A 144,179-nucleotide genomic window follows, 5' to 3' on the forward strand; every position below is an offset into this window, starting at 1 on the left:
ACTGAGTTGGTTTTTGTGTGTGTGTTGATTTGGATACAAACTCATTTTCTGGAAGAGTGCAGTCACAACTACAGAGAGGTTTTTTTTTTTTTTTTTTTTTTTTGTACCTTTGCTTGTTTATTTGTTTGTCTGAAATGAGCCTTGTTCACTGCAACACTGATATGTCTATGAGAAGGTTTAGAAAGTTAAGGACTCAGTACAAGACTTTGACTGCAACTAATTCTAAATCACAGCTCTCTTACTTGTGAGAGATATACAACAATACTCTCTAAAGAACGCCGTTTCACAGATAGCTACTTGCAGTTAGTGCTGAACATATAAAATCATATGTGAAATTTTCACAGAATTATAATAGCATATCAAATGATAAAAACCCATGACTCAGAGACTCAGTGTTAAACAAATAAAGGAGTGAGGAAAAGCATTTTCCTTTTTTTCTTTCTTTTATTTTGGAAAAAGCTTTTTTTTCTGTAGTAAAACACTAAGTAAGTAACATACAGGAGGAAAAAGGGGATGAGGAAATCACCACTCTGCAACTACCACAGTCATAAAATCAATAGAATTTTAATTAAATGAATATAATTTATAAGAATTAATAGAATAGCATCAATAGATACTAAAACTATGGCAAAAAATTTTCTTAATAGTGTATCTACATAGTCTCTAAAAATGTCCACATAGATTTTCTATTAAGTACAAAGGTAAAGAAGAGGGGCACCTGGGCAGCTCAGCTGGTTAAGCATCTGACTTCAGCTCAGGTCATGATCTCACATGAATTCATGAATTCGAGCCCTGCGTCAGGTTCTGTACTGAGAGCTCGGAACCTGAAGCCTGCTTCAGATTGTGTGTGTGTGTGTGTGTGTGTGTGTGTGTGTGTGCGCGCGTGCGCGTGTGTGTGTGTGTGTCTGCCTCTCTCTCTTTGTCTCAAAAATAAATAAACCTTAAAAAAAATTTAAAGGAAAGAAGAGACTTTTATAATAGAAAAATGGTGTGTAAACACCTAAATCAAGCTTTCTGCTATGGTTCACTGAGAAGAACACAAAACAATTCACAGAGTATCCCTACCAGCACATGCACACCCTGAATCACATCCTGTGGAAACAAGAAGACAACCCCAAACTGGGGGAACTTAAAAAAAACAACACTTGATCTATACTTTACCTAACTGTCAATGTCATGAAGGAAAAGAATAAAATTTAAAGAACCACTTCTGCTTGCAGAAACTAATGAGACCTATCAGGTAAGCACAATGTGTGATTCTACACTGAAATCTGAACTGAAAGAGGAAATAAATTGGACAACTACAGAAAACCGAATTTGGACTATAGTTAGATAATACTATTATATTTCTGTTCAATGTTGCCTAGTTTAATGATTGTCTTATGGATGTTGTACTGCACTGTAATATCATTGTTCTTATGAGACATACATGTGGAAATGCTTAGGAGATTGTATCTTATGTTATATGGTTCGGCAAAATAAGAACTTGACTGGTCTTTGTCCCTGGATCCCCGGAAGTATATTCTAAACACTTGGAATTTTCCGTCCTTGGGAAAGTCTCTTTTTCGTCTTTGAGGTATCTGTCCTTGCTATTCACGGTAGGACCCTTGGACCGCATCTAATAGCTTATACTAACTAGGTGAAGGGGCGGGGGGTGGCTGGATAGTTGATGCTAACAAACTTACACAAGATGAAAGATGGTAATTCCAGAAAGCCCAACTGTGTGATTACAAGGCTGGAGTTTTGAGCCACTTGGTATCTGAAGAGGGGAGGGGAGGGGGGTGCCTGGCTATTGAGTCCCACAGCCAGTGATTCAATCAATTGTGCCTACATAACAAAGTCTTAATAAAATCTATGGACACTAAAGCTTGCATGAGCTCTCATGGTTGGCAATGATCTGCATATCGTCATGCATGGATGTGCGAGAAGGTGACTGACATGTCTTCAAAGACAGTAGTATAATATTTATATTCAGCCTCTCCCAGACCTTTCCTTCTGGGCCTCGCCCATGGCTGTTTCTGATTTGTATCTTTTTGCTGTAATAAAGCCCTAATCGTCAATAGAGAGCTCTGATGAGTTCTGTGAGTTAGTCTAGTGGATTATCAAACTTGAGTGGCCAGTGGGAACCTCTGAATGTGAGGCTACTTGATGAGGAGTGAGGATGGCCCAAGGTCTTCTCCATTTATGATGGGGAGCACTTTTGTAAAGGATGGTGCTCTTAACCTGTGAAGTGTGACCTGACTATGTGTAGCTGGTAGAAATCATTTGTAGATTCATTGCACTATTGTTTTACAAACATCTGTAAGTTTCATTTTTTTCCAAACAAAAATTTGGTTCAAAAGATGTGTGATTCTTATTAATTTTAGGAAGTGGGATAGATAATCTGAAGACAATGTCTGTGTGTCCCTATTGCCTGGGTAGGTGACCATTTAGGTTGTTAGGTTACTTTTTCTCCCTGAGTTAGGTTATTTGTATTGAAAAAGACTGTACTTTTTTAAACAAATGTTTAGTTATTATTTTTGAGAGGTGGGAGGGGCAGAGAGAGAGAGAGGAGAAAAGAGAATCTTTAGAGGGCTCAGTGCTGACAGCAGAGAGCCCAGTGCAGGGCTTGAACTCACAAACATTCACAAACTGAGACATCATAACCTGAGACAAAGTTGGATGCGCAAACAACTGAGCCACCCAGGTACCCCTGAAAAAGTCCGTATTAAGCCAGCTTGATTTTATGGGCTTAAAAATGCCACACACAACTACACTGGAATTAAAATGTGGACCTGAATGAATGAATAAAAATTAAAATGCCAAACACTAAATAGTAAACCCATGCTGCTGCTGGCATCAAAATGAGTTCACTTTACCCAGCAGACTTGGGAAAAAGCTAAAATGACAATATTAAGCCCCTGCTGGAAACAGTATTCTCAGTGATGTAGTACAGTCGATCACTAGAGATATTTAGCCATCCAAGAGTGTTTTACAAATCTGGGCCTGGCACATAGTGAATGCTCAATGAATAGTAATATATTGCAGGCAAGAAATATGGGAGACTTGAGAAAACGATCCTATCAATCATTCCTTTCCTTTGGTGTTCAGCACTTTTCATCCTTGAAGTTGAAAGCATGTGCAGCACCTTCTCACCAAGCGAGAGTAGGATATGGGTAGACAGTTCCAATTACCACTGTGAAACTAAAGAGAAAATTATCCACAAAACTGAAGAGATGCCCAAGGTCAGAAACAGCAAAGGACTAGCCAGTTCAGTGGCTTTTCTCACCACGTCATATAGGTGCCTGAATTGAGGAGTTTGATAACTCCTCTTATAGAATTCAAGAGAAGGACAGAGAGAAAGAGGGAGAGGAGGAACAGGGAGGGAGGGAGGAAAAAAGTTAGTAAGTCAGGAAGGAAGGAGGGAGGGAGAGAGGAAGGAAAGGAAAGGAAGATGGAACAGAACAAAGGAAAGAGGGAAGGAACAGAGGAAGGAAAGGAAGAGGGGAGGGAAATAGGGGAGTGGGAAGGAGAGAGGAAGAGGGGAGAGACGAGGAAGAGAGGAAGATAGGAAGGGGGGGGGGAGCAGAGGGAGGAAGGCAGGAAAGATGGAATTTTCTTCCAAATATATTTTCCTTTTCTTTGTTCAAACTGTATTACATTATCAATTAAAAACAGAACTTCAATTTTCTTTCTGCTTTCAACACTGCTATGTTTCTATTGCTCATCGCCAACCTGCTTTCCCCCATGTAATGAGTTTTGTCCTTCATAGTTGCATTGTCGACACCAGTATCTCAGACGATGCTTTTAAAATAAATTTCATAAAATCTTGTCCATGTTGCTTGTAACGTCTATGGTTATAAGGCAAGGTACTTGAAAATGCATATTAATTCACCTGCAATCAACTTGCATGAATGAGGGGGAAATAATTTAGTCTGTCGCTTTCGCTCTTCCTTCCTCTCTATCATCTCTACACATTATATGCTACATGTTGTATTTTGAGGCATCACACTGTTCCATGGCTGTCATTCTGAGTTTTAGCTGGTAAAACCAATTCTTTTCTTTTCTCCCCTTAAGACAGTCAAGTGTCTGACAAGTTGATTTCTTTTCTTGGCTATATGTAACAGCTTAAAACATCAGAATATTTCAGTTGGACTTTTTAATTATATATCTTAGCAGTCCAACATCTTCAGGAGCTGTGCTTGAATATTCAACCTGAAATGGACTGAGCATTAAATTAAAGTCAACTACTAACTAAAGCAACTTTGCGTGGTGTATCTGCCATAAGATGTGACAATTCATCTAATTAGTTTGCAATTCTGGAGACACTCTGAATTATTTCCCTCTGGTATGCTTTTTTTTTCCATAGTCACAGTGCACATACAGTCCACATGACATACCTGATTTCTATTAAAGAGACTTCCATCAACCAGCACACTAATATGTAATTTTTCTGCACCTGATGGTATAGATAAGGGATAGTAGTGAGTCTGTGGATGACCCAGCAAATAAAAATGATCCATTTGGGAATGTGATATCTCACATCTTAGACACCCAGCATGGTGCAGCAGGTGGCATAAGTGACCTATGGGCCCTAAAAGATGAGTATGAAGAGAGGAGCAGTTAAGTGTGTGAGTTCACCTCTTTGTATCATTCTTAAATGGATATCAGTGTGGGATGAAGGAATAAGATTATTAAGGATAATCTTGAACTCTCATAGATCAATCGATCAATTGATACAGATCAGTATGTGCCACTCAGATTGTTGTTTAGAAAAACAAATCCTTAGCAAATGTTGGAAGTTCAACAGTTCAGGTCTGCAAATGTGCTATAATCTGACCCATCACCGATGTGTTGAAGGTTCCATTATGACCCATTGGGTAGAACCCTTTCCAAAGGCCCTGGAGGGGCAAAGATTGGCATGGGCCCTTGGAGAGCTCGGACCATTTAGGAAGACTAAAAGGCCAAGAGTTAATATGTGTCTGAGGGGAACAGCAAAAGGAACAGTATGGCGAAGACTCAAAACATCAAAAGGGCATAACAGAGTTCAGGACCCAGGGCCAGGGGCCAATCCAGGGAGGAGAAGCCACAGAGATGACCTTGAAGCCAGTTGGATGAGGCTGAACTGGTCAGCGTTTAGTCCTTAGACCAAGTAGTGGGTATTGTTTAAACTTTTCTATTTTTAACATTATCATGCAATACATATTTTAAGATATCTTTTAATTGTTTGGGGTTTGGTTAGTTAGGGATTTTTTTTGGAGGTAGATGAGAATTAGGTGAAGACACTTCGCTTTAGCAGGCAACAATCACAACAACAACAAAAAGAAGAGTTGGGAAAATGAGATGTGCTGAGCCTTTGTGTTATTTACCACTTACTGGAATGTTGGCCAAAAACAGTAAAATAAATATTTCATTTTATGCAGCGTCACTTAAATAGTAAATAAGACGCAGAGCCCTTTGAAGATGATTGCTGTGGCGCTATGGGGTAGATATAACGGGCTCCAAGCCACGTCAAGTTTAAGCTAATATTCTTGGGCTTACGAGTTTATCTCCCCCTTTCTCCTGAAACAGTCCCCTATCCCATTCCCATAGGTAAAATCATCACAGTAGGTTTCCCAAACCGGTGTAAATAAGTGCAGGTTTGCATTAAAGCTCCGACCACATATTAAAGCCAAATCAACACCCTTTACTAATAGAGATGTTCAAAAAAAGATAAAACACCTCAAAGCCCAGGCGCTGGGTTTGTGCTGCTATTTCATGTCCCGGCAATTACAGTGATGGTATTAGGGAAGACGAGGGCGGGAGCCCTGTTGTCATGGGGGAAGGGGACGCAGGCCTTTAAGCAATCATGTAGAGCATGCAGAACATCTCAGAGCTGGGGCGGGAACAAAGCTCCGCGCTGTCAGAGTATTGATCTGCTCCAGAAGGTGCAGAGAGCGGCACTATGGTGATTGCCTTCCCCGCTGGGTTTAGAGAGGTCTGAAAGAATACAGTATTGATCTGGCCCCGTTCCTGAGAAGTAACTTACAGATAAAGCCTGACTGGAGGCCACCAACCTTGAGAACAAACTGTTGCAAAGAAGCCCCCTTTGCCAGGCATTCCAACATCAGAGCTAATGCTTTGGGGGTGATGATTAGAACACATTGAAGCCCTGGCCGGCGAAGAGCCGATGACAGGTTTCCTCCCCTACTGGAATCGCTCCATCTCCAAGATCTGAAGAAGTTAAAACAATGTCTTGGGTGGAAAGAGGGGGAGGGGGCAGCAGAGGTCCCATCTCTAGTATAGCAAGGAAGAAAGTGGCGAGTTTTTGAAGTTTTGTGTGTTTGTCGAAATCCACTCAGAGCCTCATTTACCCTTTGCAAGGGAATGATAATGCTAATTTCACAGACTGTGGTCTGGATTCACGGCAATAAAGGAACCCACTGGAAAATGGTAGCTCTTAGTGATCAGGGAAAGTTTGGGAGGAACTTCACCTCTCTGCTTCCCCTTAGAAAGAAAGACTCTCTCTCAGTCACTAAATTCCACAAATGATTTTTTTAGTAACAGTTTTCAGGGAAAGAGATACTTTCAAAATGTCCACTTCCAGAACCGTGTGTGGAACTTGTTTGCTACTTTCGTCCTTGTATATTACCAAACCTCAAATTCCAACTTGGAAAAAAAATAATCTCGGCTGAAAATTATTCATCTGTATACCACTCAGTGTCTCATGGCTTCCTGGTGGAAATTACTGTAACCACAGGATTTTGTATGGTTTCAACCTCCAGCCACAAGTTAAAATTGGCCAGATGCTACTGAGAAGTTGGGGAACGAGCCTGTTAGCTGGGCGTTTATCCCAGTGTGTAACCGGATCCAAGTACAAATATATGTGGACTCGGATTTTAGGGTACAACGGTATTATTTCCACCCAAGTTAAGGATATTCATTCGCTAAGGAAGATGGCACTAAGTCTATCATTTGCTCCTCTGGACAAGCTAGCCCAACAACTCTGTGACAGTACTATAAATCCGGGATCACCTCTTCATCCTGGGAGGGGAAATATCATCTCCCCGGATTATCTTGTACGTAAAATGGGGTACATGCAACCTCCCAGGTGCCAAGGATTTTACGAGTCATGTATTAAAAAAAGACTCTGTGTGTTTTTGTCTTTCAAAATCAGTATGAGTTCATCACAGACATCATATAATGGGTTTGTCAATTTCTACACGGAGTATGTTGTATAAACACCAACTTCTCTCAGACTCTTTAAGCAAAAGGGGAGTTGATCATTTTGTTGTCATATCTGAGCTCGGTTCAAAGGATACAGGTAGACGAGAGACATGTCCTACCTCTGATTACTTTCTCCAGCAGTGGGGGGGGGGGGGGGGGAAGGAGGGGACTAAAGCAAATGCCCCATGAACACAGTTTCCATACTTAACAATCATAATTGCAACAGCAATAACATCTTGCAGTTTTCAAAGAGCTTCCCGTGCATTGTCTGCTTTTTTTTTTTTTTTTTTTTTTTTATCATCCTCGAGGCCCCTGGAGGTCGGCAGGCACATTCATCCCTGCTTCATTTGATCCAGTCCTGCTTGGCCACGGCCAGACTTTTTCCCAGGTGAAAGAACACCCAGGAGAGGGCACACACTGGACAAAGAGACTGCAGAGGTGGTTTGATTTCACCACAATCTTTTAATCTCTCTTAGCAGAAGTCCCCCGGGCCCGCCCTCCGGTACACAAACTTGCCTTTGTTCACGCAGCTCAAATAGAAAGCTTCCCCTTCCAAATTTAACTCGCCTCTCTGCAACATTTAAAGGAAATGTGGCCTGTAATTGTCCGACGTGAAATGCAAGATATTCAAGCCTTTGTCCGAAGGCTAATATTGAATCCTTGCAAAGCTCCCAGGAGCGGTCTTTGAAGCTCTGATAGAGTTCGTAAAGCCAAATAAAGATAGCCTGAAATATGTATTTGCCTGATCAAAAACTTCAAGCATTCATCCCTATTTTAAACACACTCTGGGCCAGCCCCACACCTTTACATAACGCCACACAAAAGGCAGGGAGGCCATTGATTTTTGGAAATGTATCCATAATTGAAACATCATTTAGTCATCAGCCTGTCGAGAGGACAGGCCTTTCAAGAATAACGTGGTGACCAAGATTCCTGACCTGCCAGGGTAGGCGTGTCTAGCAGCTTAAAATTTTCCTGCGCACACAAAGCGCAAAATGCATTGTAAAGAGCAACCCCTCACACGGCAAGCCGCTGCCTTCCACAGATGCCCACGTATGTGAGCACAGTAATTACCCATGTGATCAGAGCACCAAGGGCCTTGCTGGTATCTCTCAAGCCCTTCTTTTTTCTTCCTTCCCTCCTTCTGCCGTTGTAAGAGAAGTCAAGGTGAAGGGCTTAATGCCTCTGAAGCTGGGGCAAGAAAACAATCGCCTTTTCCAGTGGTTAGTAAAGAATACGAGGGAGCAGTTAAAACAGAGCCACTGAAGTGAACAACCTTGATGTGACCAACGAGAGAAACAGCCCCTCCCAGGTACTCCCCACAGGGCTCCCTTTTGGTGGCTAGGCCAGGAAGGTCAGCCCATCTCTATGGCACTCCCTTTCAAGTGCAGGCTGAATGCCAGCAAACAGGTTCTGCATGACTGCCAGTTCGCAGGGAAACTCCTCAGAGAGAGACCCCTCACCGACCAGGGGGGCAAGAACCAAAGCAGGGATCAGGCACTTTATTTCAAGGATGTGTGTGTGTGTGTGTGTGTGTGTGTGTGTGTGTGTATGCACGCGCACGCGTGTAAGAAGCCTTTCAAATCCAGAAACACTACACATGTACTTAGAGGAAAAATAGGAAATCGAAATAAGACTATCTTTTCAGAAATAAACAACTTAGAAGTCACTGAGAATTCTAGGGACTCTGCAGTTCGAAATCTCTATTTGAACTGAATTCCATTGCTTTGAAGGAACAGAGTGAAATACGGTCATTTCTTATTCTTTTGCATAGGATAGAAATTCTGCAGCTAAGCCTTTCTGTCTAGGTAGGTTTCTTTCCCTCGTTACTTGATACATGAAAAACAGGATATATAATTGTTGCTACAAAATTCTATTGTTATACTAGAGGATTCTTTCTGCTACAGATACACAGGGCTGTGGTCTTTCAATCCATGGTGAGTCCTTGGATGCTTACATATTAATTAATGAGCAGAGTTAGCAAAGTAAACATATGACATGGGTGTCACTAGCAAGTTCTGGAATAGGCCAGAGACTCCTTGGCCTAAACTTCTCACATCGGCAAATTGAAGGCAATTGTGTTTCTTCCCAAGCCAACCTGCTCATAAGCAGATGATTGATGACCATTCTTACACTATCAAGCAGCTCTTGGAAGTTCTCATAAGATATCATAGCTGCTAAGGAAAGTCCTGTGCACTTCTGTTATATTCTATTTCTGCATCTACTGAAAGCCTCTGGGTTGGAGGAAACTAGTTTCATATGCCCCAGCAAGTCATGGACGAGCTCCCAGTTGGGATGGTTGAAGTCAGGCTGGAGATTTTTTTTTGGGGGGGGAGGTGTTGATAAGAGGGCTCAAACATAATCCCCACATTCAGCTCAATGCTTCTACTTCATTTTGGGCCCTGAAGACACCTGAATACACTGCTCACAGCCGGGCAATCATGGCGCCCGCACTCTTGATAGGATGGCGACATGGGATAGGTAAGGCTACTGTGTGGAGCCTCAGGAGGAAGCAATGGATCCTGATGGGACATGTAGAACAGGCTGAGAACTACGGGAAGCTTTATGGAGAACAGAATATTTCTATGCAAAGGGAGGACAATGAATATATGAGCAACTTACAGACCTGATTTTTACTGGTTTTCTGTTGATATCCCAGGTATCTACAGAAATGTTCAGACTCCTCTCTTTCCAACCCCACTCCGACTTATCTCCCTTTAGCTCCCACCACACACTAGTTGGATCTGAAAACTCCCTTTCAATTAAATTTGGAAATCCCAGCAGGGAAACATTCTCAGTAGTCTGTCTGATTAAGAATAGAAAAATAATTATATTTTGACATCTATAATCAAGCCACGTGAAAGAGCCCCAACTGATTTTAAAACGCGTACTTCATATATTACATTTTTATTTTCAAAAGCACGGACACTGTCATATCTTGCATCTTGCTATCATTTCATAATTTGGGGTCCTGACAAGATTCTGTGACAGCTATGAAATTTAAGGCATGGCTTTTAAGAAGAAAAGCGGTTCCCTTTTCCACGAAATTTGGGATGTTGAATTCTCCCTTTATCGAACGAATAACAACAAAAAAAGATATCCAATTTTGTGTAGGTATGGCTTAAGGTGCTTGCAGGTATAGTCTTTTTGGAAGAGGGAAATAAGACTTTTAAAATGTGGAATTTGAAGATAAACTACGAAGCGTTGACTTGCCAACTTGCAGCATATCAAAATGTCAGCTCAGCACCTTAAAGAGTCTGAAGGGATTATTCAGCCCAATTTTTCTCTGTGCTTAATGCCATATCCTGGCTTAGAGTCAGGCTCTTCTGGAAGAACATTTAACTCTTATGGCACACCCTGGCCCCATTTCACGCAATAAGGTTGCCATTTCTGAAATAAGATTCTAATAGTCTGAAATATTTCCCTCAGCTTTGAAAGGATCCTTGCTTTGAGGATATAGCTTACATACTGTGATAACCTCAATCATCCCTGGCAAGAATATACCAAAATCACACTTAGACTTCCATTAGTAGGGCCTAACAAGAATGGTAAGAAGAATATTCTTAGCACTCTCCGAAGAAGGGACAGTGGTGTGAATCTTACAATGACAACTCCCTCTAAGCCCTCAGGCGATGCATAGCGGCTTTCGGGGAACAGCCTAAATCTTCAACCAGGACATTCAACCTCTGAAGGAACAGGTATGTCATATAACATTTGGAATGGACCTCAGAGGGGGATGAGTTTGTTTTCTGTATGATCCGTGAATCTGCTTTATTGTTTTTCTGTTGGATGCACACCAAGGACCGAGTCTTTCGCGCTCTCAAAGAACTCCCACCTCAGAAAGCAGCTTGTCACTGCATTTGATGGCTCTACTATGAGCTACTTTCTTATGTTTTGCCATAATCAACCCTCAAAACCTTTAACCACTCACGCTCTTTCTGTACTAGAGGGCTTCAGAGAGTAGAACTGATTATTTTCCCACAAGATAGCCTTACTAAAATTTTAATTAAATCTTCCCTGTATTCAGCCACTTAACTTGGCACCCACTATGAGTCAAGCACCCATTTCGTTGCTGAGGATACGGCCGTAAACAAAGCCCACAGTCCTCTCCTCCATGAAACTCACATTGTGGTCTGAGCTTAGAGGGAGAAGATAGGCAAACAAATGCGTGAAAATATAAAGCGTCACGTGGAGCAATGTTTGGCAGGGGGGACTGCTGGAGCTTGAGGGGTGCGGAGGGGAGCTGGGGTTTGTATCAGGTGGCCAGGGAAGGCCTCACTTATAAGGTTGTATGTGAGCAGAGACCTGAAGGAGGGAGGAGACACAGCAGATATCCTGACTCCTCCCACTCTGGGCTGGCAAAGAGACTTCACCTCTCCTGTTGACTCTGATTGGTTGGTAATGCTGTCGATCTGCATACAGAAGCCGGGAAGCCAGCCTCATCCTGGCTCCTGTAAGCAGGAGTTTCATTTGATTTACAGCGACTGCCATGGACACCAGACAGGGACGGGCAGTAAATACTCAGTAGTAGGTGCATATTGTGGACCTGCAATATACTCGCTGTGATTCATTCATTATCCGGTCTTCTCTAACTTGTAGCTAGTAGCCCCTCCTCCTCCACAAGGAATGCGTTTCAAGACCTCCCACTGGATGCCTGAAACTGTGGATCGTATCAACCCTACGTATACTGTTTTTTTTCCCCCATACACAGATCCCTATGATAAAGCTTAATTTATAAACTAGCCACAGTAGGAAATTAACAACCATCACTGATAACAAATTAGAACAGTGCTGACAATATACTTCAATATATTTCAAGTTATATAAATGTGGTGTCTGTCTCTCAAAATATCTTATTGTACTGTACTCATCCTTCTTCTTGTAAGGATGTGAAATGATAAAATGCCTATGTGATGAGGGAGAGCGAGGTAGACACAGTGACGTAGCATCAGGCTACTATTGACCTTGTGACCATAGTCGGACAGAGGAACATCTGCTTCCAGACCCAGGTTGACCATGGGTAAATAAAATGTGGAAAGTGATACCCCAGTTAAGGGGGGTGGGGAACTGTGTCTTCATTTTTCTAAACGAGCCTCTTATGGTTTTTTTTTTCAGTCTTTGCCATGCTTTCCTTTTCTCCAGAGTAAAGGTTAATATCTCTCGTAAAGGGCGAAAGTCAGTGCAGAGCATAGTCATTGAGGGGTGGTCTCGTGCTCACAGAGAAGACCGAGGGTCCCAATACCGTTGTTTGGGACTCCACACCGACACATATTCCGTACAGGGTCGTATTCATTTGGTTTAGGAGGGACTTTTCATCTCATCCATGTGTTTAGTGCTCAGTGGCTGCCAGCATGACAAGCACCTGGCAGGTATCTCCTTCTGTCCCTCCTTCCCTGGCTAAAACCTTAACATGATATTCAAAGAAAGCCGTGTACAGAAGAGGAGTACCACTGATCAACGTTTCGCAAGTTCTAGCACACAGGGTAAAACCACAGTGTGACGGCGCCCATTCCTAACAAAAGGTTAACGCTTTAAGCGTAAAAAAACTTTGGATCCGTTGGCTGGTAATTGGAATAAACATTCAAATTTGAGCATCAAATTTCTCATTAGTTTCACATCAATACCTGTGCTGCAACTATGGGATCAGTGAACCGGACTCCTCGCTGCCCAAGTGAGTTCATTAATCACTCTCCCCTAAGATGCCTGTGTAAGTAGACAGCTGTTCTAAGCACCTGTCTTCCAGTACGACTCCTCAGGCAGACGGTGGGAAACTTTTTGCACGAGTCGGCTGTTGTTTCAGCTGGAAGTCCCACTTGTCGTGACAGTTCCAGAAGCAAGTGGGGCTGAGGTCAGTAAAGCATTCCAATTTGTAAATGGTCACTTTATGGTCGCAGATAGAATGGTTTCAAACCATTAGGGCTAAGTTTCCATATCTTATCTGAAGAATCACCAGGAAGAAGAAATCCGAAGCTATGCATTTCAGGTTTACGCTGTATTCGGTGAAAAGCCACAAACCTAAAGTGAACTCTTAAAACCTTTTTGTTTTTTCCTTGCACAAAATGATAGGGCCTGGCTCCTTTGCTGTCCTGATCTCCCAACTATAGAAAGTTAACTTTATTTTCATATTTTTAGACACACTTGGCTGCTTAGAGAGATCAGAATCCACACACAGCTCCAATTCTCCATTATATTGAAGCGGGTACTCCTGTAATTGGAGCTTATCCTGTTTTAATATATGCAATCAGGGAATTTGAAGCGGCCTTGATGGCCCCTATAATATTTCCCTTAGATGCTCTCTGATATGTCAGTGTCTACAAGTTCATCCACGCAGCAATGACCTCATGTGGCAACCTTTTTCCATCCGCTAGAACACTTAGTAGTAACATGAGAACCTGATTATCTTCACTTAGGAAAAAAAAAAAAAAAAGAAGGAGGAGGAGGAGGAGGAAAGACTAAGAAAAACAACACACATAAACACGAACTAAACCGGTATCTCTTGCTCTCGTAAACAGAACCGCCAATGGAGAAAGAAAAATCACAGAATCCTAACAATGGTTTTGTGGAGAGGCGGTGGGTGGGAGTTTGTTGGAAATCAAGGGCTTCCAGGCATATCTATTTCCTGGAGGTGTATTTAGTGTTTTCACAATTAGGAAAAGAGAAGAGGTCAAAAGTTCAACTCATGAAAACTTTTGTTTCTCTCATTAATTGCAATCAGGAAATATACAAAGGAAAGGGAGAAGGGCAAAGAATGAATATTTCCCGGGTATTTCTTAGGCAAACCACTTAAAATCAAATGTCTCTAGTATGTGATCAGGACAGCTTTTAGGTAGGCAATGCCACCCCCAAGTGAGATGAGGCAACGAAATATTGCTCATTCACCCATTCATTCATTCATTCATTCATTCATTCTTTCATTCAGTATACCTGTATCAGGTTCGTTCCGAGAAAGTACTATGTGCCAGGTTACAATTCTAGGTCTCGGAAACAGAGGTAAACAAGGCAGAAAAGAGCTTTGTTTTTACAAAATTTACAATTCAGTGGGCAAGCACGTAAAATAAACAAGAAAATACCAGCTAGTATGAATGTCAGCGATGAAAATAAAATAGAATAATATCTTAAAGACAAATTGGAAGCTATTTACGGCTAAATGGGGTTAACATTACTGGGTTATTTAACTTGGGGTTCTCTGACTTGAGGCCTGGGAAGCAAAAAGTAGTGCTGGAGAAGTTGGCAGAAATAATCCTCCCATGACTACACAGCTGCTACATGATGTGGGGTATTTGGACTCACTTCTGTGTAACTGTAAAGCCCCAGTCTTCTTCCCAATCTCCGCTTTGTAGGTCATTGTGAAATAATACATGACTAGTTCCGCAAACCGGAAAAACCAAAAGGAAAATTGGAAATTATATATGGAAAGTGTAGAGACAGCATAATCAGATAATTAAATGCTACATTTTTCTATATCTGTTTGTGCCCCTCCAAATTCCTTACCTACCCAGAGTCATTTCTCTGGATAATGGTCCAGTTTGACCTTCTTTTGGAAATAGCCTTACCTTGAGACCGCCACTTCTAAAAGTTTCCTCCTCCTTAACATTGGCTTATTTTCCCATTTAAGGTAGTGCTGTGCTTTTTGTCCTCACTGATTCTACCCCTTACTCTCTTAAAATCCAGTTTTATCCAGTGTATCTTAAAATTACATTGGCTCTAGCATGGAGTCGGTTGGGAGGAGATCTTTGTATCCAAGCCAGTGAGGGGTGGTAGTGGAAAATGGGATGTAAAAGAAGATTTATAAAACATTTAAAAACTACTATATGGAAAGACACACCCAGAAAACCTTAGAGAGTTGAACCATCTATGCCCAATGGGGTCTATTAATGGAATTGTTTAATGAGTGTCTTTTAAAGTAATTACCTATTAAAATACTAAACACTTGAATGGTAACTTTGGTCTCTAATAACCCTGGAACATTTTCTACAGTCTTGACTCCAGGGATGATTTCACTCACTACTGAATCGCAATCCCTCCTAAGGGTGCTTGTTTCAAATCCAACGTACCCATCAGCGGTTTCTTCCTTTATAAATCTAACTGACTGAGGAATAACCCAAGAGAGAAACCAGAGTTGATAACCTCAGACCTTTGAGATTTTTATAGACCTGTTGATGTAACGTCCAATATTTATACTTTTCCCTTTTTTCTTTTATGTCCTTCCCAACTTGTTTATATAATCTAGGAGTTCATCACACAAAACTGTCTTTGTTTTATGGCATACATGGAGGAAATTGCTAGGCAATAAATATTAATAAAAATTATTAATAAGGCTCAGATTTTGAAATATGCTTGCTAATACTCTACTCATAAAAATGAATTATGTTACTTTCCTGGAATGTTCCTCCTTGTTTCTGTTTTTGCTGAAATTCCAAATATGGATCCAATTTCTCTTTTAAATTTGAGTTGTATTTCATTCCATTTGCTTCCAACTTTAAGGGTCGAATTAAAGAGAATTCTATGTAGTTTACTCTGTTGAATATGACAATAATCCAGAATGATTTGTATAAATGCAACTGGTGGGGAAATAAGCACACATGCATAAATTATCTGTACATGCAATTTTATAAGCATGAATTCTATAAACTATGTTATTTACCATGTTATAATTTCTGACAGTTGTATCGCAGGTGTGAGAACATCGAGCCACACGAAACAGTCACAGAGGCATGAAATTTCGAGCTAAGAGAAACTTGAGAAGACATCTGGTTTAAACCCCTCTCTTTAAAGTTGTAGAAATCAAGAGCCAGAAAGGTTATGGGCCTTGTTTCCGGTCGAGTAGCTAGTTAAGGGTAGAGTCCAGACCCTCTGACTGCATGTGTGAAAGGCAACAAGGAGAACTTTCTTCAAGCTATCGGTGTGAAGTTTCTTTGGCCTAATTATACAATCTTATTTGGAATTCAGTGAAATCTTTATCTAGAGAATGTCTTATTAAGAAAAACTCCCACTGACTAGGAAACTGTCTACTCTATTATAAACTGAATGCTTCTGTGTCCCCAAATTCCTATGCTGAAGCCCTAACCCCCAATGGGACTGCATTTGGAGAAAGGGGTTCTATGGAACTAATTAAGACTGAATGAGGTCAATGGGGTTCCTGGGTGGCTCTGTCGGTTGAGCGTCTGTTGATTTTGGTTCAGATCATGACACCACAGTAGCTGAGTTGGGCTCTGGAGCCTGCCTGGAATTCTTTCTCTCTCCCTCTTTTTCTGCTTGTTCTCTCTCTAAGTAAATAAATAAACATTAAAAAAGATTGAATGAGGTCAATAGGGTGGGATTCCTGATACCATAGGATTGGTGTCCTTAAAGGAAGAGACCCCAAAGAAATGTCTCTCTTTCATTCTCTGTCTTAAATTCTCTTTCCCTATTCTTCCGTCTCCCCCCTCACTCTTTTCCCCTCCTCCCTTCTCCCTACATGCACGCAAAGAAGAGGTGGTAGAGGTACACAGAAAGATGGTGACCACCTCCCAGCCAAGACAAGAAGCCTCAGGATAAAACCTACATTGCCAGCACCTTGCTCTGTGGCGTCTATCCTCCAGACCTGTGAGAAATAGATTGTGTTGTTTTGGCCACCCAGGCTATGCCATTTTGTTACAGCCGTTCAAAAGGGCTAATACACTGCAATAATTAAGGAAAGATTTACCTAAGTCTCCCAGTTTGACTTAGGAAGAACGGGTTATGTTAGCAAATACACAGTATTTAATAAAAGAAGTGAAAGAAGAAACCGGAAGACTCCAAGATAGGTAGACAGATAGTTTGGAAAAGCATATTCTAACTACTGCTGTGGCAATAAACCCCCCCACAGGTAAAGCTGTATGTATACCCTTGACTATTTTCTTAGAAAAAAATAGTTGAAGTTGCAACTGAACTCGCTGCATCAAGTATGAATGGCTTAAGTCTTTGACGGAGTAAATTTTCATAGAAATATTAACTACGTATCACCTTCCTCTCTACAGTTTTACACAACGAGCTGGCCCATTGCTGGACAATAATCAGTGAAGATGGCTACTCTACGTAAATCCTTCTCATAGACCAGCTGCTGTCCACACTAAGGGTCCCTGCAAGGACTGAGGTACCAAAAGAACACTTGGAAATCTGGGAGACACTGAGAGACAAAGAGACATAATTTGCCTTCACTTTTGTTTCTCAAAGCCAAATTACCAAATTAGCTTAATTTGGAGATACACTATTGGCTGAAAATTACAAAAAAAAAAAAATGGTGGCCCAATTCAAATAAAAATCTTCTGCAGGAATAGAGGTAAGTAGAATTCAAGGGTGAATCTGACTGAAGTAACAGTTTCTTGAACTGGGGTACTGATTACAACTTTTTTTTTCCCTTTTCCCTTCCTTCCTTCTTCTCTTTTCTTTCTTTCTGTTCTTTAACCCAAGACTCTGAGACAAGTCTTCTACAAAGATATAAGTAGCATTCCCCTGGGCGATCCTCAACGGTCTCACATCCAGAGCACACTCCAATCCCAGTCATTATTGGCTGACCAGAATTTTCTATTTTACATCGCTTTCTACCAAGAAATTCTTCAAAAGGTGCCTGATCGAGGTAAGCTTCCTAGAATATGAACAGTTTGGAGGCTTTAGCTAAGAAAACTTGTCAGTCCTACACTTTACCTAGAAAGTGTAAAAAAAAAATGCTCTTGCATCTCATAGGAGTATCCACCCTATTAATGAACTTTAAAACCACCATGCGGAGGCTCCACTCCTTATACCTGAACATTCTAAGAAAAGTTAAAATTTTAAAAGGAGAGAAAATATATCATAGAGATATACCAATCCTCTAATTCCTTAGAGGAGAGAATAACCTTTTCTCTTGATATAGGAACCAAGCATTGATCTGTCACACTGTTTGTTCTTGGGAGAGTTCCCAGAGGCACATTCAGTTTGAAACGTTAAGGCTAGTTCATTAGGCGTCCCTAGCTCGTTTCTCCGAGAGAATCAAGATAACACTGTGGTTAGTTAATGGCTTTCTCTTGTTTCCCCCAGAGCCTGCCTGTCTGAAGCCTGCAGGCTCGAGAAGCTTCTTACCCCCTTCTCTTTGCTATTAGTCACAGCTGGTAAGGCTCACAGGAGCCGAGCCTGTTTGAAAACAGTCGGATCACGAAAGCGTTTGAGTCTTTCTGCTGTGAGCAACAAACTTGGCCTGGCTGCCACCGCCGGGAGATGGGGTGCGGGTGGGGGAGGGGGAGGGATGCGCCGGGGAAGGGAGGAAGAAAGAGAGACTGCTACCCACCTCACTTCAGAATCCTCTTGGAGGGAGCCAGCGGGGGGCTGCCTTGCTGGGAAGGTGGGCGGACTGACTTTTCAAACGGAGTGGTGCCTCTTGGGGGCCCCTGCCCCCTGTCCACTGTGCTCCCCTGTATTCTGGAAATGGGGTGGAGGAGGGGGCTCATGATGAGACCCCGGATGCGGTGAGCTAACCTGCGGGCTGATGCAGTTCTCCAAGACCCTCCACTCACCACCCTCCTCCCTCGCCCCCCCCCCCACCTACTTTTTCTAGAACCAGAGGTGGAGGCAAGCAAGAATTCAGATAGTCTAGAGAGATTCCAAAAGCAAAGCGCTAGGCCTGTCTAAAGTCTTAGCGCAGGATTACGGGGGCGGGGGGAGAACGTGATGCCCCACAAGCAAGCCTAATTCCTAACAGCCCTGGTATTTGGTTGTTTAATGCACTGCTCCTCACAAGGGTGGCCTTAGAAGTGCTGAATAATTTTATCTGTTGCCTCCGATCGGGCCTCTGTGAACTGCTAAGGGGAGGCCACGTGTCTGCTGTTCTCAGAGAAGCTGGTGCGCTGGCCGAGCGAAGGGATGTCCAGACATATTGGAAGATGATGTAGGTGATAATAGTGACGTCATCGCCGGTGACAAATTACCCTCTGTGGCAGGACCTCGTCCTGATTCATGAACGCTCCGGTTGCATTGGGTTTATGAGGCCAATAAACATATATGCTTCGGGGTCGGGTTTAAATACAGGCCGGAAGGGGTTCATTTCCCTTTCTGGATGTCTCCAGGATTCATTTTGTCCTGAGGATTCACACAGGAGAGTTTTACGAGGGTTCAGGGCAAGCTCATAAAAGTAATGGGGTTCTTCAGGTCACCTCTTTTAGGACAGTCTGCTTCTCTGGTTTGGGTTGTGCAGACCCCATCCCTGCCTCTTCCTAAACAGTTGAAGGATATTTTGGTCCTTCCTCTGAATTTGGAACATCCTAACCACCTTGGAGCGGGAGTGTCTGGTGCCTTCCAAATTCAAGTTTGATTTAAAAAGACAAGCCAAAAATCATTCAGACACATTTTTCTTCTCTTTCCCCCCAAAAAGGCAGTAGGGGTGTAAGAGTTCTTTCTAATTAACAAGACTTAGCACGATTATGTTTTAGGTTTTTATTTCTGTTCAGAAGTCACAGACAGAAGATAAGAAGACCACGTGGGAAGAAGGAAAATTAAACATCCACTGGGATATGTCTGGAGCTTCTACAACAGCTCTTGTTATACAACAGGGAGATGATCACTACTATCTTCTGCTTACTAATGAAATTATGGGGATACTGCATAATATTTCTAAACCACACCAGCACCTGTACATCACACTTTTAAATATAAGCTTTTGAAATCACCCAAGTTAAAAAGAAATACCATTCAATAACATCAAGCTATAGCGTACGTAAAGATTTTTCTTAGACCTCCAATTTTAGGGGATGTTTTTCCTCGTGTCTCATGTTGGACATTAGCTGACTGCATACTGTTATCTAGCAACTCACCCTGGAGGTGAACGTATCTCTGGGTACGCATGAAGTAACATTAGTGTTGTTCATTTATTCATCAGGCACCAATAACAACTGCATTATTTAATACGATTCATTCTCAGTGCTTTTGCTCCTGGCAATTTCACCCTCTTGATTCTCTCCTTTCTACCTGACCTTTCTAAAATGTGTATTCTTTCTCACAGAAGCAGACATTGGTTGTGAATGGCCTTGGCCCTTGGTTCTGACTGGTCCATATTTCACTCCTCAGAGAAGGAAGACAGCGTCCATTCACAAAGGCAGCATCAGATTGTGCTCTAGCTGGATTTCATTGAACACCTACTGTATACAGGGCATTTTTTTAAGGGAATATACTAAATAAGTCACTTAAGGGAATAGAAAGATAAAGAAGTCTCCTTGCTTACTTTCTTGGCATATGATATAGTAAGAATCATAATAACTAAAATCACCTACTAGCACCTACTAAAATCACCTACCAGCATGTCCAGCACTGTTCTAAGTATCGTGTACGCATAAACTCATTTAGTCTTCAAAGGATCCTCTAAGGGAGGTAGTCTCATTATCCCATTATACAGAGAAGCAAATGAAAGCAGAGGCGGGTTGAATTATTACTGTTCAATGCTGTAAACAAGAATATGAATCATCATGGGGCAAAGGGGAAAATTTTAAAAGTAGCATTCGGGAGACAGGGATGGTACCCCATGGAGTCTCAACCAGTAGAGAGGGAAAAACCTAGAACAACAGCAACAACAAAAACTCAGGCCAGATTTCCTACAAAGCTGACCTTCGATGGAATTTTAAAGTAAACTTTAAAGACTCCTGTGTTCCAGGAACGTTCGCCAAGTGCTTTGCTTCGTATAATTCCCAGCTTCACCCACTCTCCATTTTACAGATGCTCCATTAGATGCTCCATTAGATACTTCAAGAGGAAATTGGATGTCTAATTTTGCAAAATAATTAAAGGCAAAGAAGTGAAACTCAGGTCTGCCTTAAATGGGCACCCGTGATTTTAGCCACTTTACCATATTGCCTCTATCATTCAGGGAGATATCTGATAAGATGAAAGAGCAGGCTGAGATGCTTTGTGCAGAGAAACATGGAGATAGAGGTGGGGAAGTAAGGTTGAGGATGTATCACAAAGGGCCAAGATAAGAAGTTTCAACTGAGGATGTCATGCATGGGTAGGTCCTTCCAATTCTTTAGAAGAATCCATAATAGGAATTATGCTTTAGTAACGTTACTTAGACAATAAAATATATTTGGAGGAGTAACTCAAGGGGCATTTGGGAGGCCCTTGGAAATGACTCAAAAGCTCTATGAGTATCTAAATAACAACATGACAATCATAACCAAAAAGAGGAGATAAACCCAAAAGTTACTCTAGGCAACTGATAAGATACACATTTGGTAACTGTTGTCCATTGGATAAGAGAAGGGGAAGAATGGGTATGACTGTCAGGTTTCCAGACTGGTAAACCTGTAAAATGACCGTACGGTGCCTATACCAGGGATAAACACATTATAAAGTCTAGCTTATATGATGCTCATGATGATGAGTTTGGGTTTGGACAACATGATCTGAGGTTCCCACAGAAGACTGCCTTGGAGCAATCCAGCAGGTAATTAGGAATGTGGTCTTGTGCTCAGGATAGGAGCTGAGATAAAAAAATATAATTTTTAAATAAAATTAGAACTTTTTAGGTTTATAGAAAAACAGTGAAGATATGTTAGAAGGCTTCCATATATCATATACCAAATTTCTCCCATTATTAACATTTTGCATAAGTATGATGCATTTCTTAACATTAATGAGCTAATATTAATATGTTATTATTAACTACAACCCATTGTTTATTTAGATTTCTTTAATTTTTGCTTAATCTTCTTTCTTTTTTTTTTTAGTGTTTTTTTATTTTTTGAGCGACAGAGAGAGATAGAAGGTGAGCAGGGGAGGGGCAGAGAGAGAGGGAGACACAGAATCCAAAGCAGGCTCCAGGCTCTGAGCTGTCAGCACAGAGCCTGACGTGGAGCTCAAACCCACGAACTTGAGATCATGATCTGAGCCAAAGTCGCATGCTCAGTGGACTGAGCCACCCAGGGGCCCCTAATCTCCTTTTTCTGTTGTGGAATCACAATCAGGATACTACATTACATTTAATCATTTTATCTCCTTAGGCTCCTCTTGGCTCTTACAGAGTCTCGGACTTTCCTTGTTTGGATGACCTTGACAGTTTTGATGAATATTGCTCAGGTATTTTCAATGTCACTCTTAAGATTTGTTTGATGTTTTTCAATGATTATAGTTACGCTATGATTCTTTGGAAGGTAGACCACAGTGCCATTATCATTACATTATATCAAGGGTAGATATTATTAATATGAACCTCACTGTTGATATTCACTTTGATGACCTAGCTGAGGTCATGTTTGTCAGATTTCTCCATTATAACGTTACTCTTTCCTTTTCCTCTACTTTCCATTCTCTACTCTTTAAAAAGAAGTCGCTTATGGGGTGCCTGGGTGGCTTAGTCAGTTAAACGTCCGACTTTCGCTTAGGTCATGATCTCGCGGTTCGTGGGTTCGAGCCCCACGTCGGGCTCTGTGCTGACACACAGCTCAGAGCCTGGAGCCTGTTTCAGAGTCTGTGACTCCCGACTCCCTTTCTCTCTGACCCTCCCCTGCTCACGCTGTCTCCCTCTCTCTCTCTCTCCTAGAAATAAATAAAACATTAAAAATATTAATAAATAAATAAATAAATAAATAAAAAGAAGTCACTTAGGTAAGGAGGGGAGGTATTTTATCCTCCTTAAGGGTAAAGTATCTATATAAATTATTTGAAATTCTTCAGCACAAAGCATATTCTGTTTCCCACAATTATTTATTTATTCATATAAATCCAATTATTTACATAAGTATGACATATGGGTATCTATTTTAGACTTTAAAGTATAACCCAATACTACTTGTGTTCTTGCTCAAATTGTCCTAGTTTAAGCCATTGGGAACACTTTCTGTTGGTTCCTATGCCCTTTTGCCATATCTCCGTCACCGTGTGTAGATTTTTTGTGTGTAGTGTCAGAATTGTTAGCCTCTATTGTACCATGGGAAAGAATGGTCTCAGATAAAGTACAGCACTTACGCACAGTTTCTTTTCACTTTATTTTGACAGACTCTACTCATTGCAAAGTCACTTGGTCCGATATCTTTTCCCTTTACCTGAAAGTAATTGGAGGAATTTGTACAAAGAGGATGGCTGATAATAAGAGTTTAGATGAGTTTGCTAAGGAAGTGTAGGGACAATGGCACATCTTGAGGAAACGCTGTTCCTTTGGGACTAGTGGGCGAAGGGGGAGCAAGTGACAGTGATAATAGAAAATTAGGAGGAAATTGAGGAGTACAATGGGAGAGCTGCAAGTGGCAAGAAATGAAGGGCCAGTTGGTTGGGTGAGATGGAGCATAAAGATGGAGACCAGACTCTCACATCTGCAGGCCAAACATGGGCTCCCTCTTTAGGATCGTTCCTCTTTAACAAATATTCTCAAGAAACATTCCCTCTTTGGGTATGTAGTGCTTTTAAACATTCCCTCCCTATACGTGCAAACATATGATATTTGTCCTTCTATGTTTGCACGTATAGGAGTATTAGGAGGGACTTAACAGAGGCCCAAGGGGGAAAAGAAGGGGGGAAATGGTGGGGGAAAGGGAGAGAGGCAAACCATGAGAGACTCTTGAATGCTGACAAAAACTGAGAACTGATGGATGTAGGGAGGAGGGGGGATGGGCATGGAGGAGGGCACTCGTGGGGATGAGCACTGGGTGTTATGTGGAAACTAATTTGACAATAAACTATTTGTAAAAAAAAAAAAATTAAAAAAAACAACAACATTCCCTCCCTGTAGTGCTTTTAAAACAAAAGACCTCACTTCACACTCCAATTAACTTCTCCCTCCAACCTCTTCCTCCTTATGGCTCTTCTCCCACTCCTTTTTCCCTTCCCCTCTTTCTCTGCCTGGGTATCCCATTTTGTCCACTGTTTGCACCTATAAAAGGCACCACCCAGTGCAGTCGAACCTGTATTTTTTAAATATAACTTTCCATTAACCATTCTCCAGTTCTCAAATGGCATTTCCTTCAAAATGCCCCTCTTGATCTTCATCCTGCTTCCTCTAAAAGAAAAAGTTAGATGCTTCTGGAATGAACTCCCATCACCACACTGCCTGTTAGGTCAGTCCTTCTGGTTAACCTCTCGGTCTTCCCTCACCAACCTGTCAAATGCATGAGAAGAAGACCATATTCATTTCAGTCACCATTGTATGTGTCCATAGGGTACATGACGTCGGTAAGTACTCGATAAACATTTAAGTCATGAATTCATTTATAAAATGAATGCTTAGCTGTCATCACGTCAGTCTGAAAATGAAATATTCATTGTCATCTTTAAGAGTTGGGGCACCTGGGTGGCTCAGTCGGTCAAGCAACCAGCTCTTGATTTTTGCTCAGGTCATGATCTCACAATTTGCGAGTTCGAGCTCTGCCTCGATTCTGTCAAGATTCTGTCTCCCTCTCTCTCTCTGCCTCTCCCCAGCTTGCTCTCTCTCAAAATTTAAAAAAAGAGGTATTTATTCCATTCTTCCCTTTTCTTCTCCTCATCAACCAAAATGTATCCCATTCTGCAGCTCTCCAGTGATTCCTTTGACTTCCCAGTTTGTGAAGTACTCCCATCTTACAATATTCAGTTACTCACTTTGATTTTCCATTATTTAATTTTGTCACAAGTCCCTGTTTATGGCATTAGCTAGACAGCAACTTTTCCAAAAACAGGGGATGAGATCTATGTTTAACGTAGCAGCAGCTACTAAACACCAAGTATATGCATGGAGAGGGAAGACTTGACCTCTTTCCTTCAGGAGCTCCTTATTATGTAGCTGTGAGACAGGCCATACATGAACTGATGAGGGAGTACTTGCAAAGTAATGTAGGAGAAAGTGTGGGGCAGAATACAAACTGGCTTAGTAATTGCAGGAGGCAGTAGAGATTGCAAGGCGAGGCGTGATAAAGCTGCAAAGTGAGGAAAACTTTGGAAATAGGACAAATACATGAAACTGATTGCTCTTTGTGACCCTTTCACAAGTGCCCTTCAGATGTGGGGGGTGGGGACAGTAAGCAAGATGGACACCAGGAGGTCTGACTTCAAATGACCTTTGGGTCCACCACTGGCTGGTTGTATGACCCTGGGCAAGTCATTTAACTCCACTGAGCATCAGTTAGTCCTCTATACGATGATAATTTAATATTAGCCTACTTCTCAGGGATTGCAGGCCAGTGTAGATGCTGATGAGCGGTATTCAGATGGGAGTAGTGAGGGTGAAAAAAAAATCAAACCAGAGGGGCGCCTGGGTGGCTTAGTCGGTTAAGCGTCCGACTTTCGCTTAGGTCATGATCTCGCGATTCGTGGGTTCGGGCCCCGCGTCGGGCTCTGTGCTGACTGCCAGCTCAGAGCCTGGAGCCTGTTTCAGTCTGTGACTCCCTCTCTCTCTGACCCTCCCCTGCTCACGCTGTCTCTCTCTCTCTCTCCTAGAAATTAAAAAAAAAAAAAAATCAAACCAGATTCCTAGGTTTCTAGACCTGAATCAATATGTAACTAGTGGTATCATTAACGGAGATGGGAAAAACAGGGAAAAAAAGGAAATTTGGAAGGAAAGTTAAACTAGGAAGGCAGACAGTCACAAATATTGTCTTCAACACATTCCACTTACAATACTTGTTAGATAATGGCCTGTTTGGACAGACAGTTCATTCAGCTTTCTGCTTCCTAGTCCATCAACCCCAAATAGCACATTCTGTCACTTTCTGCTTCTGCTCTGCCTTGAATTTTTCAATAGAATATATTTATTTTCAAAAGTATGTGACATTTCCACTTTTGTTGTTGTTGTTGTTCATTGTTTATATCCCTCTCAAGACTATAAATGATGAAAAGGCAGGTGTTTTACTCTGCTCACTATAGAACCCCTAATGCCCAATGCAATGGCTGCCGCATTGTTGACACCCAATAATGAATGAACAAATGGTTGAATACATGATTGAATCTACGTAGAGAAGTCCATGTAACTTCTGGATAAATGTGCTTTGGGATCAAGAGCCAGAATACAGCCAAAAATACAGTTCATTATCATCTGCAATTAGGGGAGATTTAAAGCTATGGGAATATGGATGGAGAAAAACTGAGAGCAGGTGGAAGACTCTGGAATGCACATGTGTAAGAACTGGATTTGAGTGTAGTTGCTTGTTGCCTCCAGAGCTCAGACTTTGTAAGGCTGTTCTATCCTGCTTCTCTCCACTGGGGGAGAGAGATCCTTTGTCAGGCCCCACCTCACCCTCACCCAAGCCCTCCACCAGAGAGAGTGCATGCAAGTGGGGGAGGGGCAGAGAGAAAGAGGGAGGGAGGGAGACCATCCCAAGCAGGCTCCACTCTGAGAGCAACACAGGGCTCTGTCCCAGGAACTGCAAGATCACGACCTGAACAGAAATCACGAGGCGCCTCCCCAAATGGTTAATTTTTAACAGTAGAATTTTAGGCTGCAGGTTATTCTCAGAGATCAACTAAGCCTTAGGTGTCGTCGGTCAGCAGAGAGTTGCCTGTCAACACTTGAGTGTAAAACATCCTGTCCCCCAAAGATTGGTGATCAAGGAAATGGAATATCCCATCCTAGTAGCTTTTCTACCTAAAGAATACCTGATCATCTTTCTATAAGCAGAGTGATAGTTCATATCCTCAAAAAGAGGCAAAATGGTGTCTTTTGATACTGCTTTTGCTACCTAGCTAAATAAAGAGAGAGCTGGGTTTCAGGGTCCACATCAAGTACTTAAGTGGAAAGCCATGTGCACCTTAACGTAAATTCAAAGGCCGTGGCTACGATCTTTTGGCCCACTACCTTTGAAAGTCACAGCAAGTCACAAAACAAAAACAAAAACAAAACAACACACACACACACACACAGGAAAGACAGACTGATTTTGGTTCTGTGGGCTACAGGGAGTTTGTTCTTGAGTTTGAAATGCTTGCAGGTAAGAAATTAATGTGCTGTCGGGAAATCAGTGCTCTTTCAAGGGTGAGAAAATATGTAACATCTTTTTCATTTGCTTCAGGGGACAAGCAACCTAATATGGCATTTTCCCTGCAGAGTCTACGATGAAGAGTTTTAGGAGCTCAGAACTCACGACAAAATTAAGAAAGCAGAACGTTCAGGACATTCAATCTGTTCAGCAGTTCGCTCTCTGATGCTCTTCTGTGGTCTCATCAAGACCGAAACCTGACTCAGAACGTGAGGAAGGGCGCAGTGTATGTCTTTGCCATCAGAGGTCTGAGGCCGTCTCATTAAATACACATTTATAACTTGATCTCCTTAAATAGTACTTTTCTGAGCAAAAGATTTTATTAGACAAATTACATGTAAGGGAATATCATCTTCCATATGGTATTTAAAATAATAACAATAGTAATAATCGTGGCAAGAGTAATAACACCAAGGGATCAGCTTTGCAAACGGAAACCTGAAAGTTTCTGTTTTCTGGAGGGACAGTTTTTGATCTTACAGTTCAGCTGCATATTAACTGGTCTTCCTGTCAACATTGGTCCCTCAACAGTTATGGTTAGATCTCATCATTAAGTGCCCTAACTTAGAGAAGAATGAAGAAGGTTTGTTTTGTTTTTTTCTTTAAGTATGGTCAAATGTAGTGGACCAAGGTCAAGTCACACACAGAAGAATTTCAGCAGAGTGGCTCTCCCGTTGCAAACTGAAGAGGCTAGAACTTCACAAATGCCTTCCTAGGTAACTTTTCTCAGACTTCGGCAAAGAAAGATGGTGACAGCCAACCTGAAACAACAGTGAAAAATTCTCACCTCAGGCATCCAAAGAAGGCTGGATTTTGCTCTCTGCCGAGAATGTGCCGTGAAGCACCCAAATCCATCTTTATTCTTTTTTTGGTCAATGCCGTAGTCTATTAAACATGCTGTTTAGCACCAAGGTTAGTCTCAGATGCCATTAAAGTCAGTGTTGAATAATGTATTTATATTTGCTTTCGGGGGTGGGGATGGTGCTGTGTTGTATGCAAACTTGTAAAATAAAACTTGGAGTGTCTAAAAGAACTTCATTTCACATATGACCTTTTACAGTAATTGGATCTGAATTATAATCAGTCACCTGAATCCTGAAATAGATAAAATAGTTTTTTAATGTTAAAAAGTTTTAGCCCTTCGTTGATTATCTATCAGTGCTTACAGTCCTGTGAAAATAAGATAAATGAGAAATTTGGTCTCTAATTAGACTTCACTAGATTTACAGCTTTTAATTTATACGCCAATGCAGCTCAGGCCGGCACTAACGCAGATAGAGACGGAGCCACAGTTTTCAATTGATTTAACAATTTAATTGCAGCATTAACATCCATTAACATTTAACTAACCTTTTAAACTAACCTCAGGCACAACCTTAAAGACTAAATGAAGTAAAATTGCATATAAAAAGGTACTAACATACAGCAGTAAGAAGCCAAAGTGAATCTTGAGGGAGATTTAGCATTAACTTCCTCACATCAGCAGGAGGGAGTCTGTTTTCCTTTTTGCAAAATTCAGAAGGAAAGCATGCTCTAATTTATAGGAAAAGGAAATAGGCACATTTGATGGTTATTAACTCTCACTTATGTCTTCTTGTCTTTAGCGAGATCTATAGATGCAATACCCCTTACAACAGTGAAACACTAATGATAAGAAACGTGCAGGAGGGAATCTAAAAAGGAGCACCACACCAGAACTGAATGCAAATTTGATAGGAAGTGGAAATACAATACATTTCAGACTCTATTGTCTTCTTGAAACATGGAGAATGCACGTATTCCTTCAGTTAGGGCAACCAACACTTGTAAGTTTCTTTATTTGTTTGTTTGAATTGGGGGTTGAGTTGTTTGGTCAATGCTTCTCTTTTACACTTTTTCAGCCTCTCTCTCTCTCTCTCTTAACTGAATGGGAAGATTATAATGGGACCGTAGATTATATTTTATTTATTTATTTTTAATGTTTTATTTATTTCTAGGAGAGAGAGAGACAGCGTGAGCAGGGGAGGGTCAGAGAGAGAGGGAGTCACAGACTCTGAAACAGGCTCCAGGCTCTGAGCTGGCAGTCAGCACAGAGCCTGACGCGGGGCTCGAACCCACGAACCGTGATATCATGACCTGAGCGAAAGTTGGACGCTTAACCGACTAAGCCACCCAGGCGCCCCGATTATATTTTAAATTGGAGGGAAAATTCAGGGTTATAATTGTAAGATCGGGGAGGAACTGTAAGATTCTTCCTTTGACTTCAAAAACAATTACACTGTAAAAGATCTAGTTTCATGCACGTGGACTCCTTTCTACGGAGGAACCATCTGGAAAGCTCTGGTAATGTAACGGGAGAGTTTCTTTAAATATTGATTTTAGAACATTCTCCAAGGCAACGCAGGAGGACTAAACAAAATAGTGCTGGAATCTTTGTGATCTTCAGGAAGCCGTCCTGGGGCTGCACTGGAATCGTCCCCAGTGGTGTCCCGGATAGAGGTGTCTGGAGAAGCTGGAAGCCCTTCCAGCCAGAGGAGCCACGCTGTTCCTGGGCTGATACTGTACATCATCCGTATAGTACTAGTTCAATGATCCGGATATTAAAAGCCCATCACTGCAAGCATTGACACAATATATTGTCACTCCGCTATTTTTCATGCTTCCTGGCACTTCAATTTTAATCTGTATTGCAGGGCTCGGAGGATAGATTATATTAACACTGTCCTCATCCAGGAAATGTGGGAATAGCATAGACATTCTTGCCTTAGAAAGTCCAGGGCGGTGCCTCGCAAGAAAGGACTGTAATTAACCTGAGTAAACAGGAAGAAAAAGTGATCTGAGAAACCACTAGGGTGATAATACGTTATAATCAGCCTTTTCTGTTCACATTGGCTTTAGTAATGCTTTATATACAAATACCACTGATGTGTATAATTTATCTTATTATAGGTAGTTATACATCCCAATTCAGTACAGGGTAGAGGGGCTCTGAAGTCAGACTATATGAATTTAAGCCCTCTCTTCACCATTTGCTAGTTTTACGTCCAAAGCAAGTTCTTGAAACTCTCTAGGTCTTCAGTTCTTTTTCTTAAAAAAAAAAAAAAAAGAAACAATTCAAATAGCTCCTTCTCTATAGGATGGTTGCCAATATTAAATAAGTACTCAACCTGGCATGCATTTAGTGCACTGGTCAGCAGAGGATTTTCACTGAATATGTGTTGAAGGCAGAGAGGAAAAGAGGGAGAAAGAGATGCATGGAGGTGAGAGTCTAAGAAATCTGCAAATATGGGAATCAGGTCTCAAAATTACTATTATTTTAGAGAGAGCCAGAGCACAAGTGGGGTAGAGGTACAGAAGAAAAAAAAGAGAGGGAGAGGGAGAGGGAGAGGGAGAGAGAGAGAGGGAGAAGGAGAGTAAGGGACAGAGAATCTCAAGCGGGCTCCATGCTCAGCACAGAGCCAAAGTGGGACTTGATCCCACCACCCTGACATCATGACCTGAGCAGAAATTGAGTTGGTTGGATGCTCAATCAACTGAGCCACCCAGGCACTCCTCAAAACTACTGTTAATATAGCTATTGATATATGATGCTAAAGGGAATCTAATAGATATGAAAAATACATGAACAAAAAATGAATAACTTACTGTCCTATTGAAAGACACTGTAATAAATGATGAGATGATAATTTTTTTAAGAAACAACATAGGAGATAAATCTTCATGATGAGTTTTTTTGGACATGATACCAAAGACATGAGCAATAATAGGAAAAACTCATAAATCTGATCTCGTCGAAAATTTTTGATCCTTTTAAAGGATCGAATGCCAGACTACAGACTGCAAGAATCTATTTTCAAACCATAAATTCAGCAAAACATTAGTATTTAGAATATATAAAGAAATCATTCATGCAGAGTGGAAAGCCAAAGAATTAAATTAGGAAAACCAAGAAAAACATGCAGTTCATTGAGGAAGATATGCAGATAGCAAATAAGCACATGAGAACACATCAAATGTCTTTACTTATTAGAGAAATAAAAATTAAAATTGTGAGAGCACTATACACCTAACAGAAAGGCTAAAATTTTTTAAAAATTAGTAAAATACCAAATGCTGAGAAACTGGGTCCCGCGTTCATGGCTGGTAGGAATATAAAATGGTACCACCACTCCAAAAAACTACTGGTTAGCAATTTCTTGCCAACTAAACATATGATCATCATACAACTCAGCCATTACCCTCTATGACTTTTACCTGAAAAAAATAAAAACTTGTGTTTGTACAAAAAAATTAACATGAATGTTCACAACTGCCTTATTCACAATAGCCCCAAACTGGAATCAATACTAACATTGTTCAATAAACTAATGATTAGAATACCACAGTGCATTCATGTTATTACTTAACAATAAGAAAGGAAAAAACAATTGATACATGTCACAAGTGGATGGACTCCAAGGAAATGATGTTGAGTGAAAAGCCCATCTGAAGAGGTTACACCCTGTAAAATTTAATTTATATAATATTCTCGAAATGACAAAATTACAGAAATGGAATAGATCAGTGGTTCTCAGAGGTTAATATGGATAGGGGAGGGTTTTTAAAAAAATTATTTATTATAAAAGGGCAACAAAAGGGCATTCTGGTAATGGTAAACTGCTCTAATCTTGACTGTAGTGATATAGGAGTGTATTCCCATGATAAAATTACATAGAACAAAATACACACACACATACTCACACAAACAAATGAGTACATGTAAAACGTATGGGATCTGAGTAAGATCAGTAGATTATATCAATGTCTGTTTCATGGTTATGGTTTTGTGTGTACTATAATCATGCAGATGTTACCATTAGGGAAAAATGGATGAAGAGTACATAGGATCTCTCTGTGTTCTTTCTAACAGTTGCGTGTGAATCTAGAATTGTCTCAAAATGAAATGATTAGAAAAAAATAGAAGAGGGGCACCTGGGTGGCTCATTCGATTATCCCTAAAACTCTTGATTTGGGCTCAGGTCATGATCTCACAGTCGTGAGATAGAGCCCTGCATTGAGCCTGCGCTGACAGCATGGAGCCTGCTTGGGATTCTTTCTCTCCCTCTCTCTCTGCTGCTCTCTCTCTCTGTCTCTCTGTCTGTCTGTCTCTCTCTGTCTCTCTGTCTGTCTCTCTTTCTCAAAGTAAATATACTTTAAAAAAAAGAAAACAGGAAAAGCTGTAATGTTTGAAGCAACAGCATACATTAATCTGGTACCAACTGTCGTAATGATGCGTGCAATAGACTCCCATGTCCAGTGCCAATGACATCCTCCGGTCAGCAGAGATGGCATTGGTATCTTCCCTGCCCTTGTTTTGCGGTGTGACATAAACTATGAGTCTCACTGTCTCCCAGCCCCTCTTTTCATAAGCCTGATGCTATAGCCTTCCCAGAAATTCTATGACTTACTCAATATTCAGAATTCCTTTGATGCTTACAATGGGCTGTGTCAGTATCTATTGCTGGCAGTTGAGAGCTCGGACTGGTACAGACGGATACAGGCTCACTTCCTGACATTAATAATACTGAAACCGTATGAATGATGCAAAACCCTCTTTAAATTCTGCATACTTCATTCCAAGCTGAACTACTTGAATGTAATTGTTTGACAAGAGCAAATTAAAAATCATCCCCAGAGAGCACTGATTGGCCATATATCACAAATGCTCAAAACTAATTTTTTTTCCATGGGAGAAATCTTTCAGGAATAACTTTTCATGTGGCCTCAGGGATGCCTCATGCTGTACACATTCTCAAGAGCCAAGCTGAAAGGTCAAGTCTAGGTTTTCAAGGTCACTAAAGCAGAACACTTGGAGACTTTAATTCCTGCTATTTCTTCCGAGGGCAGGAATACCTAAGAAGTAAAGGTTTCAGACACTGGAATCCATTGCTTGTGTTTTAATATGAGGCTGTGGGTTCCACTTGCAGATTCTGGATATAAAAATTACAAAAGTGACTTTGCTGTCAGCTGGTCTCAGTGCAAATCACAATAATGACTGTGGCCCACAGTATTCTCCAAAGATGGCCACAGCAATGTCTCCTATCCCGTAGCTTCTCTAGACACTTGTCATTTCCCCAAATGGGAAGTGGACTCTATGTCCTCTTCTCTTAAACCTGCGACTGCCTTAACCAAATGAGTGTCAGTGACTACGTGACTTCTGAGGCAGAGTCATAAATGTTCTGTACTTCTGCCTTGCTCTTTTAAGACTTTTACTCTTGTGTCTTGGAACACAGCTGCCATGGTGTGAGCCCAAGCAGCCCAGGGAGAAACTTATAGAAAAAGAACCACAGCTGGCTCCCATCATCAGCCAGCATCAGCTTGCAGGTCATGTGAGGGAGCCATCTTGAAAGTGGGTCCCCTCAGCCCTCATGAGCCACCCCAGCTGAAGTGGGTAGAGCAGAGATAAGCCATCCACCTCATCTCAGATCTTGCCTACACTGAATATTTCTGAGAAGATTATTATTTTTTAGCTACTCAGTTTTAGGGTGGTTTGATATGCAGCAAAGGATAAGCAAACAATCAGAGATGGATGGACACTTCTGATACAAATTCAGAAGGAAAAGCTCTCTTTCCCCATATTTCCATCCACTGCACTTCCATCTGGACGTTAGAAGAGTCACAATATTGTGATGGTAAAGTTAAGATCAAACACTGAGGACACAATTCTAGGAGCTGGAAAACATCCCCAGTATAAGAGAACTGACCTGCCCACTGAGTGGAATGTTCTGTGCAGAAGCTCTGTGGTTGAAAAGGAGGCTCTGAAAATCTCCTGGGACATGCAGATGATTGGCAAAGACTCAGCTTTCCTCGACTCTCAGCCTGGCCATTTGCCATGTTCTTCAGGCATGAACCCCGAAGTATCCATCCTGTTTTTGCAGCAGCAAACTTATTTTAAAGGTCCTGCTCGCCGTCAAGTATGGAGAATCTGAGTTGCTTGATCACTCGCTCCTCCTCACTCCCCAGTTACACGACTTTGCATAAGATCACTTAGGCTTCTCTTAAACTACTCTCAAGGAAGGCAGAAGGAAAAGATTGTATGTACTTAAAAAAAATTGTACTTACACACTATTTACCTTGACATATATCTTTTGAAATTCAAATGAAAAAAGTAAAATTCAAAATAAAAAGTAAGCTTTTTCTCTGATAAGATATTCTTTGGAAGGGACTTCTGCTATATACTTTCTTAATTTTTTTTTCTCATGTCTATTTTTTTATTTATTTTGAGAGAGGAAGAGAGAGAGCGAGTAGGGGAGGGGCAGAAAGAGAGGGAGAGGGAGAGAATCCCAAACAGGCTCTGTGATGACCACATAGAGCCCGATAAGGGGCTCAAATTCATGATATGTGAGATTATGACCTGAGCTGAAAACAAGAGTCAGCTCCTTATTGACCTTGGTATATTATTGAAGTTTAATAGCAGAAGCCTTCCTGCTGGACACCTTACTGAATTTAGTATTAACCCCTGTTAATAGGAGATTTTAGATATTAAGGAAATTACTGATGTTCACTGCTCCCTACTGGATATGCCATGGAAGTAGATATTAGACCTAGATCTTTTTTTTTTTCTGGTAGATTAGTGTTCTGTTAGCCACTATAAAGGCAACAACTTCACTTAGTTGTAAAGGCAACACTATAAAGGGCTTCTGTCAAAATCAAGAGTTTTAAAGCATTGTATTCATTGAGTAAACCGTGTATATTCATTCCTAATCCTTGGGGGCAAAAATCTGGTTATTTCTCCATCTTGTTACCTTCTCATAAGATAATAGAATCGGGAAGAAGGCTCTTGCTGACTCAGAAGGAAGTAAGTCAAAATGGACATGCTACAGACTGATTTACGTACAGAATTGAGGTCAGGCCCAAGCTTCAGAAAGACAACATTGGCCAGGCTGCACCCAGAAATAGGAGACCATGGGTGGGTTAGGGCTCCGGTGGGCTTGAGGTCAGGACTAAATCAGAATTTGGGATCTGGGAAGTCGGCAAGATGAGAGCACAGAAAGAGGCCCTTGGGGAGCTGAAGCCAAAGAGGAGACCAGCATTCAACGGGGAGTTTGAGGTTAAGAAATCAGTAGAGATACCCAATTCACGTCTTCTCAGGGTTAGAATATGTGAGAAAGAATGAAATCTGGCCATGTGTAGCAACATGGATGGTCCTTGAGGGTGTTATGCTGAGCGAAATAAGTCAGGCAGAAAAGGACAAATACCATGTGTTTGCACGTATAGGAGGATTGGGAGGAACTTAACGGAGGACCATGGGGGAGAAGAAGGGGAGAAATGGTGGGGGAAAGGGAGAGAGGCAAACCATGAGAGACTCTTGAATGCTGAGAACAAACTGAGGACTCATGGGTGTGGGGGGGCAGGGGGAGATGGGCATGGAGCAGGGCACGTGTGGGGATGAGCACCGGGTGTTATATGGAAACCAACTTGACAATAAACTACTTGTAAAAACAATAAAAATTAAAAAAAAAAGAATATGTGTTCTATAGCTTCTTTTACACTTTCTGCTGGTGGTGGAAGACTTTGGATTTTCCAAACAGAAAGCATTTATTGGAGGCTCAGAGAAAACCAGACATCCACTAATGCCCCAAGCCCACATAAAGCTCAGGCCACCACTACTTCATATACTTAAAAATAATTACAAAAAAACAAACAAGAGTTGAATCAGGCATTTTCATTATGTACTTAAACAACAATGTCTTGCTTAATCTTCATGATACCCCTGTAGAGTGAGCTTTATTATTTCTATTTTATCTTTTTTTAAAAATTTTTTATGTTTTATTTATTTCTGAGAGAGAGAGAGAGACAGAGCATGAACAGGGAAGGGTCAGAGAGAGAGGGAGACACAGAATCTGAAACAGGCTCCAGGCTCTGAGCTAGCCACCAGCACACAGCTGGACGCGGGGGTCAGACCTACAAACCACGAGATCATGACCTGAGCTGAAGTTGGATGCTTAACCAACAGAGCCACCCAGGCACCTCTATTATTTCTATTTTAGACCAGGCAAATAGAGATCTGGAGAGGCCAAGAACCTTCTAAAACGTTACAAGACCAGCCCCCAGGGAATGTCAAACTTTGAACCAATATCTGCCATATTCCGAAGCTCTTCTTCTTAGGTATCAAGCAAAATTGAATTCATGCTTGGGAATTAATAGATTGGGAATAAAATCACTAAACCACCAGTGTGCTGCCCCAGGTATCGAAATAACCAACAGTCATGTTTTTATGACTAATATGAAGTTTTCTTGACTTCTTTAACCTCTCAACCAAGAGTTTAATCTACATTAATCTATATTGCTGTGGGATAGAAAATAAATAGAGCCCGTCGAAAACCCTACCAACAAAACCCTGCTGTCCTGAAATGCTCTGAAAGCCAAATGCCAACCAAGCTGGAAGTCCAGCATATACTGACTGTGTACCTACCCTTTCTCCAGAGTCCTTTCTGTCTCAGAATAAGGCAGACCATCTTTGTCATAGATGCACATACCTCAGTGGTTTGAGCCTATAGATACAGAGATCAAGAGGGGAAAGTAATCTGCAATGAGGTAGCATGGCTTCGGTGAGTGCACTGATGAAATTAGTACCAATGTGGCATAATGGTAGACATTCCTTTACAGGTAATTCATGCTGTAAACTCAGTTTTATAAGGTGCTCCCGAAAAGTTTTCATAAATTTCTGACTTTTTTTCTACTAAATAATTGCCTCTGATGGAAAGAGAAGAATCTTAGGCATTTGGAAAAAAGAATACATTAAAAAGATATGTGAGGGCACGCCTGGTTGGCTCAGTCGGTTAAGTGTCTGACTTCAGCTCAGGTCATGATCTCACGGTTCGTGGGTTCGAGCCCCGCATCAGGCTCTGTGCTGACTGCTAGCTCAGAGCCTGGAGCCTGTTTCAGATTCTGCATCTCCCCCTCTCTCTGACCCTCCCCTGCTCATGCTGTCTCTCTCAATCTCTCTCTCTCTCTCTCTCTCTCTCTCTCAGAAATAAATAAAACATTTAAAAAAAGTTTTAAAAAGATATGTGAGTATCCCTGTATCTGCCATTGGCAGTAATGAACAAACAGAGGTCAGGACAAAAGGTTTCTTCATCCTTATAAGGTTAGAGCCAAGTACAGAGCATGGCTCACCATAAGCATTTGGCTGATATTTGTTCCACTGGTGGACAATTTTACAAGGCCCAAATGGTTAGCATTCCTCCCCTCACATCTGGACACCTTTATGGAGGTTGCCCAGCCAAGGAACTATTTACCTGTTTCCATTTGTTTTTCTATTGAAATTGTAGATGCACTTTTCTAGAGATGAATTAAGAAACAGTTCATTCTGACACATCTCCCTTTGTGGGAGATTGTTCTTGTGAACTCTGGGCATCGCTTCTGTTATCATCGGGTTTCTGGACAAGACAAATATGGCAGCATCCGAGCGAGCGAGCACAGTGCGGAGAGGTGCTCCCATTTACATGGTTTGCCACATACCTGCCTTTCCCTGCTGGCTGGGTTAGTGCCAGTGATGAGATGGCTCATGACAAGCTCAGGTAAAAGGAAGAAATATGCCTCTGGAAGCAGTGAAGTGGTTCTTTTGCTCTGGGGACACCTTCTTGCTTTCCCTTTCCTCTCACTCTTAATCAGGGCCATGTTGGCCAAACACGACTTTTGTTCCCATTTCCGGCTACAGAGTCCAAGGTAAAACAGTATCGTTCTATATAGCACCATAGAAACGGGAGCCATTATCTGATCTCCACCCGTTGATAAACTTAACCCAAGGAACCCAAAGGCATATTGCAGGATGTGAAGATTATAGATGTGATTTGAAGGTACTGTTCTGCTGAATTTTATTTTCTTTATCCACATACATAGGCCATTCAGTTGTCTTCCCCTAACATTTATTCAGGCAATGGCTTACCTCTTTAGTCTTTTTTTTATTGAAGGCAAGGACTTTTAATACATTAAAAACATTTTTTTTGTTCATTTTTGATATATAGAGAGACAGAATATGAGCAGAGGAGGGGCAGGGAGAGAGAGGGAGACACAGAATCTGAAGCAGGCTCCAGGCTCCAAGCTGTCAGCACAGAGCCCAACGTAGGGCTCGAACCCACAAACCGTGATATCATGACCTGAGCCGAAGTTGGATGCTTAACCGACTGAGCCACCCAGGTGCCCCTAATACCTCTTTAAAAGATGCTACCAAGTCTTGTTCTTCTGTTTAATCTCAATTCAGCCATCAGTGAAGAAAGCCTTTAAAATAATTGAAACTTGAAGGCAAAGGGAATCTGGGAAATAAATACTTGAATGCATTGTGACAGTAGCCCTAGTATATAAAATTTAGAATTAAACAGAAATTCCGAGATTTCACGAAGCCATAGAAGGTGGCCACATTTGGGAGTATTAATTATAAAGGGTTTATCCTGCCTTGCTAGTCAACTTTAGGCATTAGCAAAATACTTTTAAAATATGAAAATACCTCCTGCAGGTGATGGCAAAAAAGGCTGTTATAGTAATCCATTCTTTTTGAAAAGCCATTTGCCAATATCAACCAAATGCCCTTAAAATATTCAATATCAAGTTAGTTCACTTGCTGGAGCCTTAACTAAAGGAATAGTACTAATTACAGAAAAAAAGCCTTGTGTGCGGAATGCTCCTCTCTGTGCTATACAAAAATCGTGAAAAATTGCAAACAGGCAATTTGAAAACAGAGGGTTAAGTAAATTATGGTACAGTCATTAAATGAAAGTGTATAATAACAAGATAGATTTCAATGGGTTTTGAGTTTGGAACAACAACAACAACAAAAAAAAAACCCTGTAACTGATCATACCACAGACGAAAGAAAGAGTGAGTGAAGGAGGGAAAAATAGAGATAAGAAACCTTCCAGTGCTGTGTTTATCTTCATCTTGGGGAGTTTGTGTTCAGGTCCTTACTTTCACTCTTTTGCTTCCACTAAGGAACATTTGCTTATGAAATACATATATTAGCCCCCATTCGTAGAATTGGAGCCATCAGAGTGTGAGGAGAAACATAATAGCATTTAGAATATAATCCATTGTCCAGAATATCACCTTTCTTGTATAAACAAGCAAACAAACAAGGACAAGATGAATACCTCGGTTCTTTCTGAGAATGCATTAAGTTGAAATAACAAAATAAAACAAACCTACCTCCTCCCCTCTTTCATGCCTTTGCTTTCAGTTTCATCGAGTATACTTCATTTTTCAAGGAGAGTGCTCTAATCAGGGCGAAGGGGTGGAGTGTATGAAATTGTTGGTTATTTACCAGAAGTGAGCACTGAAAACACATCTAAGCCTTGAGGCATTATGGAGACTTTCAAACAGCCTCCGAGGCGACCGCCTATAAATCTCTGCCCCTGTCATGTTTAACTAAAACCCAATATGCACTCAACAAGAAATTCATCAATGTTCTAAAGAAAACAATGACAAAGTACTCTCCTTTATGTCGGGAAAAACCGATACTTCCACAAGCAAAGAAGAAATCATTCTTCAATCCTTTCTACTTCTCTGTTCCTTCTCTTTTCTTCCTTTGCTTGCTTTCTTGATCTCATTCTCTCTCCCTCTCTCACTTTCTCTCTCTCCCGTATGCCCACCCCACCTCTGCAAGCTTCCATGCCAGTAGGGACAGAAGAAGCTATTTTCAGAGAGGGGAAAGAATTTGAGGTTATCAAAATATGAGAGCACCAATGACCTTTCAAACTTACACCTGCAGCCTATGATAATATATGAGGCACCCCAAGCATCATTTCCTTCTAAAATCTGATGTGGTGATGGGTCTCATGTGGCAAAAGTCCTTTGCATTCCAGCTGCACACCGCAATTCTATCGGGAGTGGCATTTCACTCTTACAACCATCTGTTACTCCCCTATGATCCTGCTCAGTCTTCATTTTAATTCTCTTGCTTACATCTTTGGAGGAAATAGCTAGTGACTGGGGAGAACAGTAAGTCCAAAAAAGGCAGTAGATTTAATTTGGTGATACAGACTTATACATTACTTCGCCCTCTTTTCTACCTGACAGTCATCATAGTGGATGCATGTAAAGGCTGTATGAAATTTGGAAAGGTAACGTTAACCTGCTGATAAAGTTCAAATTGAGTTTTGACCTTGCACTTCAGCCTATGGGTTGATCGTGTTTCAGGTTTCCACCCCCACCCTGGGCAATGCAGGATGTAGTGAAAAGACATGTATTGTCTTAACTGATGGACTCAGTCCATTGGCTCTGAAGCCCTTCCACTTCCTGGTAGAAAGAAACTACTTGACATCATCTCATGCCTCCTACATCACATGCCTGTTCAACCCCACACAGTAAGGAAGAAAGGTTCCCCCCCAACACACACACATCCTCTCCTTTGTTGAAGGGCCACTGATTAAGGGGGCACCACGTTCAACTCTTAACCAACTGTAATATCAAATTGTATCAATTTATACACTTAAATCTATTCCTAAAATGTGCATATTTAGATACCCATTTTTCATTGTGTGTTTTTTTTAACAGGTTTTTAGCTTTTAATCTACGAACCTGGGTTCTTCTCCTTCCATTTCTTATTGATAATTATCTTCAATTCTACTTAATATCAAGAACCAAATTACATTATATTAACAAGCCTAGGGGAGCCTCAGTGGCTCAGTCAGTTAAGCGTCTGACTTGGCTCAGGTCATGATCTCATAGTCTGTGAGTTAGAGTCCCACATCAGGCTCTGTGTTCACAGCTCAGAGCCTGGACCCTGCCTCAGATTCTGTCTCCCTCTCTTTCTGGCCCTCCCTCACTCAGGCTCTGTCTCTCTGTCTCAAAAATAAACATTAAAAATCTTTTATCTTAATAAACCTAACTTACAGAATGTGTTAATGAATTTAAATTTATGTCTCCTGATTATGATTCATACTATTGTTACTTTTAGTATTTCATGAATACCACATGAAACTTAAAGTTTTAGAGATTATAAACTATTTTAATATAAATGTTCTCATTATAGCTTTAAATAATTTTTATAAGAAAACAAGAATATGCTATTCCATTAGCATGATGAAGAGACTGACCTCCTTACTACAGAGCATTTTCCATAGTCTCACAACTAGTAAGAGACCATTTTGGATTTCTTACAAAATGTTTTTGCTTCTTATATCTAGAAATTGAGCCAGTTGTAACCCTCAAGGTGTCTCAGCCTTACAGTATGCTTAATGGGGACTCAGTGGCTATATTATTTTTCTCATCACTTTTATCTGATTGATTGAGAGATCAGGTCAGTGCCCTATTCTACTTAATCAGAAGTCTCAAACTGATGAATATTTGCAAATGTGTAAATTGTGAGAAATCACATATTTGTGAACATCTTAACTTGTATGGGTAAATATAATCCAAACTCATTTTTAAGGATAAAAGATACAGTTTGGAATTTCCCTTGCTACTAAAGTGGTCATCTGAACTCAAACCATCTTTAATGAGTCAATAATGATGATGAGATTGTCACTGTGGGGGGGACTCCCAGTTATGCCCACCCTTCAGTGGCAGTTTCCTCATGTCCTCAGCCTGCACATCCATGCTGACATGCACTGGGTACACAGATGAGTGGACACATTATAAGCCATTGTATGTTAGTATTTTCCATCTCTTGAAAACATCAATACCAACAGCTATCACTTTTTGTTATACTTACATTTTTGCAGCATATTTTTCTTTTTCTATTTTAAATTAATTTATTTTTAAATATAATTTATTGTCAAGTTGGTTTCCATATAACACCCTGTGCTCATCCCCACAAGTGCCCTCCCGAATGCCCATCACCCACTTTCCCCTTCTTTTTTTTTCTTTTTAAAGGTTTTATTTATTTATTTACGCTGAGAGAGAAGGACTAGAGAGAGAGAGGGAGAGGTAGAGAATCCCAAGCAGGCTCTGTGCTATCAGCATGGAGCCCTATGTGGGGCTCAGTCTCACGAACTGTGAGATCATGACCTGAGGTGAAATCAAGAGTCTGAAGCTTAACGGACTGAGCCCTGCGCCCCCCTCCCCCAGGTACTCCTGAGACATATTTTGTCCTGCATCAAGTTCCTATCACTGTTTTGAGTATCTGGGTACTAGGGTCCTTCAGCAGGAAAAAAAATTTCCATCCTCTCCTTCTCTAGGCAAGAGGAAAGCCCGAGATCACAGAGGAAGGCACTACACATTACTCAAGGCAGCCAGAGACAGAGACACAGATGACCTTATACCAGGGACTAAATTCCAGGTAAAGGAGTACATTTGGGGAGGTGGCCTCATTTTCAGTCAAACTGCGTGACAGTCCATAGGTGAAAGCACACGGGAACCTGGGTTGGGTTTTCCTGGGGACACCTGAAGGTTGACTTTGAGGGCTGGAAGGGCAAGCATGTAATATAAGACCTTGCTTTCAGGAATTTGCAATGTCTGGTTTGAATTCATTAAACTGTGTCTTTTATCCAATCACCTAGAAACAATTTTTAAGGCAAAAGCAAAACAGAAACTCTGGGGCACCTTATTGGCTCAGTTCATTGAGCATACAACTCTTGATTTCGCCTCAGGTCATGATCTCATAGTTTGTGACACTGAGCCCAGCATCCGGCTCTGAGTGGACAGCACAGAGCCTGTTTTGGATTCTCTCTCTCCCTCTCTCTCTGCTCCTCCCCTGGTCTCTTGCCAGCACACTCTATCTCTCTCTCACTCTCTCTCAAAATAACTAATAAATAAATATTTTAAAAAATAAATAACTCTGGTTAAACCATCTCAAGGAGTATTAAATCTCTGTCAAGTCAGCGTTGACATTTTTCATCGGTGTATGTCCAATATGTAAGTTTGACAAAGTTATTTTTTTTTTGCCTCCCCACCATGACCACAACGATTACAAACAATTTTGGATTATAGATTTAAGAATTAATCCATATTTCTTAATTGAATAAATAAATCGCCCCATAAATTGTGTATGTGAGGAATTGGAAGTTTTTATTTTTTAAATTATTTATGTTAAGGAATCCAGAAAGGAAAGAATCAGAAGAGACTGGCCAACAATTCCTTTATTTATGCAAAAGAAAGAAAGGGAAAGAAAGAATGGATGGGGAGAACAAGAAATAGAGGAAGGAAGAATGGAAGAAAATGAGAGAGAAGGGAGGGATGGAGAAGCAGTAACAGGGATGGAGGAAGGAAGGGTAAGAATATTCAGAGGTGGCACTAAAACAAATCCAATTGTTCTGCACTGAACAAGCTTTGCTCTTCTAGAAAATGTTTTATTAGCCAGCCATGAATATTGTGAGTCTCCAGATATGCTCAAAATTCTTTCCTACTGATATACATAAATACTCTTCCAGATTTATTTAATTCATTTTAATCGGTAAAATATACTTAGCTAAGCAGTACTATGGATTGTTTAATAAATTACCTTCGAGTGTCAGGATTCTAGGATTCCCTACTAGTAATATTGAAGCAGAATTGACAGTAATTAAATAATAATTTCAAATATCCAATAACAAGTTAATCTATCCAACAGAGTGGATCGCTTATGTAACATCAAGAATCCTGCTCTTACAGTATTACACTGATTGATAGATGGATGAAGATGGCAGACAATTTTCTTTTAAGGAAACTAGATGAAGATGATTCTTTTTATTATAAAACCATTAAAGGTAAGTAAGGTAAGTATTTTTTTTTTTTTTTAAGTAAATGGAAAACTCTGCTGTTAATTTGACTTTCTGAAGAAGATAGTAACCATTACTTCCAAACTGAAATGGTTTGCATTCGGAAAATTGGCAATACAATATATTTGGGGGCAGCCAAAATAAATGAAAATCTCATAAATATGAAGACTTAGATTTTATCATTGCAATCCATCTTACAACTGAGGATGTGATATAACTTAATGGAGAGTAGTTGTCTCTATTCGGTAAAATACCTGTGCACATTAAAATAGATGACTCTAGATTTAATAAAATATGCTATGTTTGACATTTCTAATTTTGAAAAGTCACTTTGGATGTTTGTCCTAGACTATCTTTTTTTTTTTTTAAATGTTTTTTATTTATTTCTAGGAGAGAGAGGGAGACAGTGTGAGCAGGGGAGGGTCAGAGAGAGAGGGAGTCACAGACTGAAACAGGCTCCAGGCTCTGAGCCGGCAATCAGCACAGAGCCCGACGCGGGGCTCGAACCCACGAACCGCGAGATCATGACCTAAGCGAAAGTCTGACGCTTAACCGACTAAGCCACCCAGGCGCCCCTGTCCTAGACTATCTTAATATTTAGATAAATTCTAACAACTTGAAAGAAAAATTTATGAGGATAAAAGATATATGGTCAAACCTTGGATTGCAAGTAACTTTGTTCCACGAGTGTTCCGCACGACGAGCAATAAATTTTAAATTGATAAACAAGCGATGTCTTGCAACATGAGTAGTGCATGACACTGAAGGTCACATGATTACAACTGAGCCAATGGTTCTTGTCTCTCTCTCTCTCTCTCTCACTGTGGGATTATGGGTGATCATCTCCGATGCTCGGTCTCAGGCTGAGGTGTTTGCCAGAGATCACTGAGTTTTCAGAACATTGGAAGGTGCCCACAACTGGCACTAGTGTATTTTTTTTTTTTTTTTTGTCACTTCAAAGCACCCATGGACAGTCCTTTGCTTTTCCAGACAAGAGTAAGCGTAGGAATGCTTTGCTTCATTCTAGGTCAGGCTGCCTGCAGATACAAACTCCTCTGTTGCCTTATTGCCAGTTACATTAAATACAATATATGACAAGAGTTTATTAATACTGTACTGTAATCAACATCTGTGAGTGTATACAATGGCCCCGAGGCAGGAAAAGGTTGAAAAGAAAGGCAGTAAGAAGAAGGAGATGATTACAGTGGAAGCTTAGAAGACAGGATCGAGAAGTCCAAAGAGGTATGCAAGCAGCCAAAATTGCAAGATTTTATAAGAAGTCTACATTTGCATCTCGTCTTCAGAGGAAAAGGAGAAAAGGGCAGAGGAATCCCTCACTTCAAATGAGATGAAGGAGATATGTATAATGTGGGAGACAGTGTAAAATTTTGTAGAAAAGCACCATTTGAATAAGCCTGTTGCAGTGTGAGCAATGAATCTGTTTAGGGACAATGCAATGTCACATATCAGTGAAATCCTCAAAAGGAGGCAAAAGCAGGTGTCATTGGACAGGTTCCTTGTTAAAGTTGCACAGAGAAAAAGATTTCATTGAGCCAGTAGCAGTGATTCCGTTAGTGATAGTAAAAGTCGTCCTACGTAAGGACCCTCTCATCTCTCTCACTCCAGCCATGAAAGTTTTCAAAGTTAAGTGCAGGATAATTTGTTTTTCTTTATATTTTGTATTTTCCTTGATATTTTGTATTATATTACAGTATTGTAATCATTTTTATATGAATTATTTTGGGTTGTGGAACGAATCACCTAAGTTTCCATTATTTCTATGGGAAAATGTGCTTTGATATACGAATGCTTCGGATTTACAGGCATGTTTATGGAATGAATAATGCTTGCAAACCAAGGTTTTACTATATGTCCGCTAACATATTCTCTAACCTCAACATTACTGCACAGTCTGAACTTCAGAATTATTAAGACAAAAGAGCAACTTCTCAGCTTAAAGTGAAGTAGCCACGTTATTTGGAACTGATGTCAACCTACACGTATTCGTATGCCATTCTATTTTATTCCCGAATTTCATGTACCACATTTTGTTTACTCATTTACAAGATGATAGACTGGTGAATTATTTCCAGCTTGGGACTATTATATAGTTATATAATGCTGCTATGAGCGTTCATGTACAAATCTTTGGGCAACTCTATATATTTTCTAAAATTTTTCTTGAGAAGAAACCTGTGAGTGGAATTGCTGATGGATACATTGTCAAGATTTACTTTTATAGTAAAATTATTAAACTATGTTTCAATGTGTCTGTATCATTTCACAATCCCAGTAGCAATATGTGAGGGTTTCAGTTTCTCGATATCCACATCAGTATTTGGTATTGGCAGTCTATTTGATTGTAGCCATTATAGCAGAGGTGGAGATGGATTAAATTTTAGTTTTAACTTTCACATATTTAATGACTTAGGACATTGGGATGTTTTCATGCATGAACAAGCCATGTGTGTGTCTTCTTTGATGAAATACTTCTTTGGTGAAGTATTTTGCCCATTTCTCTTAGGCTTTTTATTGTTATTATTATTATTATTATTATTATTATTATTGAGTTGTAAAGGTGTCTTATGCAGTATGGGGAAAGGCTTTATCAAATATATATTTTTCAAATATCTGTTCTCACTTTGGCCTATTTTATTGAAATTTTTAAAAATTATGTTTGGAAAAGCAGCCCTCTTCATTCATATTTTTTTTCTTTTCAAGATTGTGCTTTGTGGTCATAGTTAAGAAAATTTGCCTAATATAAGGCCAAGATCCTATTCCCCTTTGTGTTAAAAGTGTTTTATGAGGTTTTACATTTGTCTATGATCTATTTTGAATTAAAATTTGCAGGGTGCCTAGGTGGCTCAATCGGTTGAGTGTCAGGCTTCACTCAGGTCATGATCTCACGGTTCGTGGGTTCAAGCCCCGTGTCGGGCTCTGTGCTGACAGCTAGCTCAGAGCCTGAAGTCTGCTTCAGATTCTGTGTCTCCCTCTCTCTCTGACCCTCCCCTGCTCATGCTCTCTCTCTCTCAGAAATAAAATAAAACATTAAAAAAAAAAGTTTGTATGTTATATGAGATACCAACCCTAGTTTTGCCTTTTGTTTCTGGGGACGTTTTGGGTCAATTTCCCCAGAACCATTAGTTAAAAAGACTATATCATTCTCCCCCAAAGAGTCATCTTAGCAACGCCATCAAAAATCAATCGACTATCCCAGGATTTCTGTCTGTAATCTCAGTTCTGTCCCATTGATGTACATGTTTACCTACTTATCAGTTTCATACCATCTTAAGCATTGTAGTTTAAGGTTGAAATCAGTTCTCATAAGATCTGCTAGTGTAAGATTTTTCTTTTGTGTAATTACTTTAGTTATTTTGAGTCCTTTGAATTTTTATAAAATGTTGGGTTCAGGTTGTCAATTTCTACAAAGAAAGCTCTTTAGGGGCTTTGATAGGAATAGCCACGGTATCTATAGAATATGCTATTTATATTTATTTATAGAATATGCTTTTAATATTTCAAGAATATTAAAAATATTTTTGAAAACAGCCTTATTGTGGGACGCTTGGGTGCCTCAGTCAATTGAGAGTCTGATTCTTGATTGATCCCAGAGTCATGCCCCATGTTGGGCTCCATGCTGAGCGTCGAATCTGCTTCGAATTCTCTCTCTCTCTCTCTCTTTTCCCCTTTCCTCCACTCATGCTCTCTCTCTCTCAAAAATTACAATTAAAATAATTTTTTAAAAAGCTTTATTGAGATTTGACTAATATAGCATAAAGCTCACCAATTTAAAGTATACAATGAAATTATGTTTCGTACATGAATAGAGTTGCATGACTTTCACAACAGCCTAACATTAGAACAATGTTATCACCCAAAAGGAAACGCTTTGACCAATAGCAGTCACTCTTCATTTTCCCCACTTCCCTTCACTCACGTCTAGACAATTATTAATCTGCTTGCCATGTACAGATTTGCCTATGCAGGCCATTTCATGGTAGTGGCATTAAACAATATATGGTCTTTTGTGTCTGGCTTCTTTAATTAACAGGTTTTCAGGATTCATTCGTGTTATAGCAGGCATCAGTATTTCTTTCATTTTATTGACTACTAACATTCCATTGTATAAATAACAATTTATTCATCCTTTCACATTGATAGATATTTGGGTTGTTCCAAATGTGTTGCTCTTATGAATAATAGTGCTACAAACATTCATGTACACTTTTCTGTGAGTGTGGACATATGCTTTCATTTTGCTTTGGTATATAACTAGAAGTGGAATTGCTGAATCATAAAGCAACATTATGTTTCATGCTTTGAGGAACTTAGGAGCTGCCAAACTCTTTCCAAAAGGGACTGTATCATTTTATGTCCCTGCCAATGCTGTATGAAGTAGCCACAAACAAACTCATAATAGAAATACAGTATTGGGGAGCCTGCGTGGCTCAGTTACTTGAACATCAGACTCTTGATTTCAGCTCAGGTTATGATCCTGGGGTCATGGAATCGAGCCCTGCATCAGGATCCTCGGTGAGTGTGGAGCCAGCTTAAGAGTCTTTCTTTCTCCCTCTGGGCCTCCCTACCTCTCTTGCAAAAGTAAAGAACTACAGTATTAAACACTCTGCTACTAAGGGCTGTGAGGAAATAAGGACACGGTATAGAAAGCCAATATCTCTTGAAAATTCTTAATTGTCATCAAAAGACTTTTGGTGGAAATACCTACATTATAGGTGCTGCTGGTGGGGTAGCAGAAAGACATGGGGAATATATTATTTGAAATGAGAGGGAGAGGAGTGCCCGAAAGCTTCGCTAAGTTGTGTCCTAGAATTATGTGCAAAGCAGAACTTGCAGGTAATGAACTTGGATATTTAGCTGAGGATATTTCCCCAACAACGTGTAGAAGGAAACTGATGTAGTCCAATTTCATTCCCTTTCTTTTTATCCTTGTACTTTTGGTGTCACAGCTAAGAAACTATTGCTAAATCCACAGAAGCTTAGTCCTGTGATTTTTTTCTGATAGTTGTGTAGTTTTAGCTATTACATTATGTCTATGATCAATTTTGAGTTAGTTTTTGTGTCTGATGAGAACAAGGTGTCCCTCTGTGAATATCTGGTAGTCCTACCACCTGTTTTTGAAAAACAAAAAACAAAAAACAACTCTTCTTTCTTCATTTCATTGTCTCAGCCCCTTTGTCAAAAAGCAGTTGAGTTCAAGAGTAAGAGTTTATTTCTGCACTCTTTTTTAAAATGTTTTCTTTAGGGGCGCCTGGGTGGCTTAGTCGGTTAAGCGTCCGACTTTCTCTTGGGTCATGATCTCGCGGTTCGTGGGTTCGAGCCCCGCGTCGGGCTCTGTGCTGACTGCCAGCTCAGAGCCTGGAGCCTGTTTCAGAGTCTGTGTCTCCCTCTCTCTCTGACCCTCCCCTGCTCACGCTGTGTGTGTGCTCTCTCTCCTAGAAATAAATAAAACATTAAAATAAATAAATAAATAAAATGTTTTCTTTATTTCTGAGAGAGAGAGAGAGACAGCGTGAGCAGGGGAGGGTCAGAGAGGGAGATACAGAATCTGAAGCAGGCTCCAGGCTCTGAGCTGGCTGTTAGCACAGAGCCCGACATGGGGCTTGAACCTGTGAACTATAAGATCATAACCTGAGCTGAAGTCCGACACTTAACCAACTGAGCCACCCAGGCGCCCCTATTTCTGCACTCTTAACTTAGGTTGTTTGTTTTCATGAAGACTTCACTTTTCTAGAGAAGTTTTAGGTTCACATTAAGATTCACAGAGAGGTACAGAAGCTTCCCATATATCCCCTGCCCCCATACATACATAACTTCCCCCATTATCAACATCACTTACAAGAAGCGTATATTGTTTTACCAAAGATGACCCTACTTTGATACATTATAATCACTTATACTCTCTATATAGTTTCTATTAGGGTTCATTCTTGGTGTTGGACATTTTATGGGTTTGGACAAATGTATAATGACAGGTATCTATAATTATTGTGCCAGAAAGTATATTTTCATTGCCCTAAAATTCTTGTCTTCCATCTCTTCATATTTCTGCTCCCTTAACTCCTAATCTTTTTAGTGTCTCCATGATTTGCCTTTTCCAGAGTGTCGTATGATTTGAATCATGCAGCATGTAGCTTTTTCATATTGGCTTCTTTCACTTAGTAATGTACATTTAAAGTTTCTCTATGTGTTTTCATGGCTTGATAGCCTCCCCCTCTTTTTTTTTTTTTTTTTTTTAGCATGAAATAATATTCCGTTTTCTGGATGAACCACCGTTTGCTTATCTCTTCACCTACTGACAGACATCCCATTTGCTTCCAGGTTTGGGCAATGATGCATAAGGCTGGTATAAACATCCACGCACAGGGTTTTGTGTGAACAGAAGTTTCCAGCTCCTCTGGGTAAATACCAAGGAGTGTGACTGCCACCATATGGGAAGAGCATGTTTTTGTAAGAAACCCCCAAACTGTCTTCCAGAGTGGTTGTACCGTTTTACGTTCCTACCAGCAATGAAAGAGAATTGCTGCTGTTTTATATCTTCATCAGTATTTGGTGTTGTCGGTGTACCAGATATGGGCCATTCTAATAGGTGGGTAGTAGTCTCCCATTGTTTTAATTTGTATTTTCCTAATGACACATGATGTGAAGCATCTTTGTCATTTGCTTGTTTGCTATCTGTATATCTTGGGAAGGTATCTGTTAAGGTCCTTGGCTCATTTTTTAAAGTCAGTTTTTCTTTCATTGTAGAGCATTAAGAATTCTTTATATATTTTAGAAAACCATTAGATGCAATATCAACTGCATCTTTTGCAAATATTTTCTCTTAGCCTGGGATTTACCTTCTCATTCTCTTGACATTTTACCTCTTCCAGAGCAGAAGTTTTTAATTTTAATGAATTCTAGCTTATCAATTATTTCTTTCATAGATCACCCCTCTGTTGTATCTAAAAAGTCATTGTTATACTCAAGGTCATGTCGGTTTTCTCCTGTGTGATCTTTAAGAAGTTTTAGAGATTTGCCTATTATAGTTAGGTCCATGATATATTTTAAGTTAATATTTATGAAGGGTGTAAAGTCTGTGTCTAGACTCATTTATTTGTTAAATGTGGATGACCAGATGTTCCAGCCCCATTTTTTGAAGACTATTTTTGCTCCATTGTATTGCCATAATTTTGGGTGTCTACTTCTGGGCTATTTTGTACCACTGCTGTATTTTTCCATTCTTTCACCAATACCACACTGTCTCGATTAATGTAGCTTCACAGTGAGTCTTAAAATTGGTTAGTGTCAGTATCCAACTTTGTTCTTCTTTAATATTGTGTTGGCTTTTCTTAACCTTTTCCCTCTCCATTTAAACTTTGGAATCAATTTGTCAAGTTATTCACCAAATAACTTGCTAGGATTTTGATTGATATTGCATTGATTCTATGTATCAAGTTGAGAATATTGACTCTTGCTACCCATAAACATGGAATACCTCTTTATTTGTTTAGTTTTCTTTGATTTCCTTTGTCTGATTTGGTCATTTTCCTCATACAGATCTTGAACTTGTTTTATTAGATTTATGCCTAAGTATATCATTTGGGAAGGGGAGATGCTAACATAGATGGTATTGTGTTTTTAATTTCAAATTCCATTTGTTAATTGCTGGTATATAGGAAAGGAACTGACTCTCATATATTAACCTTGTATCCTACAAACTTGCCATAATCACTTGGTAGTTTCAGGATTTTTTTTTTGTCAATTCTTTTGTATTTCTGCATACACAATTATATCATCTGTGAACAAAGATGGTTTAGGTCTTCCTTCCCAATTTGTATAACTTTTAGTTCCTTTTCTTATCTTACAGAATTGGCTAAAACTTCCAATATGGTGTTGAAAAGCAATGGTGAGAGGTCTTCCTTGCCTTATATCTGATCTTAGTAGGAAAGCTTTGAGTTTCTCACCATTAAGCTCTAGGGTTTTGTTTTGTTTTGTTTGCAGGCATTCTTTATCAAGTGGAAGAAACTTCCCTGTATCCCTAGTTTGCTGAAAATTTTTATCCTGAGTGAATGTTGGATTTTGTCAAGTGATTTTTATGCATCTATTGATATGTTCATGTGATGTTTCTTTGTTAGCCAGTTTTGATGTGATAAATTTCATTAATTGTATTTCAAATGTTGAATCAGCTTTGCTTACCTAGAATAAATCCCACTTAGTCATGGTATATAATTCTTTTCATAACATTGTTGGAATCAATATTCCTAATAATACGTTGAAGATTTTTGCCTCTATCTTCATGAGAGATATTGCTCTGTAATTTTCTTATCTTGTAGTGTCTTTATCTGGCTTTGGTATTAAAGTAATGCTGGTCTCTTAACTCTGTTTTATTTATCAATATGTTTATCCCCACACCAGTACCATTCCTTATTGATTTATCTATCTTTGAAGTAAGTTTTAAAATCTAAGTGTGAACTCACAACTTTATTCTTCTTTATTGAAATGTTTGATTTTTTAAAAAATTTTACTCTACTAGGATTTCCATTGAATTTTTTTTGTTTGTTTTTTGTTTGTTTTACAAGTAGTTTATTGTCAGGCTGGTTTCTACATAACACCCAGTGCTCATCCCCACAAGTGCTCTCCTCCATTGAATTTTAATATCAGTTTGTCAATTTCTGAAAAAAAAAGTAGTTGGGATTTTTATAAAGACTCCTTTGAATTTATAAGTCAATTTGAGGAGTATTATCATTTAACAATTTTAGGATTGCTGATCCATGAACAGCCAATTACTTCCGTTTATTTAGGTATTCTTTAATTTCTTTGAACAATGTTTGCAGTTAAAACTGGACACAAGACTTGCATGTCTTCTGTTAAATTTATTCTTACCAATATTATTCTTTTTGCCATCATTTTAAATGAAATTGATACGTTCCAATTTTGGCTTGTTGATTTCCAGAGTATGGCAATAAATTGAAACTTTGCATATTGATCTTGCATCCCACAATCTTGTTTTTGGTCAATTCCTTAATATTTTCCACACACATGATCATGTCATCTGCAAATGGAGATAATTTACTTCTTCCTTTCATATCTGAATACATTTTTTTTTCTTGCCCCATTGCATTAGCTAAAACCTCCTCCATGATGTTGAATAAAAGTGGTTAGCATAGGCCTTCTCATCTTTATAATCTTAAAGGAAAAGCTCTCAGTCTTTCATTATTAAGTATGATCTTGACTGTATTTTTCACAGATGACTTTTTAGGGTGAGGACGTTCCCTTCAATTCCCAGTTTATTCACTGTTTTCATCATGCACGTGTGTTAGATTTTGTCAAATGCTTTTCCTGCATCTATTGAAATGATCATGTGGCTTTTCACCTTTATGAATATGATGTATTACATGGATTAACTTTTGATAGTAAACTAATCATGAGTTCCTGAGATAATTCTACTTGCTCTTGGTTTTAATCTTTTTTGTTATTGTTGTTTAGATGTTGCTACATTTTTCAGTAGTCTTTTTTTGATGATTTCTATATCTTTTTTTTTTTTTAATGTTTTATTTATTTCTAGGAGACAGAGAGAAAGACAGTGTGAGCAGGGGAGGGTCAGAGAGAGAGGGAGTCACAGACTGAAACAGGCTCCAGGCTCTGAGCTGGCAGTCAGCACAGAGCCCGACGCGGGGCTCGAACCCACGAACCGCAAGGTCCTGACCTAAGCAAAATTCGGACGCTTAACCGACTAAGCCACCCAGGCGCCCCATGATGATTTCTATATCGTTATTCATAAAAGATATTGGTAGTAATTGTCTTTTGCTGCCATATCTTCATGAGGTTTGATACCAGAGTAATGCTGTTTTCTTATAATGAATTAGAAAATAATTCCTCCTCATCAGTTTTTGAAACAGTTTGTGAAGAATTGGTATTAATTCTTAAATGTTTGGAAAAACTTACTGGTGAATCTATCTTTTACTTGACATTTATTTGTGGGAAATTCTTAAACAATATATAGCAACTCTTTTATTGTTTCCTCTTGATTTATGTGTTTCCTCTTGAAGAATTTTAGGTGTTTGTGTCTTCGTAGAAATTTGTGTATTTAATCTAATTAATTTAGCTTGTTGGCACATAATTTTCTTAGTATTCCCTTACAATTTTTTATTTCTGTAAGGTCAGTAGGGATATCTCCTCCTTAATTACTGATGTTAGTTCTTTGAATCTTCTCTCCTTTTCTTGCTTAGTCTAGCTACAGGTTAGTCAATTTTCTTAATATTTTAAAAGATTTTGATTTTGTTGATTTTTGTTTTTATTGATTTTTCTTTATTGATTTTCTATTCTCCATTGTATTAATTTGATTTTTATTCTAATCTTTATTATTTCCTTCTTTCTGCTTGTTTTGCATTGAATTTACTAGCCTTTATTTACTTGTTTTAATGTTTATTTATTTATTTTGAGAGAAAAAGATAGAGAGCAAGTGGGGAAGGGGCAGAGAGATGGGAGACAGAGAATCCCAAGCAGGCTCCATGCTTCCAGTGCAGAGTCTGATGCAGGGCTTGAACTCACAGACTGTGAGATCCTGACCTGAGCTGAAACCAAGAGTCAGCCGCTTGACCGACTGAGTCACCCAGGTGTCCCAAACTTACTAGCCTTTAAATGAAAGGTTATTGATATGTGTATTCATTTCCAGTTGCTGCTATAACAAATTGGCAAACTAAGCAGCTTGAATAATATAAAGCCATTATCTCACGGTACTGTAATTTTAAGTGAAGCATATATTCACCCCAATTCAAATTAAGATCTCAGCAGGGCTTCTGGAAGTTCTATGGGAGAATCCATTCCCTTGCCATGTCCAACTTTTAGAGGCTTCCTGCATCCCTTTGCTCCCGGTCTTCCTCCATCTTCAAAACCATTAGCAGAGAACCATTAAATCTTTGTCTGACTCTCTAGTTCCCCTTTCCGATTAACCCTTCCGCTTTTAAAGATCCGTGTGTTTACATTGAGTCTACCTGGATAATCTAGGATCATCTCCCTCCACTAAGTAAGGTCAGCTGATTAGTCAATCACATAGTTCCTTCTACACATTTAATTCCTTTTGCTGTATAAGAGGTAATACACTTACAGGTGTACATGGTTGCTATATAAGAGGTAATACACTTGTAGATGTACGTGGTTGCTAGGAGTAGGTGGGCATCTTTGGGAGGGTCATTATTTTGCCTAGCATTCTTCAAAATTTTTCTTTTTTTCTTTTTAAAGATGAATTTCTTATATTTATTTATTTTGAGAGAGAGAGAGAGAGAGAGAGAGAGAGAGACAAGGAGAAAGGAAGAGCCAGAGAATCCCAAGTAGGCTTTGCACCATCAGGACAGAGCCTGCCATGGGGCTTGAACTCACAAATCATGAGATCATGACCTGAGCTGAAATCAAGAGTTGTATGCTTAACTGTCTGAGTCACCAGGAGTCCATTAAACTATTTTTTTCAATTTATTTATTTTGAGAGGGAGAGAGTATAAGCAAGTGAGCAGAGTAGGGGCACAGAGAGAGAGGGAGAGAGAGAATCCCAAGCAGGCACTGCACTCTCAGCACAGAGCCCAAATGTGGGGCTTGATCCCACAAACCAAGAGATCATGAGCTGAGCCAAGATAAAGTGCTGGATGCTTAACCAACTGGGACACTTAATAGGCCACCCAGGTGCCTCTCTTTTTTCTTTTAAAATAAAGGTATTCACAAGCTGTATATTTTCCTATAAGCAGTAGCTTAGGTACATCCCATAATTTTGGTATGTTGCATTTGTCTTTCTCTTCTTTAAATATGTTCTAATTTCTCTCCTTTGCTCCATTGGTATTTTTAGAACTGGAATTTAATTTCCACATACTTGTAAATCTCTCAAGATTCCTTCTCATTGAGTTCTAATATTCTTTTTTTGTTAAAGAACATACTTGTTATGATTTTCATCCATTCACCTTTTTTGATGTTCATTTTATTGTCTAGGCTTTGGTCTAGCCTAGTGAGTGCTCCAAATATCCTAAATGTCTGTTCTACTATTGTAAGATGCAATGCTTTAAAGGTTTATGTTATGTCTAGGAGGTTTACAATGTTTTTCAAATCTTCTATATCCATATGAATATTTTTTCTTATTACACCTTAAATTATTAAAAGTTAACTATTGAAGTCTCCAACTAGTATTATTGTTGAATTTCCTATTTTCCCTTCAATTTTTAGAGTTTCTTCATCATGTATTTTGAAAGCCTTTTGCTCAGTGGATATATGTTAATCATTTTCATATCTTTCTGACCCTAAACATGTTCCCACTTTATCTCTAGTGATCAGGTTTTCTTCTTCATGTTTTCTTCTTTATTGCAAGTTCATTTTTGTCCAATATTTCTATACCTATTCCAACATGTTGTGATTACTGTTTTCATGCTATATCTTTCTGCATCCTTTACTTATAATCTATGTTGAATTGAATATGTGACTTCTTTAGAGGGCACATAGTTCAGTCTTTTGGATTGAATTGTTAGTCCGGGTTATGTATCTGCTATTTTCCTTTGGGTACTGATTACTGATTTTTGGTGTCTTTTTTTTGCCTCCTTTTGTATCAAATGGCTATTTTCTACTGTATCATTTTAATGCACATAATGCTTCTTTTCAAGTTTCAAATTATTTTCTCAGTGGTTGCTATAATGCTTACTATATACATCTTAATGTGGAATATAATTCAGATTTGTATTAATTTCCAGTGAGATGTCGAAACTTTATCCCTAGATAGCTCTAGTCTTTCCTTCCTCTTTTATTTTGCAGTTATTTTTATATATGTTACTTCTATATGTGTGACTAACCTAACAATATATTGTTATACCATTACTTTGTATAATTTTGTGTTTAAAGAAGCTAAGAAAGGGGAACAAGCATCTATTTATAAGATTCGTCATATAAGTTCCTTATTTTTCCTTTCTGTTTCTCTTCATTTATTGCTGCAAATTCAACTTACTATCTGGTTTTATTTCTTTTCATCAGTACAGGTTTGCTCTCATTCAGCTCTTTTGTGCTTTTATTATCAAATATATCTACAGATGTAAGAGGTCTTAAAATATAATTATATATGTAATATTTATTAATTTGCCTGTCTTGAAAGTTTATTTATTTATTTTAAGAGAGAGAGCATGAGCAAGGGACAGGCAGAGAGAGAGGGAGAGAGAGAATCCCAAGTAGGCTTCACAGTGTCAGCACAGAGCCCAAGCCCATGGGGCTTGATCTCATGTACATTGAAGTCATGACCTGAGCTGAGATCAAGAGTTGGACACTTAACCAGTTGAGTGCCCTTTAATTTGCTTTTCTAAGCCAATTATGAGAATAAAGGAAACTATGTTATTATACAGTCTTTTAAAAATACCTATGTAATTATTGTTTCTAGTGCTTTTTTTTTTTTTTTTTTTAGTGTGGATTTAAATTACTCTTTGGTGTCACTTACTTTCAGTCTGAAGAATTTCCTTTAGTATATCTTGTAAGTCGGGTATGTTATAAACTAATTCTCTAAGTTTTATTCAACTGTGGATGCTTAGTTTTGAAGGATAATTTGATTTAAAAAATTCTTTTTGGCTTTTTTTTCTTTCTACACTTTGACTATGTCATCTTATTGCCTTCCGACTTTTATTACTTCTGATCATGAATAACTTGCTAAACTTATAGGGGAGGCTTTGCATGTGAGAAATCATTTTTCTCTTGCTGCTTTAAATTTTTTTCCTTTTTGTTTTTCTTTTGACAGTTTGACTATGATGACTTAGAGTTCTGGATCTGTTTACGTTTCCCCACTGAGGGTTTGTTATGCTTCCTGGGTTACTAAATTAATATTTTTCATTAGATTTGCAATTTTTCAAGCATTATTTCTTTGAAAAATTTTCTGCTACCTCTCTTTCCTCTCTCTCTAGTGTTCCCCTTTTGTAAGTACTAGTGCATTCAATGGTGCACTATTTTTCACTTCATTTTTCTCCTTTTCAGATTAAATAATCTCTATCAGTATATTATTAAGTTTGCTGATTCCTTCTGTAGTACTACACAAATATACATTGACCAGGAAGTTCGCAGTTCCAGAAAACATGGAGTGGCTGGTACCAAAGCCCATTCTCTCGTTCCAAACAGACAAATATCTAGCTCTGTAGAGATTGACATTCTTTAAAAAGATGAACATACACTTACCATGTGATCTAGCCATTCGATTTCTAGATGTTTACGACAGACAAATGAAAGCATAAATCCATGAAAAGACTCGTATACAAATATTCAGAGCAGCTTAATTTGTTAAAGTCATAACCGAGAGCAATCTATGTGTCCTTCAACATTTGATTGAATGAACAAACAATGGCATATTTGTAGTACTTAGTCATAAAAATGAATTAATTAATTTTATATATGATATACTCTATAGTAGTATCAAGATAATTATACTGAGCAAAACAATCTGATAAAAATTAATACATTCTGTATTATTCTGTTTGTATAAAATTCTAGAAAGTATAAACAACCATTTAGTGAAAGAAAGCAGATCAGTAATTTTTAGGGCATAGGGTGGGAGGACACATGAAGAGAAGGAGGGAGTATTGCGTTGCAAAAAGGAACTATTGGGATAATGGACACGCTCAATATCTTGACGGTGATGATGGTTTCATAAGTATATGCATATGACAAGCCTATCAAATTGTACAGTTTAGATATGCATGTTTTACTGAATGACAGTTACATCTCAATAAAACTGTTAAAAAATGAAGTAAAACGAAGTCCAGAAATAGAATCCTAATTACATGGGCAATTGAATTTACATGTCGGTACCAAAGCAATATGCTTGGGACAGAATATTGTTTTCAAAAAAATATCCTGAAACAACACACTTTATATTCAAGAAGGAAATGCAACTGAACCTTTTCTCACACTGTACAAAATTATTAATCTGTGATGGGCCATAGACCTAAACATAAAAGTTACAAAAAGAAAGTTTCTAGAGGAAAACATGAGGGAACATTTCACAACTTTGGGATAATCAAAGATTTTCTGGAAATCTTTGGAAAGTCTGAAAGGAGTTGGTAATCATTAACCATGCGTTATTGGTAATCAATAAAAAAGGTAAGTGGAATTTCATTCAAAATTTTTTAAAAAAATTTAATGAGACTGCAGACTACTTATATCTCACAAAGGATTTGTACCCATAAAGTATATAGACTTCTACAACTCAATAATTAAAACTCAAACTAACCCAATTTAAAATAAGAACACTTTAGAAACTCGAATGCACTACACAGAGGAAGTAGTGACATAATAAAAGAAGTAAGAGATAAATGGTTGTTTTGATGGGTAGGGAGGAAAAAGCTTTCTGGAAAGACCTGATCATTCTATATTTCTACAGGGATATGGGTTACACATTTGTCAAAACTGCTCAAACCCTATACTTCAGATCTATTTATTCCATTCCATGTAACTTAAACCTTGTTTTAAGCACATGCACGGGTGTGTGTGTGTGCGTGCACACACACACACTCACACCCACACCCACACACATCCATGCATCAGGACGCTTGGGTGGCTCAATTGGTTGAGTGTCCAACTTCAGCTCAGGTCAGCATCTCCTGATGACTCTGAGCCCTCTGATTCTGCGCTGACAGCTCAGAGCCTGGACCCTGCTTTGGATTCTGTGTCTCCTCTCTCTGACCCTACCCTGCTTGCGTTCTCTCTCTCTCTGTCTCTCAAAAATAAATACATATTTTTAAAAAAATTAAAGACACATCAGTACCATGCTTATCCTCTGCAAATCTCATAAAATATAATAACAACCTCAACTTAAAGAAACCAAAATAGCTCAATATTATTATTTTATGTCCTATGCAATTCATGTTAAATCCATCACGATGATGAAATAACACTGATGAACTATTGGAACTTCCCAACCTTGCTTTATAAAGCCACAAATACCTCTCAACAACAGAGAAAATCTTACCGTCTAGGATCAGTGTACATTATTCCATAAATTCCAAACTGTTTTACTATTTCCCATCTTCATTCATGTCCAGTTTAACTAAAATTCCTCAGGAAATATATTCCATCTGAGTATGAACACTAAAGTAATTAGTTATGATTGATTTTAAATTATCTCTGTTTAATGTCTTTATAGTAATGGGATATTTAAAACACTAAGTCAGTAGTGATTACTCAAATATGGTCCACAATTCGTTGTTACTTGTTCAAGAACAAAATGAGTATTTAATGTCATTCACATTTTTGAACTAAATATTTTGTTTGGAGATCATTACAGATTCACATAGAATTATAAGAAATAAGACAAAAAGATCCTGTGTACCCTTTAACCAGTTTTCCGCAAGGGCACCATCTTACAAAACTCTATTACAATATCGCAACCAAGATGTTAACATTGATACAATGAAGATACAGATCATTCTATTATCACAAAATCCCTAAGGTTCCCCATTTATAGCCACACCAACTCTGCTCCTGCTTATACCCCCTGCTTAACTCACTGGTGTCCACTTATGTTTTGGGTATAATTTTGTCATTTCAAAAATGTTATATAAAATGGAATCACACTGTTTGCCCCCTTCAGGGATTGACAATTTTTCCACTCAGCATACTTCTCTGGAGACTCACCCAGGTTATCAGGATTTAAATATAAAACATAAAATAATTTTATCAATAGTCTCTGAGGAGTATTTCCTGATATAAATGTACCAAACTTTTTTTTTTTTTTTATCACTCACCCAGCAAACAAATCTGGGTTGTTTCTAATTTATGGCAATTGTGTAATAAAGCTGTTGTTGTACAGGTTTCTGAGTGAACTTAAGTTTTCATTACTCTTGTATAAATGCCCAGGAGTGCAATCGCTGGGCTGTGTGATAGTTGTACCCTTAGTTTCATAGGAAAGTACTGTATTCCAAAATGGCGCCACAATTTTACATTTCCGCCAGGAATACATGAGTGATCCTCCTTTACTACATTTTATGTTTTTCACTATTTTTTGATGTTTTCATTATTTTTTTGTTTTAACCATTCTGACAAGTCAATCGGAATATCTTCTGTGATTTTAATTTGTGTTGCCCTAATGGCTAATGATGCCGGATACCTTTTCAAGTGCTTATTTTGCTATCTGTGTATACACTTCTATGAAATATCTCTTCATGTCTTTTGTTCATTTGCAAATTAGTTTTGTCTTATTATTGAATTTGGACAATTCTTTATATATTCTAGATACTAGTTCTTTGTCAGGTATAGGTTGTCTTTACATCCTATCAACAGACTTTTTCACAGAGCAGAAGTGTTTCATTTTGCTAATGTCCAATGTGTCAACTTTTTCTTTTATAGAATACATTTTTGGTGTGAAGTTTCATAACTCCTTATTGAGCACAACAACTCAAAGATTTTTCTATTTTTTCCTGATACTTTAAAATTGTTACATTTTACATTTTTTAATGTTTATTTATTTTTGAGAAAGAGAGAGACAGAACACAAGCAGGGGAGGGGCAGAGAGAGACCTGAGCCGGAAGTCAGGTGCTCAACTGACTGAGCCATGCAGCCGCTTCTACATTTTATATTTAAGTCCATGATTCCATTGGGGTTGATCCAGTTGAGTTAATTTTGTATGAAGCGTAAGTCTTGGGTTAAAGTTGTTGTTGTTGTTGTTTGAGTTTACACAAGTACAATGACTCAGGCACCACTTGCTGAAACATTTTTCTTTTCTCCATTGACTCTTTTGTACATTTGTCAAAATCAACTGGGCTTATTTTTGTGGGTTTTCCTGGCTCTCTATTTTGTTCTGTTGGTCCATGTATATCTTTCCATCAGAGTCTTGGTTACTACACTTGTGTAAGTCTTGATATCAGGTAAACTGATTACTCCCAGTGTCTTTTTCTTTTTTATAACTGTTTTAGTTATTGGGGTTTTTTTTGAATTTTTTTTGTTTTTTTGCCTGACCATAAAATCATTAAATAGTTTTGTCTGTATCTATAAAAAAATCTTACTGGAATTTCAGTAGGAATTTCACACACACACACACACACACACACACACACTCACACACTGTGCATCAATTTGAAAATAATTGAGATCTGTACGATGTTGAGTTTTCTAAGAATGAACATGGTATGCCATTCTCTTCTCTGATATTTTTCATTAACATTGTATAGTTTATAGCATACAAATCTTATACATGGTTCATTATATTCACACAAAGTAATTCATATTTAATAACAAAAATTTTTGCAATAGTAAACTGTATTTATTTTATTTTATTAAGTTTATTTATTTAGAGAGAGAGAACGTGGGGTGGGGGATGGCAGGGAGAGAGGGAGAGAAGAATCCCAAGCAAGCTCTGTACCTGTCCATGCAGAGCCAGATGTAGGGCTCAGTCTCACAACCCGTGAGATCATTACCTGAACCAAAATCAAATGTCTGTTGCTTAACCAACTGACTAAGCCACCCAGGTTCCCCAACAGCATTATATTTAATTTTTTGGTATCTACATATTCATTGATAATATATCAGAATACAATTGTGTTTTGTGTGTTTATCTTTTACTTTACAATTTACTGAACTTACTTATTAGTTCTAGGACTATTTATTTGGAAGAATATTTAGGATTCTCTATAGACAATTAGAAGGCAGTTTTATTTTCTTCTTTACAGTGAGCATGCATTTTGTTTCTTTTCCTTGTTTTATTACAATGGCTGAAATTTCCAGTAGTATGTTGAATAAGAGTGGTGAGAGCAGACATCCTTGCTTTGTTTCTTATATTAGAAGAATAGCGTTCAATCTTCTACATTTTTTTGTGAGAGAGAGAGAAGAGAATTCATGGGGTGTGGGGCAGAGGGAGAGGAAGAAAGAGCATTGTTTAATGTTTATTTATTTATTGAGAGAGAGAAAGAGGGGGAGAGAATGCAAGCAGGGGAGAGGAGTAGACAGAGAGGTAGAGAAAATCTTAAGCAGACTCCATGCTCAGTGCAGAGTCAGTTGTGGAGCTTGATCCACAACCATGAGCTCATGACCTGAGCCATAATCAAGAGTCAGTCACTTAACCAACGAAGCCACCTATGCACCCCTTAGTCTTATACTATTGAGTATAATGTTGTCTGTAGATATTTTGAAGATGCTCTTTATAAAGTTGAGAAAATTCCTTCTTCTCTTCTTATTTTTCTAAGAGCTTTATCATGACTGAGTACCAAAATTTATCAGGCAACTTTTCTGCATTAGTTAATAGAGTCGTGTGATTTTCTTCTTTTCACGTATTAATATTGTGGTTTACACCAACTGATAATCAAATATCACAGCAGCTTTGCATTCCAAGAATAACTTTCCTTGGTCATTATATATTGCTAAATTCTTTGCAGCATTTTCTTAAGGGTTTTTATGTGAATTTCATGAAAAATGTTTGTCTATGGTTTTCTCTTTTTTTTGTTTAAGTAGTCTCCATGCCCAGCATGGAGCCCAAGATGGGGCTTGAACTCAGGACCCTGAGAGCAAGACTTGAACTAAGATCAAGAGTCATTCACTTAACTGACTGAGCCACAGAGGTGCCCTTATAGTTTCTTTTTTTTTTTTTTAAATTTTTAATGTTTTATTTATTTCTGAGAGAGAGAGAGAGAGAGAGAGAGACAGCGTGAGCAGGGGAGGGTCAGAGAGAGAGGGAGACACAGAATCTGAAACAGGCTCCAGGCTCTGAGCTAGTTGTCAGTGCAGAGGCTGACGCGGGGCTCGAACCCATGAACCATGAGATTGTGACTTAAGCTGAAGTTGGACACTTAACCGACTGAGCCACCAGGCGCCCCAAGTTTCCTTTTTTTCCCCTGTTTTGTCCGTTTTTGGAGATAGGGTAATACTAGTTTTCAAATCAATCAGGAACTGTAACTTCTATTTTCTGGAAGAGATTTCTAGAATGAGGGTTCATTCTTGAAGAGTTTATTAAATTTCTCCACTGAAACCGTTGGGGCCAGAAAATAGTCTTTGAGAGTTTTTAAATTATAAATTTAATTTCCTTAGCAATCGTAAGAAACTTCAGACTATCTGTTTCATATTATTTGTGGTAGTTTGTTTTTTGAGAAACTGCTTCATTTCACCTACATTGTCAAATTATGTGTAGAATTATTTGTGATATCCCCTTGCTATCTTTTTTTTTGTAACTGTAGGGTCTGTATTGATAGCCCCTGTTTTATTCTTGGTAAATTGTAAATTTGTATCTTTTCTCATTTTTTTCTTTTTCAGTCCTTCTAGAGTTTTGTCAATTTTACTGTTCATTTTAAAGACTACATTCGCTGTTCTTGATTCTTCTCTACTGTTTTTCTGTTTTAGATTTTATTTATTTTTGCTATTATCTTTATTATTTCTTTTCACCCTCTCTGTTTTGGGAGTTATTTTGTTATTTTTAAATTAAACTATTGAGATGGGTACTTAGGCTATTTACCTTCTAATGTTTGCATTTAATGCTTTAAATGTCCCTCTCAACATTGCTTAGGTTGTCTCCCCCTCCCCACACTTAACATGTTTTATATTCATTCTAAGTTCAATGCATCTGTTTTTCATCTCTGTTAAGACATCTTTTTTGACCTATGGATAATTAGAAATGTGTTATTTAGTTTCCGTGTATTTGGAGAATTTCTTATTACCTTTCTGCTATTAATTTAGTTTGATTATATGAATTTAGGGATCATATTCTGTAGAATGGCAATTCTTGAGTTTGTTTTTGCTTCATTTTTTCCCCCAGAAAACGATAGATAACTTAAAGAGATTGTCCTTGATAATTTGAGCAAACGTAATCCGATCATTTGAAAGACCTTGAAAGAAGACCTGAAGAAGAAGAAATTCTACCTGTAAACTACAGCATTGGCTCTTGTCTGAGAGTTTCTAGAACACCCTCCTCAATGGCCTGACTGATGGATTTTGGAACTTGAGTACCAGATCCCGTTTTGTAGTTATTTCTGTATTTCCTGAATACATAACAGGCATACTCTGAAACTTGCAGAATCCCTGTTGTGGCTTCCTGACCCTAGGTGGGAATACTATTATGGTAGGAAAGGCCAAGTGAAAGATATTAAAACTGCCTCTATCTAGAAAAGCAGCAAACTAAAGTCAATACTGCATTCGTGTATGGGTTACAGAGATTAGTGCTTCCATCAAGGATTTAAACGATGCAGTGCGGTCATTCCCACCACATCCCCATTCAAACTCACCTATTTGGCTTATGCAGAAAACAAATGGATCCTGGAGAATGACAGTGGATTGTTGTGAAAGTAACCAGGTAGTAACTACATTTACAGCTGCTGTTTCTAGAGGTAGTTTTGTTGTTTTAGCAAAGGTACACATCCTTTGTTACCTGGCATTCGGCTATTCATATGGCAAATTCTTTTGTTCCCTCAATACGGTTGGAAAAGACTACCAAGTGCAATTTTCTCTCATCTGGCAAGATCAACAGTATACCTTCTCTTTCTTGTATTTCTCTACCCCTTCTCCTTCAGAGGTATGTCACCTCTACAGTCTCGTTACAATGTAGTGTGCTCACCTTTCCCTTCTCTAAGGCACCACGCTGACCCATTACATGGATGAAATTATGCTAATTGGACCTAGTGAACAAACAGTAACAATTTCTGTGGCTATGTTGCTAAGGCATTTGCGTATCAGTGGTGGAAGATGAACCTGATAAAAATGCAAGGACCTTTTAACCTCGCTGAAATCTCTAAGGCTTCTGTGGCCTGGACTACGGCAAGATACCCCTTCCAAAAGGAAAGCTGTTGCAGATGGCCCTTCCTACAACTGAAAAAGAAGCACCATATTTAGTGGGTATTTTTGGATCTTGGAGGCAATGTAGTTTTCTTCTGGGTATGTGTGCTCCTTCAGCCCATGTACCAACTGATTTTCAAATCTGTTCATTTTGAGAGGTGCTTAGGGCAAGAAAAGCCTCTGCAGCAGGTCCAGGGTGTTGTCCCTGCTACTCTAGGCACATGGGACCATGAGACCAATGCCATTTGGAACTTTCATATGTTCCAGTAGGTGAATTGCAGGAGATCCCTTAGGATTGGGATCACAGCCCTGCCTTCCACGAAAGATAACTAATCTCCTTCTGAGAAACACCTTTTGGACTTGTTACTGGTCCTTAGTATTAATTAAAGATTCAGTGGTGGGCCACCAAATTTCCATGTGATTTCAGCTGTTCATCGGGAACTGGTTGTCTGATCCATTAAGCCATAAAATTTGGCATGCACAACAGCACTCTGTGATGAATTGGAAGCAGTGTATGTGAGTTTGGACTCAACTAGGCCCTCATAAGAAACTGGTCCAAATACCCAAGGAAACTACTACTATATTACCTTCTCTCCCCTGCTACGAGCATGGCTTTATGAGTCATTCCTTGTGATCAGTTGGAGAGGAAGAGGAAGAGAAATTTGGGGCTTGATTAACTGATAGTTCTGCACTAGAAATGAAGGTACTTTCCCTCATTTGGAGGCTACAGTATTATTGCACCTTCCTGGGACATCCTTGAAGGACAGTAGAGAAGAACAATCCACCTGGTTGGCAGTACTTGGATTATTGTAACTGATTGTTAAGTTTTGCTTGGAAAATAAAGAAATGGCCAGAGGTGTGAGCCTACACTGATTCATGATCTGGTCAATGGTTTGGTTGAAGGGTCAGAGACTTCATTTTTTTTTAATTATTTTTTAAATTTTTAAAATTTATTTTCTGAGAGAGAGAGACAGAGACAGTGTGAGCAGGGGAGGGTCAGAGAGAGAGGGAGACACAGAATCCGAAGCAGGCTCCAGGCTCTGAGCTGGCAGTTAGCACAGAGCTCGACACAGGGCTTGAACCCACGAACCATGAGATCATGACCTGAGCCGAAGTTGGACGCTTACCCGACTAAGCCACCCAGGCGCCTAGGGTCAGAGACTTCAAAAAAAAATGTGATTGTGAGTATTCCCTAAAGAATGACCTCAGTTGAATAGTTAAGTATATAAGACAATCTACCTTGTGGATTTTAGTCAGCCTCTTTCCTCAGCCACTCTTGATGCTGTCCAAGGGGTTCATGAACAAAGGGTTGTGGTGGCAAGGAGAGAGGTTATTCAAGGGATCAGGAGCATGAACTTGATTTCACCAAGTCCAACCTAGCTAGAGTTACACTGAGTTCCTGACCTGCCAGCAGGGAAGCCAATATTCAGTCCCTGATGTGGCACCGCTCCCCGGGATGTTCAACTAGCTACCTAGTGGCAGGTTGATTACATTGGAAAGGGCAGCATTTTCTTTTTCCTGGAATAGACACATACTCTGGATATGGATTTAGTTTCCCTGCATGTGGTGCTTCTGCCAAAGCTACCATCTGTGGACTTAAAAAATGCTTTATTCTGCACAGTGTTGCTTGATCATGGAACTTGCTTCACAGCAAAGGATAGGCAACAGTAGGCCTATGCTCATGGATTCCACTGGTCTTTCTGTATTTCCCCAGCAGCCTGAAGTGGCTAGCTTGATGCAGTGGTGGAACGGCCTTGTGACAACTCAGTGTTAGTTCTAGGTAAGCGGCAGTACCTTTCTTTCATCTTTCAGCCCAAGATGAAAATGTCTTCCATCGGGCTCTATAGACTTTAACTCATTGTTCAACATATAGTGTTATTTCTCTTGTAGCCAGGTTTCATAGCCATGAGAATCAAGAGTTAGAGCCACTGAGCTACTCAGGTAAGCATCCTACTCTTGGTTTGGGCTCAAGACATGATCTCAGGTTTCATGAGTTTGAGCCCCACATTGGGCTCTGTGCTAACAGTGTGGAGCCTGCTTGCAATTCTCCCCTGCTCATACTCTCTCTCTCTCTCATTCTATCAAAATAAATAAATAAACTTAAATAATCAAGAGATGGAATATGGGAGTGGAACCACTAATCCATAGAAAAATGTTTGCTTCTTGTCTCTGTCACTTATGCTCTGTGGGTCCAGTGACCCTTGTTCCAAAGGGAGAAATATTTCTACCAAGAGCCACAACAATGATCCTTGAAATAAAATGTAAGACTACCACGTGGCAACTTTGGGATCCTCATACCTCTGAATCAACAGGCAAATAAGAGAATTACTGTGCTAGCTGGGGTGATTCACTGTCATTATCTTGGGGACATTGGTCTTCCACTACACCATGGAAGTATGGTGAGAAATATATACATATATGAGTATATATATATATATATATATATATATATATATATATGAAACAGAGTAGATTTCATACAGCATCTACAGTGATTAAGGTCAATGAAAAACTCTAACAACTCAAAATTCAGGCAGAAATTCTAAGGAATTCAGACAGAAATGAAGACTTGACTAACTCCACCAGGCAAAAACAAAACAAGAAAACCCTGAGGTACTTGCTGAAAGCCAAGGAAATATGGAATGAATAGTGGAAGAACATAGTTATAAATACCACTTACAACCATGTGTTAAGTTACAGAAATGAAAACAGTAATGCTTTGAGGATTTCTTCCTCTTTAGTTATGAATATGTTTGTGTATGTGTGGAGGTGTCTAGTAAACCTTTTTTTTTCTTCTTATCTTATTGTTACCTGACATAGGATGGCTTAATACTAGTTAACTTTACATCTCAGTAGTTAAGCTATAGGATATGAAAGAGAAGAGTAGACATTAGCAGAGGACGTTGCCTCTTCTTCTGAGGAAGGGGTTAGTGCATTTTCAGTTATACTCAGTATAGTCATATCATGTTAGCTGGAAGTATGATTTTGTTATTATCTCTATTTGTAGATTAAGAATGGCTTTGGAAGATGTGTATTTGTGCCAAAATAACAAGTCATTGACTGCGATGTTCAATGTTATATGTCAACTTGGCTAGGCTATAGTCCTCAGTTATTCAGACTTGAATAACCAAGTTATGAACTTGGTTGCTGCTGTGAAGCCATTGTTGTACATTTTATGAGTATCTCCAGTTAGTTGACTTTAAGGAAAGGAGATTGTCCCTAATAATATGGGTGAGCCTTATCCAACTAGTTGAAAGGACTTAAGAGCAGAATTGAGGTATTCCTAAAGAAATGGAAATTGTAATTGTAGACAGCAATGTCACCTCCTGCCTGAGAGTTTCCTGCCCTAGGAATTTCAGACTAGCCTGGCCACCCCTCAAAGTAGTATAATCCAGAGGCATCTGGGTAGCTCACTCAGTTAATTGTCTGACTTCGGTTCAGGTCATGATCTCATGGTTCGTGAGTTCGAGCCGCGCATCTGGCTCTGTAGATATCCTACAGGTTTTATTTCTTTGATGGAAACCTGACTAATACATTGATGTTCCAAGATTCTTTGAGGGTTGTTTTTGTTTCTTGTTTTTTGTTTGTTTGTTTGTTTGTTTTGGTTTTGTTTGCTTTTCTGGGTAGCAAACTCTCTTTTGCCAATTCATTTAGGATAGTTCTGCCGGCAACAATTTTTCTTAGTTTTCCTTCATCTGAGAATGTCTTGATTTCCCTTTAATTACTGAAGGATATTTTCTCTGGACAGAGAATTATGAATGCACAGTTACTTGCCTTCACCCCTTAAAAAATGTTATGGTGCTTTTTATTGCCTCCTGTGGGTTCTCATGAGAAGCTAGGCATTATCTGAATTATTTTCCCCATAGAGAAGGGTTTATTTCCTTATTAATTCTTTTGAAATTTCTTCTTTGTCTTTAGTTTCCACAAATTTGACTTATATCTGTGGTTGTGTATTTCTTCACATTTATTTTGTTTGACAATTCACCCAGCTTTTTCTTTCTCTTTTTTAAATAACAGAATTATTGAGACATGATTCACGCACCATAAAATTCATCCATTTAAAGTAGATTTTAAGGGGCGCCAGGGTGGCTCAGTCTGCTAAATGTTTGACTCTTGGTTTCGGCTCGGGTCATGACCTCACTGATCATGGGTTTGAGCCCCACATCGGGTCTCTGTCCTGACAGCACAGGGCCTGCTTGAGATTCTCTCTCTCCCTCTCGCTCTCTCTGCCCCTGCCCTTCTCCCCCTCCTCCCTATCTATCAAAATAAATAAGTAAAGATTAAAAATAATTTTAAAAAATTTAAAAAGGATGAAATTGTTCAGGTTTTCACCCCGCAGATTATGTTAGTTGTGAATTTTTCATAGACACACTTTCTCAAGTTGAGAAAGTTCTCTCTCAATCCTAATTTGTTGAGTATTTTTGTCATGAAAGGGTACTGGATTTTGTCAAATGCTTTTTTTTTTTTCTTCTCTGTCTACTGAGATGACCATGTTGTTCTTGCTATTTATTCTGTTATGACAGAATCAGCTCTAAGGTTTATGGATGATCCCCTGTATGTGATGAATCATTTGTCTTTTGTGGCTTTCAAGGTCTTTCTTCAATATTTTCACTATAGCCTGTCTGGGGTCTGGATCTTACTTGGAATTCTCTGAACTTCTCAGATGTGTAGCAAGCACATTTCATCCGAGTTTGGAAGTTTTCAGCCGTTACCTTTTGCACTCTTTTTCTGCTGTCTTTTACTCCCCTCTTTTTCTGGGGCCCCCATGGTTTCTTACATTTCTCTGAGTCTCTGCTCATTTCTTGTCTATTCTTTTGTCTCGCTGATTCTGATTGTGATTTTATTTTTTTTAATTTTTTAATGTTTATTTATTTTTGAGAGAGACAGACAGACAGACAGACAGAGTATGAGAAGGGGAGGGGCAGAGCGAGGAGATACAGAATCAGAAGCAGGCTCCAGGCTCCTAGCTGTCAGCACAGAGCCCGACACGGGGCTCAAACTCACGAGCTTTTGAGCTGTGAGATCATGACCTGAGCCACCCAGGTGACCCTGTCTCCCTGATTTTTAAGTTGCATAATCTCTGTTGGAACTAGGCTTAAGGTTGCTGATTCTCTCTTATGCCAGTTCAGATTTCCACCTGAGCCCTTCCAGTGACTTTTTAAAACATTATTTGAGTTCGTGTGCTTTTCAGTTGCAGAATTTTTACTTGGTTCTCTTTATATAGCTTTTATCTATTAGTATTCTCTGCCTGGTAAAATGTTCCTCTACTATCCTTTAATTATTCAGACTTGGTTTCCGTTGTTTCATTGAGCATATTTATACAAGCTTATTTAAATTTTATGCCTAATGTAAATCTAACATCTGGACTCCCTCAGAGATAGCTTGTACTGACTTGCTTTCTTCTTGTTTATGGGCCATACCTGCCTGATTTTTTTTGTTTATCTCCTAATTATATGTTCAAAAGTTCACATTTTAAATAATATTATGTGGTCCTTGCAAAATAAGATCTCCTCCTACTTTCTTCTTCTTTTATTCCATTCTTCTTATTTGTTCAGTGAATTTCTGGACGAGATTGCCTGCTTTTTTAGCATCCACTCTGAGATACAGGAGACAAAACAAAACAAAACAATATATAAAACAAAAAACACAAAGCGTTCACTACCAAGTTGTTCTCTAGGGCCTGAGGCCCATAACTATTCTGCACTTTCTTCTTTCCACCTTTCAGAGTTGCTTGTTTGTTTGCTTGTTTTTAAGTAAGCTCGACCCTCAGTCAGGGCCCATTGCAGGGCTTGCACTCGTGACCTTGAGATCAAGACATGCACTGAAATCAAGAGTCTGATGCTTATCCAGCGGCACCACCCAGGCACCCCTCCAGCTTTCAGAGTCTTCATGTTTTGTTCTATAGGTAATATCCATGGATTTTTGCTGGTGTTGTTGTATTTAGGGTAGGAATCGAGCAATGTATTTTATGTGCTCTGTCTGCCCAGAAATTGAAATCTCAGTGTCATCTACTTTTAACTATTTGGGATATGGAGAATTTACTGATGATCCAGTGATGATTTTTAAGAAAAATGCATGTTTACAGCTATCATTTGATTAAAAGGAAGAAAATACTTTATAGATCTTTGAAATGCCTATTCAAAACTGCCTTACTTGACTAAGACACCAATGCACTGGTGGTTCAAATACTTTATCCATTACTAACAAACCAACATTTTTGCAGTGTCTCAAAAATAGGAGAAAGTGTAATTTTTTTAGTGTTTTTATGTTTTTGTTTTTGTTTTTTTGAGAGAGAGAGACAGAGTGTGAGTAGGGGAGGAGCAGAGAGAGAGGGAAGCACAGAATCTGATACAAGCTTCAGGCTCTGAGCTGTCAGCACAGAGTCTGACACTGTGCTCAAGCTCCTTAACTACAAGATCATGACCTGAGCCAAAGTTGGATGCTCAAGTGACTGAGCCACCAGGTGCCCAGAGAAAATATAATTTTTTAGCATTCTTTAAGTTTGTAAAGAATTCAAGATTCTTTTTGTATTATCTGCTTGAACTTCCATAATATAATACTACAGACTTGATGGATTAAGCAATAGAAATTTATTTTTTCATACTCTGGAGGTGAGGAAGTTCAAGGTCAAGGTTTCTATTGAGAGCTCTTTTCCTGACCTGTGTATACGCCACCTTTTCAATAGATTCTCACATGACTTTTTGCCCATTCATACACAGAAAAAGAAGAGAGAGAGAGAGAGTGAGAGAGAGGTTAATATTTATCTTTATGACCTATTTTAACCTTAATAGCCTCCTAAAAACTATATATCCAAATACAGTCACACTTGGGGTTTAGAGCTTTGATATCTGAATTTTGTGGGACACCAATCAGTTCACATAACTCCTCTATTTACTTTTATCCTGGTACCAAACAGGGCTGGGCATGCAATATTTACAATAAAATATCCTTGTTTGGTGAATGTGTGAATAGATGGACATATGCGTGAAAGAATGAATGAATACAACCAAATCCATTAATGACTAGAAGGACTATTTCTAATCCTCTCCAAAGGTATCTTCCTAGGTTCTCAAAATAATAGTTCTCTGTGCCCAGAAATATACTGATTCCTTTACACACTAACCATCCTAATTAATCTTCACATCAACTCCACCAAGATATGTTACCTCATTTTATAGGTAAGAAATCTAAAGCTTAATGAGGTTATATGGCTTACTCAAGATCACACATATATCAGGTGTAGAACACCATGATTTAAATACAAATCTGAGTCTAAAACCCACAAAGCCATTACTACATGTTGTTTCCTAGGTCAAAGCCTATGAGAGCTATGGCTGTGTACGATATCGACCACATAAGCTACATCATAAATATAAAGATAACGGTAACTCTAATTCTAACACTTTAAGAAGCCTCTGCACTTAATTTCTTTTTCACAAATCTATAGCACGTTCAGTAATTTCAAACTGATATCTACTTAGTTTGGTTCAGAAGCTGACCATTAAATTCCAACAAACCAGTATTTTAGGCTCCAATGGATGATACTACTTGGTTTGTGAAGAAGCCTCCAAGGAATTTTGGGAGCATGAAGGAAGAAGGGCAGAAAGTTAGGTCGGGAGGTGAAGGCACTAGAGAAAATGCCAAAGGGAATAAGTAGGGCAGGATATCGATGGCTTTCTTTGCAGAATTTTTTAAAAGTATTCAGGGATGGAAACATAAACACTGACTTGGACTTTATTCCCCAGCCTCAAGAAGATAACATCTCTGGCTGATTAACTGTACTCAGTTTAAGCACATTAGAAACAAGACGTATAATAAATAATTATTAACCTGGAATTTAACTATATCCCATGCAACCAGCAATGGTATTTCATGCCTACTATATGATGTTTAACATTCACTAGTAACTTTCCTTGCAGATTGAATTTTCTAATTAGGAACTTTTTGTAAGTTTAGGTGTATGTTCCAAATAAGAGTATGAGGTAAGATGACACTCCAGTGTTGGTGGAGCAAGAGATGAGAAATCAACTGTGTTTTACTCACAAGTGAGATCTTCCCCACACTTAGAAAAATACATACTGGAGGAAAGGAAGTTTCCAGAAAAGGAGTTCATGTGGACTCTTGAGATCTCATTGGGGCAATTCTTGGAAGAAATACACTTGCGTATTGAAAAGGTCTTTCCAGGGCACCTGGGTGGCTCAGTTGGTTAAGCATCCAACTCTTGACTTTGGCTCAGGTTATGATCTCCCTGCTTGTGGGTTCAAGCCCCTTATCGAGCTCCACGCTGACAGCATGGAACCTGCTTTGATTCTCATTCTCCCTCTCTTTCTGCCCCTCTTCTACTCCTTCTTTCTTTCTCTTTCTCAAAATAAATAAATAAGCTTAAGTCTTTCCTGCTAATGATAAGATAACAACAAAGAACAAGGAAAATACATGCTGTCTGGTGGAAACCCAATGTCCGGCAGATGCCGGTCTGAGGAGTGGTTCCCAGCAATTTTAGGAAGAATGCATCTGAACAGCAGTGATGGCCTCACTGGACCTGGGACTTTTTATACCCCATCATCTGGCTGGCTTCCCCAGGTAAAGGACCAGTCACTCCCTGCATCCAACAACAATGGAAAGTTGAGATGAGGGTCTGAAAGTGAAGAATGATTTTCCTGGTCCTGGGCTCGCTGCAAACTTACCCACGGAGGGCCAATTTTTCAGACTTGAGTGATCTCCTTTCCTTTTATCTATTCTCCAAGAAGAGGCTACACACTGTACTGGGATATGTCAAAGTATACCAACTAAAAATAAAGGTTTTTATAATGCCAAAACTCTGATGTATAGAACAACAGCTTCTTCATGTACCTTAGCAATGATCCACTTGTGATTCCAATAACTCTTTCCATGGAATTTCACAAGGATGAACTTGACTTCCTTTCGGGGAGCTGTCAGCTTTATACCCAGGGGGAAAAATACTTAAAAAAAAAACAACTATGTATAGCTTTTGGTTTCCTGTGCATCCCATTACCTTATAGGGGTAGGAATATGCCTTCTTCCTTCTATCCCATGGGGAAGGTAAATGAACATCACACATCCCTACAGGACTTGACCACCCCTGTGAAGCAGGTAGCTCAGTGCACAGGTTGATGTGAACCTGACATGAGGAAAGGCAATAGAGAAATAATGAAGTTCCTCATTATTTTGTTGGCATTTTTTTTGCCTTAAACCACCTTTTCTAAACCTTAGCTTCAACGGTTTCTCTCAATCTTGGCCTTTATCTTGTTTATCTAAAACAAATATTGAGCCCTGCTCACATCAATCAATGCTACTCTCAGAATGATGACAAAGGACTCCCAATTCTCTTGTTTTACAGCTTATTCAACGCCTATTGCCTTCAGAGACCTTTTAAGATCTACACTTCCTGACTTCATGGCTACCGATCTGCTAAGGTGAAAAAAGAGACAGTTTAGTTGAAAAATAGAGCTGGTGATCCCCACTTTTTATTATGGTAAGAGTAATGGTTATGGCAAGAAAGGCCACATTCATGAAGGAGATGGGGAGACATGGAAACAGAAATTCAAGATTTAAATCCTCCAATTATTGAACTGAAGTCCCACAAAGTCTAAGTAACTCATACCTTGCTCATCTAGAGTTTATAATAAATAAGACTGAGGTGGGGCTGAAAGAAGTCTTTGCATAAAATAATTTGCTGGACAAATTATCAGTGTACACAAAATAGTAGGCAAGAATATTTATTTAAGGGGAAAATTTCAAACACTTGAGAGGCATGTATTTGCATATAATAATGGAATTATTTGTATATGTTAACTGAAAATCATGAAAGTTGCCCCTCTTCCCAGAGAAGGCACTGTGCGTATCAGAAAATAGCACTCTCTTGCTTTTAAAATAAATTTTTAACTCCATTGTAATTATTAAAGTAGATAGGCTTGTCATCCTAATTAATCCTAACTGGTCTAGTTTTACAATATTTTGAATTAGTTTTATAATATTTCCTAAGCAAAGTAATAGCATAATCTACACACACACACACACACACACACACACACACACACAATCACAGTGTACTTCCAGGGCCAAATGCTCCTACTATAACCTTTTCGTTAATGCCATCAATAATCATCTTTTATAATACTGTGCCACGCTGCAGTGAAAACATAATCATGTGCTATCAAATATGGAGAGATAAGACCGACATAGGGTCAAATACCGATGCCCATGAGACTTCCCAGTGGCCTACAAACTCACTCAAACTTACCAGTTTGCATAACACAGCATATGCATAGAATTTTTTTATAGACTCCAAAATTGCAGTACTATGTGCATGGTACATAAACAATAGAACCAACAGGCGGCGAGGCCAAAAAAGCATTAGCCAAAGAATTTATTTTGTTTATTAACAGTCTTAATAACTTTTTACACTCGCTAAAATTACTAATAGGATATCTAAAAGAGAAATAGTCTCTCTCTTTCAAAATCTGCACAAATCTGAAGAAGGTCTGTTTCTAAGTTCGGTTTATTCCAATTACTCAGTTACAGCAGTTGTCATAGTTAAAAGGAAACTCACCGAAGTTGGCCACATTCTGTCGAGATCATCCACCGATTGCACAAAAGTTGTTATTGGAATTCAACAAACGTATGCTCTGTTTTGTCCATCAGTTCATCGTGCAAACTAATCAAAACGTATTACCTTTCTACATGCTCAAGAAACGGTGCTAAAACCCATTGAGGCTGTAACTTGAATGATGTTTTAAAACAATTAGAAAAATGATGTTTCCATGATTTTGCATCTATCCATGAGGTGTGCACATGCAGAAATTTATACATGAACACATATCATTGAATAAACATTTGATACACAATACATAACAGTGAAAAACCTTTCTGAACATTCTTTTTTTCAAAATACCATCTCATTCTGGGGCAACTGGGAGGCTCAATCAGTGAAACATCTGACTCTTGATCACTCGGCTCAGGTCATGATCTCAAGGTTTTTGGGTTTGAGCCCCGCCTCGGGCTCTGCACTGGCAGTGTGGAGCCTGTTTGGGATTTTCTCTCTTCCTCTCCCTCTGCCTCTTCTCTACTCACGTGTGCACATGTGCACCCTCTCTCTCTTTCAAAACAAATAAATAAACATAAAAAAATAATCTATAAATTGCAGTATCTCACGGTATACTAAAAATGAATACTAAGCCAGATTTCATCTTAGAGACGTACCTCTCACCTGGTGAGTGAATATTTGATATATTGATAATAGCTAAGAACCCTCATGCGCAGTCACATATAAAAGAGTAGCAACGTTTATTTTTTTTTATTTTATTGAATGAAAAAGAGCACACATTTCAGTGCATTTTTCCCACACTCGATTAGGCCTTCTTGGTACTCCTGATGCATCTGTTCCCCTCTTTGGAGAACACAGATTTAAATCGATGTTCATGGTCAGCTCACATAGAAAAGTCTGCTTTTTCTGTCCTGACTTCATGTAAAACAAAACTTCAATGTAAGTGAGTAAATGATGCAGATTTCCTAGAACAATATAAAAATGTGAATGATTAAATTAATGAAGGATGGAGAATTAATGGAATAATAATACGTGGCAGTAATTAGGCAAAGCGTAGTCTCTCTACTTGTCCAACTGTATGTTTATTGCTGATATTTATCTCTCGGCTTTGACAAATTTCAAACATAGAATAAAAGCCTGATTGCAAATAAGATCACTGATTTTGCAGACACTTTTAAGAAGGTCTTTTTTTTCCCCCTCTTTAAAACATGTCCATTCTTTCTGCTAGTCTCCAAAAACAATGAGGAATCCACTTGATTGATTCAATTGATTCTCTTTACCTTGTTGATAATAGTTTGAAAGTGTTCAAAAAATCATAACGGAATGAAACACTTCAGTGTGCATGTATTCTTTTTGGCGCAGATAAAATTTTAAATAATGAAGACAGTAATGTAGATTCTCAAAATGGTTTTAAGCTTGTTGATCGCCCTAATCATCTCCTGTATCCTGAATTCCGCCATCAGTGAAACTGCTGTCTCACGAATAGTTTAACTCTTTTTCTTCCATTTCAATATAATCTTCTCCCAAGAATCAGAACTAAAAATTTGCCATCCTCAGTCATCACATTGCCAGTCGTACCGAAATGATCACGATCCTAGAAGAGATCAGAGCCCTGGTCAAATGCTAGCTATTTTTTTTTTTTTTTGCAAGTCAAAATATGGGGTGTGGGTAAATTCTTCCCATGACAGAATTTCAAGGCAGTGCAATTTCATCTCCATTGGAGTTCCCAGCATGTGTAACAAAAGGGAAACAGAACAAATCTGTTCTCCATCAACACAAGGTTAATCTTTTTTCTAATTGGTAGGGAAAAAAAATCTCATTTGACTGCCCCATATTTCATTCCAAATTAAAGTGTAACAGCCCAGCATCATCACTTCTGCCAAGCGATCTTTTATTGGGCTTGCAGTGAATAGGATTTCCCTTCCTGGTTATGTTTTCTTTACTTTCTTAATACAGATACAATCATGCATTTGAAGAAATAACGTACTGTGTTGGCTTATGAATGAATGAACTGAGTTTCCAAAGCTTTTTGTTGCTTTGTGTCCTCTCCTGATTGTACATAGTGATCTAAGTCAGAGAAAGATTGATTTAATAGAAAACATATTATGAAACATACATCGTGAATGTCCATGTTTACATTTAAGGTGATCGGTGACCAGGGGGATAAAAGAACATACATGCAATAATCTGATATGATAAGAAGTGTGTGCTGTTCAGAGTTAAGTAGCCTGGGTTTAAGGTACTTTACTAAATAGTAAATTTTGTAAAAACCAAACAAACAGCTAGCAGAGTAAAAAAGAAATGACAGTAATGAGATTTCCTTCATTGGGCCGTCGTATGGATTATGCATACAGAAGTCTACACCTCACCCATGTATTCAATGGACTTCTTCTTATTTTTTTTTTTTTTTTTTTTACTTTTTAACATTTTTTTTACAATGTAAATTCAGTGAACCTCTACTGATCACCTCCTCTGCCCTAGATTTTTTGCTGGGTACAAGGGTAAACATGTGAACTTCATATAATCTCTGCCATTAAGGGGCTGCTCATCTGTTTTTATCACCAGAGTTGTAAATGTGGTGGCCATGGCAGTAGTCGCAGTGACACAAGTAGCAGATGACACTGACTCCACAAAGACAGTGAGAAAAGCATGTATTTGTTCATCCACACATCCTGATTGAATGGCCCCCAGATGACCAAGACATACAGATGATGTAATAGCTGCCCTCAAGGAGTTCAATAGGGAAGAAGGGCAGGTAAGAGTGTTGCCGTATCTTTAAATAATGGCTAAAGATGTACTGTGTGTTACATTGAGCATTAAAGAGCAGTGCAGTCAATCCTGCCCAAGGAAGTGATATCAGAGCAGTCCTCTTAGCAGGTGGAGAGGCCTGGAACAACATGGTGGGCTGGAGCTTCTGGAAGCAGCATGAAGCTGACAGAGCAGAGGTGGTGGACGGAGCCACAGAGAAGAGTGAGAACTCAAAAACCGAAGAGTCCAGACTGGGGAAAGCTCTCAGGACCCATCCCCAGAGGTAGCTGTCACCCAGTAAAGGATTTTAAAGAGAAGCACTACCTGACTTCCTGCACTAGGGGCTAGGGGAGTAGGGATTAGCTCCAGATCATCTGGGTCATAAGTGATAATTCCTGTGGCCAGTCCCCACAGCCGGGGCCTGTGGGAGGAAAAGAAAAATTAGAACAGGCCATAAAAGCAGGGGCCCTGTGGGGTCCAGATCAGCAGCCTTGAATGTCAGACCTGCACGTGGTGGCGGTGGGGGGTGGGGAGGGTTCATACAACCCTGAGGACACAGGTCCAATCTCTCTAAAGTTTATTTATTTATGTTGAGAGAGAGAGACTGAGAGAGAGTGTGTGTATGAGCAGAGTGGGAAGGGGGGTGGAGAGAGAGAGAGAGAGAGAGAGAGAGAAAGAGAATCTCAAGTAGGCTCCACACTATCAGCATGGAACCCCATGTGGGGCTGGAACTCATGAACTGTGAGATCATGACCTGAGTCGAAACCAAGGGATGGACGCTCAACCGACTGACGCCGCCAGGTACCCACAGCTCCATTTTCAAAGATCTCCAAGTTCTCCCAGGTTCTTTTCATTTCTCTGGCACTTAAGATGGCACCAAGACTCTCCCAGAGCTTTCTAAAACACAGAGAAGGGTAGGAGAAAGCTTTCACAGCGAGCCTAAGCCAACAGGCTCTATACCTCAAGTCCATTAATGTATATATTAAGTTGTGCAATAAATGCTTAATGCACACTTCTCGCATGGCAGCATCTAGGTATGAAGTTAGAGCAGTACTTCTCAAAGTATGCTCCTTGCAGGAGGAATCTTCTAGAATCTTGTGAAATGCGGACTCTAATCTAGGAGTCTTGAGACAGAGCCCAAGATTCTGTATTGACAAGTTCACAGTTAATGAGGAGTCTGAAAATTCAGGGACCACACTTCCAGATGTTTAAAAAAAGAGAAAAAATGTGTTTAGAAACAGAAAAATGTATGGTCTTGGCTATTGTGGAGCTGATGGTCTAAATGGTGACAGAGATAATAAATAAATCTGCAATGCATTGTGGGAGGTGTTATACAGGGAGGCACAAATACAATGTGAATGATACCAATACTTGCAAACATGCAGTTGTTATAAGATATTCTTATTTACACTGTTTTGTTTGTTTGTTTGTTTAACCAGCAATGGTAGTATGTGTGTTTCAAGGCTTGAAAGTAGAAAGAATATTCTCCTTCAGTTGAATTTCTTTAAGGATCAAAAAACAATTTGCAACATAAAACATGATTAGAAGAAATGCAATGTGGTCCTGGGATAAAAGAAGGGAAGAAAAGACTGAGAGTCAGAGACAGAAAATGGGACTATATTTTTTCCCTCTCCTTTCTTTGTGAATTTCCCTCTCCCCGCTCCCTTCACCCTCCATTCACATTGATTTCTGCTGTAGGCGGATTTGGCTAACAACTTTTGAACTGAGAACTATGGTTATTACTTATGAGTCTTATTAGCAAAAAAAAAAAAAAAAAAAAAAAGAAAGAAACTCAAATTCCCTAGTCTCTTTCTCACAGTCTAGCCTATTTTGAGAAATCTGTAGGGTCAGGGCTGTGAAAATTCTCCACAACAATATGAAAGGAGAGGCTTTCTAATTGGGAACTATATTTTCTATTCAGAATGTGTTTGAGACAAAGCTCTTCTATATTCTAACAGGATAGAGTCCTAAGATGACTTTTCAAGAAAAATATTTTTTATAATAGACATCATTCTTTTTTCTTCAACAAGTAAATTATGTCTTTTTCTATATTCATATATAAAATAAGTATATATGGGGCGCCTGGATGGCTCAGTTGGTTAAGCGTTGGACTTCAGCTCAGGTCATGACCTTATGGTTCATTAGTTTGAGCCCCTGTGTCAGGCTCTGTGCTGACAGCTCAGAGCCTGGAGCCTGCTTTGGATTCTGTGTTTCCCCCTCTCTCTAAGCCTCCCATGCTCATGCTCTGTCTCTCTCTGTCTCTCAATTAAAAAAAAAAAGTTAAAATAAGTATATAATTCCCAGAATCTTCTTCTGAGACAGTGTATGACATATACTTGCTATATCAGTCTGGCTCGCTTCTGGTACCGCTTTGTTTTTGCCACGAAGCCCTATTAGATGCTATATTAATTTTCTGGGGCTGCTATAACAGAGTAGCACAGACTAAGTGACTTAAGTAATGAAGACTTACTGTTTCACAGTTCTGGAGGCTAGACATCTGAGGTCAAGGTGTTGAAAAGGTAGATGCTTCTAGGGGGCTGTGAGAACAAATCTGTTCCTAGTCTTTCCCCAACTGCTGATGGTTTGCTGCCATCTTTGTTTTTTCTGACCTCTTAAAGCATTGCCCTAATCTCTGCCTCCATTTTGACATGCCATTCTCTCCATGTGTTAGTCTATGTCAAAATGTCCTCTTTGTGTAAGGACACAAGTCATATTGGGTTAGGGCCCCACCCCACTTCAGTGTGACTTCATCCTAGTTAATTACATCAGCAACGACCCTATTTCCAGATAAGGTCACTAATGGAGGTACTAGGGGTTAAGAATTCCGAGAGGTTAGGGGCACAATTCAACCCACAACAGCCGGTGTGATATCCTACCATGTCCATCGAACTTGGTTATCAATAGCTTTTGGCTCTTTCTAACACTGAAGCATCATGGATGCTGGAACCTTCTAAAAATGGATTCAAAGCCCGGTTTAACAAATGCCTGTTGGCATAACTTTGGATAAGTAGATGAAACCAATTATCTTTATTTGTGGAGATCGTAAAACTTATCACACAGAGAAAAATTAAAGGAGATTATATCATAAAGTCTCTAGCATCATTGGGATTTAGAAACTGCTTCTTAAAGCATGAAGGCCATTTAACTCCGTGTTTAGTTGCATGGATCCCTATATCTGAAGATATTTAAGATTAATTTTTTCAAGTTTTAAGTGTCAGAATTCTATTCATAGGGGCTCCCTCCTCAACCCATGTCATCAATTTATAAGGAGGTAGAGAAAGCAGAAGCCTCATTACACCCAGAACAAACTTAATTAGCAGACCTTGGAGCCATCAATCTCCAGTCATTACGTTTAATGGGATTATTCTTTCCTATGAACAAGAAGCAGGAAAGCTTGGGCCACTTAATAAAGTTGTTGGTTTTTTTTTTAATCTTAATCACAAGAGACCTTTTTTTTTTTTTTTGGACTGAATATTCCTTCCAACTGTACTTCTTGTTCTCACAGACACTGGAATAATTTGTTCCAAATCTAGGTAGCAATGACACATTGGAATAATTTTCTCACTTTTACTTATCCCTCTCTTTGTTCTTTCTTATTCCTTTGAGTGAAATGAGTACCAGCCAAACTAATATCTATCTTATACATTCATATGAGTGTTGGAAAGGGAGTATTTCACTCAGATTATAGGATTCAATTTAAATAATAATAAAAATGCCAGTGTATAGTCCTAAGAATTGCAACCAAACACCTTATTACTGCAAGGTATAGGCAACTCTTCCACTTAGTCCCATACGGGAAAACCTGCTTACCTTAAGTTCAAGGTCACTCAGCCTGAGGATTTTGAGTACTAAAATATAAAGAGCCATGAGGGTAAAATGTACTTGGTCCCCAAACATGTAAGATTTAGAGGTGACACAGCTGTTATCTGCCTTTAGGTTTTGACTTCTTTTTTTCTTCTTTAGTTCTTTCTTTTTCTTTCTTCCTTTCTTCCTCCCTTTCTTTCTTTCTTTCCTTCATTTGGTCATTTTTCGTTCCTTCCTTTCTTAATTTGTAACAAATTTGTTCAGAGTCACTGCCCATATGCTAAGGAAAGGTTTCCAGGACCATGAAGACCGACTGGAGTGAGAGAGAGAAATCATTCATTAAAAACTTTAGGGTGAAAGTTAAGATCTATTGGAAGATAGAAGCCATGCCACTGATATCTGTGGAGCGATGGAACCCATCCTTCAGTAGCCAAGCACAGCCATGTCAGACAGGACCAAGCTTACAGGAAAGGTGGATGGAAACCAGAAGGACGAGCAGGGGTCGGCATGGTTAAGTTTGCCCGGTAACAACTGGGAGGAGGTGTCTCCAGGGGGAATCGTAACTACGATGGACTTTGAAAAGGGAGGAAAGTTCAAACAATCAGAGAAAGGGAAACAGGACATTTCAGAAAGAGGAATAGCATGAACAAACTTCCAGTTGTAAAATAGGTAAGTCACAGGGATGAAAAGTATAGCGTAGAGAATATAGTCAATATAGAAAGAGGGAACAGAGGAGACAAAGATTAAGAGGTACAAACTTCCGGTTATAAAATAAGGAGTTGGGGTGATGAAAAGCACAGCATAGGGAATGTAGTCAGTATAGTAGTAATGTTCATGGTGACAGATGGTAGCAACTACATATGTCACCATGAGCACTGTGTAATATACAGAAGTGTCACATCACTGTGTTGTATACCTGAAATATAACATCGTACATCAGCTATACTTCAATTAAAAATAAAAATGAGAAACGACAAATGTTAGAAAAGCGACAGTGAGTCACTCAGGATAACTGGTATGTAGGTAGCTGAAGATTAGGGTGGAATGGTAGCGCTTGGGGGCAGATTGTGATGATAGCAAGACAGCGTCTAAAATGTGGTGACCTGGGACAACTGTAGATTTTGTTGCTGTTGTTGTGTTTTAATCTGAGTGTGAGAAAACATGAGTGGGGGAAAGGGGCAGAGGGAGAGAGAAAGAGATCTTAACCATGCTACATGCTCAGCATTGAGCCCCATGCAGGGCTTAATCCCATGACTCTAGGATCATGACCTGAACCAAAATCAAGAGTCAGACACTCAACTAACTGAGCCATGCAGGTGCCCTGAGAATTGCAGTTTTAAGTGAATATTGGGATGAATATCTAATGATGGTGTTTACTTCTGGAAAATTATACCATATATTTTAACGTCGTAACACATAACAAAGAGCTACTACGACTAAAAAGCTAAGTGACGATAATTGTCCTTGCAAATATGCATTTTATTTGCTACTATGACCACCAATAAGCTATGCACTGACTCACCAGGGAGGAAAGGAAAAGGAGCAAACACTGTTGAACACTTACTCTGCGGAAGGCACAGGACATATATCGCTGCCTATTCAGATGGATGAGACACAGTGCTTTTCTCCCAACAATTTCAAGTGGGCTAAGAACAGGAAAGAAGTAACCATCATGGAGTGTGATGGGCACCATAAAAGGGACATGTGCAGAGGGTGGAAGCAGTTCAAAGGAAGAATTGATAACCTGTTGGGAAGGGACAAGGAAGACATCATGAAGGAGGTGCATGTGACATGAAGGAAGCAGTAACGTGAAGGACAGCTTGGCATCCCCTGTGGATGTAAGTAGGCATGAAGAGGGCAGTGAGAGGAATCTGGAGCCGAGAAACCCTTTGGCATCATCTCTGTCGCAGGAGTAGTGGGTGCCTTGGGGGTCCTGGGGAACAGAAAAGATAGAGATCAATAAGGTCAACGGAAGTCGAGGAAGGCCAGGCTGTGGACATTGGACTTGGTTCTGCAACAGACAAGTCTTTGCCAAAGACTGTTAAGGGTAATGACTGTAAGTGGACTTGCTTTCATTTGGGTCATACGGCAGATGAGAGTGAAAACAGAGATAGACTGAAAGGCTACTGCTGGCGACTCAATGAATGGTGATTGCAGTTGGATAGGGATGTGATGGAAATGGGAAGTAGATACATTAGGAATAGGTTTTGGAATTTGAGCTTTAAAAAAAATTTTAAAAAAATTAAAAAAAAAGGACTTTCTGATGGATTGAAGATGAGAGCCAGAGAAGAAAAATGTATGACTTTTGGAATTTGGACTTGAGCGATGGTGTAGATGTTGGTGACATTTACCAAAATGCCAGAGACCAGGAGATGTCAGCAAGTGAGCGGAGTATGAAATGAAGAGCTCTGTGTTCATTGGTGAGTTTGGGAAGAACGACTGGGTGGAATGGTGAAGTTCAAATGGTGAAGTTCAAGTTCAAATAGACTGAAGGTAGAAGTTCAAATGGTGAAGTTCAAGTTCAAATAGACTGAAGGTAGAATGCAACATGAGAGAGATTCTTCCAGGTCACATAAACAAGAACTTGTCTTTTGTCACAAGGTTAGTGTTGCGTGTTGAGAGCATGCATGTTGAAATATTTACAAAGTCATGTAAATATATTTTCACTTTTGTATCCCATTTTTGGGAAATAAACACTAATTGGTATTAATGCTTATGTGTTATTTGGCAAATATTTATTCAATACCTATTAAAATTGAGCTGGGATACTTTAATTGGTGAGACATGTCCTCTATCTGCTAAAAGCATAGGATGGTAAAAATTTTAATAATATACTTCCTCATGCTTAAGTCTTTCTTCCAGACTATAGTAATGTAACCAAGCAAATGGGCAAAACATCGAACGTTTCTCATGGGGGTGTATATCTTAGAATAAATAAGTTCAAGGATGAATGAACAACTCGGACAAATGAAAGTGAATTTATGCTCATTAGTTCAACACAGATTTAGTGAAAACTTGTCCACATGCAGCATGCTTCAGGGGGGAAGTTGAGGCAACGAACCATCTTGCAATTTCTTTGCAGTCTGGAGGCATATAGGTGGATACATGAGAAATGGCGACAAGAGCAACAAGCAATATCTAATGATTACTAAGTTATTAATAATGTAATAGGGTGAGTAAAAGCCAAAACATAAGAATTTAAGGGGAAGGGAAAAATTACATTTAACGCTAATCAAATTTAGAGTTAACAAAAGCCAGGGGCAGATCACTGATGGATTGTGTGACCATCAGTATTCCAAAAAGTAGTAATGAGCTAATTAGTAGGCTGAATTTATCAGGACAAAACAGTGTTGTTTGGATAGCAATACAGCACAAAACTAAGGAAAAAATCACAACTCAGGACAATATTAATGGCTAATATTTATTGAATCACTTCTATATGACAGGGAATATTCAAATGTTTATGCTTATTAACTAATTTGTTTCCAAATGGTCCCAATGAAATGAGTATCATTATTATCTTTATCATTGAGGAAACCTAAGACATACGTGGCAATAAAAGTAAAGGCAGGATTATAACCCAGGCATTCTGGCCGGAAAGCTTTACACATGTTCAACACACATTATTCTATTTAAAAACTTAGACTATCCAACACTCATACTGTAATAGTCTTACTATGCTTGAATATTATCCTACACCTTCGTTACTCATTCAAAAACATCTAGAATGGTGTGTTCAAATTCATTCATTCATTCATTAACACATCATTCCTCATTCCAAAAAGCATTTTCAAATAATATTCAAAGCAAAAAAAAAAGGTTGAATGAATTCAGATTGTCTATATCATGTACAGAGGAATGACACCAAGGTTGTCTTGATCATATTGTATGTAATCTTAGGCTGTTATAATGAAAAAAATACAGAATATTGTTTGGTTTATAAATAAAAACATTTCCATCTCCCATTTCTGGAGGCTGAGAAGTTCAAGGTTGTGACACAGGCAGATTTCATGTCTGGTGAGATCTGCTTCCTCACAGATGACCATATTCTTGCCCTGTCCTCCGTGGCGGAAGGGGAAAGGAAGCTCTCTGGGGTCTCTTTTATGAGACCACTAATCCCATCCATGACGGCTTTATCCTCAAAAGCTCAATTCCTAAGAATAACCTAACCTTGGAGGTTAGGTTTCAAAGTAAGAATACTGAGGCAACACAAACATTCACACCATAGGAACTTTAAAGCAAAGAAAACATTTGTCATGGAGGAGAGAAGACTTTAGTCATGTAGCATTTACTTTAGAATGACAAAATAACTACAATTTCAGTCAACTCCTGGGTCCCCACGTGAGAGATTCCAGTTCAGGATAGTACTTAAGTGATGCATAGTGTTCTCAGCTCTTACCAAAGCAGAGAGAACGGAAGACGAGTATATTTTTGCAGAGAGAGGTGAATGGATATGGAGCCTGGGAACATAGCTATTCACTGGGAATTTCTGAAGTGAAAAGAAGGTACCGGCTAGTTCTGGAAGGAGAAAGAATACTTCCTGGATGTTTCATAAACGTGATGCCTGATCTGCTCATTCCATCAAACTTAACGTGTGGCTCTGGATAAACTAAATTCTGTCATATAAGTTGGGTTAATTTTGTGTGCCCAGCCCTGGCAGACCCACTGCCTTTTCTCTCCTCTCACGTTACTGCAAAAACACTAGAAGGCAGAACTGTCTTCTCTCCAATGCTCTGATCTCCTTTCTTCCCGCAAAGCAATATCCAATGAACTAAAATAGCTGTCAACTTGCTAATAAATAAGAAGTATTAAACAAAACTCACACTAAGGGAGCTGTGCAGGGGTGACAAGGTATTCAGAGCCAGTCAAGCGACCCAGCAGCTTGCTCCTGAGGGCGTCACTTCATAAACAGAGGCACTGATGGGTGTCCTGGAGCGTGGGGCTTTCCAATTCCCACATGCCATCAACAAGTGACAATGGATATTAATGGGAGTGATGCTTCATATCACTATAGGAGTTAAGCTAGTCATTAGCATCCTGGGAGAGATTGTACAGTGTCTGGGCTGAAAAAACTCTGTTCACAGCCGGTGTGTTTGTTCCTGTGTGTGTGTGTGTGTGTGTGTGTGTGTGTGTGTATGTGCGTGTGCATGTGTGACTGTAACACTCCATGGGGCTGTTTTAATTTTTGTTTAATCAGCTTGTGCGCACAAGTCGAACATCTGACAGAATAGTGAGAAACAGGGTTTGGAATAAGTAAAATGATTCATTTACACATACCACCCCCCCAAATCCCTGCAAATATATCCTTCAGAAATGTCTGAAATATGGAGGGGCACCTGGGTGGCTCAGTCCGTTAAGCGTCCGACTTCAGCTCAGGTCATGATCTCATGGTTTGTGGGTTCTAGCCGTGCATAGGGCTCTGTGCTGACAGCTAGCCCAGAGCCTGGAGCCTGCTTCCGATTCTGTGTCTCCCTCTTTCTCCGACCCTCCCCTGCTCACGCTGTCTCTCTCTCTCTCTCTCTCTCTCAGAAATAAATAAAACATTAAGCATTTTTAAAAATGTCTGAAATATGGAAATCTAGAATGCCCACACCAGCTGGGGTGGTTGATATGACACACTAGTTCTGACCAATGTCACTCATACCACTCTGGATGAAAGGTGGTGTTGGCTATTGGCTACCAAAGCTTGTTTGCTGCTACATGAAGAGCACAGAAGTAGGAAGGCACCATGAGCTTGGGAGTTTGCAACACCTAGGGTAAAATGGAAATGTAGGACCCCTTGTTAAAAAAATAAGTAAGAATTTCAAGGGGCACCTGGCGTGGCTCAGTCGATCAAGTATCCGACTTGGGCACAAGTCATGATCTCTTGGTTTGAGGATTTGAGCCCCGCATCGGGCTCTGTGTTCACAGCTCAGAGCCTGGAGCCTGCTTTGGATTCTGTGGCCCCCTCTCTCTCTGTTCCTCCTTTACGTGGGTTCTGTGTCTCAAAAATGAATGAATGTTAATTTTTTATTGAAAAAATAATTTCAAGAAGGGTACTGCAGAACACTGAGAAACCATGGTCCCCTTCCAAGGGATTGCAAAGGACACACACCTATGAAGTTGGCCCTATAGAAAGGATTCAAGCACTGGAACTCCTATAAAGCAAATGCATACTTTTTTTTTTTTTATTGTTGCATGATTTAGAGCATCTGCACACATTCTTTTATGTCCCACTGGGTCCTCAATTCTTAAAAATTGGCCTCCTTTTCCAAAATGGCATCTTATGCAAATCAGTGACGTCTCAGGGGGGTTTCATATGTGGGCAGGTTCCCTCTGAAGTCCTGTAAGCCTCCCTCACTTTCCACTGCCCTCCTCCCATGTCCTATCCTTCTGCAAATCTCATGTCGCCTGAGAAGAGCATTCTGGAAAGGCCTACGTGCTTCTGTCCTTTACCAAGTCAGTGTGTATTTCTCCTCCATTTATCTTCCCTGTGAAACAGAGAAAGTGTTTCCACACCAAATCTTTCAGTGATTTTTCTTTTCTGCTTTCAACCTCAGGGAGTGGCAAATGCTTACCAAAAATGGCAACCCATGCCGTAAATCTCCTGGTGGGTCCGTGTGATCTGGTAGGAGGTTGCAGCCTTAGATTTCCATCGTCAGCCCTCCCAGACATCCAAAAGGTTTGTTGTAGATGCTGCTGCTATAAAAATCATACATATGTGTTCGGGGGGAAAAATAATCAATGTATACTAGGAACTGCTTAGCGGTAGCAATGTATAACAGGAAAAAATCGTGTTTCTCTCATTTCCCTGGAAGGGTAGAGTTTGTCCTTTCTGGAGCAAGGTTATTATACAGGTTCAAAGAGAATGAAACTTGCGCATTTGTCTCCGAATCAAAGATCATAGGGAAAACCAGCAACTCTTGTAAGAAGATACTTGGACACTAGAGTTTATTTGGCTCCCAATGTTTACAATAAAGAAGGCCAAACCATTAACTACCTCTTGCCTTACAAAGCGAATCAAGCTTCAAACTGTAGTCGAATCTGCATTTTCTTTTTTTTTTTTAAGCTTATTCATTTATTTTGAAAGAGACATTGGGGGAAGGGCAGAAAGGGAGGGAGAGAGAGGGAGAATCCCAAGCTGGCTCCATACTGTCAGCGCAGAGCCTGACACAGGGCTCGAACCAACGAACCATGAGCTCATGACCTGAACCTAAGTCAATGCTTGACTGACTGAGCCCCCAGGTGCCCCAGATCTGCATTTTTTATGAATTTATTTTTTCCCGTCAACATTGAGTAGAAAGAGAAAGCATGAAAGCATCTGTGAGAATTTAAAAATGATATGCGTGATAAATAAAAGACATCTTTATAATTATGGCCTTATTCACTCTTTCTCCTAACCTGTCTACCCAGGGCCTTTTCTTGCTGTGATGGTACAGCTGTCTGGCTTTTCAGCAATTTATTTGAAAAACTGGTTATTGCCCAGCACAGGGATTTGGAGGTAGGTGGGCAGGCCTGGCAAGAACTGAATGATTAATCATATCATTTGGATATCTGTAATTAAACAAACTAACAAAGAAAAAAAATCCATTATCTAGAACTGTCCATTTAAAAAGATGTTTGATTTCTGAGGGGGGTAAAGTGCAGGGGTGAAGAAACCGGGGGCATACACTTTTTTTTGCAGCAATCAGCAAGGAACAGAAATGCAGCTATAGGGTTAAGGCAGTTAAATAGAAAGATATATGTTTTAACGGAGTTGTGCTTTAAAATTACTTCTAATTTATCCACTTACCAGACATGTATTGAGGTAAAATGATCAGCAGTAATGTGCAGCAGAAAGATATATACTTTTTTAATTGTAGCCAAGAGGAAAAAAGCAGCATGGAATAACTTAATCGTTGCTAATTATAATATCACTGAGGTAATTACAATAGATTTTGATTGTCTCATTTTCACACCAGAGGAGGGCACAATGCTAGCGTTTCTCTTAATACATATTTGTTTTTAGAGAAGAGCTGACAATTACACTAATTGTAGTCACAGCATGAAACTTTGTTTTTAAAGAAAAATTCGTCTACATGTCACATGGAATAAAAGCACCCTTTTCTGTTTGGTTAGGTGCAAATTAAAGGCACATTAATTGCTTTGTTTATTGTGGGAAACGATCCCTGCATTGTTGCAAGCACTGCCAGTTTGACAGAGGCAGAATCCAGTTCAAAGTCCTCAGTATCTCAAAAAAGTGTCCCATGGAGTCTATGGGTCACTTTGATGATGGCTTCGTGAAGTAGCCCCCCCTTTGCCTGGGGACCACTTCAGTCCTCAAATTTGCAACCTGATTCGGGAAGATGAGGGAAAATCCTGATAGGAAAATGCCAATGAAAGGTGGATTTCTAGGTGCATCTTATTCTAGTGTTGTCAAAACCCGTTTGAGTACCAGCTGTATCTATGTGTACAGGGTGCAAGCGAGGAAATGGCCGACAACTTCTCGAAACTGTGGGTGGCTGCAAGGCTGACCCAGGGGGAAGGAGGAGGGGAAACCCAAACGCCCAGATTTGCAGGTGTAATAAGAGTTGGCTTCCGGTGGCTTGGCTCTTCTCCTTACCACGACCTCCATTGTCATTCTCTCCTTGGTAATAAGAAGACTCACAATCATGCTTTTTGCTCCCTACTGTATGAGCTGTCTCGGCAAACTCTCTTGCATTGACGTCACAAAAAAAGCTAGGACACTATGACTGGATGGTTGGCCATTTCTATTTTCTGGCTTTTATAACCATCTCGTCAGAATGAAAGGAGGAGGAGGGGCTGCTAGCCAGATGCAACATGCAAGAAAGAAAAGAGCAGAACTTGGACTGGGTGTCTGGCCAGTCACTATGATTTCTAGAATGCAGTAGGTATTGTTGAGCTTGATGCCACTTTATTGTGTCAAAACCATATATCAGGAATCCACAGCAACATCTCTTGAGTGACCCTTTTGAGGGAGAGGCAAACTAAACCATGTAAAATGCTCATATTTCCTTAGCCTTCAGTGGAGCATACCAAGCAGATCCTCAAAACCATGGTCCCACAAACAACCACAGCATCTGTGCTGTACAATCAGGGCAAAATTATGCACTAGAGAGAGAAGGATACCCTAATCTATTATACAAGTAAACGCTATATAACCTTGTGGATTTTTTGTGGGGTTTTATTGTTTAATTGAAATATACTTGACATATCATACTGTTTTCATTATTACTGCTTTGTAGTATAGTTTGAAGTCAGGCAAGGTGATGCCTCTGGCTTTGATTATCCTCATGATAACTTTTGCTATTTGGAATCATTTGTGGTTCCATACAAGTTTTAAGAATGCCTTTTCTAGGTCTGTGAAAAATGCCGTTGAATTTTGACACAGATTGCCTTACATCTATAGATGGCTTTGAGGAGTATGGACATGTTAACAGCATTCATTCTTTTGATCCATGAAATTAGTATGTCTTTCTGTTTGGTTGCGTCTTCTTCTCTTTTGCTTTTTTTTTTTTTTTCAACAAAACATTATAGTTTTAATTGTACAGATATTTCCCTTCCCTGGTTAAATTTGTTCCTAAGTATTTTGTTGTTTTCGAAGCTTGTGGATGGGATGTTTCTCTTTATCCCCTTTTCAGATGTCTCACCGTTAGGGTATGGAAATGCAACCATATTTGTATGTTGACTTTATACCCTGTAAATTCACTGAACTTCTTGAATGATTAGTTCTAATAATTTATTTGGTTGAGGCTTTGGGATTTTCTACATATAAAATCATTCATCTGCAAATAAGGTCAATGTTTTTTTCTTCCTTCCCAATTTGGATGCCGTTTATTTCTTTGTCTTGTCTAATAGCTCTGGCTAGGACTCCTATTACTATACTGAATAAGACTGGTGAGCTGGGTACCCTTGCCTTGTTCCTGATCTTAGAGAAAGGTTTTCCATTTTCCACCATGGAACTAGCTGTGGGTTTATCATATATGGTTCTTATTATGTTGAGATATGTTCCTTTTACATGCAATCCGTTGAGGTATAAAACACTGTTATAATGTTTTGAGTTTTTTACTTGTTTCACTTGCTAAGGAATCATCACATGTGAGTGTCATAGAAAATTGTACTTTCATTGTGTCTACTGAGCCTAGCAAAGTGGGCATTATAGACATTGACAAATAGTTCACACAAGAGTGCTCAGGCCAGTGAGCCTTCTAGACCCTTCTCAACATGGCAAGAGCCATTACGAAACATTCCCAACCCTCTCCTCAGGCTCTAGGTCACTTTTACTACTTTGTGACACCCCAGACAGTCCAGCCCTCCAACTTCTCCCCTGGCTTCATGCATCTGATTCACTTATCTCTTTTCCTGCTATCACTATTCCAACCTCAAACCTCGCGATTTCTTCATCAACCATGTAACAAATTCTAATGGGCCTTCTTATTTTCCGTTATACCAAAACCCATCTGCTAACATATACATAGGCAGGTAATCCACATTCATAACATGTCTCTGCTCCAGAACTTTTAGTGACTCCCCAATGCCTGATAAATAAAATTTCCATTCCTGAGCATGGCCTACAAAGCTTTCTAATATTCTTCCCCCAAGCTAGATTCCCAATGAACCCATGTGGTCTCTGAAGCCTTTCCTTTTTCCAGACAAGCTGGATGACTTGAACAAGTATACTAGCAGTCAAGAGCAAGAGACATTGACACCAGGAAGATCTAAGTTTGAATCTCACCTTTCTTATCTATATGTTTGCTTTCTAACTTTTGGTTTGGGTTTTTTATATTAATAAATGATGAGAAAAATAATACTGACCAGGAATGATGAGAGACTGGACTCAGATATAGATATCTACTTACTCCAAGTACCTGGGCATGTAAGAAATGTCTGGTTCTCTGTGCTGGGCACATGGCAAATATTCAGTAAATAAGAATAGTTATCACTGCACCACCACCACCACCGGCACAACCACCATCACCACCACCACCATCATCATCATCCATGAACATTTCTTTAATGTTCCATCTCCGTACGTTTTCTCTCTCAACCTAAAATGCCATTTTCTTATCCCCAAAGATTCCCATCCTGCTGAAACACAGCTGCTTCCAGAGAGTAAGTACCACTCCTCTGCATCATCCTTCCTTATACTTTTCTAGAATGTTCACCAAATGCTGCCTTTTATTGTATCCCATAGATCAGCAGACCCTAAGCCACACTCTACAGAATCCAGAGCTAGTGAGCTCTGTGAGCTATGTGAGTCTTTTACACATTTGAAAACCAGAGCTCTCACTAAATTTGGATAAGAAACTAGAAAGCCTTCTCTCCCTTGAGTCCCAAATCCAGGCCCCACTTGGTCTTTTTGAACCTCCCTAGATGTGTCATTTTATCCTCCCACCCCTCCACCCATGGGCCACCTTCTCAAGTTAGGTCCTACAGCAATAAAACAAGAAAGTATGGATAAAGCCAACAAATAATAAGAAATCTAGGAAACATAAAATATGCCCCCTCCTCGAGTTCATTGAATAAGCTTTATGAAAATAGACTTGACTAAGCTCTGACAAGATCTGCAAAATAATAAACAAAGTTTCTATTACCATGAAAAGAAATAAAAATATTAACAAGAATATAAAATAGAGGCTCTACCCATCTGTTCCCATCACCGTATAACAGGAGTTTCAGAGCAAAAGATAGGCAATGAAGAAATAATAGAACAAAACACTCAGAGGAGAGGAAAAAATATCTACTCCTTGACCAATTATCTACTTGGGGACATGAATATAATACATAAAAGGAATGACAAATAATTTAAGGCATCATTTGATGAGCAGTAAAAGCAAAAGGTTCAAGCTTGCTGATACGGTTGCCAAGGGCCTCCTAAGTATGTTGTAAATATCAAGAAGCACAAAAAAGAAGACAGCTGATCCATTGGACTACTTCAAATTAAAACCAAACAAGACTTCTCCAGAGCAGAATAAAATAAAACAGCAATCGAAACACAAGCCACAAAACCAGAATGATATGTACAATAAATAACAATAGAGAAAAAAGAAAGGAAGATGGGTAAAGAGGCAATTTATGAATGAAGAGATACAAATGGTTGGTAAGTGTGTAGTAGTTGTGTTCAAATTCATTGGTAATGAAACCACACAACACTATATTTTATTAACAGAGACAAATATTTAGAGCATTAATAAAAAGCATTGTTTTGTATGTGTGGACACCTGTAGTCTCACTTGAGGTGTAGAGCATGTACATAGGACAATCTTTCTTGAAGGCACTTTTACCACATGTATCCAATATCATGGGCATGGGTGCTCTGACCCTTCTATTTCACCATAATATTTCAATTAAGGTATAATCATACAAGCTGGAAAAGATGAGTGGACAAGGTTCATTAAGGCATTATTCACAAGAGAAAATGGATGCTGTTCTATAAAGCACTTAGTCAAACATGGTCACATACACCGATGGAGTTCTTACAACAAGGACATGCAGCCATATTTGTTGGCACGGAGAGAGTTCCATTAAATATGGTTGAGTGAAAAGGCAAATAGAAAACAACATGCAGAGTATGATCTTACTTATATAAAGGACATGCACCATGCGTAGACACACTTAGAGAAATGTCCGGAAGGATGTTCACCAAAGTGCTAATAATGGTTATCTCTTTTATCATTTTAATTTGTACAGTAAGTGCTGCTTTTCCCAAAAGAATAAAGTTAGTTTCAAAAGGAAATAAACGAACATATTCTTGGTATTTGGTTCCTAGAGAAGCCAGGTGTCCCAGGGTTGCTGGGGTTTGCCCCTGACATTGGGAAACTATTGCGTCTTCATTTGTATTGGCTAAAGCAACACTTGAAAAATTGTGGTCATGATATCGTCACCACCATCATCATTACTATATATTCAGGCATCCAAATTGAATATCAGTTTCAACATAATTGGAAAAGCGAAGCAGCACTCTTACCCAGAGAGGGGTCAGAATGAGCCTGAGTGCATTGTGCAAGGTCAAGCCAGAGGCAGCCAATGGCAGAAGAAGGAGTCTGGGTCCTTCCTGAAAACCAAGTTCTTTGTGGGACCCCAGGGAAGAGGTGGGTTTCAGAAGAGCCAATAACAGTCATCTTGTCCAAGCTGAAGGGAATGATCTTGGAGAGGACACTCTGAAGTAGACTTGCCTTAGCATCCCGGATGAAGTGGAAATGAATTTATCTGAGTAACAAATGGGCTGATTAACCAACAGAATTACTGGACTTCTGATGGGTTGTAGAGTTGGAGGTAAGGACCTCCACAGGTTTTATACAGCGAATGCAGCATCCAGGGACATATTTGAGGCCATACGTGGGACCAAGAATCTGTTCTGGCTCTTCATCTACAAAACCTGAGGCCGGCTGTTCTTTAGTGTTCCTAAATGAAAATCAAGGGCAAGTATAAATATACTTTCTAGTTAGAAAAGCTTCTATAGAGCTATGGTTCTGTTATTTGGAGACATTGGGCTGAAAGCAATTGCATAACTTCCTTTAATAGTAATGCCTGAAACACAATGCACCTGCTTATTTCAGATATGGTGTTTAAGGAAAATTGTGGCTCTAAATCCTCAAACATACTAATTCACCAGATTTAATGAATTTACTGTCTGTCTTCTGATCTCCTCCCAGTGAATAGCCTGAAGTGGAAGGTATCTGCATGACCTTGAGGTTATAGGATTCATATATTTGCGCACATTGAAGTGATCACATGTATATGCAGTCCGTCTGCTCCCTAGATGGGTGCTGGTTACAAACGTGGGTCCAGTTTGTGAAAATTCGGCCATTTGTTCAATTAGTGTATGAGATTTTCCATATTTATATATTTTCATATTTAAAGGGCAATGCGATGTGGCACCTGGGTGGTTCAGTTGGTTGAGCTTCTGACTTTGGCTCGGGTCATAATCTCTGACTCGGAAGTTCCATCCACACATCAGCACAGAGCCTGCTTTGGATCTTCTGTCCTCTCTCTCTGTACCCCTCCCCCACTTATGTTTTCTCTCAAAAATAAATAAACAATTTTTTTAAGGAAATGTGAGGGGCACCTTGGTGGCTCAGTCAGTTGGGCATCTGACTTTGGCACAGGTCATGATCTCACGGTTGGTGGGTTCCAACAGAGCCCCCATCCGGCTCTGTGCTGTTAGCTCTGAGTCTGGATTCTGTGTCTCCCTCACTCTCTGCCCCTCCCCCACTCACATGCGTGCGTGTGCGCGGGCACGCTCTCTCTCTCTCTCAAATAAATAAACATGAAATTTTAAAAATAAATAAATAAATAAGGAAATGTGAGTTTCTTGGGAATTTAAAAGAAATAATATATTATTACCTTCAACCATAAATATAACCTTTGACCTTTATAAAGATAATATAGTTTCCAAACCAGAAAACGCTCTAAAGATGGATTGCATAAACCTCTAGAAATAGGTTTAGGGAAGCTCCTGTGTTTTTCAACAAGCCAAAAGCCTTCTTAATATGCTTTAGAGACTCTAGATCAAGTTCTGGGAAAACAAACTGTGAATAACAAAGAATAAAAATTAGCTGGGGTAAACATATGTACACACAGAGAGAGAGAGAGAGAGAGAGTCAATAAGTGTCCACCTATTTTCATTTTGTAGGAAAACTTTATTTGTTATTTTAAACTATTTTCAGTGAAGTAAAAGAGTATTTTCTATCTTAAAATGATCGAGTTAGAGCAAACATATGAAAAAAATAACAGTATCCAGTACCACATTATCCTTAAATGTCTTATTAATTTATAATTCTACTTCCTAACATTATTAGTTTATGAATATGAGGGTAAGGGAAAATACCAAATATTTTTCCAACCCTTGAGACATTTGAACTGAGAATTCGGTGTAATTTTACTACTGTTTGGCCGTCATCTTCTGATCTGGTTTAGTTTCTCAAATTTGTTACTTTTTCATTTTCCAGCCCATTGTATTGATTTATTTCTTCCAAGCCTATGCAGTTTGCAAATTATATCTCCCTATGACGATCTGTAAAACCTTTTATGGGAAAAAATAATCAAGTTCTGTCAACTGAATCGCTCTTGTCTGTTCCTGAAAGACACACAGAATAAATTCTGGCTGGCCAAATATGACCTTTTAAAAACCACAGTGGCTCTTTAAGGTCTAAACATTATGTCCCCCCTCCTGCCAAAAGGAATGATTATATGAAGAAAGCTCAAGTCCTACTGTCAGTGTTGTATGTAATATTTATGCAGGATAATCCCCTTAGCATGTAAATAATTCAGGATTTAAAAGTACTCAGTGAACAAATGAATGGTAAAAACTCAAAATGTTGCCACCCCCACAGGTGGTGAATTATCCAATCTTGGTTATATTCCCTGGCCAAGGGAAGGCAAATCAATCAAAAAAATGAGAAATAATCTATTTGTAGTAAAAGACGTTCTGGGAAGAACTGGTTCTGTGTAAAAGAACGATTTTTCTTGACATAGTGCAATGTTACTGAAAGGAAAAGTCTAATCTGGGAGAGATTATATTTGCTTCACTCAGATAATATCTATGAGATTTGAACCGAACCTTAAAGAGGTTTAAGGGAAAAAAAAAAAAAGGAAAAAGGAAAGGAAAGTCCATCTGAACTGGGGACGTTGGTGTGAAGGCAGAGAAATGGAAGAGAAGGTAAATGATAAATTAGGCTGATTGAAGCCAAGCATTCTGGTACAGAGGACTCCATTGCTAGCCTAGGAGAGTACCTTCATGATAAGCATGCCTACAGCATATTTTATTTGATCTTGGGGTAATAGAGGTTGCTATTAACTGAATGTGTGCATCCCCCCCCCCCCAAATTCAGAAGTTATAAAACTAGAAGTTGCTAGGGGCGCCTGGCTGGCTCAGTTGGTTAAGCATCCAACTTCAGCTCAGGTCATGATCTCGTGATTTGTGAGTTTGAGCCCCACATCGGGCTCTGTGCTGACAACTCAGAGCCTGGAGGCTGCTTGGGATACTGTGTCTCCCTCTCTGTCTGCCCCTCCACCTCTCGTGCTATGTCTCTGTCTCTCAAAAATAAATAAACGTTAAAAATTAAAAAAAAAAAAGAAGAAGAAGAAGTTGCTATGCACTGAATGTGTTGGTATTAGGAAGCAGGGTCTCATGAATGGGATTCCCAGACATACGAGAGACAGTACCCCTTCCCTATGCAACAATGCAGCCAGACGACACCCTTCTATGAACCAGGAAGTTTGCCCTCAGCAGACACTGAACCTTGAACCTTTCAGCCACCAGAACCCTGAGGAATAAATATGTGCTGTTTAAGCCACTCAGTTCATGGTGTTTCTTTTTTCAGAGCCCAAACAGACTAAGACAGAGAGACATTAAAGAGGGCTGAAGAAAATTTAGTAAAGGATGCTTTGTAAAACGATTTTGAGAGCATAAGCTTTAAAAAAAAAAAAAAAAAAGCCGTCATCTCCATTAATTTTCATTTTGCCTCTCAGTTGGGGAGCATGTAGTTGGTAAGCCTCCCAGGAGGCCACCTGTTCTGTTCTCTGCTCCGGGGAAGACTGAGAAGTTCCCGGCAGATAGACATTTCTTGTATTTTTAAATGATTCAGCGAAGGAGATGCCTCGCCCCTGCAAGGTAATCCGTTAGGAAAGAGCCTCATAGCTCAGGTACACTCTCCAGTTGACACGGCATCTTGTCCCTGAAATCAGGATGAGTAGGGGTGAGGCCTTTGCCAAACCATGGTTCTGAAACTGTGCTCCCACACTGCAACTCCCTAAAAATAGGCAGCTGCTTTGCACAAGGCTCTTCTCAATCGAAACGACTAAAATAACGAAGAGTGCTCTACTTATGTGATTTGAGAGCTGATATATATACTTTTTACCTTTTAGTTATTTATTTTGATGGAGGAGAGAGAGAGAGAGAAAGAGAGACAGAGAGTGTGTGTATGTGGGGGGTGGGCGCACGTGCACACGCACACAAGTGGGGGAGGGGCAAAGAGAGAGGGAGAGAGAGAATCCTCAGCAGGCTCCGCAATGGCAGCTCAGAGCCCAAGGAGGGGCTCCATCCCACAGACTGTGAGATCGCGTCCTGAGCCAAAACCAAGAGCCGGATGCTTAACCAACTGAGCCATCCGGGCGCCCCTGGATCTCATATATTTTGGATCACACAACAATCTAGAATATTTTTGCATTGCCCTCCTTTGTATATGCTCTCTCATCTTCCTAGAAACACTTCCCTTATGTTTCTGACAAAATCCAACTCAGCCTTCAGGAGTCAATGCAGATGGCCACTTTTCTTTTTACAACAAAGCCTTTCCTTACTGATCTCCTGTAGTTCCTTAAACCAATGTTGACCATAACCTGGGCCACATTGCTATAATGTTGTATTTGCTCCATCTGACTTTCTGGACTTTGAGCCCTGCCACATTCACTGTCTACTGGGTAAGAGATTTTAATAAAAGATCAATGCGTAGATGAGTGAGGTTAACTAACCCCCACGTTACAGATGGGAAAACTAACACTTTGTTAGAATTGCAAATGAATGTTTTGAGTCCTTGGTTCTTTGAACTGGTTCTTACTACTTCCTCACTAATCCCGAGCAAGACTTAGAAAAGAAACAAACAAAAAAGTTTAAAAATATGAAGAAAAAATAATATGCAGAAGATGTGGGCATGTGCATAAAATTCATCATTAGAATTAAGCTGTACAGTACTGAACAGCACATCTATGTTTCTAAATCAGAATCTTTTAAATTGCCGTGCAGGAAACCAGCATAAATGGATTTTTTTCACTGTGGGCTGTTGATTAGTTAATGCTGGGGTAAAAATGGAAAGTGGTGTTGTTTATAATTTCCTGATGCCTTGCAAACTTTCTTTTTAAGTTTATTAATCTATTTTGAGAGAGAGAGAGAGAGGACAAGGAGGGGAGGGGCAGAGAGAGAGGGAGAGAGAGAATCCCAAGCACGCTTTGAACTGTGAGCATGCATAGCCTGATTCAAGGCTTGAACTCACAAATCACTACCTGAGATCATGCCCTGAGCCAAAATCAAGAGTCAGTCGCTTAACCAACTGAGCCACCCAGGTGTCCCACCTCCCAACCTTTCTTACCCAGCCTCTGAAAAGTTCTGGAAATGAAAAATTGTAACTTTTGTTGAGAAGAATAAACAACTTCTTTCTAACTGGTTTGGAAATTAATTTTGAACATTGTTTGGGATATCCTAAATATCACGGAGCTGATTGTTTTCATCTTACCTGCACATGTTTTCTTTCTGAAGGTGTAAGGATGACTTCTCTCCATGCTGCATCTCAGTGTCCTGACTACCATTTTTACTGTGGTTATCCACAGGGTTCTCTCTCAGACTGTGCCTCTTTTCTCCCAGGTCTTTTCAGACGCCTCACTCAATTCCTTAGCCTAACTCAAGGTATACCTCTCTGTAACACCTTCCAAATCCACTCCAGGCAACAGTGGCCTCACTTTTCTGTGAACGCCTAGCATCACCATATGAGACATTCTCTTAGTCTCTAATCATTCATTCTTTACCTTTCCCACTGTTGCTTTACGTGGTTATTTCAATAGCTTCATCATACATGCCCAACCCCCACTGAGCCAGACTGAGGTCCCTAGGGAACCTCAGAGCATAGGGTGCCCAAACAAGTAATCCAATATTCTTGAAGGAGAGCTTTGAGTGTCAGGAGAATGCTAAAAATAATATAAATTATATATTTTAATATTTATTTGTTGGCAACGATTGGCTTCACCGTACTGGTGGCTCTATAATACAATCTTATTCAAAAGCCATTTGAGGGGCTCCTGGGTGACTCAGTCGGTTAAGTGCCCAACTCTTGGTTTTATTCGAGGTCATAATCTCAGGGTCCTGAGATAGAGCCATCGAGTCCCAGGTGGAGCCTGACATGGGACTCAGTGCTGGGCATGGAACCTTCTTAAGATTCTCTCTTTCCCTTCCTCTCTGCTCCTTCCCTGCTCTCTCCTCTCTCTCTCTCTCTCTCTCTCTCTCTCTCTAAAATACAAATATTTGGAAAAATCTGTCTGAAATACAGAAACAATATCAAGCTGTGTATATTTTACAAATGTATTCTATTGATTATATACATATTTAAAATAGCAAACAATAATGATTCTGTTACACAGGCAGTTTATTTTTTAAGATTTTTAAGAGAAAAAAATTTATTTATTTTTGAGGGAGAGAGAGAGTCAGAGCACGAGTGGGGGAGGGGAGGGGCAGAGAGAGAGAGGGAAACACAGAGTCTGAAGCAGGCTCCAGGCTCTGAGCTGTCAGCACAGAGTCCAACGCGGGGCTCAAACTCACAAACTGCAAGAACACGACTGAGCCAAAGTCAAAGGCCCAACTGACTGAGCCACCCAGGTGCCCCTACACAGCCAGATTTTTAATCTTTAATAAGCTGACTCTAATATGTCACTGGTGTTTTATATATTCTTTTACTTATTTAACTTTTTCATCAAATTGCCTCCGTCTTCTACAGAGCTGAAATATATGTTAATAATTTTCCATTGTTGACACGTTCTATCATTACTACCATGTAGAACACAACATTTTTAATTAAGAAATATTTTCTATTTTCTTACAGGTGCAGATGTACCTGGTAAGGTAAAAGCAAATTCTGTTAAAGGAAGAAAATTTTCATTTCTAATTTGTTTTGTATGAAAATATGTAAATCGTTAGGCTAAAATATTTTTACAGATGCTGTCATTTTGTGTCCCTTCTCAGTGTTAGAGCAACTATTTTCAAAGACAACTCTCATCAAATAAATTGTCTCCATTTATGAGTCTTTTGAATGTTTTACCAAATTTAGATATTGCAAAATGATAGGCCTTTTCAATTCCATTCCATTGCAGCACAGAATAGAAATGGATTCAATTGAACATAAGAACTGAATTTAAAGTGCTTTCCCCAAATCAAGATATACCCATGTGCAGTTAGAGCTTTCAAAATTAAACCACGTAGCTTTTCAGCTCTCACTGCTTATTTGGTTCAGTTTCACCCTGGATTTTGTGGGTAAATGTCATCATTTATCTGCTTTTGCTTTGTTATTGATAAAGCATTTGGAGGCCTATTTGTTGAAGTTTTTTAAATTATTTATTTATTTTGAGAGACACAGGGACAGTGTGAGAAGGGGAGAGGCAGAGAGAGAAAGACAGAGAGACAGAGAGAGAATCCCAAGCAGATTCCGCACTGTCGTTGCAGAGCCTGATGCAAGCTTCAAACTCACAAAACCGTGAGCTCATGACCTGAGCCGAAACCGAGACTTGGAGGCTCAACCAACTGAGCCACTCAGGTGCCCCTATTTGTTGAATGTTTTGATTACCATTTTCAACTGATAGTAAACAAAACACAACCAAAGCTTTTCCAAAAATGTTATCTTTGTTCATCATTTATACTTATTTACAGGTAAATTTCTCTGAATCTCAACATGTAAAATCCAAGTCATGGGGACAGCAAAAGGCAAATACTATCATGAAAAGTTTTATTTATTTTTGAGAGACAGAGAGAGAGAGAGAGAATAAGTCGGGGAGACAGATGAAGGCACAGAATCCAAAGCAGGCTCCAGGCTCTGGGCTGTCAGCACGGAGACTGACACGGGGCTCAAACCCACAGACCGTGAGATTGTGACCTGAGCCGAAGCCAGAGGCTTAACAGACCACCCACCCAGGCATCCCAAAATAGTTGTTAATCCTAACTATAACTGCTTCTTTTTTGGGTACATTATGAGAGTGTGTTTTGATGAATTATGAACGTTACAGGTTTCCTAAATAATTTGGTAAGTATATTCCCTCACATAGATTTATTTAATTAGTGAGACATTGCTTTTGCCCTATCATGTTGCCTCAAATTTATATTTACTTTGTCACCCCAAAACTAACAGAAAGTTTATCTCTTATATTGAATTTTCTGGTTGAATTAGCTGTAACTGTCATATTAATGTCAAATGTTTCATCTGTGACAGAATAGATTTTAAAAGCTTCATTTGAGTCTAAACATTGGTTTTAAAAATACTCTTGGAAATAACTAAACTTACTTAAAGCATCTGATGACACTTCTATAAAACTGATGTCTCTTCAGTCATTGCAATCTTTCCCTTTTGCTAATGCAGCTGACACTCTCAGATCCTTCATCTCTCTCTATTTCTGCTTCCCTCTCTCTCTCTCAAAAATGAACATTAAAAAATATTAAAAAAATAAAGAACTTGAACCTGAATTTTTAATTCAATTTACACTTCCTTTCTTTAAATTTTTAATGTTTATTTATTTTTGAGAGAGAAAGAGACAAAACGCAAGCAGGGGAAGGGCAGAGAGAGAGAGGGAGACACAGAATCTGAGGCAGGCTCCAGGCTCTGAGCTGTGAGCACAGAACCCGACACGGGGCTCAAACCCGCGAACTTCCAGATCATGACTTGAGCCAAAATCGGATGCTTAGCTGACTGAGCCACCCAGCCGCCCCTACACTTCCTGTTTTTAAACTTATTGGCCCTTGAAAGGATTTATCGCCCCCAAAATGGACAATATCAGTAATACAATAAAGAAATAATTATAAATGTACACCATATTACACATAATAATGCCACAATTTGAAGAGGTCAAATTACTCCTTATACATTTTATTACAAAATTTCTTAGCCTCTCTTTCACACACATATATTTCATATGGAACTGATGTATAATTTTTCAAGTTTTCCAAAGAGCCTAACAACTAGAATTTTCTAGGCTAAATGTACTGACAAGGGCTGGAAGGGCCAGTAAGGACTATGTAGGCCAGAAAGGGCCAGAAAGCCCCTTGCTGAACAGTCACTGGCCATCAGGAACCTCCATTTTTCCTTGCCTGGTCTTCCTTCCTGTCTTACAAAGATAACGAATCTGCCAGAGGCAACATTTGGCTGGGAATAACCATGCTGGAAGAGTCTCTGGCTAAGGCAGGTGCCCCGGCCTCCTTTCCTCCTCTGCTCTTGCACTTTGCCTGGTTCCATGCTCCGTGCAAAGGGGACTGTCCATAACTGAGAAATGACTCATAATGGGGTCTTTAAATGGTCATAAGTGCCTCCCAGTATTTCAATGACTATCCAAAGAATAAGGTGCCCTTAGCTAGAATATTGTGTAATCAAATCAATAAGAAGATGCAAACAAAGGCCAGAGCAGCCCTTGGGTGTCTCTCCTAATCGTTTATCAAGAAGAGAAAGAAGGGGCACCAGGGTGGCTCAGTTGGTTGAGGGGCTGACTTTGACTCAGGTCATGATCTCTCTCTCATGTGGGTTCGAATTTCGCGTCGGGCTCTGTGCTGACAGCTCAGAGCCTGGAGTCTGCTTTGGATTCTGTGTTTCCCTCTCTCTCTCTGGCCTTCCACTGATTGTGCTCTCCCTCTCTCTCTTTCTCATTCTCAAAAATAAATAAATGTGAAAAAAATTAAAAGAACAAGAACAGAGTGTAAAGGCAGTTTGGTTCTAAAGAAGGAGTAGATCGCCTCTTACTCATGCTCATCTTATTTCAGTTACTCTTTTTCTCTTTCTAGTCATCTTGGTGTTTGTTTTCACTCTTTCTTACTGAATTTCCCAGGAATTACCTTTCCCCCCCAAAGAGTGAGCTTTTGTACTAATACATTTTATTTCTCCCAATCTTTGATCCATTGTCTTCTGCTTTAATATTTATTATGCTGTGCTTCGTATATCCTTAGAACATATTTTAAAATAATTATTTAAATAAAAAAAGTAGTTCAATTTATTTCCTTACAGCACCCAAGGTTCTAAATTTACCGTGGAACACTGTCTCTGGCCACATGTGTTAAGTTTGACTGTACTGTTTTAACCTGATTGACTTATGAAAAATCTGGTGCTGAGGTTTTCACTCTTGTGTTCTTTGAAGCAATTCAAAATAATATTTTTTTTGGGGGGGGAGTTAGCTGATTTATTTTTTAACATATTTTCAGGTGTTACTTTCTTATGACGAATGGCTATGCTTGGCCTATTTCCTGATTTTCATTATTGTTTGCAAACAGCATTTTGGTTCATTTTGAAAAATAGTTTATAAAAACAGTTCATAATTATAGGTAATTGTGCAGTCTACCTACCCAGTCAATCTATTAGGTTCTAATATGTTTGCCGATGAGACTTTACCACCAATAACTTGCATCTCTGTGCTCCGATCCATTCCTCTTTCCAGAAGTACTCATCAAAATTTGTGTTTAGTTTTTTCTTACCTTATTTATCACATATGAATTATGCTCAAAAAATAGGTTGATTCATTGCTTTTGATTGATTGCTTAGTATAAAGGTATCATACTCTATGACGTCTTCTGTGTGTTGCTATTGTCATTCAATATTCCATTTCCAGAGTTATATTTCCAGAATTCATCCATGTCGTAGTTATAGTTTATTCAATATTACTACTGAAGATGTATCATCATGTTTACCATCCCACAATTTATTTATTCAGTCTCCAGTTGACGGATATTTGGTTTGTGTCCAGTATTTTACTCTTATGAACCATGACGCTCTGAAGATTCATCCACATTTCTCCTGGGGCACATGTGCTGACTTAGGATACGTGAAGGTAATTCTACATTGTTTTCAAAGTAGTTGTACTAATTAACACTCCTGCCAGCAACATGTAAGTGTTTTACTTAGACTTCTTTGATTTTCGCCAGTATAGTGGTATTAAATGATATCTCTTTGAGTCTTGATTAACATTTACATGATTACTTATAAAACTAAGAATGTTTCACATATTGGATAGCAATATGCACTTTCTCTGCTCTAAAATTCCAATACATATCTTTTGTTTATTTATTCATTAGGTATATTTGTCTTTTCCTTTTATTTGTAGGGGTTCTTTACATATTCTAAATTCTCATCTCTTCCTTTTATATGGGTTGTTAATGTCTTTTTCTAGGTTCTGACTTATCCCTTTAATTTTTAAAATTGTGCTTTAATGGAGGGAAGTTTTTAATTTTCTAATTTTTTTTTTTTAGAGAGAGAGAGAATGCAAGTGTGCATGCACTAGCATGGGAGAAGCAGAGGGAGAGAGAGAGAGAGAGAGAAAATATTAATCAGGGTCCATGCTCAGCACGAGCCCAATGTGAGACTTAATCCCACAATCCTGGGATTATGACCAGAGCAGAAATCAAGAGTCAGCTGCTCAAGTGACTGAGCCACTAGGCGCCCCATAATTTTCAAGATCAAATGTCTGAGAACTTATCAATGACATCTCATAATAGAGGACTACCCATATCTTTAAATACATTTTGGTTGCAGCAATGCACACCCTACATTTGACCCTGGTCTAGGCAGTCCTCACTTAATACCTTAACACCTGTCCAAACATCTGTATGGCAGTCCTTGTCATAAACTAATATAACAGTGTTACCCCAACGTGACTATGAAGGCTTCAAGAATGGAAGTTTGCAAATTCCTTATCTGTAATCTTAGAATAAAAATAATTCTTCTCTCACTAGTTTGCCTTGAGGATCAAATGTATAATTGGCTATAAATATATCATGTTGGTTTGTTTTATAAAGTTGTATTAAAGTGTTTTACCACATTCAGAATATAATATTCTAACAATTCCAGATTGGTCCAGCCAGGACACAGGGACACAGAGACTATGGAATCTATCCCTTGGCCACTATCATTACAGTTCAAATAACCTAAGAGTGTCTTCATAAGTCGACTCCAGGCATAGTCTATATTTAGTTTCTGCCTAAGTAAACCAAGTCTTTTTCTTTTACCTACCTGCTAGGATATTCCCTTTCCATAAAAATGGGAGGAAAGCGGGGGCACCTGGGTGGCTCAGTTGGTTGAGTGTCCAACTTTGGCTCAGGTTCAAGGTTCACGAGTTTGAGCCCTACATCCAGTTCTGTGCTGACAGCTCAGAGCCTGGAGCCTGCTTCAGATTCTATATCTCCCTCTCTCTCCCTCCTTCCCCTGCTCGTGCTCTGGCTCTCTTTCTCAAAAATAAATAAACATTAAAAAAATTGAAAATTGGATGAAAACAAGAAGTTGGAGGGAAACGAGAGTCCCAGGGTGCCAATAAAACTGGGCGTTCGCCTGCAAGGCAGCCATTTCTGCACGCATTCTCCCTTGTGCCCGTGAAAGCTTTGTCCTGAGAGACTGAGGGAATCACGCTACTCCTGATTCCCCCTGTGATCTGAGGCCTGACATGTGGGAATGGGGCAGGTTTGTGAACTGAGGCTAGAGCCTCACTAACAGTCCCCTCTGGTAATGGAAATCACAGCCTTCACCCCATTGCCACAGACTCCAAACAACTGAGGGCAGGAATTGTTGCCTCTGGCATAAGGAACAGAGATATCAGGATGGGGCTATTCCAAATAAATCAAGCATGCTCTCTGGGCAGCGGTGGCTTTTGCAGAGAGCCCTTGAGTGAATAGGCTCCATGGCGTGATATTCCCAACTGGAAATGTACATTCGGAAAGCCTTTCGATGTCTCTCCCTGGTGCTTTCTCTTGTCCTTCATTATTTCATCTCCTTTAGGTTTGATGAAATACCCCGCTCTGTTCCAGAACAAAATTACTGATTCAAATATACAAGCAACCAAATTAATCTCTTTTGACCTTTCTAATAGGAAGTAGAATCTTTTGTGGCCGTAAAAAAAAAAAAAAAGAGAGAGAGAGAGAGAGAGAGAGAGAGAGAACTTTGTATACACTGCGATTGGGCATGATTAAAGAATTCCTGCATAACATGAGAATGTCCTGCACATTATTTTCCTGGTTAAAGGTTTTATAACTCCAGCAAACACTACTCAGGACATTTGTTTTAATTCCATTTTAAAGGTGATTTTGGAACAATTAGGATTTAGAAGAGGGAGAATTAACACACGCACATGCACACAGAAAAATGGAAGTTGCCACTTTACTTTTAGTTCCTTGTCATGGATAAATTTTCACCCCAGGAGAAAATACTGTGGGCCATGGCAGCTACAGGTTTTACATACTTGGTTAATTAGCAATTCTTACCAAACCAAGTGTATCATTTCTCTTTAGAATCCTGCATGGCCTCTATTAGACATATTTACGGGAAAAGTCAATGGGTAAGACATTAGAGGCCAACCTCAAAGTCAGAATAGAGCAACTGTAGACCTTAGAGAAGTGCTTTATTAGCCAAGAATTGGTTGGTTATTGATCCTGGTCTGTGTCTCTGGTCACAATAGCACTTACCCTAATTTTTCTAGTGTAAATATAAGTAAATTTGAATGGGTGTTGCTGAAAACAATCTGTAAATCTACATTTTGTGGTTTGGGTTGTAATTGTAGTTACTGGAAAGTTCAATATCTGGGGCATGTCGAGGAGACAACACAATGGCACCCTGCTCTCTGCAAATACCTCCTGAAGCAATTTCTCAAGGGCTATTAAAGCAGTTCTGCCTCTCTCTGCTCAGAAACGCAGAAACCACATGGGTACTCAGCCTAAAGGAATGGGGGGAGGGGCAGAGGATGAACATTGTCAGAAGAAATGTTGTGCATTTAACTTAGACTCCTCTCGCTCTCTCTTTCTCTCTCTCACTCTCTCTCTCTTTCCTCCCCGAGGTCCACCAAGCAATTAAGGGAAAAATATAGAAACAGTTTTCCTGTTTTCCTGAAGGTAAACAATGATAGATTCACATTTGTGGCAACCTTTTCATTCCCATTGCCTTTTATGCTTCCTTTTCCTTTCTCTGTGCCTCCCCCGTCTTGGATTGGATGTGAGAGACTTTCCAACAAACACTGCATTCTCAACACGACCGAACTTCTTGTCATTGTACTGGGAAACACCGCCCCTTCACAGAAGAGGCTACTGGGTTAATGGGGGTTAATGGGTATTGTATTTCACCTGGATAGTGCCAAGAAATTTTGAGTTGAAAACGAGGGGTAGGGTGGGAAATAGCTTCACTGAGGATGAAAACAGCACAAATTCAGCAGTGAAGAAATCCCACTGGTGGAATACTGTGTGGGAGATAGGAAGTTCAGGAGTTCAAATCTTTGACTGGGTTCCTAAGGCTGAGGTGTCATAGTGTTCATTCCTTCCTGAGAACCCCACACCCTGAACTTCATGGAGAGGTTACAAGAGAATGGTTGCAACAAAAGGAGAAAATAAGCACGTGAAAAGTAAAGTGAATTGGAATGGGTGACCAATACCTGCATGCACGCGCCCATGCACACACACACGCACGTGCACACACACACACACACACACACCCCACATTATGACAGAAATCTTCAAAAGAGATAGAAAGTAGTGGAGATGGGCCTTATGGACCTAATATGGAGGTCAGTGATCTACTTTCTAGTTGAAGAGTTGTTAGAGTTGTTATCCACTTGGGTTAAGTTATTTGTGCTTATGCGGAAGGACAATCTATTTAACAGCAAGCAATATTCTCTTCTAAGACGCACTACCGTGTGGAGACTGTTATCTCTATTTTCATTTAGGAGCACGTGCTGAAAGGTAACTGAATAATAGCATGTCAATTAGTTTGCCTAAAGTGAGAGCTCTCTGGAAACAGAGAGTGCATGTTATATCTTTGTCTTTAGAAATCAACTCTCACAGTGTTTGGCATGCAATCACTATACTCAATGAGGAATGACAGATGAATGAATAAGTGTGCAAAAGTATCTTAGTAGGCCAATCTACCTGACTAAGGACAAATTTGGAATTCAAATACGCATGTAAGGGCCGAGTGAATGACCTAAATCAGTAGGGTGGCTCCGGAGTAGCATTTATCTTGCCAAAGCAAGATGACATAAATGGGATAACATAAATGGGAACATATATCCAGTGTTCCTGGGCCTTGTACTTTCAAGATAAGCCAGAAATTTGTATTTCTATTTGTAATCAACCATTTTTGTGAAATCTTGGCAATTTTTACTATTTTATGGGGCCCATATTCTCCAGGATTAAAAAATAAAATAAAAAATCCTTCACAGGAAAATCGTATAGTATGAAACACACGTATCTGTGTTCCTCTATCAAAGTACAATCTTAAGGCCATCAGTAGACAATGACGTGGGCAAGACCCAGAGCCATCAGGATCTGAAAACCAAATGCTCTTATAGCGTTGGTTCATTGCTCATGCATGGAGCCAGCTACTTGGCCTGGGGATTCATTTTTTTCTGATAGTCCATAGCATCAGAAGAGTATAATGCTCAATATTGAGAATAGCATCTGTAAGCAGTCAGCATCCGGGAATCATTCTGTGACATCATAGTGCCAGCAAAAGGAGCTAGAAAGATAGGGGTCCAAAACACAGTCACCCTTAGAAATTTGTGTCGATGCGTGTGATTTATTTGGAGACCATGTGATTGTTTCTATGGAATCTACCAGAAAGCTGCTAGAACTAATAAGTGCATTTGACAAAGGTACAACATGCAAGCTCAATATACAAAAATCCGTTGTATGTCTACACACTAACAACCCAAATTAAAAATTGAAATAAAAAATATAATTTATAATATCATCAAGATATGAAGTATTTGGGAAGAAATCTGGAAAAAATAAGATGTGTATGACCTGAAAATCACATTTCACTGAGAGAAACTAAAGAAGGCCTAAATAAAAGAAAAGATACACGATGTTCACAGGTCAAAGACTCAAGATTGTTAAGATGCCAGTTCTCTTCAAACTGATCTTTTCAACAAAAGATCATGTTTTATTGAGATATAATTCATGTGCATGCACTATTCCCATTTAAATCGTACAATTAAGTATTTATAGGGTTGTGCCACAATCCTCAGAATCTAATTTTAAAATCGCTCAGTCTACCAAAAGAAACCCTATGCTCATTTGCAATTACTCCCTCAGCCCTAAACAAGTACTTTCTGTTTGTATAGACTTGCCTATTCTGGACATTTCACATCCATCAAAGCCTTTTTGAATGGCTTCTTGCATTTAGAGTGTTGTCAAGGCTCATCCCTATTATAGCATGGAATAGTGCTTCATCCCCGTTTATAGCTAAATGATATTCCATTGTGTGAATATGCCATATTTTATTTATCTCTCTAAATTATCTTGATTACCACACAATGTAAATGAAAGTGCCTTTTTTGGGGTGGGGCAGAAATTAGCATGCTGATTCTAAAATTCAAATGGAGTTCAAAGGGCCTACACTGGCCAAGACTTTAAAAAAGAAGAAAGTTGAAAGACTATAGCTGATTTCAAGACTTTTTTTTTTATAAAAGGACTAATTATCAAGACAATGTAATGTTGATGTCAAGATCGATAAATAGATCACTGAAAAAGAATAGAGAGTCCCGATATAGATCCACACATACATGAACAATTGATTTTTGACTAACATGCAAAGGCACATCATTGGTGAAAAGATAGTCCTTTCTTTAAACAAATTTTTTTCAAAAAAAATTTTAATGTTTATTTATTTTTGAGAGAGACAGAGAGAGAGAGCACACACAAGTTGGGGAGGGGCAGAGAGAGAGAGGGAGATGCAGAATCTGAAGCAGGCTCCAATGTTCTCAGCTGTCAGTACAGAGCCTGACACAGGGCTTGAATGAGCTAGCCTTTGATTTTTCACCAATTTTGTGGTTTGTTAAAAATTCAACACACAACTGGCTTATGATCCAGCCATTCTACTAGTTATTTGCCCATGAGAAACAATGACATAGGCTCATAGAAAGACTTGTTCATGAATGCTCAAAGCAGGTTTGGGCCATAACCAAAAATCAGAAACAATAGAAAATATCTCATGGGCAGGTGAGTACATAAAGATATTGTGGTACACAGTACAATGGAATACTGTTTAGCAACAAAAAGTATAGGTTATTGGCAGTTGCAACTATAGGAATGAATTTCAAAATAATTATGTCATGAAAAACAAGGGTGGCCAAAAAGAAAGTACGTGGTGTAGGATGCCATTTATAGAAAATTCTAGGTAAGGACAATGAATGCATAGTGACAGAAAGTAGATCAGTGGTTGCATGAGGCAGGAAGAAAGGAATAGCAGGGATAAACGGTAACTTTTGTTACCATTTGGTAACAAAATGGTTGGTGATGGGTAGGTTGATTTTCTTGATTGTTGTAATGGTTTTGTGAATGTATGCACATATTAAAACTGTATTGTATTGACATATTAAAACTGGTCAAATTGCACATTTAAAATATATGTAGTCTATTGTGTGTTAATTATACCTCAGTAAAGCTATTGAACAAAATAAAAGACTCCGTTTTCTGGGTTGGCCTCTCGTGCTGAAAATGAGCGGAAAAAGGTCAGCTCTAGTTCTAGAAAAGACTCTCTCCAGGAAGTTTCGCAATACAAGGGCTTACTTAGGTCTAGGGAGAAAATAGGTGCCTCTAAGCACCCACACATCTGGATAGAGGAGAGGACAGGCAATCTCCTTGTTGCTAGAAATAGGACACAAAGCCACCTGCCCTGAGGCTGGACTCTTGAATCAAAGCCTCCAGCATTTCTCATGAGGACAGGAATATTCCCACAGGTAAAGGGAGATTTAATCCTGAGAAGACAGTGGGTCCCAATCATGTGTGAGAGAAGCCTTGAGGAGACAGAGCACCAACCTTCTAGCGTAGTCATCCATTCACTAAATTGAAACTCCAAGTTTAATGTTTCCTCCATCCAAAGAGGTGAGAGGAGGTTTCCCAGAAGGAAAGACATGGTCCATGTATATATCCAAGCCACTCTACCCCTCCATGATTGCTCCTTCACTTCCATCCCTATTCCCCTCCTGATCTGTGTCAGGTGTCTCACATCTTGTATCTTCATCTTAGTAAGTTCACACTTGACCCCACCCACACTGACCTTGGTACAGTTACTCACCAGCCACCTGGACCTTCCGATTCACCAACACGCACATACACTCCTACTCATTATGTCTGCACTGTGTGGTTAAAAATCCGTTTGTAAAAATCACTCACTCCCTGCACATGTTATAGTTGAGCTATAAGATTCTTTACTGGCAGAAGCCATATCTTCTAATCTTACTTGTCCCTGAAGAGCTCTGTTCCCATAAATGATATCATCTGGAGGATGGCAGCCCTAATGTAGCCACTCTGGTTTGAGAAACAGTCAGGTTAAATAGAGCCCATGTCCTCCACAATTAACATTCACCTCGAGTATTGCATTCCTGTCATTTAACTAGGGACCCCAAAATGTAAGCAGCTCCCTCTAAAAATATGGATTTTATGGGAGTAATCAGGTTTACAAATAGATCAGCATAAAGTTGATTATCATGTGGTTCTGAGTATCAAAAATTACTACAGCAACTTAAATGTTCATCAACAGAAGAATGGTTAAATCAATTATGCTATTTCCATCCACTGGCATATCATACAGACATTAAAACAATATGATCCAGATTTAATTTATTGGCAGAGAACAATCCCCATAATACGTTTATAAGTACTTATACATAAGGATTGCTTTTATTCTTGAACATACCTGGTATATGTGTAATATACACACATTTGATTTTGGTATCTTTGGATGGTGGGATTATAGATGATTTTTATCTTCTTTTATATACATGTTGTATTATTTCTGAATTCCCTGCAGAAAGCAGACATTGCTTTTTATAATCAGAAATTGTTCTTTCCACATGGGCAAAAATACACTGTTCGCATCTTAACATTGGCTTTGGCTGTAGGCCAGGAAGTCGGTTCTTAGGATGTGGGGAAAGGGAATGGATCTTCCCGGTGTAGCTGATGATTATGACCTCTGACCCACTCTTTGATTAACAGTGAGAGCAGCTGATGAATTTAGCATGTGCCATTTCATGCACATACTTGGAACAGCCTTTAAGGTAATTCTAAAAGATGTTCAGATTTACCCAAATACTATTTAATGTCTAAAATGTGCCTTTGCCCCTGTTTATTACCCACTTGTTTTTCAGAGCTCACACTGAGTAAGGAAATTCATATCTAAAAACCCATAATGCAAATTAGCTAGGTAGTATACTAGCATAATATAGGGGAAAATTTAAACCATGGCTATCTTAGCTTCCTATGACTGCCATAATAAATTCAAACAGATGACGTGGCTTTAAAAAAAACAGAAAGGTATTACCTCACAATTCTTAGGCTACAAGTCTCAAATCAAGGTGTCAGTGGGTTGGTTCTTTCTGAGTGCTCTGTTCCATGCCTCAGTCCAACTCTTGGCCTTCCTTAGCTTGGAAATGCATCAATCCAATCTCTCCTCCGTCTTCACATATCTTTCCTATGTCTCTGGGTCTTCATATGGCTGTAATTAACCTTAGTGAACAGGGAGAAAAAGAAGAAAAAGTGATCTGACAAACCACGAGGGTGATAATACATTATCATCAAGCCTCTTCCATTCACATTTGGCTCAGTAATGCTTTATATGCAAATATGACTACCGCGTATAACTTGTAGATAGTTTTATATCCCCTCAGTACAGAGTAAGGAGGATCTGAAGTCAGATCATATGAATTTGTGTTATGTCTTCACCACTTGCTAGTTTTATGTCCAAAGCAAGTTCTTTAAAATCTTAGATTGCCCTTTCTTTTTTCTTAAAAAATATTAGAAATAATTATAATAGTATCTTTTCCACATGATAGTGAGTGAGACCATTAAGTGGCACGTATGCAGTGTGCCATGTACCCAATATAGTGACCAGCAGAGTGCTTTCACTCAGTAACTGTTGGAGAAAGACACAGAGAGAGAGAGAGACATAGACAGAGAGAGAGAGAAGTATGAAATTGCAAATTCAAAGAAATCTGCAAATAGGAGAATTGCCTCAAAACATTATTAATACACCTAATGGCATACTAACACATGGTGTCGAATGGAATCAGATAAGAAAAATCCTACAGTTTTGAGTGAACTATATTGAAAACCAAACTAACAACCCACCACCCTTGATTAAAAGAAAATGTAGTAAAATGTAAAACACGAGAGTTTTTAGGGGAAAAAAAAAACGTGGCAGAAAATCTTCAGGATGAGTTCTTAGACTTGATGCCCAAGCAGGAGTCACAAAAGGGAAAACGGAAATTGGGCCCCATCACAATGAGACACTATTACTCTGCAAAAGATTATTAAAGGAATTTGTCAGACCTGCAGCATCTTGCAATGAAATCTTATTGCATGGACTATTCTCAATAAATGTTAACAATCACTGTTACTATTATTGTTGCCTATGTTATTATATTTGTCTTCAATCCCTGTCTCAAATGCCATCATCAGCATACCAAAGCATTTTAATTTTTACCAAACTTATCATTTCCCATCCTTTCCCCTTCTTCATGAAATCGATGTCCTCCCCCCATGTCTAACATTTTCTCACTTATCTCTGGTGAACCACCTGCTCAGAAGCCCTTCGTGGCAAAGACTTCCTGATTCCTCCAGGTCCATATCCCTCCCTTCTTTCTGATAGCTCCCAAATGCATATATATATATACACATATATATGTGTATATGTGTATACATATATATACATATATGTGTATATATGCATATGTGTATATCTGCATATGTGTATATATAATGCTTGTATATAATATAATATATTATTTTATATGATTATTAGTTCTATATATTACAAATAAAATACATATAATGTAATATAATATTATTATATGATATATAATTATATATTCTTATATAATATATATTTGCTATTTGTGTATTTGTATAAAACACTATATTATAATCTATGTTATATATTTTATACATGTGAAATATGTATCATATATAATTAAGGAGAGGGGCACCTGGGGTTAAGCGTTGGACTCTTGATTTAAGCTCAGATCATGACCTCAGGGTTTGTGAGCTAGGCCCCACATGGGACTCCCTTTTTCCTCTTTCTGCCCTTGCCCCCCTCTCAAAATAAATAAATAAACATTTACAAAAAGAATATAAGGAAGCAGAATAATAGATAATAGAATGAAATATATATGTTTAATATAAATACATATAAATATGCATTGCACATATAAATACATAATATACACAGTATAAATATTTTTGCCAATGTTTCTATGTGAAATATGAATTTAACATACACTAATTATAAACATATACATATTTCTATGTAGCGGTTCTATTTCAGTCTCTTTTTCTAAAAAAGACTATCCCTTATTAATATTTGCACTTGCAAATAATCATTAACCATTTGACGAAAGAGCTGACATACAGCTGCTCCTGGCCTGATAGGACTCAGGTCTGCTTCTGGGTATCCCCGAAAGTAGATCACAAGAATGCCTGGAAATACCTGCTAGGGGGAAAATATGTACTACACAAATAAAGGAAAAGATTCAACATGAGCATCAGCCTAAATAAGATTAGAGGCCCATAGAAAACCCCATAAAATACAAGAAAAATTATAATGATGGAAGAAAAGCTCTCTAAAATCTCTCTCTCTCTCTGTTTGTCTCTTTCTCGAATACCCCACAATTTCCACCATATCTTTCAATGATATGAGAGATATGATTAGGGGAGAGATAAAATTCACGGTTTGGTTCACTGTGAGTATGGATCATGTTCATCTTCTTCCATCCCAGTCACTGAAGTCCTTTCTAATTAACGGCTCTAACCAAATTCTTGGGTTTACTATTCATATAGATGCTTGATTTCAATGTGTGTGTGTGCGCGCGCGCGCGAGTGCGCACAAATGTGCATGCAAGCACGTGTGTGCAAGTATGTATGCTTTTGTGGAATTGTGGTTTTAAAAAAACCTGTAACTTTAAAGAACTGGGGTTTAATATCCTTCGAGATTTCTCTAATTAGGTTCTACTCCTCTTCTTAGATGAGTTTAGTACCCAAGTAAATGAACTAATTAGTAGTCTGTTGTTGAATGAGGCTACAAGGTTTTATAAAATCCCTGGTCATCCTTGAGAGTTCCCGCACATGACTGCAATTAAGTAGCTCACAAAAAAATAAAACCCGTTTTCTATCCCCTCACCTTATTCCAGAACTACAGGACCCTTGGCAGGTGCTGTGCTCAGTTCCTGAATGGGTGTGGGAGGAGGAGGGTGGATGGGGACAGCACACAACCCAAATCTGGGTAACAAAAGCAGATGCAGAGATGCAAACATAAAGACAATTCCCTTAAGACCAGTGCTCCTTTGAATGACCCAAGTAGTCTCTGCAAGGCTTTGAATTTCACCTTGATGTTTAAATGAAGGCACAGAGGGAAAGCAGGGGCTAATTCTATTGATTAGTGTGACTCAGAAATCTAGCATAAAAGTAACATACCGTTATAGAGAGGATGACATAAAAACAAATCTAGTCCCACCTGACTAAATCATGCCCCGACCTTCTGAAGTCCCCATGGATACTTGTAATGCATTAAGCTAGAGTTTTGTTGGGGATTCATTTATTAATAAGCAAATATACCAAACCTTACTTTAATTATATTTAGCCTCTTCAGAAAACATTTAGACGAGTGAAAATGAATTAATGACTACTGGTTTTGTACTGGTTTTGTGGACAAAATTTTGAGAACGATTCCTTAAACTGTAATTATATTTCACTCCTGTGATGGTTCTCTGCTACTCAACCACCCCGCCCCCCAAATATTTCTCAGTTGCCTCCTGTGAAGGTGTATTGGTTTGGGGTTGCCCACAACTGTCAGTAGAAACTCTGTCGCTAAGCCCTCCTCTGCCTCCGAGGGAGTGAGTACCCAACACCCAGGACTGTGCAGGGAATGGAGAACATTAAATGAATAACGCATATAAAGTCATAGACCTCATCATAGATGAAGACAGAAGAGCTCCAAATACTGGAGTTTTCTTCTTCTCAGTATAGCCTTTCAGCATGATGCTCACATCACTTCCTCTGCTCAGTATATCCCTGACCAACCTAGGATCCCAGCTTCACCTCTTTGTACTCAAAGTCCTGTCTCACTATAGCATCTTCTCTTCCCAGGCATGACCCCTTACAGTGAGTGCCTATTCCGAGCCTCTTTTTTAAGTTTATTTATTGATTTTGAGAGAGAGAGCATAAGCAGGATAGGGGCAGAGAGGGAGAGGGAGACAGAGAATCCCAAGCAGCCTCCTTGCCATCAGTGTTGAGCCCGATACTGAGCTCAAACTCACAAACCATGAGATAATGACCTGAGCCAAAATCAAGAGTCACATGCGTAACTGACTGAGCCATTTAGGCACCCCAATCCCCAGCCTTTTTTGTCTCGGCAATGCACTGCATACCAAAACATTCCGTCTCCATTGGCTTTTTCCAGAAGCCAAAAAAGTGAGAATCCCGGTCTCAGTGGCTGTAGGTATCACAGGGTAAGCATGGGGCGTCAGGAGAACACTGTTCTCATTGTTCAGGAAGAGGAAGCAGAGATTGATCTTTCTCACATGACTTCCTGTTTCCTTTTCTAATGTATCTAGAATAAATCTTACAGTACAGATTTAGATCTCCATCTGTTCTGAGAAAGTAACATCACTTCCATTCACTTAAGTGTGACTTTGTTGAAGGAAAGTAACACCCTGAGTTACTTAACAAGGCACCTTAGAGTATAGTGGAGCAAGAAGCGGTTCAGGGTAGCTCTCACTTTCCTCATCCCTGGGAGGAGGGAATTTTTTTTTTAATCCCATTGCATTAGATCAAAATAACTTCCTGAGTCAATTTTTAATTAAAATAGCGATACCTAGTAGAGGCTTCTTGTGTCTTCAAAGATATTACACCTAGATCCAATATTAAAAGTAAAAGTAATTTACTTTTATTTAGAAGACTACAACTGTCTGTCAAAACTAGGGCAATGCACCAGAAACCAACATTTGCCAAGTTGAGAGAGGCTGGTAGAAACACTGAATTTTCCCTAAAGCGTTATTTCTGCCAAAAGAGCCCAACCAACCTTGAAACAAAGCCAACAAATTCCCGAAGACCTAGGTTAAGGGAGAAAATAAAATGGATTCTTTATAAAATAGAGACTATTTCAATGAAATGACCAGGGGTTGGTCAGTTTGCTAAAATATTATGCTATCCAACTTAAAAACTATTGTTCAAAATAGCCAGAAGTATGAACACAGATCTTGAAATGCAGGAGGTCACCACAGGTCTTAAAAGACTAGGACACCATTGGATATGGAGTGGTTCTCAATTAATGGTAGTGGAACAAAGGAATGAATGAAGGTCCACAGACTGTCACGCACCCCAAATGCTTTGGGATGATAGTCGGTATCTCTCATGTGCTTCTGAAGATGCAGATATGATCCAATTTGCTGTGTGTGTCTCAACTCTTCTAATTCTTACCTATCATACTTCTGAGAGAGATCCCATCATAATCCCCTTCTTACAGAAAGGAGAAGGAATTTGCCCATAACCAAACAGGTGATAAGGGGAAAACACATTCTACTATGCATAATATCATAGGTTCAAGGGAATGAGATGGATAAGTCCTTCCAGCCAACACAATTTTCTTATAAGAAGCGCCCAGAAAGCAATTTGGACCCAATCAATTGTCAAGGCTCAGGGGGAAAAGACAGTCTTTCCCAGTTTGTTTCCTGTGGCCACAAAGTCTTTCTGAGCCTCAGTTTCCTCAACTGTAAATGGAAATGATAAAACCTGAACTTTGGGACTTTTCTGTCAGGATTGGCATGATATGTCTAAAACACCCAGGATAGTGCCTGGCCAATGGGAGGGTTCCTCAATGAGCATTAGGTATTTTTTGCTATGAACTGCTATTCAAAGTACCTAATGATGCAGTCTGAAGGATGCATTTGAGATCTTACCAGGCTTCCCAGGATGGTCCATATTAGGAGTCTGTGGTCAAAGCGTTTAGAGTTGGTTTTAATGAGCTACCACCCATCTATTAACCCTTACAGATTCTTTTAATAATCCTGCTGGGTGAAGGTCCCCAGAGTACAGTGCCTGCCTCTTTGGTCTGGCAACCTTACAGGAAGCGGTCTCTGGCATAATACCTACAGTTATACATAGCATCCCATCAAGAGGGCCCTTTAATAGCTCTAGTGAACAGAGCACCTTGTAAATAAGGTAGTGTTGGGATTTTCGCATTGGTTTCCATTAAGCAAGATTCTATTATTGGTGTCAAGATGGATTCAGAAGGGTTTCAAGTTAAACTCAGCATTCCAACATCCCACTTAAGGACCACTGCTTTCTGCCTTTCTCCATTCACCTATTCAGGAAATATTTATTTAGCTCCTTTGATGCCCTCCTCGCTGTGCTGGCCCTGAGATGTGGAGGTGATGAAGACAGAATCCTCATCCTCATGTGGTCTGTAGACCAGGGCGATCACTATCATTCTACATGCAGTGACAAAGAGATGTGCTGCGCAAGATACAGGGAAGGGGAAGGCCTGGGGAAGAGGCCCAAGCTAGTCTAGAATGGCCTTCTGAGCAGTGGATGTGTGAACTGCAATATGAAGAAGGGAGAGGTCTTAGTCCGGTGATATGGCACACGTGGGAACCAGTACGGGCCCAGTGAAAAGCTTGAATGGGGATTGAGAAGAAAGGATAAACAGAGCACTTACTGGGGAATTTAAGCTGGAACAGAGGAGGACTCCACCTGGAGCATACAGGATGTGGTTTGGAGTATCCGGGTTCAGAGCCAATGGCCAAAAAAGAATTCTTGAGATGTTTTTGGTGCAAAAAGTTGCTTTTATTAAATCACAGGGACAGGACCCAGGAGCAGAAAGAGCTGCACTGGGGTTGTGAAGAGTGACTGATCACCTAAGATTTTCTAACCTCTGGAAGGAAGGGTGGCGACAAGGTCCCAGAAAATGGATCTATAGGTTTCTGACAGTTTGGCTTATTGATAAAATTGCTTTTGTCCTTGTAAATCATGATGACAGTTGTAAACTAAGAGAGATTCATGTCCAGCATGACTGAGATCTCTATCAGTTAACCACTTGCTTTCCCTCTAGCAAAGCATTAACATTAAGACGATTAGAGGAAGGTTACTCTGCTGTCTCAGCAACTTGACAATGCGCTGTGAGTTATAAGGAAGTGTAGTTTTCCATTTGCCTTTGTTTCCCACATCATATGCAGCAAAGAGCAAGGGGCATGTGATAAAGCTCAAAGGTGGGCTCCACTGAATTTAGAGGACCTTCTCAATCATGTGCAGCCTAGAAGGGCAGCAACAAAAAAATAAAATCAAGCATGCATTTTCTTCCTTTGATTCCCGTGGGCTCTCCTGAATATACCTAGGTTGCAATTAAAGTAAAATGACTTATGCTTAGATTTGTGATAAAGAGATGAATTATGACTATGGCCCAGCTTAAAACCCACCTCCACTATCAATCCACCCTTGATCAGCATAAAGTGATTTTGCCGTATTCAGATCCCCCAGTATTTATGGCTTTCATCACTTAATTATACTGGCTTGTTAAATTATCTTCTCATACACCCGTGGCTTAACTCTCTTATTAGACAGAAGGCTTCTAAAGAGATCAAATCCCCTTTGAAACTCCTCTGTATCCCCCTCAGTACCTCGCATCCACATGATTATCCACTTGGCCATCAAATGTGATTCCATGCACAAGAGATATAGCAGGGAAGAAGCAGACACAGCAGAGAAGGACCCTGGTCTTGTGGGTCCTAACTTTTGAACAGGGAGACAGGTAAATAGATAATTTGAAACATTTGATGTCTGTGTGCACCTAATTTTAGATGTATACTTTCCAATAAGGCTAAGAACAATGATTAGAATAAAGGGAGATGTGTTAGGATTTGGCTGATTTAGAGGTGGGCTACTTTGTAGAGAATGGAGAAATCCAAAATCTAAAACGTTAGTATTTAAGTCAGGACATAAAGGATAAAAAGGAACAAGCCGTGTGAAGACCTGGAGTGGGCCAGGCAGATAAAAACTAAATGTAAACCTCTATGATGGGAAATGAGCTATGTCAATTGTCACCAGCAGTAGCAGAAATGATAATTATGAAACACAAGAGAGTTCTTAGCTAATGCTACAATGGCCATCGGATGGCAATATAAACATATCATATCAATATGTTGTATACCTTGCATAAGGTTGTATGTCAATTCTATCTCAATTAAAAAATCAAACAAAAATAAAACACCTGTCAGAGGAACAGAGTAGGAAAAGCAAGAGAGGATGTGTATATCAAGAAATGAAAGCAAAAGTGATAAAGTGTCAGATCACACAGAACCATATAGAACATCGATCAAGTTTGGGTTTTATTCTAATTATAATTAGGACCCTTTCAAAGGGTTTAAGTTCTTAGAAGATACTGGGGTTTTTTTTTTTTTTTAAGTTTATTTATTTATTTTGAGAGAAAGAGTGTGTGTGCATGCATGCTTGAGTGGGGGAGGGGCAGAAAGAGAGGAAGAGAGAGAATCCTAACCAGACTCCACGCAGATAGCACAGAGCCCAATGCAGGTCTTGATCTCACGAACTGAGATCAAGACCTGAGCTATAATCCAGGGTTGAACACTTAAAGGACTAGCCAGCCAGGGACCATGATATTGGGGTTTTACACTTATTGATTGCTTATATGTTTATATGCATTAAACCTCAGAAAGTTTACAAGAAGAAAGCTTACCAAAAATTATGTTCCAATTTGAATTAAATACTCATGAATAAGGCCCTAACATAGTGGCAAATTCCAGGAAAAAATGGAATTGGGACTTAACAACACTCTTCGGAATTGTCCCTTACAGCAGATGTTAGCGTCAATAGGACCTTCTCTCTACAACTCTGTCTTTCATGGACACAATATCTGCAAGTTTGCATGATGGAATGGACAATAAAAGACTCCTGGAAACCATGGGCAATTCTGTGTCTAAACGTGAGTGAATGTCACAAAAAATAAACTTCATGACTTCAAGTCTTTAAAGAGAGAGTTGGTTAATCGGAAGAATGGCAACTGAGCCAGGAAATACTCTTAAAAGGAAATCTTGTGTATGTAAGCACCTATTTTGCAAATGAAGCGTGTGAAGTCTTGTATAAAGAAGGCAGAACTCCCCACTGGTGGTCATTAAACATCTCGTGGGCAAAGGCAGTAGTGAGTTACCTCATTTCCATGTTAACAATTGCTTCAATTTGCATTTTTACCATAAAATAACTGTGAGTAAAATAGCCTAAAAGGTCAATAACAAAAAAAAATCAACAACAGTAATAATAAAAGCAAACATTTAAGGTTCTATTACTTGGTGCCAATTATGACAAAGATTCTGTAGATATTGCTCATTTAATCATCACAGAACTCCAAGTAGGGTCATCATTAATAAAACCCATTTTAATCAATGAAGAAACCCAGAGTCAGAGATGAAGCAATTTCCTGGGGCCACAGAGTTGATGATCTTCAAAGCCGGAGTTCCAGCTTTCCATTCTTAACCATTTCATTGTTGCCCTCTGAAAGACCCGGTCACAGTATCTTGCTCGCAGCTAATATAGACTGTCTATAAATGTTTGTGAAATATCACCTGGTTCAGTTTGATGCCCAGTTGGTACTGTGTACACACTTAACCTCAGCAAAGCACCCATTGACTCATTCAAAGAAAACATTTCTTTAAAAGAAATTAAGTACATGTATCTTGAGGGGGAAAGAGAAAGCATGCATGAGTGGGGGAGAAAGAGAAGGAGAGAGAGAGAGAGAGAGAATCCCAAGCAGTCTCCCACATGGGGCTCAACGTGGAGATTGAATTCACCAACCACGTGATCATGACTTGATCTGAAGTAGGACCTTTGACTGAGTCACCCAGGCACCCCTCAAAGAAAACACATCGTGAATGAACTAATGTCCCAGGCAGCAGGGCTACAACCAGGAATGAAAGGACTAAGTTTCTGACTTTTCTGGAGTCTTCCATTCCAATTGATTTTAGTTGGAAGGATAGGAGGAATAAATAGATAGATGATAGATGAAAGATAGATAGATAGATAGATAGATAGATAGATAGACAGATCAGAATATCATGCATAGATGGGTATGAAGGAGAGGTATTTGTAAATGCATTAGGGCATTGCAGTGCACAACTAGGGTAGGAATCCTTAGATCTAGAATCTGAGTTTTCAAATCTGCAGATTATAAAGCAGGAGATATTTCACAGTACAATCAATCCCTTCACTTTGCACATAGATTTCTCATGGGTCTTCTTTGCATATTAAGCTCCCTTATGTTTTTGGATGGTAAGTCATTTATGGACAAGCCTCTCCCCAGAAGTCTCCATGGGTGCTATACCTCACATAGCATGGTAAGTAGGTTCGTGCTATATGTATGACATGACATCGACATTAGCACTGGGAGGTCTCATTATTCCAGATGATTTCCAGTCCACTCGAATAAGGAGCAAAAAATATGCCAATATAAATATAAAATTGCAAAATAAAAAAAACATTTTATTAAAAAAATGCTAACTGTCCTCTCAGGTACAAAAGCTAGTTTGCTATTATAATGTATTAAAGGTGCCTACTTTGAAATCAATAGTAAATGACCATGGGCTAATTTTTGATTGATAAATCCCTCATTAAAATTAATGTCAACCTAAGCTTCCAAACTGTACCTATTAATAAAACTCTAATTGATATATTCAGCCAATGCCTTTCTATGGGTATAATCAATTTGGTACAGATTCTGCACTTTATTGACGTCTGGCTACCCAAGGTTTTTTTTTTTCCTCCTCCTTCTGGGAGGGGCCCATCTCTGTGCAGATAGTCAAAAGCAGACCTAAGACATGAGGGCAGTTGCCATTTAATTTAGACTTCCTGTGACATTCCTAACATGCAGCACCAATGTCAGACAATGCTGTTAGTGGACACGTCCCAAGGGTCCCCAAGCTATGAAAAGCCAATTGCTGCACTTAAAAGCTAGACTGTCAGAAAGCTTGGTGTTCTAGACACCATGGCTCCAGTTCCATCTACAAAACTTTAAGTGCCACTTGCTGAAAGTATGGAAAAACCATATCCTGTCTTTATCCATACAGAGTATCATTATGTGTTTGACGATATCGTAACAGCCAAACAACAGGAACCAGGCAAGGAGCTAGTGTTCAACATTCAAATATTCTAAGCCTTCAAAGAGAAACATTTTACTTGAGTCCTGAAGAAGATTAGCTCTTGTGGGAGAGGGGCACACGAATATGGATTCATTTGAATCAAAAGAAAGACCTCACCTACTAACTGCTTCTTTAAAAACACCCCTAAGGTTCATTGGCAGTCTGTTGCTTTTACACTTAACATTTCTGAGTGTGTACATTAACTTGAAAAATCTCAGTGCACAGAAAATAAATAAATAAATAAAGGTCTACTGGGGAGCTAAAAGCCCAAAAGAAAAAAAAATTCAATATCTGTATTTTGCTATTTTCAAACAAAATATGAAGTGAAATTTACTCTAGCTGTAAAACTCCAAGATAATCAAAGAGCCGCCCAACGGCTAAAGAGAGCTCAGTGGAGGCCCCTGACCTCTCTGCAGGGATGGGTGGTGTGAAACCCTTCGATTGAATCCAGTGCAGATAAATATCTCAAAGACCAGATTTGTATTTGAGCTTGAAGCAGCGCTTGAGTCTTCAGAGGTGCTCAGAAAATGTCAAGAGAAAAGATTCTCCTTCAAGGCTACCAGCACTTCTTGCCTCATTTCTATTAGGCTTAGAAGCCAAGAGCTTTATGTTCTCTATGCAATTCCCAGCTAAGCTATAAAACTCATGTCAGTGAAGAACACTTAAGGAGAATTGTTTTATCCCCACCATCTATATCAGAGGTAACTTTGTGAATGGCTTTGAGAGAATAATTCTAGAATGGAAGGGAGTGTATCCTATTTCACTTAACACAATGAAATGATTCCCTCTCTCTCTCCCTCCTCTCTCTATCTTTTTCTCCTCTCTCTCTCCTCTCTCTCTGTCTCTCTCCTCCTAGATTTCTTTTAGATTTGGATGACTAATTGATCATTCCTCAATTCTCTATTCCATCTTGAATCATGTTATTAGACCTGTTTTTGTCAGGGCTTGGGTAAAGATGGAGAGGTTTCCAAAGAAACTTGACAAAATGCAGGCCCCACTTTCAGTCCAGGCTGTTCCCCAGCCTGAACAGGACAGCTCTGTCCTAGCATGCTGACTTTGTGACATAACGCACTTTGTGTTTAGCTAGACCCTCAAATCTTAGCTGGTAAAGATAACATTCCTCTATTGAGAAAAAGTTCAACAGACTATTGTCTGTTGTCTATCGTCTATACTAAATTGCACAGACTATTTAGTTTTATTTTTTTAATTTGATGTATTTATTTTGAGAGGGAGGGGAGGAGCAGAGAGAGGGAGAGAGAGTCCCAAGCAGGCTCTGTGTGGTCAGCACAGAGCCCGACTAACGGCTTGAATTCATGAACTGTGAGATCATGACCTGAGTCAGACTCAGGAGTCCAGCACTTAACTGGCTGAGTCACCCCGGCACCCCTTGAAGACTTTCTTAAGAGTAGTTTTAGGCCCACAGAAAAATTGGAGGAAAGGTACTGAGATTTCCCATATACCCCCTGCTCTCACATATGCCTACCTCTCCATTACCACCATCCCCCACCAGAGTGGTACATTTGCCTATGTTGACACATAAGCCTAGTTGATAGACCTACATTGATACATTATTAATATTTATTTTCATTATCACCCAAAGACCACAGTTTATATTAGGGTTCACTGTTGGTGTTATAGATTCTGTGGGTTTTGATAACGATATGAATTCATCATTGTGGTACCATACCGAATATTTCACTGCCGTAAAAATCCTCTCTCCTAATGTATCCTATGCAGACGGGTTTCTTTCATTGAGTAATATGCACTTAGGTTTCCTCCATATTTTTCCATGACTTGATCACTCATTTCTTTTTAGTACTAAATAATATTCCATTGCCTGGATGGACCACAGTTTATCCATTCAATTACTGAAGGTTACCTTGGTTACTTCCAGGTTTGGATAAATATGTATAAAGCTGCTATAAACATCTATGCGCAGGGTTTTTTTTTTTTTTTTTTTGTGCAGTTTTTAGTTTTTAACTTCCTTAGGTAAATACGAACAAGTGCGTTTGCCGGATCATGTGGTAGGGATAAGTTTGGTTCTGGAAGAGACCGCAAACCTGTCTTCCAGAGTGGCTGGTGTCATTTGGCATCCCACCAGCAATGAAAGAGCATTCCTGTCCCTTCAGGTCTCTGCCAGCATTTGATGCTGTCAGTGTTGCAAGTTTTGGCCGTTTCTAATACGTGTGTTAGCAGTGTGTCATTGTTGTTCCATGTTGGATTTCTCTGATGATATGTGACATGGTGCATTTTCCTCCTATGCTTATTCACCATCTGTGTATCTTCTTTCGAGAGGTGTCTTTTAAGATCATCAGATTATTTGTTTTCTCATTGTTGAGAAAACAATGAGAATTGCTTGTATATTTTACTTCTATTCTATTCTATTCTATTCTATTCTATTCTATTCTATTCTATTCTATTCTATTCTATTCTATATCTTAGAGAGATAGTGTGTGTGCAAGGAGGGGAGAGAGGTAGAGACGGGGAGAGGGAGAGGAAGAGAGAGAGAGAAAGAGAGAGAATATTAAGCAGGTTCCATGGTTAACACGCACTCTGACATGGGGCTCCCATCCCACGATGCTGGGATCATGATCTGAGCCAAAGTCAAGATTTGGCTGCTTAATTGACTGAGCCACCCAGGCACCTTTGTTTGTGTATTTTATTTTATTTTATTTATTTATTTAAAATGTTTTTCTTTATTTTTGAGAGAGATAGAGAGAGAGAGAGAGAGAGAGCACCAGCATGGGAGGTGCAGAGAATGAGGGAAACATAGAATCTGAACCAGGTTCCAGGCTCTGAGCTGGGACTCCAGAGCCCGATGCAGGGCTCGAACTCACGAACTATGAGATCATGACCTGAGCCAAAGTTGGAGTCTTAACAGACTGAGCCACCCAGGTGCCCCTGTTTGTGTATTTTAAATAACAGTTCTTGGGGTGCCTGGGTGGCTCAGTTGGTTAAGCACCTGACTTTGGCTCAGGAACATGATCTTGCAGTTAGTGGGTTCGAGCCCCTCGTGGGGCTCTGTGCTGACAGGTCAGAGCCTGGAGCCTGCTTTGGATTCTGTGTCTCCATCTCTCTCTGCCCCTTCCCCACTAATGCTCTGTCTCTCTGTCTCAAAAATGAATAAATATTAAAAATTGTTTTAAATTTTTTAAATGTTTTTTATTTATTTCTAGGAGAGAGAGAGAGACAGCGTGAGCAGGGGAGGGTCAGAGAGAGAGGGAGTCACAGACTGAAACAGGCTCCAGGCTCTGAGCTGGCAGTCAGCACAGAGCCCGATGCAGGGCTCGAACCCACGAACCGCGAGATCATGACCTAAGTGAAAGTCGGACGCTTAACCGACTAAGCCACCCAGGCGCCCCAAAATTTTTTTAAATAAATTTAAAAAAAATAAATAACAGTTCTTTATCAGTTTTCTTTTGCAAATATTTTCTCCCAGTCTGTGACTTGTCTTCTCATTCTCTTGACCTTGTCTTGTGAAGAACAGAAGGTTTTGGGAGATTTTTTTTGTTTTGCTTTTTAAAATTTTTTTTTTATTTTAATGAAGTCCAGCTTCTCAAGTATTCCTTTCATGGATGGTGACTTTGGTGTAGTATCTAAAACATCATGGCCATATCCAAAGTCATGTATATTATCTCCTGTGTTATCTTCATAGAGTTTTATAGTTTTACATTTTGCATTTAGGTCTATGATCTACTTTGAGCTATTTTATATGAAGGATCACAATTATTACTTAACCCAATAGCCCCCTAAGGACAAGATTGGGCCAACAAAATTAGGAGATTCAGGATTCCCTAGAACACCTTGAATTAGGGCACAGATTGTTTATTCAGCCACTTGTTTACTCAATCCCACAGGCGTTTTATGATCACCTATTGGGCACCTGAGGGTCACCAAATGAAAACAACAATTCTCTTGTCCTTGAAGATGAGTGGCCAGTACCGGTTGAAGGTGACAGAAAGGTCAGACAGGAAGATGTGGCCCCAGAAACTATATGCCACAAAAAAGGGATTATCATGAGTTTCAATATGGGCTATAATTAGCCATAGCTGGGTCTTCACTTTCTTTCAGAGTATGTGAGATCCATGTACCTCAAAAGGAAGGGGAAAAGAAGTCAGTTCCAAAGAGACAAAGGTCAGCCTCTGAAATATCAGGCAAAACAAGACAAGAAAATTATCAAAGACCTTTGGCAGCACCCCCCCACACACACACCTTTGGTAAGTCTGTCCTGAGCCTTGGTCTGTTATCACCCATCGTGTGCCTCTTCCATACTGTCCCTGTGTTTGGTCCACACTCTATCACTGCATCCATTTCCTGCATGCTCTGACCATCAGCTTCATGTTGCCCATCGCCTATTCCACCTAATTTACGGAATAGCACAAGCTCTTGACAGCAAGAATCAGTAAGGCATCTCCAGCACCCTGCACTGGGCCCAAGTAGAAGGCTTTATGCCACGGCTGAAAGAGTGGACACATGAACCAAGAATCAGTAAATAGACTCTGGGTCTAGAGGTAAGCAGTTCATGTGAGCAAGAGGCTGTCAGTGGCCAAATGGCAGTCATAATGTAATCAAAAGCCTATCACAAGTGTGTAAAAGTAGAATACTACAGAGGGAGCCTGAGTGGCTCAGTTGGTTAACTGTCTGACTTCAGCTCAGGTCATGATCTTACGGTTCATGGGTTCGAACCCCATGTTGGCCTCTGTGTTGACAGCTTGGAACCTGGAGCCTGCTTTGGATTCTGTGTCTGCCTTTCTCTCTGCCCCTTCCCCACTTGCTCACACATGCACGCTCTCTCTCTTTCTTTCTCTCTCTTTTTCTCAAGAATAAACATTTTAAGAAAAGAGAGAGAGAGAATACCACAAGGGTTCCTGGGTAGCTCAGTCAGTTGAGCGTCTGACTTTGGCTCAGGTCATGATCTCACGGTTCACAAGTTCAAGCCTTGTGTTAGGCTCTGCGATGACACCTTGGATCTTGGAGCCTGCTTCGATTCTGTGTGTGTCTCTCTCTGCCCCTCCTCTGCTCAAACTCTGAGTGTATCTCTCTCTCAAGAAAATAAACATTAAAACATTTGAAAAAAAGATGTGATATGTATTCATATCTATCTATCGATAGGTAGATAACACGGTTTTACATTTTACGTTTAGGTCTATGATCTATTTTGAGTTATTTTATGTGAAAAATCACAATTATTATTTTAAACAATAGCTTCCTAAGGCAAGATTAAGACAATAAAACGAAGAGATTCAGGACTCTATAGATAGATGATAGATAGATAGATAGATAGATAGATACACACACACACACACACACACACACAAATGGAATATTAATCGGCCATAAAAAAGAATGAAGTCCTGATGTTTGCAATAACTCAGATGAACTGGAGAGTATAATGGTAAGTGAAATAAGTCAGCCCATGAAAGACAAATGCCATATGATTTCACCCATATGTGGAATTTAAGAAACCAAACAAACAAATGAAAGAAAAAAAGACAATGAAAAACAGACTCCTAAATGTAGAGAACAAACTGGTGGTTGCCAGAGAGGAGGCAGATGGGGGATGGGTGAAATCGATGAAGGCGATTACGAGCACACTTACTATGATGAGCCCTGAGTAACGTATAGACTGAATGATGAATCACTACGTTGTACACCTGGAGCTAATGCAACACTGTATACTAATTATACTGGAATTTTTTTTTTAAAGTTGTGGTAAGATATATATAACATAAAATTTACCATTTCAATCATTTTTAAGCATACAGTTCAGTGTTGTTAACTAGATTTACATTGTACATCAGCACTATCCGTCTCCAGATTTTTTTCCACTTAGAAAACTGAAACTCTGGACCCACTAAACACTGACTCTTTATTCCCACCACTTGCCTGTCCTTGACCACTGCCTTCCTGCTTTCTGACTCTGTGAATCTGATTAGTCTAAGTACCTCAGATGAACTGAATCGTACAGTATTTGTCCCTCTGTGTCCAGCTTATCTGATCAAGCATAATGTCTTCAAGGCTAATCTATGTTATAACACGTGTCACCAGTTTTTCATTTTAATTTTACCTTTTTATCATGGTAAGGAAGCTAACAAGAGGGTTGAGGTAGATGGATTGGTCTTCCAAAATAATGGTTTCATGCCTTCTGACTTGAGCAATACTTTCAAAGTACTTGAGGAAAAGGTTGACTGGTGTCTGATGGCAACAGAGGACTTATCTCCTTATCTCCGATGTTTGAGTGACTTCAGTAGGGGCTGGATGCACCACATATGTATAGCTGATATTGTTGTTGGTGGAAAAATCTGGGCTCGCACTAAGTAAAGCTGGGAGCAATTGGTATGAAAAAGTAGAAACTGCCAAGTCACTGGGGAGGAGGTAATTACCAGGAGTAAAATCTGTATCTAACACATTCTGTGTCTAGCTCTGTGTCTAACACATCATAATCCCATTTACCTCCTCACAACTACACTATGAAATCCATAGTGTCATTCTTGAGTCACAGTTGAGAAAAATGGGCTTGGAGATGTGATGACCTACCAGCTGTAGGTCAGCCTGTGACTTGCCTTATACTGAAGTAGGTGCTATTTTTATCTCATGATCTCACCGGAGAGTCTTAACCTTGCTCTCTAGATGCTAATTAGAGGATTGCCCGAAACACCAAGAACATAACACAGTTTTGAAATGAAGGAAAAGAGTGGGGGAATTTGCCAGATTATGAGACACACTGCTTGCTGGACTCTATTGACTGACTGCAGCACCAGTGTCGCCAGCCACCGGGCCAGTGGCAAGGCAGGGAGTCCCATGGTGAACTGTCCTCCTAGAGAAAAACACAAAGGAACAGACTTTCAAATTGAACCATGGATCCATATATGGTGACAAGCATTTCAAAGCAGCTTTTTATTCAAATGAAAATGAAGCAAAAAGCTAACTACACCAGAAATTTTTCTCTCTACTATTAATAGCATCCTTAATATTCTTCAGTTTTTATATATTATATATTTCTTACATACAAACTAATATAGAATGCATATTATATATTTTATAATATATTCACTGATACAATACATAATATATAATATGTTATAATCAATATTGGCACTGTGTATTATAATTACTGTATTACATATCGATATACTATTAAGTGATATAAACTACTATATATTATATACTTTTACTATATATACCATGTATACAATGTAGTCAAATTATATATATTATATATGTATATATACATAATATATATACCACATAGCTAAAAGTGTGCGTGCGTGTGTGTGTGTGTGTGTGTGTATTATCGGGTGTGTGTGTGTGTATATATGCATGTATATATGTATATATGCATATATATATATATAGGGTGTGTGTGTATATATATATGCATATATATGGGGCATGTGTGTATATATATGGGGTATATGTATGCATATATATGGGGTGTGTATATATATGTGTGTATATATATACATGCATATATATATGGGGTGTGTGTGTGTGTATATACACACACATGTACTTCTCCCACTGCCTACGTTACAGCTTTGCACATGTGGCAAAAGATCAGCAAAGACCATGTGGTACTGGCTCCTATGAATTTCTTTTGATTACAACTTATTTATCTTCTTCAGAGTGCCATCTGGCAAATAACAGATTATAGATTCCCTTACATCTTGTCTCATACGTGTAGTTATCTATTTAAAAATTCCAGCAATGGAAGGAGATAAAGACATTTTTAAGATCGAGAGTTACAGACCAAAAGAGTTAAACAACACAAAATGATGTTTAACATCATTAGGCACTGAGCAAATCCAAATTAAAACCACAGTGAAATACCACTACAGACTAATCAGAATGACTAAAATTAAAAATACTGGCAACCCCCTAAGCTGGTGAGGATGTGGAAAAAACAGATCATTCATGGATATCTGGTAGACCTGTAAACATGTAGAGTCACTCTGGAAAACATTTGGCATTTCCTTAGAAAACTACACCTTCAATTCTCACATGACTCAGCAATTGTACTCCTGGTGTTTATCCCAGAGAAAGAAAAACACACGTTGATATTAAACCAATATATAAATGTTTGTAGCATTTTAGTTCATATTAGATAAAACTGGACATAATTCAAGTGTCCTTCTGTGAGTGAATGGTTAAACAAATATAGTCCATCCATTGCATGGAATACTACTCAGTAGTGAAAAAGAAGAGATCATAAATACACTCGACAACTAGATGAATCCTACAGGAATGAGGCTGAATGAATAAAGTCTACCTGAAAGGGTAGTGTATGGTAGTATGTGCTTCCATTTATATAACACTCTTGAAATGGCAAAATTATAGACATGGAAAACAGGTTCAAGGTTGCAAGGTGTTGAGGAGGGGTTACCAGACAGGAAAAAAGTGGGTCTGGTTGTAAAAGGGCAACAAGAGGGATCGCTGTGGGGATGGAAAACACTCTGCATCATGACTCTGATGTTGGTACATGACCAACACATAGGATATGGTATGATACAAATGGCAATGAACTAAATGCCCAAAGCACACAAACATATATGCTGTGAGACAAAGAGACAGATGAGGTTGGGAAAGAGATGAAATAAAAACATGTAACGCTGAAAAAAATCAGGATAAGATTGATGGATTGCATCCATATAAATTCTCTGGTTGTGACATTGTGCTCAATTTTTGCAAGATGTAACCATGGGATGTAGGGCAGAAGAGACTAGGCAAAGGGCATATAAGACCACACATCTCTTAGGTTTTATTCCTTACAACTATGTGTGAATCTATAATGATCACAACATTTAAAGTTTAATTGAAACAAAAATTGAATAACCAAGTTGAACTCTGATTCTTGTAAATTGCCACTCTATTTCATCCTGCTATTCCTGGGTGTGGAGGAAAATCATAGGTGATTGTGGTTGAAGAAATGAGATGATGCTTAGCTCAGTGGCTTAGCACATAGTATATGTTCTCTAAATGTCATTAACGATAACTAAGAGAAACCTATTAATTCACAAACCTATGCTGCATCCCAAGAGCGGTGTGGTCTTTTGTTATTTGGTTACTTAGTTATGTTACTCAACATAGGGCCTTCTGGATTGCCTGCAATTTGGAAATGGCTCATTAGTTTGTGTTTCATTGTGTTTTTGACAAATGGAGGGAGATAGGGCACAAACAAACAACTCCCACACCAACTCAAGATAGTATTGTGAAGATTCTGTTTCAGCCTTCTTTCTTCCTCTGAAGATGTTATTTGACTTTTTTTTGGTAAGCAGGTGAGGTAGGAGGGAAACACATCAGAAAGAAGGTAACTCTTTCTCAGTATTTTATCCCTTATTTGCCCTAAATTTCACTCTCCCGGTGTGCCTTGATCATTTTTTAAAAACTACATCCCCTGCTGAGCCTTTTACATGGCCAAGGAGAGGGAGAGGACCCTGAGCTAGCTAGCGGGGAGCGAACACCCTGCTCAGACAGCATTCTCCTGCGTGTTTGTGAGTCAAAGTTACTGATACGCCAAGTCCACGCATCCGTGTGTATACAAATTTTGCTTGTGTGCTTTGTGAAAGCACAAAATGAGAGCCATCTCACTCTTTTTGAAATGGCCCACTTCCCAAGAAGAATGAGAGAGGGGGACCGAATAGAGAAATCTTAATGAAGCAGGAGAGGAGCCAGACACAAGGTGCCAGCTTGCTATTGTGGTGGAAAGTCTCCTGCGCCAGCCCACGGGAAGGCCTCGTCGCCTGCCAACCCTCCAAGCCTCCTTTCTCTCCGAGCAGACCAATTGGAGAGCAGGGCAGGAAACATTGGCACCGGGAGGGGTCTGTCTGCTTCCGCCTCCTCCTATTCTCTAGGGGAACATTTTCCCCAAGGGTTGGGGACCGGGGATATGCACCATATTGAAATGAAAGGCACCAGGCAGAGCTGACATTTTTATCAACCCAAATGCCTACATGAGTTCTTGGGGAAGATAAGAGACAAATAAAACAGCCAGTCACCTTCCAGATTACATTCTTCATTAGGCCACTGGGGAACCAGTTGTGGAAAGCGGGTCCCGGATTTACTAAGAAAGGGAAGATCGTTTCGGTATTCGCCCAGGTCAAAAAGGGGGGGGGGGTTAGTGTGTGGAAAGCACACCCACAATTTGGTCCTCCACCTTTACTCATTCACCAGCCATCTCGTGGGTGCTTTTTCTCGTGTGTTGGGCACATGCTAGAAGCAAAACGTACATGGAGCCAGACTCAGCTCCTGTCCACAAAAGGACCAGAACTCCTTGGGACTTAGGTGGAAGGTCATCAAAACTGAAGTATGCAAGTCTGGGGACACTTAAATCCTTCCAAATAAAGGACGAGTTCCCAGAGGAGCTGGCTTCTCAGCTTAAACCTGAAAGATGAGAAGCATGAAACTAGAAAAGGTGTTACAATCTAGAAGGATGGAGAAAAGGGGAAGAGAGGAGAAGTATGCCAAGCCAAGCGCAGAAAAGAAATCTCCTAGAGCGGTGCTGCTCAACACAAGATAGTTTTCCTCTGCAGAGGACATCTGGCACTCTCTGGGGACATTTTTGGTTATCTCAGTGGGAGTGATGGAGGAGGGTTCGAAGGCAGAGATGCTGCTAAACTCCCTGCAGTATATAGAACAGCCCCACGGTAAGAATTACCCAGCACAAATGTCAGCGGTGCCCAGGCTGAGAAACTCTCCCCCATGAGGAAGACTTTGGCCAGGGTCTATTCTCAGAACTCTGTTCTCAGTACCCATTTATTCTTGGGTCCTGAAAGCAATGGAGTCCCATCTGCCATTTCTGGGCATCGGGGTATTATTCTCACTCAGTCTTCAAAAGGTTTTGTTGTTGTTAGTTTTTTTGTTTGTTTGTGTTTTTAGTGGCTGAAGAGGAATGGAAGTAATAATGGAGAAGGGGTAAAACACTTATGATACTGAAAATTTTAATTTTTTTAACCTTTATTTATTTTTGAGAGACAGAGAACAAGCAGAGGAGAGGCAGAGAGAGAGGGAGACACAGAATCTGAAGCAGGCTCCAGGCTCTGAGCTGTCAGCACAGAGCCCAGTGTGGAGCTTGAACCCACGAACCATGAGATCATGACCTGAGCTGGTCGGGTGCTTCATCAACTGAGCCACCCAGGCGCCCTTGTACTGAAAATTTTAAAAGCCTTTGTTACAGGGATGTCTCCTCACCATTGTCCTCCCCCAGAAACTCCCATGTCTTAGGCCAAATGATTTTACTCCAAGAAACGTTAAAAGGAAGACTGGACATACCATCAACATCGATCAACAGACATGTTGCAGATTACCAAAGTAGATAAAAATAGGATTATCCAGTAAGACAAGCAGGCCAAAAGCTCCTAAAATTTTGTTTGAATTTTGAGATTATTTGGGCTATATCATCTGCATTAAGACACTAATAAATAGTTCCTGGCTTAAACCTCAGCTCTCGTCGGTATTAATATAAGAATAAAAGTGTGTCATAGGATTCCAAGTCCACTAAGAAGGTTTCCACCAGCAGTGAAAAGTGGTGACATATCTGGTTTGGGCACTAAGATGTGACATAAAATCCCCCTTTCTCATTTCCTATCTTGACAATCCATACAACCCTTAAACAAAGGAGGTGAAATCACTTTTGGAAAATCTCCTTACGGAGTGTGAATATCTAATATCCCAGGCACATGGTCAGTTAATATATTCTGGCATACATGAAGGAATTTGCCGAACACTGACAGCACTGGGTAACACTTAATTTTACTATTGCATATTTATGAAATTAATGATATAACACTCGTCATCCCTCCTAACTTTCACTCTGGATGATGGTATTTGATCCTGTGAGAGCACACCAGTCATTAAGCCAGGAATTAATGCAAGAGTAATCTGAAATTTTGAGGGGGTGACAAAGGGAGATGAATATAAGAGACCAAACTGTGTATTAAAGACAGGAGCTTAATGAGAAGAAAGTGAAACAAGTATGTTGGTATTTTCCCCCATCATTCCACCTAAGGCTTCATTTTTTACAGCAGTAGTATGATGAGTGGTCATCAAATCCCAAAGTCTGTAACTCCTAGTATGTGCTCCATTTCCATATTCGTATATCTACCATGGAATGCATGATTCACTATCAATATTGGAGATACAAAATGTAGGTATGTTAGGAAGGAAGGAAGGAAGAAGGAAGGAAGGAAGGAAGGAAGGAAGGAAGGAAGGAAGGAAGGAAGGAAGGAAGGAAGGAAGGAAGGGAGGGAACAGAGGAAGGGAAGGAAGAAAGGAAGAAAAAAGAGGTAGGGGGGGGCAGAGGAAGGCTCCTTAATAGCCTGTCTATATTTTGTTAACTAGAAAGGATTTTATTATACTATTATTAAAAATATTATAATTGGTTATGGATCACAGTTGTTCACTGTGGATATTTGTAACCGTGTCATTAACAACTGAAATGGGAAGTGACTGTGGCAGCTGATTAGAAATGGTAATGCCTTTTTCTCATTTTCAAAACCCAAATCCGGTTTTCAGGACAAGTCTTGGCAGATGCTGGGAAGGATCGAAGGGTGTCCGCGGCCCCTGGCTAGCTCAGTCCATAGAGCATGAGACTCTGTAAGGGTCTCTACATGCCACCAAGCGTTCTGAATATTCTCCAAGCAGAATACCAAACAGAATCACACGTACATCTGTCCAAAATCTTTTGGGCTTGGAACATACATAAAATCAATCTTCCTGGGGCACCTTCCTGGGTGGCTCAGTGAGGTTAAGTGTCTGACTATTGGTTTTGCCCCAGGACCTGATCTCACGGTTTGTGAGTGTGAGCCCTGCATTGGGCTCTGTGCTGACAGCATGGAGTCTGCTTGGGATTTTCTCTCTGCCCCTCCCCCCATTTTCGCTGTCTGTCTCTCTCTCTCAAAATAAACTTAAAAAAGAGAGTTTAAAAAATCAATCTTCTTTTCACAAAGGTCATTGAATAATAACTTTCTAAATATTTAAGAACTGATGGACAATTTTATTAGTTTCAACCACAAATACACTTGTTAACCTGGACCAGGAATGGCAAATAGAATTCATATCATGGAAAGACCCTGGAGTCCGGGGTAGTGAGTTGGAGAAGCTATCGAGACTCAGGTAGACCAGAATAGGATTCCTTGACAACCTCTGCCATGTTTGTGGAAGAAAGACAAAGGTATGAATGTCACATAATTGCCACCTCAGCTCTGAATTATTTCTAGTGACTGAGCAGCAAAGTTCTGGGAAGGTTAGCTAAATTATAGCACCTGTGGCTTTATCTACCCATGAGAGTAAGAACTTCTATTTTTCCAGGTATAAGGCCTGAAATACATATAATATAATATGTTGCAGAAGATCCGCTATTTGTTTGCTTCACTTGATTACATTTATTGTAAACAGAACTTTTAATGTTTATTTATTTTTGAGAGAGAGAAAGTGAAGGGCAGAGAATCACGAGCAGGCTCTGCACTGTCAGCGCAGAGCCCTGACCCGGGGCTCAAACTCAGGAAACTGTGAGATCACGACCTGAGCAAAAATCAAGAGACAGAATGCTTAACCGACCAAGCCACCCAGGGATCCCCAAAGAACTTCTTTTGAATCTTCATGCAAAGCCCACATTGTATTTCCCCAAACACACCTCTGCAATTGGGAATTTATGCCCTTCCCTGAGGCAAGATTTTAAGGGGACACTTCAGTTTTTATAGGCAGAGTATTACAACAGATAATTAATACCAAAGAAATTTGCCTGGACCTTTCAAGATGTGATTAACTAAAGCATATTCCTAACAACCGTGATTGCAAAAAACAGAAAGGCAGTGTAACACTGGTCCTTTGGAAATGCAGGCTTGAAGGTATAAGTTTAGATTTAGGAGGAATACAGTAAAAGAAATGCACACTGTGTGCGTAGCTCATTCCACCAAAGAGTCTTTGATTAAAAGCGACTTGGTGAGACAGTTTTCCTCCAACAAAATTTCCACTGAAGCCTGTGCCTCCGGCTTTCATTGTAGCTAACTGTGTCTGCCTTGGGAGAGCTGGATGAAGCCAGAGGGAAAATGAGCAAGAAGGTAGGAAGAAGCAGTTGTACAGCCCTACATAATTCTGCCAACAAGAGCAATCTTTACCTTGAAACCCATCAAGATATTGAGCCTCTCTGGGGCTTATTTTGCAGATTATATGTTACACTGTATACACATAAACATCTACCCATATGCATCTACCTTGCATAACACTTCTGCTTAAAATGTATTTTACCATGATGGTGCAAATGTCTGTATCTCAATTATTTGGTAAACTTAAAACTGTTTTTCTTTAAGGCTTGGGAGCACGCACACACACACACACACACACACACACACACACACACATAGAGAAAAAGTAGCGCAGCTTGTTAATTTTGTGGCCAAATTAGCAACGGGGCTTAATATTTAAATTGTTCATTAAATTTTAAAAAAACAATAATAAGGATTAATAAGGATTCTGTAAAACCATGTTAAGTCATCTGATGTGTTCTTTTATCTCATGCCGCTAATAAATGTCATCTGGGAGAGTGTGATTACATTTCAGACCGTCTCTACCTGTATTTTTTATTAAATTTTGACCTTTTAATTCCGGTGTCGGTAACACACACTGTTTTGTTAGTTTCAGGGGTACCATATAGCGATGCAACAGTTCTATACATTGCTCGGCGTTGGTCACATCTACCTGTCTATATATTTTTTGTATCTTTTCAAAGCTAATATATTTCGCTTAAAGACTAATCCAGTTATTAAAGAGACCCAGGCCTCCTCGGCCTGTCGCAAGAACACTGTGGCAAATGATCGAGGTGGTGCCGGGCAGGCTGATGACTTTATACGCCGCGTCCCGGCTCGGTGACCCACAAATCTCCTTTGATATGCCAGGCAAGAGAGAGAGCTTGAAAGGATCAGGAGGCGAGCCCCCCACCCCCACCCCCGATGAAGCCATCATGTGACAAGCATCCTAAGCCGGCGGCCGAGCGGGCGGGCGGGGAGCGCGCGCTGATGGAGATGTCGGTCCGGAGGCGCCCGAGCGACCCGCGCGGGGCCCAGCGGCCCGGGCGCCGCGACCGCAGAGGACGCGGCCTGCGCGCGCCGGGCGAGCCGGCAAGCAATCTTCGATAAATTAAAGAAATCTCCATGGAAATTAGCATGAAACATTTTCTAATCTGCCGCTTTTCACTGCCGACAAGGGTCACTGGTTTAGCTTCCTTCTTATTTTATTATTCCCCAGCCACCACCTCCCCGCTCCTTTCTACCCCTCCATCCACCTCTGGGGGTTTTCAGCCACTCCCTATTGTCGCCGTCCGCGGATTCTTAACCCTTTTAGACCATCTTCCCGGGGAAAGGATAGGATCATTGCTGCGGCTCCTGCTGTGGTCTTCTCTGCCAGAGCTACTGCAGAGACCGCCGCCCCTGTTCTCCCTACTCTCACGCCGAGCAACAGCGCCAGGGCAGAGGCCAGGCGGTCACCACCTTGCACCAGCGGTCAGGGGGGGCAGAGGCCGCAGCTGCCCCGCAACCCCCCGCCCCCCGAACTGTGTCCGGACAGTGTCCCGATGCGCCTCTGGGTTGCTGGGACCCTCAACCCGGACCGGAGGGCTCCGTGTGCTCTGATGCTCTGAACGTAGGGGTGGAGGATGGTGGGTGTGAGAGCGGGTGCCCTTAGGCAGGTCACTCCACCTCCCTTGGAGAATGGGGCTGATGCATCCTCCTCTCCTGTGGAGAGTACGCTGGCATCTAATGGGAATGAAATTGCAGGGGCCCCGGGAGATGGCCAGAAAACAAGTGAGACCCTCCAACTGTTAAAAAAAAAATGGATGTCAAATTTTAAGATGTGAAGATTACTCATTAAGGTCTCCTGTTCGTTAAACCTCTCTAAATGGAGCTTTTGAGGATCAAGACTCAACTTTCAGAAAATAAACTTAGAAAAAGGAGGGGAAAGGACCATAGTGATATGTTTACATGTGCCAGATACCTTCACAGACACTATGTTATTTAATCTCTAAGCCAACAAGAATATGGAGAGTTGTTTGCGGCAGGGGTTCTGCTTTTGTTTATCCATCTCTGTATTCCTTGTTCTTCTATACTTTCTGGCACCGGGTAGAGGCCGGTTGTTACCATCATATGTCTCTGGGCTCCATGTTCCTCTGGGTTTCACTGCACTAACAACCGTATATGTCTCATTTAATCCTCTCAGAAACTGCAGAGTAAGGTTTCCTGCACTAACTATGTTAAGGAATCTGTGGCCCATTGATATTCACTCCATGGCTCAGAAGCTTCTCAAAAGTCCTAAAGCACATTTTGGGAATCCTAACTCTTATTGATGCAAATGACATAATTCTGAGTTTACCAGGGTGGTTCAGTCCATATCCAAACTTCCCTTTATCTGTGGCTCTTGCCTTTTCTACCAGGTAACTTTATCCCTAAATATTCCCTGTCAATATTGATCTCACTATTCCAAGGAAATGTATGGTGTGTGCTAAGTATTTTTTTCTTAATGTTTTTAAGTTTATTTTCAGAGAGAGAGCAAGCTGTGTAGGGGCAGAGAGAGAGAGAATCCCAAACAGGCTCCATGTCAGCATGGAGCCTGATGTGGGTCTTGAACTCGTGCACCACAAGATCATGACCTGAGCTAAAGTCAGATGCTCAGCCAACTGAGCCACCCAGGAGCCCCGAGTTGTGCTAAGTATTAAATGCAATGTAACGGCATGAAGAAAGCAAAGGCCAGCATGAAATGTACACATATACATGACCGAAGCTAGCCTATAACATGAAAAGTTCATTTATTTCATCTAAAGATTTAATGCAAGAATTTAAGTATACCTCTGTAGGTTTTAAAGCCCATACTCAAAGGTGTGTCTAGATTTTAAGCAAATCTTAGTCAGAGATGTTTAATTGAAGACAATATTTCAAGGCATAATTCTCAATAGGTAGGAAATAGACAAAAACATCCTAGTGGATAAAACATAAATACGAGGTGGGCTATTACGAATAAGATTGTTGAATGGATGTTGCATCCTAGAGGACCCTGATGACTGCTTGAGGTGCTCATTGTTCATTATCCCCATTCTACTACATAACACCTCTTCAATTTTAGGCAAATCCCCAGGCCACTCTTTGGCCTTAGAGAAGCTGAGTTTCACCTTCAAGGATAAGCTGATTGCTCTGAGGATATTTTTATTTCATTTCCATATTGCTTAACGATTGAACATTTGATACAATTCTGGCTAATGAGGTGTTGGAAGTTTGGGACACATTCTTTCCTGCTCTTAGGAAGGAACCAGTTCCCAGAGGCAAGGAAAACAAAAGCAGAAATGAACTATTGGGACCTCATCAAGATAAAATGCTTCTGCACAGTGAAGGAAATGATCAGCAAAACTAAAAAGCAACTGATGGAATGGAAGAAGATATTTGCAAATGACATATCAGATAAAGGGATCCAAAATCTATAAAGAACTGATCAAACTCAACATCCAAAAAATAAATAATCCAGTGAAGACATGGGCAAAAGACATGAATAGACCCTTTTCCAAAGAAGACATCCAGATGACTAACAGGCACATGAAAAGATGCTCAACATCACTCATCTTCAGGGAAATACTAATCAAAACCACAATGAGACACCACCTCACACTTGTCTGAATGGCTAAAATTAACAACTCAGGAAACAACAGATGTTAGCGAGGACGCAGAGAAAAGGGAATATTTTTGCACCTTTGGTGGGAATGCAAACTGGTGCAGCCACTCTGGAAAGCAGTGTGGAGTTTCCTCAAAAATTTAAAAACAGGACTGCCCTATGAGCCAGCAAGTGTGTTACTCAGTATTTCTCCAAAGGATACAAAAGTGCTGATTCAAAGACGGACATGCACCCCTATGTTTATAGCCACTCTATTGACGATAGTCAAAGTATGGAATGAGCCCAAATGTCCATTGACTGAATAATGAATAGAGAAGATGTGGTATATATATACAAATATGCTGATATATATATATATATATATATATATATATATGCTGGAGTATTACTCAACAATCACAAATAATGAAATCTTACTGTTAGCAACAAAGTTAATGAAACTAGAGTATATTATCCTAGGTGAAATAAATCAGTCAGAGAAGAGAAAGACAAATATATGATTTTACTCATTGTGGAATTTAAGAAACAAAACAGATGAGGGGCGCCTGGGTGGCTCAGTCGGTTGGGCGGCCGACTTCGGCTCAGGTCATCATCTCACGGTTCGTGGGTTCCAGGCCCCACATCAGGCTCTGTGCTGACGGCTCGGAGCCTGAAGCCTGCTTCAGATTCTGTGTCTCCCTCTCTCTTTACTCTCCCCTGCTCACACTTTCTCAAAAATAAAGAAACATTTTAAAAAATTTAAAGAAACAAAACAGATGAACATAGGGGAATAGAAGGAAAAGTAAAATAAAAGCAGAAAGGGAGACAAACCATAAGAGACACTTAAACACAGAGAAAACACTGAGGGTTGTTGGTGGGGTATGGAGTGGGGGGTGGGCTAAATGGACAATGGACTTTAAGGCAATGGGCTTTAAAGAGGGCACTTTTAGGATGAGCACTGGGTGAATGGGTGTTATAGGTAATTGATGAATCACTAAACACTATTCCTGAAATCACTATTACACTGTAGGTTAACTAGCTTGTATTTAAATTAAAAATACA

Source organism: Hyaena hyaena, unplaced genomic scaffold, assembly GCF_003009895.1.
Source record: "Hyaena hyaena isolate Hyena2069 unplaced genomic scaffold, ASM300989v1 scaffold_307, whole genome shotgun sequence".
Taxonomy (NCBI): domain Eukaryota; kingdom Metazoa; phylum Chordata; class Mammalia; order Carnivora; family Hyaenidae; genus Hyaena; species Hyaena hyaena.